Raw genomic sequence first — 144,179 nt, 5'->3', positions numbered from 1 at the left:
AATACCCAAACACCCCAAAACATATACCTCAGTACCCCAAAACATATACCCCTATACCCATACTTACCTTATCCAAACATTAAAAAAAACATGCTTTTACCATTCATGCATTTACAACAAATTTCGTTTTAAATGTATGCGTGGTAAAAGCATATCAAATGTAATGCCATGCGTTATAATGGCATTGCGGAGTCATGGTACATTCGTAATGAAAGTATGCGGAGTGATGGCATGCGGAAAGAAAGTTGCGGAATAATGGGTGTTTACCCTCCCCCGGTAAGTACATTGGTGGCATGGCGGCCCACATCTGCACTCAACATACTCATATTTTTTCACCACCCATTTGAAAATTGCACAGGTCTCTCTCATTGATGGCCAGCACCGACATACACTTTTAGACACAACTCCCGCCACAAGTTCTAGAATTGCGAACTTTAGAGCTGGGGAGCTACGTTCGAATCTCGGCATCAGCTCAACATCCTGTGATTCCAGGCAAATCGCTTTGTCTCCCAGTGCCTACCACAAATGAATGTGTTCTTCTGTAATGTAAATTGTGCTCATGCCATGTTGTCGAGTTCGTGCAATATAATATTGCAAGGAAAAATAAAGTAGGGAATCTCGAGTTCACACACTACTGAACGCGCACTCTTAAGTGCATCAGCAGTGCACTGTGAATCGGAGCGTTTCACAGGCCTACCACAGATAAGAAACGCTATCAAAACGAAATCCTACAAAACAATATACTACAGGCCGGCAGCAGTTCATACCCGGACAATGTCGGGATGGGCTGCTAGTGTATATATAAACATGCATAGTATTTACTGTATACCCATATTACATTTGTATGTAACCGTCATATCAGTTTGTACCAGTTTGCTTTGACTGGAGAGAAGACCGTATTCCATTAAAGTGAAGGATATAATACAGATTTTCCACAGTTTTAATGTAAAGAAAATCATAATTTTATTAAAGGCACGAAGGCTACTATTATGCATATCCTTTTATTACCGCCCAAACACAGATAAAAAACATGTATTTAACTTATGCTTGAGCAGCAACAAAAGAGGAAGATGGCTGCTTGTTCTAGGGATTTATGCATGTTCTAAGAAGTTCTAGAATGTTTTGCTATATTCTGATACTGTTATGTAATGTTGCTGCTGTGTTTGGGCAGTAATAAAAGGATATGCATAATGTTGGTCTCCGGGCCTTTGACATAAAATCTGACTGAGTCATCAATTTCCAAGACAAGGTAGCATCAATGGGCATTGTTAATTTGACTCCACATAGTCTACTTAAGTCTTCTTCCCCACCGGCAACGTTCAAGGGAGGGCCACTCAAATGTCGAGTTCCAGACGAATTTTAAAACATTGTTGGTTATGCATACTTTAGGGGTCTGGAATTTGGTAAATTCTGGGTCTTTTCTGTTGGGTCACTCGTATGTGGACCAAGGCCTTTACCTGGGCCATAAAAGTTTCTGGGACTGCTTTTTTACCTCAGACCCAGAAGCAATTTGGTAAACCCCACATCGATGGCATCTGAGCAGATGAGACAAAAAGAACGAGGAAGGAGAGCAGGAAAAGAAAAGAGCCAGCAAGCAAATTATTGACTACGAATGAGAAATGAGAAAGAATGACAAAAGTACTCAATGGCAGAAATGATAGAAGAGGGAGGAACAAGTGATAAAAAGCAACATAAATAATTAGGGTGAGCTAGGAAGGGTGAGAGAAGTGGGGACAAAAGGGGAAAATAAAATGAGAAAGCAAACAGTCAAAGGTTTAGATGAAAGGGATTGAGAATCTAAAATGATTAGAACAGAGCTAGACAAGTGTTTGAGAGTATGAACAATCGAAAAGTAAAAGTTTTAAAAAAAGGTAACAAGGCCAAAGGAGAAGAAAGGGAGAATTAAGAATAGAAAAATAAATAGACGCTGAATGTTTATGATGTTCTTTAATATATTGGTGCTCCAACTGAAGAGATTGATATGTGCCATGTGGGTTACAGATTCTAATCCCAGTAAGAAAGCTCAGCCAGTAAAGACACCTGCTGCAAAGATTTCTAAACAATTTATTGGTCATAAATTCTGGTCAGAGTTGGTTAATGCATCTGCTGCAAAGATCTATGTTTAGCCTGTATTTCAAGGGGTAGCAAACTTAGCAAGAGAGCTGACTAATAGCAATGCATTACCAGTGTGATGGTTCAGTGGCTGCTAATTTAAAATTGCTTAGTTCTCACATTTTGTATGTGTTTAAATGACAGTGATATAAGCCTTAGAAATCACAACACGTTAAACTACCAGTTAAGTTTGTAGGTGAGTCACATTTTAAGTCGAGCCTGGGAAGCATGCTGTTCGTAGAATGTGAGCTTTAAGCACCGTCCATCTTTTCAAATCGCTCCTCTCACTGTCCTTTGTAAATGCTGTCTTTTGATTGTATGAATAGGATTAGCAGTCCATCCTTTTGGACTTTTGACTCCTCTCATGAGGACTGCCCGTTACATGCACTTTTATGCTTAATATCATTTATTTCAGAAACTTCAAGAGCACTATTTTTGGGTTGGCCTGCCTCTGCTCATGTTAAGAGTTTTGTTTGGTTTACTTCTTGCCATGGAACCTTTGTGGCCGCTACATTATTCAGATTTTCACAGCAGTTTAAAAGAAGCAAAACGAAGCAGACATTAATAATAAACTCTGACGTAAAGTGGGTGTACATATCAGTCAAAATCAGTGCTATATTAATCATTATTGCAGACTGGATCCCTTTTGGTCTCTGTTGTGGGTTTCGATGTACAGATGTTCGCAGATATCGGTGACTGATGTTATGGAATCCTGTCCAGTCCACCCCATCATGTGGTTGAAAGTAGAACAAGCTCAGGCTCCACCACGGCGTCACCTCCTGCCGGCATCTTTGGACAGTCGGTGGACATCTACCCTTGGCAAGAGCCGCAGCACTCTAGTCAAGCAGAGGTAGGGCCTTAGTGCACTATAAGCCAGGAGTAGCTTAGAGGAGTAGCTACAAGTGGTGCAGCAGGTGCAATGGCACCAGGGCCCAGAAGCCTATATTTACTGTTGTATTTACAAGGTGTCCAGCAGTAACAGGGATTTGCCTTTCTTGCACTTGGACCTATGGCACCCTTGTTGCACCACAGGAGTAGGTGGGCTGAACTCGGGCTCCACATTCTGCTTACAGTTTGAGTCCTCATAAGTACAGGCAACAATTAGTGTGCTGTAGGCCAGCTGACAGAGTTATATGTATTGAATTAGTTAGAAGAGTGCCACTATCCTACCACTGCCCAGTACATTTCAAAATTTAAAGGTGGAGGGCAATATTCCAGGGGTCAGGGAACCCAAGTCATGATCCGACCTGGGAGCCTGTTGCTGGTGGGCGCTCCACTCCGGAACAACGACGTTGACTTGCCGTGGAAGGAACAGGTCACTGCCGAGATTGGCATGAACGGCACCCCTGCACACCACTTCCAGGTCACAATGAGACTGGGCAGAACTGGTTTCCGCTTCTGGGTTACCCCATATTTAAATCCGGCTGATAGGACCGGGCACTGCTGATTCGATTCGATTCAATTCGATTCATTGATTCGATTATTCGATTCATTCGATTTCTGGATGTGGATGATTGGATTTCAAACGGGAAGACCAAACCCGCCATGGCCCGCATCAGGCGAAGGGCCCACAATTTTCGGCATTTCACGGATTTCGGCGGGAAACTCACTCCGACCAGAGCTCTCCTGGATTGACTTCTCCCACCTTGGCCCGTGCAGCCTACCTGTGAGTCGCCGCTGGATTACCGGGGGTCAGCTAAACAGTGAGTACTTGCATCAATTGCATTGCTGATTTGACTCTATGATTTTGACGTGGTAAACACTGTGATATTTTCTTGCAACGCTTGAATCTGTGATCTTGCTTCAAATGATTTTGTAGTTTAGCATCACTTGTAGTTTTCCATCATTTGTACTTGTGCTGCTGAAGTGGTAAAGACTGTGCTATTCTCTCGCATCGCTTTTATTTGTCATTTTGCATCAACCGATTCTGTGGTTCTGCATCATTTGATTTTGCGCTTCTGATCTGGTAAACATTGTGCTATTCTCTTGCATTGCATTCACTTGTGATTTTACATCAACTGATTCAGTGGTTTTTGCATCATTTGATTTTGTAATATTTGGATCTTGCGATTCCCCTAGCAAACTGACTGTGAGATTCTGTGTTTTTTTTTCTCAGCAAATTCTGAGTGTTACTAAGTGATATTAAATCCACAGACGCCTCATAGCTATTACATTATGTCTGCCCAAGGCGCTCCACAGCACCCCCACCAAGCAGCATCAACCATGGATGCAGACGTCAGGGCTCATCCCAGCAACACCGAAGGCGACATGCAATGGCTCACTAACACAAAGAGACAGCGTGACTCAATCCCAAGCTCGCCAGAAAAACTCGCAATGCTTGCCCGCGCAACTCTCACTAGCCCCACAATTGCAACCTCAAACCGCTATCTGGTCCTCCAACATACCCAGGACTGCGATGCCAACCTTCAGGACCACGAGGCAACTGAACCAGAGACCTCTTCAGGTCCCACAAAGCGATTACGGATCCCCCCCATCATCCTGAAGAACTTAGCCACTCACAAGGACCTCGTGGAGCTACTGGATGAGCACTGCACCTCCCCCCTCACAATCAAGCCCAGGCAGGACCACGCCAAGATTATGCTCACCAGCCCAGATGACTACAGGAGTGTGACCAGCATACTTACAGAACAGAAAATGGAGTACCACACCTTTTCAATGACCAGTGCAAAAGCCCAGCGCTTTGTAATACGGGTGCTCCCAGCAAATGCATCACTTGGGCACATCACTGGGGACTTATCTGAACTTGGTCTTCCAGTCAAACATATTGCACAGATTGCCTCTCCAGCAGACAAGAACAAGAAATTTCCCCTCCTTGTTGTAACCCTGTCGGCAAGCCATGATGGGAAGCCAGCTGACCTCTCAGCAGTCACACAGCTCTGCAGCTGCACCGTCACCACAGAAGCACCTAGAGGGAAACGAGGACCGGTTATGTGTTACAACTGCCAGTGCTTGGGGCACACCTCTGCTTTCTGCCACCAGAGCCCAAAGTGCGTACGCTGTGGAGGCAAACACACCTCTACCCAATGCACAAGGAACCCGGAAACCGAACCAGCAATATGTGCCAACTGCACAGGACCACACCCAGCAAGCTATCGCGGCTGTCCCTACCTGCAGAAGGCAAAGAAAGAGGAACAGCGCAAATCCCCCAACCACAAAAAGACTTCCCTACACTCAACAACAACGGACCAGGACAAAGCAAGACTTGCAAACCCGCATTGGCACACAGGATCCCAACTGGCAATCCAACAAACAGCCAAAGCAATAGCAATGCGCGCGTGGATGGAAGAACATACGCAGAAGCAACAAAACCCAAACAGGACAGCCCACCAGCAACAACTGCCCCAGCACCATCCTGTGAAATAGGTTCAGCCATCAACTGGCAGGAACTCATCATGAAGATTGTGAAAACAGTTGCAGACATGAACATCCACCCTGTGGTGACAATGGTGGCGAATCTTATAGCCGGACTTTTCCACGGTGAAGAAAACACCCGCAATGGCAGCAAAATCTAAAAGAAACTCCCTCTTCTTGATGTGGAATGCTCATAGCATTCAGAAGAAAACTTCAGAACTCCTGCACCTGATGGAAACCATGGATGTGAGCATAGCGCTTATCTCCGAGACCCACCTCCAAGGCAGCCAGAAGCTCAACATAGCAAACTACAGGGTGTACCGCACAGATCGCACCACTGGAACCAAGGGTGGAGGAACAGCAGTGATTGTCAGCTCAAAAGTGAAGCACCACGAGACCTCTCTGCCACCAGTGGGGAGTATTGAAGTAACTGGCATACAGATCCAGACATCTGCAGGCCCACAACGGCTGATCGCCGCCTACTCACCCCCAGGCAAGCTAAGCCCGAAGGACTTGGATGCTTTATTGGACCCCAGCATCCCAACACTAATTGAAGGCAACCTTAATGCCAAGCACCAGTGCTGGAACTCTCGCACGGGAAACAGCAAAGGACACGCCCTACTTGCCCACTAAAAGAAGGAGGACTTTGTAGTGGCCGGCCGGCTCAACCAACACACTATCCAGGCTCTGCACTGCATAAACCGGATGTTCTGGACATCGTTCTCATGAAGAATCTCTCCCAGTCTATGGAGCTTGAAACCCTAATAGCGCTGACGTCTGACCACAACCCAATGCTGATCACAGTTGGAGACGTACCTGAAGACCAGCAACAGGGCACCAGGTACAACTTCAAGAAGGCAGACTGGTGCCTATACAAGAGATGCCTGGAGGAGACACTGGTCCCTGGCCCCCTACTCTGCATTGAAGATATTGACCAGGCGGTCCACCACTTCACAGCTTCAATCCACACTGCTATTGAGCACAGCGTTCCTGAGCAGAAACTCCAACAATGCTCTATCTACGACCTCCTGAAGGGCATCAAGCAGTCGATAGCTGACAAAAACAGATCCCGCAGCGCAGAGAGTGGCAAAGGAATCGCACCCCCGACGTGCTGAAGAAGTATAATGAACTGACAAGACAGCTGAAGATGCAAATAAGCCAGCACTGAGGTGAAAAATGGGAAGCAGCTACAGCTAACCTGAAGGACTCGGACAACTCTCTCTGGAGAATGATCCGACGCTTGACTGGGAAGGAGGAACCAAACCCACTGATACAAGGGAAGACTCACTTGGCATGCAGCAACAGGGACAAGGCAGAGGTCTTCGCTGACACACTGGCGGCATCCTTCAAGCCTAACCAGGCAAGCAAATTGGCAACAGAAGTCAAGCAAGAGGTTGCCAAGCATCACCGAGAGCACACACCAGAAACAGAAACTGCACTCATTGAGGAATGCTCAATGGGTGAATTACTGGCTCTGGCAAAGACACTAAAAACGGTAAGGTACCAGGAAAGGAAAAAATAGCCCACCAAGATGCTCCCAGTTACCGCAGTGGATCATCTTGCTGAGATATTCAATGCATGTATGCAGCACCAGTATTTCCCAAACGCCTGGAAAGAAGCAAGGGTTGTTGTATTTCCCAAGGGTGGGAAACCACTGTGAGATCCTGCAAACTACCGCCCCATAAGTCTGCTATCTGGCCCATCAAAACTCTTCGAAAAAGTTATCCTTGCCCGTCTCATGGACTATGCGACAAGCGAAAACCTCCTTGCCAAAGAACAGTTTGGTTTCCGGAAAGACCACTCAACTAATCACCAACTCCTCAGAGTTGTGGACATCATCAGCCATGGATTCAACATCAACAAGTCTACTGGAGTAGACTTTCTGGATGTAGCCAAAGCATTCGACCGAGTATGGCATGAGGGACTGCTTTACAAACTTATCAAGCTCAAGTTTCCAAGCTACCTGGTCAAGCTGTTGTCTAGCTACTTGACAAAATGGATCTTTCACGTGGCGGTGCGAGAAGAATACTCATCGCCACGCCCAATTCCTGCTGGAGTGCCTCAGGGTTCAATCCTAGGACCATTCCTCTTCAACATATTCACAAATGACATCCCCTAAAGAAGACTGATCTTGCCCTTTACCCAGATGATGTTGCAGTCATCTCCCAATCCTGCAGCGACAAAGAAGTGGCTAAGAACCTTGAAACATCGCTCTGCAGACTCTCCGAATGGTACAGCGACTGGCAGATCACCCTGAACACATGCAAAAGTACAGCAACATTATTCACCAGGAAGCTGAACAGGAAACATCCACAGATCCTCCTCAATGAGTATGAGATCAAATGGGAAAACAGCAGCTCCAACCTGGGGGTAACTCTGGACTCTAAACTCAGCTGGAGAAACCACATAGAGGAGACCTGCCAGAAAGCAGCAGCCAAACTGTCACCATTATACCCACTCCTGAAGACCAAGTCGATGCCCATGCAGAGCAAGGTGCGAGCAATCACCGCAATAATTTGACCAACTATGACATACACCTCACCAGTTTGGAGTGGCTGCCGCCCGCAGCTTCGGAAAGATCTACAGAGACTACAGAGCAAGGCCCTACGGATTGCAACAGTTGCTCCTGTGTTCACACGAACAGCAGACCCCCACAGAGACCTAGGCATTGAGATGTTGGACGACCATCTCCTCAAACTCAACAGGACATTCTACAAACGATTGGATCAAAAAGAAAATCCACTGATCAGGAAACTCGCAGACATCTCTACAAACCCGTTTGACTGCTACCCGCGGCCCATCGAAGCGCTAACCTTGCGAAACTGAAACAGCAACGCAGCATCCAAAAACTCATCACTGCCTGAACGCATAATCGCCTCGGCAGGCAACCAAAACCCGTTCACTGTCTGACGGCATAATCGCCTCGGCAGGCAACCAAAAACCTTTCACTGTCAGACGGCATAATCGCCTCGGCAGGCAACCAAAACCCTTTCACTGTCTGATGGCATAATCGCCTCGGCAGGCACCCAAAACTCAACACTATCAGAAGGTACCAGATAGACAAAGACGAGACTCTTTGAGGAAACATGCTGACAATTCTTCAAACTCAATTGACTGCTACCCGCGGCCCATCACTGAGCTTTGTGAAACAACCTCAACTGTGACAAAGTGTCACATATCAATAAGGCAACCTAAACAGCGACTAAAAAATTCAAAATTAATGTGGAGTAATGAGGCTACTGCCTCGGTATCCAAAAACTCACCACTGTCAGAAGAAATCTGACAGACGAAAACAAGACAGACGACGGGCGCTGCTTCGTCTCGAGTCCTTGATCCTATTGGAAACCATGTTTTGGTGACTTTACGCAGAATTCTGACCCTCCGAGAAGCCTTCCGCATACCAATGAGTTCAACCTGCAGCTTATGGTAACCCTACCAGTTATAAGGAGTACTCCATTACGTTCTTGCCCGGGAATAATGCTCATTCAACTCTGTACCCTCTAGGGAAGAGCTTGCTGACATATATCCTTTGGGCGCATTGTGCAGGAGCGCTTGTTATTCCAAACCTTTGGGGGCATTGCGCAGGAGCGCTTGTTGTTCCAAACCTTCCAAACCTTTGGGGGCATTGCGCAGGGACGCTTGTTGTTCCAAACCTTTGGGGGCATTGCGCAGGAGTGCTTGTTGTTCCAAACCTTTGGGGGCATTGCGCAGGAGCGCTTGTTGTTCCAAACCTTCCAAACCTTTGGGGGCATTGCGCAGGAGCGCTTGTTGTTCCAAACCTTTGGGGGCATTGCGCAGGAGCGTTTGTTATTCCAAGCCTTTGGGGGCATTGCGCAGGAGCGCTTGTTGTTCCAAACCTTTGGGGGCATTGGGCAGGAGCGCTTGTTATTCCAAGCCTTTGGGGGCATTGCGCAGGAGTGCTTGTTGTTCCAAACCTTTGGGGGCATTGGGCAGGAGCGCTTGTTATTCCAAGCCTTTGGGGGCATTGCGCAGGAGTGCTTGTTGTTCCAAACCTTTGGGGGCATTGGGCAGGAGCGTTTGTTATTCCAAGCCTTTGGGGGCATTGCGCAGGAGTGCTTGTTGTTCCAAACCTTTGGGGGCATTGGGCAGGAGCGCTTGTTATTCCAAGCCTTTGGGGGCATTGCGCAGGAGCGTTTGTTATTCCAAACCTTTGGGGGTATTGCGCAGGAGCGCTCGTTGTTCCAAACCCTTGGGGGCATTGCGCAGGAGCACTTGTTGTCCCAACCCTTTGTGGCACCGCGCAGGAGCGCTTGTTCATTTCTGTAACCTTTGGGGGCACCGCACAGTAGCGTTTGTTGTTCCCAAACCTTGTGGAACCGCGCAGGAGCGCTTGTTAATTTCTGTATCCTTTGGGGACAGGAGCGCTTGTTTATTTCTGTGTTCTGTGTGGCATCGCGCAGGAGCGCATATCTGTTTTATTACCTTTTAGGCACAGTGCAAGAACTTCACTCATAACCACTTGTTCCAGGTACTTACCACACCTAGGGGGAGGGGCAGAGCATGACAAGGTTCCTACGGTTGTCACAGTTTACTATTTTTGTTGCTTTCCTTACGTGATTACCCCTGCATATCAACCACAGACAATACCTTTATTTCTTGGCCTTCTTCCCCCGCACCCCAACCTTCTCCTCCTATCGGTTTACACACTCACAAACAAAAGGTAACGGGCAGTGGAGTTTGGTTATATTGTCTCTGCAAGGTCTCACTGCAAGTCAAGGTAAGAGTTGTGGTAGTCTGAGACCCCCACCCCTCCACCACCCATAGATGTGTTTCGCACAGCTGGAGCAGTGCTTAATTTGTAAAAAAAAAAAAAAAATGATTACGTGCAAAGGCCCTCACCAGGAGTTCAACACAGATTGCCCACCAATTGCCACAGCAAGTAACTGCAGAGCTACTAGCCGTCACACTGCTACAAGTGCAACAATTCAGACTGTTCAATGCCCACAAGCTGTAAGAATGACTTAGGTGACAGGTATTAGTTGATTTTAATGTATTTTGATTAAATAAACATTTGTTCTGCTCATCTCTAAATTATACAAACAGCGCCAGCGTGTGGCAGCTTTCATCTGTCATAAGTGCTGTTGCCGAGGGCTGGGGCGACCCTCCTTTCCCCCTGGCTCAAATTAAGCACTGAATTGCCTCTGCTCACATACAGGGGCTACAATAAATTCTTCAGGGGGCTCTCGACTGGGGCAGTATGTGTATGCGCACCAGACTCACTGAAAGGAAAAGAACAGCAGAAAGTAGACAGTGTGGGGGGAGGCTTGTCCGGTCTGAGCAGTTTTCATATCCCATCTGCAAATATCATTTTTACATCATGACAAATGTTTGCACACACTTCCTGGTGACCCTTGTACTTGAGCACAATAAAGTACAGCTTTCAATCCCAGCAATCCCAGCAATGTGCCTCATTCTTCCATGGCAACGGATGTAGTAGATAATATGCAAAGAGTTACCCATATCGCAGCCAGTGCGTCACGGGCCCTGGCGAAAGGAAGGGAATGGGTCCCCCGGCTGCTGTCTTCATTATAAATATAGCAATAAACAAGGTTCAGGGAGCCCGACGGGCCCACTGCACCTCTGCAACAATGGAAGCTACGCTCATGGGAACAACCTTTCAGCAGAAATATGAAGACATGGTCAGTTATTTGTCTTTCAATAGCCGCGGCAGCCGAGGGAAAACAGTGGTATTGAGTATACATAGACACTGATCTCGCACAGGCAGGGCCTCTGCCAAGCGCAGGTGGGCAACGTGCGTGTCCTTATGTGGCACCATGATCTATGCTTGTTCATAGCACACAACGCATCAAGGAAAAGGGCATTTGTACTCTTTTTCTAAACAAATAAGTGTGCGCCGCGTGGGGTATTTGAGGTAAAGCTGAAAACAGGCATCCGATTAAACAGCCAGGAAAAAAAACTCCTGCTTGTCTTCGAAAAATGTCCGTGTTTAATTTTGCAAAGTGGTTGTGAACAGGTTCGTGGAATGGTACGGTCCTCGGGGGGTGCTGCGCTACGTGAACATCTCTGTGCTGCGAAAGCAATCACCCCATAAGTGCCGAATTTGTTTTCTCAAATCTTGGAAAATAGCTGCGGGAAAGACGCTCTCGTAGCCAATTCATCGCGCGCTCGTCGCTGCAGGTATGCTTTGAGGAACGACAGGCACCTACGTTCCGGAAACGTTCTTAAATGCGCGCTGTATCCTCTGCTGAAGTATTGAATAGCGCTTTTCTGCACGCTGTGAATTGCCGTACCTTCAAATAAAGCGCAATTTTAAACCATTATAATATTCCTGCCAAGGTGCGTGAGTGGACCACACCGAGTGCGATCTTTACTTTCCCGCTTTCAGGCCTCTGTGAAAATATGCTGCTTTGATGGCATAGGAATTCCAGGGTCCCTGTTGGGAGATAAAGGCCAGTATAACCTTCCACGTGAATACAAGCAATATATGTATTTATCTTCGTACACGTTACAGCTGTGGGTAATCAGCCTGGGAAAGAAAGCACAGTTAATATGCAAGTCAGTAAAAGATAGACTGCTACAAAATGTGCAAACAGATTTAAGACAAAATGGTTCTTCCAAAATGCAGATTTTTTGTGATATCCAGACTGTACGTAATGCATTTTTTACATAACCGTTCCTTTAGCACCTCGCGAGGGTAGTAGGCTTTACATAAATACAATTAAAAGCTCATTCTCAAAGCTCAGTTGTTAACTATTTGCACTCAAAAAGAATAAACCTTTGTGATCACAAAGCTTACAGTGATTCGATCACTTAACGCCAGGGCCTGCTCCAAAGCATCCTTTGCACTGGCATATTATCCTATAAATGTGCAGGATTAAGTTATGCAAATTTGCATTTCTTTCAGGTAAGCAGGTACCCTGACAAAAGGGCTGGTTTAGCTGTCCGCACAGCTTCAGTTTCACAGCACAGGAGACTCACTAAATGACACTTCAGTGGAAGCATTTCATCTATTTAATTTTATCGTCCCAGGACGGTTGTCTTTTTTTACAACAAGCCCTGGTAAAGCCAATAGTTCTCACCTATGCAAGAGCTATTGACTTTGCCAATGTGCTTTAGCATTGTTGTACAACCAGTGTGGCTGCTGTTCAGCATGGCTAAACGTTAGTGGCATAGAGGAGAGTTGTGTGGAGTGTCGTAGAGAGGAATGGCAAAGAGTGAAGTAGAGTGTTGTAGAGTGGAGTGGCAGAGATTGTAGTGTATTGGAGTGGCATAGTGTGGAGTCGTGTAGAGTTGCCTACTCTGGAGCATAGAGTACAGTGAACCAGTGTAGAATGCATTGGCTTAGAGTTTTGCAGAGTATAGTGGCATAGAGTGCAGTGGCATTGAATTCAGTTGCATAAAATGCAGCTTCGTAGAATACAGGCGCATAGATCAGAGTGGTGCAGAGCAGAGTGCAGTGGTGTAGAGTGGAGTGATGCAGACTGGAGTGGCACAGACTGGAGTTGCACAGAGTGGAGTGGTGCAGAGTAGAGTGGGTCAGGCTGCAGTGGCGTAGAGTAGAGTGGTTAAGAGGAGAGTGGTGTAGAGTGGTGCAGAGTGGAGTGACAGAGTTGAGTGATGCAGAAGGCTGTGGCGCAGAGTAGAGTTCAGTGGCATAGAATGCAGTGGTGTAGAGTGTAGAGTAGAGTCGAGTGGCATAGAATGCAGTGGCGTAGAGTGGTGCAGAGTAAAATGTTATAGAGTGGTGCAGAGTAGAGTATAGTGCCATAGAGTGCAGTGGCATCGACTGCAGTGATGGTGAGTGGATTAGCATAGAGTGGTGTAGAGTTCAGTGGCGGAGAATGCAGTGTTAGAGTAGAGTTTCAGAGTGCAGTGGTGAAGAGTGGAGTGACTTAGAGTGCATTGGTGTAGAATGCAGTGTTTAAGAGTAGAGTGGCATAGAGTGCAGTGGCATTGAGTGGCGCAGAGTGGAGTAGAGTGGCGTAGAGTTCATTGTCGTTAAGTAGATTGTTTCAGATTAGAGTGAAGTGGCATAGAGTGGAGTGGTGCAGGGTAGAATGCAGTTGAGTAGTGGCATGGAGTGTAATGGGCGTAAAGTGGTGAGGAGATCAGTGGTGTAGAGTGCAGTGGTGCAAAGCATATTAGAGTGGTGTATAGTGGATTGGCATAGAGTGCAGGGGCATAGAGTTGAGTGTTGCAGAGTAAAGTAAATTGGCGTAGAGTGCAGTGGCATAGAGTGCAGTGTTGCAGAGTGACTCAAAGTACAGTGGCGTAGAGTGGATTTGTGCAGAGTAGATTGGTGTGGCCAAGAATGGAGGGGTGTAGAGTGCAGTGGCATGGAGTAGTGTAAAGTGGAGTGGTGCAGAGTAGAGTGGGGAGAGCGGAGTTTGCATGGTATAGTCAGTGGCTCGCTGCCATTTCCGACAACACATTTTCAATTTAAACAACCAATACATTTGCACAGACACACAGTTTTACTTATAAAACTATACAGCCCACAGACGAAAATTAGTGGAAAATGTAATACCTAGTCATTTATTTTGATCATATTAAATTATTTCTTTTCAACACTCTTCAAAAAGTATTTTAAAAAATGTGCTTCATTTGTTTTTCCGAATTCTGTTCTGAAATACTTACACAGTTCATTTAAATGTAGTCATCTGCTAGAAAAAATCTCTATCCTACCCCAAGTACCCAGCAAGATTGTCATATAAATCCTCTCACTTTGAAGTAAGAGAAAGCAAAGTTAACAAGCAACCTTGGAAACCAGCATCTGACATTTGACCTCAGTCTTTGAAAGCTCAGCAAATGTGACACGATAAGAACAAGATTTAAAAGTGTGTTTGCAGAAAGGGAGTTCGTGGAACAATACAGTAAACGCTTTAGGCAATGGGAGGGGCAAACTGAGCCCGGAGAGTCTAAAACAGATAAAGCCAGCAAATAGAAAGCCCGAAAATGTGAGTTACAAACCACAAGGCCAATGGTAATCAACGATAAAAACTTTATTCGGAGGCGTTCTGTCATCCATAAAAGTATACACAATGAAACAGCACAAATGACAGTTAAAAAATGAATTCCGGGGTCAACTTTTTGAAAGTCCCCAAGATGTCTTTAGCAAACCACTCCAACCTAAAAAGTAGGGGTATTTTTTTTATAAATCCAAAAAGTATGAGCATGCCATGCCCCTCTGATCCCATCCATTTCGACCTCGTGTCAGGTGCCAACAAGTTTTTCTGCTTGGGGGGCGGAGCTTGCTGGCGTCCATGCAAGACGTGTGAGTGCTGAGCTCCTCGCCTGAGCCCCTTTAATATCCATCAAACTGATCCTTTTTGGCACCTCGCGGTCTCCAGCGAGAGCGGAATTTGCTTCTACGACCCCTGGAGCTGCTGGGGGCACCTTTCCTGATCGAAATCGGTGGTGGCATCGATCACCGGACCGGCGGTGTTTGGAGTTGCGGACCAGGCCGCAATCCGCGGACTATCCTTGGGGGCTGCCTGCCCTGCGTAACGCGACGTGCGGCGTGAGGTTCCTGCGTGGCCCCGTCCTGCCGGACGACCCACTACCCTGTGCGGTTTCTGGACCGGTCATCACCAGTGCCAGTTCACTGTGGCCCCTCTGCCTCGTGTGTGTTTGCTGCGACCCCTTGGTGGAGACCTGGGGCTCCCTGAAGTGACCTACTGGCTGGACCGCGGGAAGTAGCGCCCTACTGCTGCCGGTTGACGGGCTCCACCGCAACTCGGATTGCCCCGAGGACTGGAAAGACACTGGTATTGGGCCGTGTGCTTCTGTGTGTACTGGCGCTTCTCGACACCCCGCGGTGTGCCCTGCACCGTAGTGTGACACTGGAGTTTGGGCTTCTCCCCTTGGACTAGTCTGTGCCACGAGGCTCGCGGCCGCCATCTTTGGCCGTCGTCCCCTGCTTTGCTCCGGACTGCTTCGCGGAGTTTGCTCCCCTGGCTCTTCTCCTACGTCGAGCCACCTCTTGCTCTTTGCTTGCCATATCTTCTGGGACCTCTGCCATGGTGAAAGGAGACAGAAATCAACCGAAGCTCACGTTCGACCAGCGGAGGCCGAAGGGCGCGGAGAATGCTCCTCCGGAAACATCAGCGCAGGCGGCGGAGGGCTCGCTCTGTGCGGACATTCGTGAGATGCTAGGCGCCATGGAGAAAGGCCTGCAGGACAGTATGTCGGCGATCGGCTCGAAAATCGACGCCTTATCATTCCGTATGGACCGGATGTCCGAAAGGGTGGACAAACATGCGGAACGTTTGGACATGGCGGAGCGTAGGCTGACGGAGGCAGAGGAGGCCCAAACGGAGTGGGATAGGGACCGTAAGCACTTCGGCCGTCTTCTCCAGGTCATACAAGACAAAACGGAGGATTTGGAAGCGCGCTCGCGGCGCTCCAACATCCGCATCACGGGGGTTGCGGAATCCACCAACACCGGTAGGATGGAACTGTTTGTCGAGAAGCTGCTTCACAAGCTCCTGGGGGAGGACGTCTTCTCCCCCATGTTTATTGTTGAACGGGCACATCGCACTCTCGGACCCCAGCCGCAGCCTGGCCTCCCGCCGAGACCAATCATCGCAAAACTTTTGAATTACAGGGACCGCGACCTGGCCCTCCGTCTGGCGCGAGAGAAGGGGGAATTGCAGTTTGAAGGAATGAACATCTCCCTCTATCCTGACTTCACTGCTAGGGTGCAGGAGGAGCGAAAGCGGTTCGCTCCCTACAAGAAACAGATGCGAGACATGGGGCTCGACTACGCCATGCTATACCCGGCGAGACTTCGGATAAATAAACAAGGACATTCGCATTTTTTCACCGACCCGGCTGATCTGAAAAAGTCGCTTAAGGAATGGGCCAAAGAACAGCGCAACAACCCGAGGGGTCAGCGTACGGAGGATGAGGAGGCTAGATCTTCGGAGGGCCAAGGCTGAACTGTCTCACGCTGCGTGGCTTGGCTTGGCTATTTTACTGTCACTGTATGTATTGGATTCCAGTTTTTGATATGACTCTCCTTTGCCTTCACGACATGTTGGTTTGTGCCCCTTAATCTGCCTGGTTCGGGGTGGTGCCACATAATGGGGCTCGAACTTTTGCTGTTCTTCCTTGGTTGTCGGAAGGGTGCCCCCGATGGTATGTAGGGACTGATTATTCGCCACTCTGCTTGTTCTATTGCTGGGGCGTGGGTGGGGTGCCGAACGCTATGGGGGTAGGGCTGGGAGCACCGACTGTTTCTGGCCTTTGTTGGAGTATATTGTTGTCTGGCCAGTACCTCTGCCCCTGCGCTTTCGGCTTTTCGACCCTCTAGGGGGTCCTGGGTTTGTAGTGGGGTGTTTCGGGTGGGTTCAGGGTGGGTAGTGCTAAGCTCTGTCTGACCGGGTTGGGGTTGGTCGGCTGTGGGTGGGTGGCTGTTGGTTGTGCTTGTGTATTCTTGCTGCCATGCTGTTTGGGGTTCAGGGTTTGCCGGGTGGGGGGTATGTTTTTGCCGACTACTGCACTGTGTCTGCCACGCTGTCTGCTCTGCAACATTTTCCTTCTAATCTACCATGTCGACTGTTGAATCATTGACTGCGGAGTGCTCCCCGAGCTCCCTGCGATTACTGTCCTGGAATGTAAGGGGGCTCAACGATTTCCGCAAGCTCAGGAAGGTCTTAGCCTATTTGCATCGACATCACATTGACCTTGCGTTACTGCAGGAAACACATTTGCCACTATCCAGCCCTATGTTACAGGTGAGGGGCCTTGGCCCCGCTTGTGTCGCTGCGGGGTTCACGACACACGCTAGGGGGGTGCTCATATGGGCTAATCCCAAATCCCGTTTGTCACTGACCCGACTGGCGGTAGACCCTGAAGGGAGGTTTGTGGTTGCGCGCTGTGTTGGAAAGGATCATGATCTTCTGCTGGTGAATGTGTATGGCCCAAATTACGACTCCCCGGAGTTCTATGCTTCGCTTGCTGACAGTTGCAGGCAGTTTGTGGGCGCTAGAATGCTGTGGGGGGGGGACTTTAACTTAGTGCTGAACCCGGACCTTGACAGATCTGCGGGCCCCCCTAGGTCCCCTGCTGCTTCTGCGTCCCTCCTTTTGTCGGAATGTGTGAAACTTGATTTGCTTGATGTGTGGCGACATAGACACTCGGGGCGGGGTGGGTTCACTCACTACTCGGCCTATCACAACATTCACACACGTATAGATTATTGGTTTGTTTCCCGCTCTTTGCTAGATATGGTGAAAGCCTGCACGGTTTTCCCGCGCACGCTGTCTGATCACTCGCCCTTGCTCTTGCAACTGGTGGCTCCTCCCAGGAGGATCCCCCCCTTCACGTGGAGGTTCCCCCCGTACTCCCTCTTAGATGAGGTTTTCAGAGGGGAACTCGCCGAAGACATAGAGACCTATTTCGCGACCAATGTGGGCTCAGTGGACAGCGTCCAAGTTCTCTGGGACGCTTTTAAAGTTTTCATCAGAGGGATGACTATGGCGAAACACTCTGGGGTGCTCAAGGCTATCAGGCGACGCCTGCAAGTGCTCGAGACTCAGCTCTCTAGCCTGGATAATCAGGCGGTAGACACGGGGGACGCAGCCAATATGGTCACGCTTAAGTCCCTGCTAGATGAATTTCAGGAGGAGGCGGACAGGGAAATTAAGCATATGGGCAAATACGCGACGGCGCGTGTGTATGGGGAACGGGAGCGGCCTGGTGCACTCCTAGCCAAACTTATGCGCAACAGTAGGCCCCCATTGGTTATCGAGGAGTTGGAGACGGCTACTGGGGCGGTGGTTACGGAGGAGCAGGACATCTTGGCGGAATTTCATGCCTACTACACTGCCCTCTACTCCTCGAGGGACGCACGCCTTGAGGACGAAATAGACGACTACTTGAGCTACATCCGAATGCCCTTCCTAGCTGACTGGCAGAGGGAGTTTCTAATGGCCCCCATTCAGAAAGAGGAGATAACGGAAGCGCTGGAGGGCATGAAATCTGGTAGCGCTCCTGGTGCGGACGGTCTCACGGTGTCCTTCTATAAGGCCTTCCAGGAGCAACTGGTCCCGTACTTGATGCTCTTGTTCGATGACATCTGCCAGCAGGGCAGCATGTCGAAATCCATGAGAGAGGCGTTGCTTATTACCATCCCGAAACCTGGCAAGCCCCCGAATCAGTGTGGCTCCTACCGGCCGCTATCGCTGATAAATGTGGACGCGAAGCTGTATGCTAAAGTTCTTGCGACTCGTTTGGCGTTGCTGGTTCCGGATCTGGTTGCCCCGGAGCAGGCGGGATTTGTCCCCTCACGCAATCTCACTTATAATATTCGCACGGTCCTGGGCACAATCCAGCATGTCAAACACGAACACAAAGCGGTGGCCATCTTCTTGGATATGGAGAAGGCCTTTGACTCCGTTGAGTGGCCGTTTATGCTGAGAGTCCTCCGTAAATTTGGCCTAGGAGAGCCGTTTTTGCAAATGTTGAGCGCCCTATACTACAAACCTACTGCGAGGCTAAAGATAGGTAGCCTGGTCACTGCTCCCATCGATATTGGGAGGGGCACACGTCAAGGCTGCCCCCTCTCTCCCCTGCTGTATGCCTTGGTAGCGGAGCCGCTCGCCTGCGCTATACGAGAGTACCACCGGTTTGAAGGGATCAACTTCCCGACGTACCAGATCGGTATCTCCACTTATGCGGACGACACTCTGCTATATGTTCGGGACCCGGAGACTAATCTCTCTGCGGTGCTACGGGAGGTGGTTAGGTTCGGGGCTCTTTCTGGTCTTCGCGTCAACTGGAATAAGTCAGTAGCGTTGCCCCTGACGCCGGTGACGCTCCCTTTCGACTCGGAGTACCCCTTGCAATGGACCACGGATGCTATCCGCTATTTGGGGATACGCATACATACGGACCCGGAAGTCCTGATACGCGAGAACTATGGTGTGGCCTACTCCAAACTGGTAGACGACGTCGAAGTGTGGTCTAGGCTCCCGCTTTCGCTCATGGGCAGGATTGCGCTCATGAAAATGGTGGTACTCCCCAGGTTCCTCTTCCTCTTTGTGAATATTCCAGTAGTCCTCTCCAAGGCTTTCTTCCGGCAACTCACCCAAACACTCGTCCGCCTGGCGTGGGGGGGCAAACAGCCGCGGGTGCAGTGGCAAACACTCACCCTTCCGTACGACCAGGGAGGCCTTGGGGCACCGGATCTGGAGCGATACTACAGACTTGCTCAGGGCGCACACCTGCATACTTGGATTCATGGGGACCCGGGTATCCCTCATGTGAAACTGGAGAGACTCTTTGCAGACCCTGTCCCGCTTCCGGCGACAGTGTGTTATCCACCTGATAGAAGGGTCGGCAATCTGGACTCTATAGCCACCACGAATCATGCTTGGCATGCACTGATTGGCTCCCGGGATTGCAAGCTGCTGTATTCACCTTTGCTCCGGGTAGAATGGGCGGCCTGGCTGGCTCCGCTGACTGAGAAGGGCGTCCTGAAGGCACTCCGTGACCTAGGCATTCTTACCATGGGTGATCTCTTCTTAAACGGCACTCTGAAAACGCTGCAGCAGGTCCTTCACTCCTGCCCCGGGTCAACGCTGCTTCATAGTTTTCAATATCACAGGGTTCGTAGAGCGGCCCTTGCCGTTTTAGGCCCGGACCTGGCTGAGCCGCCGGAGGTCCCGGAACTCACCTATGTCATCAAGACCCCCTCCGCTCGCAAACTGATCACGGCCCTTCGCTCACTGGGTGACAGGCAACGGAAATATCCCCCCTCCAAGGCCCGTTTGGCCTGGCAGGCTGACCTCCAATCTCCCATCTCAGACGACATGTGGCGTTATTGTGCGACTAATACCAAGAAAATCTCGCTCAATGGTAGGCACCGTCTGGTGCATTTTAAATTCCTACAGCGTGTCTACTATACGCCCGAGAGGCTGCATAGGTATGGCCTTAGAGAGTCAGCGGAGTGTGAGCGTTGCCACTTTCACACAGCAGACTTTCTCCATATGGCCTGGACCTGTCCTGCCATACATAAGTACTGGGTTGAGGTCTTTGCGGGCCTCAGTGCTATCCTCGGTGACACGATCTTGCCTAACCCGGCGCTCGCCTTACTTAGTTTTTCAAAACCACTTCCTGTGGCTATGCGGCGACTAGCGGACATGGCGTTATTGACGGCAAAGCGACTGGTGGCGTTATGCTGGATGCGGGGACCAGTCCCGACTAGAAAACGGTGGGAAACAGACTTGCTTTACTGCTGCACGCAATCAGAGGTGTATAGCGAACTCCTACCTCCAAAGAGTAGGCCCAAAAACTTTTGGGGTTTGTTTCGAGCGTTTCAAAGTGCGAAAGAGGATGGTGAGTCGGATCCTGAGAGTGTGGAGGCAGATTTGTTGCAGGAGGAGGGGGCTGAGTCAGCGGTGGTTGAGGAGTGTGCCGGCTGAAGATCTTACAGTTGTGACAGTGTGGTGATTCGTGCCTGACTGTTTGAGATGTTTCTGCGTTAAGAGTTGCTTGTGACAGCTGTTCTGGTTTATGGCGACCTCTGTCCCCCTCCCAGGGCGTAATCCCGCCCTAGCGGGCGCTTGCTGATCTCCCTTGGTCTGTCTGAGGGACACATGGTTGAGGTACGGGGCGGGTGGTGGGTAGTGGGCACGGGTTTCGGTAGTCTGGCTTGTTCTTTCTTGGGGTGGGTGGGTTTGCTATTGTTTGGGGGGTCCCCTTCCCTTTATTCACCATTCCCTGAATACTTGTTGCTGTTCCCCTAGATTCTGGGTTTCTACGCAGTTCTTCACAGGTGGCTATTTTGATCCTGCCAATCTGGCGCGTCCTGCTCCCCTGGGGTCTGATATTGTTGGTGCGGTGGGGTGTGCATCCTGCTTATGAGTTGCGGTCATCCAATAGTAGATGCTACGATCGATTGCTTCTGTACACCTGTTCAACACCTGCAGTTTCGCCGCCAGGCCCTTAGGCTGTTGGTCTTTATGGCTGTGTAACTTACCCGCACCCGGGGATTGGAGAATGGTTTTTTTCTTTGTTGCCGCCGGCCCCCGGGTTGTAGGCGATGTCGGCTGTGTATGTAACTTGGAAGTGCAATAAAGTATAAATTTAATAAAAAAAAAAACAAGTTTTTCTGCTTATTTACATTACATTAATAGTGAATAATACTCTATCATTCACTATTAATGTAATAAATGGTGGAGCAGCAGGATTTGTAATGGAACCTTCGCTGGCATCTTAGGTAAGTAAAATTCAATGCTTTTCAATGTATATTATGTGCATGCATGTGGGAGAGAGTGGGAAAGTATAAGTGAGTAAAAGTGAGCAAGAGAGTGCGAATGAGTGAGTCAGGGTAAGAGTGAGTGCAATTATTGTGATGTCATCAGGGTTACTGTAATGTGACATCACTTCCAGTGACTTCATAAAGGTCAAAGTGTTTATGATGTCACTTCCGCTACCCCTGGCTTCTAGGTGAATAAACGCTAATGCCGAAACTGCTTCTGTGAATTTGAAGGACAAGAGTGTGCAGGCACCTTTCTTTTGAGATCGTTTGAAATAGAGAAAGAATATATTGCAACAGAGGATGAAAGTAATTGTGGTGTGGGTGCTGTCTTGAAGCGACATGACAGGAGCCTGAAGTGGGTTGTGTGGTAAGCGTCAAGGACTTTGAGGGGATCTAAATGTGATTACTTGTCGTCGAGAGGGAACTTTTGGCATGTACTTTGGAGGCAGAGCACTTTGGAACATTTTTGTGGAGTACAAGGTTTGTGTTTGGACTGACCACAAACCACTGATTGACATCTTCTGTCTGCCGGGTGATAGGTCTCTAACTGGAGAGTAGGCTCGCTTAACAGTAAAACTATAAACATATCAGTGTATCATTTAGTATGATGGCTGACAGAGAAGGAGCTCTTTCGGAGTGCTCCTGAGGTAAGGGATCACAATCTGTGTAAATCTCTGGCAAACCTCACCCATCGAGCCCTTCGATCAATCGGAAAAATCTGTGCTACCTATGGATTATCCCTTACCTCCGCTCCGGAACCTACGGACCCCCACGGCGTAGCTGCTGGCACACCTGAGCACCGGGCTCCTCGAGGGTCACCTGCTGCCCTCCTCAACTGCCGTCTATCGCATCGGACTCGATTTTGCTCTGCCGGCAGGACCAGCTGCCCATCAGCCGGCCCGCAAGAACCCCTCAACAGAAAGCTGCTGCTCCCCTGACGCGGCATTGACCCTGCATGGACTAGGCGCTGTGCGGCTCATCACTGCAAGAGCCTACGTTTACCCCTCCGAGTGTGGCCCTGTAGCTAACATCCTGCACCTGACGGAGAGGAGAGCTTCGCGCCGACAGCCTCGAAAAACAAGGTAAGGGTGGCCTACATGGAGATCGGCTGCCGACTTCAACTTACGAGCACTACCTCGATGAACGCATAAGCATACTAGCGCATACAACAGCCTCACTAATTTAGTGCGCTTGGACTCACCGAGAAAAAGAGAACAAAACATAACGATTAAATGCATACGGATTTAAATTACGATAAACCTAACCACCACTGACTGCCGATTTTAATTCACCAATCCAGACTCAAAATGGCAGCCTTTGGAGAGTGCCCATAGAAAGAGGACTGCTCCTTGAAACAATCAAGGTTCCTAGCCGTACCCCAACCTGCCCTCAATCAGTTATAATAGAGAGAGGACTGCACTAATCCAGTCTGCAGTAATCGAAAGAGGCCTGCAAAAACCCATTCCACTGAAACAGAAAGAGGACTGCTCACTTCTACAATCTTGGCGGCCATCTTGAAGTGACACTAACCGTCGTCATGAACCTTCAAAAACCACGACAAGCCGCTACCCCCCATCATGCACAACTATCCTAACATCTACGTCCACATTGGCCTGTCCTGAACCAGTTATAACTGAGAGTGGACGGCACTAACCCAGTCTGCAGTTACAGAAAGAGGCCTGTAAAAACCCCTATCTACTGGAACAGAAAGAGGACTGCTCACCTCTCTAACCCTGGCGGCCATCTTGAAGTGTCACTAACTGTCGGCATCAACCTACAAAAACAAAGACAAGCTGCTATCCACCCCTCAAGCACTACTATCCTATCAATTAAGACCTCTCTAACCCTGGCGGCCATCTTGAAGTGTCACTAACTGTCGGCATCAACCTACAAAAACAAAGACAAGCTGCTATCCACCCCTCAAGCACTACTATCCTATCAATTAAGCCCACTCTGACTGCCGCTCACTGTTCCAGTTCTTCACGAGTGCAACCACCCCAAGCCAACATGGTGAGCCCTGGTCTAACTGCCTCTAGGACAAACTCTTACACCCTGGCCTACCCCCGAGCCTCTCTAAAACCGGTACAAAAGCCTTCAAACACTGCACCCTTAAAAAAACCATCCAGAGACACTGATCTCGGACCTACGTTACTGTGCGGAGATAGGCACCATCACTGATGACCTTGTTTTCTACTCCAGAAGAATCCCCGCTTGGCGTAATACCTTCTTAACATTCATCAATGTACGTTAATCCAGGAACATTCCATATGGCACTAAGCTCACCACAGCGCCATCATCAACCCTTCAAGCTGTCCTCACCATCATCTTTTACAAAAGCGGCATTGTACTGATCCAAGCCTCAACTAAAAACCTGGACAAATTCTCAGACCTTTTTACCACTCTCCGAAACCACGTGCATGGCACTGGGACGCCCACCAACACCAGCCCCTACCCTACTCCAACCCCCCTGCCTAATCTAGAACACCTTAAACCCCTAACCACTCCCACCAACCTTCCTGACGCCCTGGACCTGAGACCTGTGATTCCACCCCTCCAGGCTCCCCTCCTGAAATCCTCGGATCCCTTCACAGCTCACCTTAACCCCACCAGGCCTCCTTCAACCACCCTGAGCGAAAAAAAACGTGAACCCTTGGTCTCCTCCCTCCACGATCCCCACTCGGTCTCTATGACCATTACATCATCAGCATCCCTTGCTGAGGCAGATCAAGCCCACCCTTGCCCACCAACCCCCCCTCCTCAGCGACTCCTCCTGTAGCAGGTCACGCCAGCCCCGCCAACACTCAAGCCACCCCTCCCAAGACTCCTAACATAGCCCTCCTTTGCCCTCCTACCCCCTCTCCCCCAGCAACTCCTGCTATTGCAGGTCAGGCCAGCCCCGCTAACACGCAAGCCACCCCTTCCTTAACGTCTAGCACAGCACACCCTTTCCCACCACCCCCCCCTACGCAGATATCCACTCTCTACACACCAGAGCCTCCAAAGTAATTCAGAGCCTCCACGCCTCCATCCTCGATCTAACTAACCTCCTCCACCTCGCTGAACTCTCCTGCACAAACCTCTTACCTCAACTATCACTTGCTCGAGTCCCAGCGCTCCCCTCACGCCCTCTACCGACATCCTTGAGACATCTTCGCCCCCGCAAGCACTCCAGTACCTATCAGAAGAGGAAACCCTTGACCTCGCCCTCTCCTACAACCTTTCCCTCCTCTCAACAAATTCACAAGACTTCACTGATAATGAAATCCTGGTTTTTCTCAAAGACCATAACGCAGCCGCCACCTCTCCACCATGTATACCAGATGCGAGTGCCGCAAACCCCATCTGCACAGTCGCTATTAACCCATACAGATCAGCCCCCCGCTGCAAAAGAAGGATGATCTTTAGCAACCTTGCACCCGTACCCCTGTTGGTCCCGACCCCCACTAGCAACCCTCTCCCTGCTTTGAAGGGGCTCTTAATCAACTGCCGCTCCGCAGTAAAGCATGCGGACGATATCGCTGCTCTCATCCTGAACAACAACACAGACTTAGCCATTCTAACAGAATCATAGCTTAACAACGCTTCATCCCCATGCCTCGACCTCTTAATCCCCCCCAACTTCAATATTACCAGGCTAGACAGACCACATAACAGAAAAGGTGGCGGAATCGCCTGCATCCATCGCTCTAACCTCCTTGTCACAGAACTTTTAAAGGATACCACTGATGCCTGCGAATATCTAGCCCTCTCAGTCTGCAGTAGCACCACCCTCCTCTGTAACCTACACATATTTTACCACCCCCCAGGCAATAATGAATCCTTCATTGACTACATCATGGAAGTTATCACAGCTAAGAACTCCCCCAACATCAAAGACATTTTCTTTGGTGACTTCAACCTGCACTGGAACGACCTGAAGGACCCCCATGTCAACGCCATTAAAGACCTCATGACAGATCTTGCCCTGACCCAAGCTTGCTCTCGCCCAACTCACTCGAAAGGGGCCACTCTAGACTAGATCATCTCCAAGGAGACAACCATCAAGCTCATATCGATTTACCCCTGCGACTGGTCAGACCACCATGCTATCACTTTCCTGCTACCTGGCACACGTAGGTCAAGGACACCACAACCGGTGCTCCCTAAACACTGGGCCAGAGATACCAAAAACCTTGACCTCAACGAACTCGAGACTCGCTGCAAATCCGACCTCCCTTCTCCCCACCACATCCCCTCAGTCAGTGACCTTAACAATCACTACTCTGTTACTATGTCCAATATCCTGGATGACCTAGCCCCTCTTAACTTCTTAGCAGCTATGGAACGTCCAGCTCCAGTGCTGAACGTTCCATTGCGCAGGTGAGGTTCGAACGTCCAATGGCCGACGGCAGCACTCCTGAGGTAGTGGTGCCGTCGGCCATTGGAATAGGCGCAGCACCTAAAAGGTTAAACTAAAAAGAGCTCAAGTCAAAGATAGAAACCCATGGTTTACTGGTTCCCTCAACGATGAGATGAGATCACTCCGACAAACCAAAAGAATCTGGAGACAGCACCCCTCGGCTGACCACCTAAAACTTCTTCGCCAGGCCAGAAATACTTACAACAAAAATATCATCAACTCAAAAAAAGAGTTTTTCAGAGCGGAATTAGGAAATGCCCAGAACAGACCACGCAAACTCTTTGAGATGGTCAAAGTCCAATCGAACAAACTATCCAAAACAGCGAAAGAAAACCCTAAGTCTACCATCTCATCCGAGGACTTCTCATCGTATTTCACAACCAAAATCAAAACTTTAGATATTGAACTCAAGGCGGCCTCACTCCCCCCTCCATCCCTTGACCTTCCTACTCCTCTCACCTTGCCGCCTTGGTCCTCACCGAAGAATCTAGCACACTGGTCCAAATTCACACCCTACCATGAAGTTGCTGTCGCAAAAATCCTCTCCACCCTAAACCCTAATAACCTTTTCAACGACCGCCTCCCCACAAACTGTCTTGCGGCCGTTGCACAATCCATCATTCCTAGCTGGACTACGATAATCAAGGCCTCTCTTCATCAGGGATCTATTCCGGCCTCACTGAAAGCTGGCCAAGTCCTCCCCATTCTGAAAAAAACATCATTGGACCCAGCCTCCCCAGACAACTTTAGACCAATTTCCAACATTACTCTCTTAGCCAAAGTGTTGGAAAAGTGTGTACATTTACAACTAAGTCACCACATCAACAATTTCCATCTACTTGACGACTGCCAATCCGGCTTCCGACCAGGACACAGCACTGAAACCACCATGCTCCACATTGTCGATGACGCTCTTCAAGCCCTCAACCAAGACAAAACCTGTCTCCTAATCCTCCTCGATCTATCCTCGGCCTTCGACACGGTCATCCATGAGATGCTACTCGAATGCCTCAATCAGAGGATGGGATTAGATGGCACAGTCCTCGACTGGTTCAGTTCCGTTCTCAAAACCGTTCTCAGAGATTCCTTATCAATGGCGATTTGTCCGCTCCCTCCGTGGTCACGGCGGGAGTCCCTCAAGGATCAACGTTGTTCCCCACCCTGTTCAATCTCTACTTAGAACCCCTTACCGAAGTCCTTCGCTCTGCAAACATCTCCTTCCACATGTACGCTGATGACACCCAGATCTATATAAAAATCTCCTCTCTGGAGGAGATCCTCACCTTGAATAAAGCCCTGAAAGTGACAGTCAGATGGCTCTCCTCCAACCAACTCAAACTCAATGCAAAGAAACCCGAGTTCCTTCTAATATCCCCACCCAAGAGCAACCCTGAGATCCAGTCTTGGATTAAAGCCTTCACAGCCTTAAACTGTACCCCAACCATTGTGGACTCAGCCAAATCTCTGGGAATTACCCTGGATTACAACCTGAACATGCGAGACCACATCAATGCAATGGCCAAATCTGCCAGATTCCACCTGATCATATCACTCCTCACCTAAACGCTTTGAAATGGCTTCCCTTCGAGGCTAGGATCCACCTCAAGCTGGCATGCATCACGCACAAGGCCCTTCACACTAACTCCCCTGCGTACCTTGCACAGAAGCGTGTGAAATCCGGAGGAAGCACAACCCTACGGTCGACCAAGGCCCTCCTCCTCCGGCCGGCACGCTTCAGGAAAATAAAAACCCACAAACAAGCCTTCACCGGGACTGCACCAAGAATATGGAACTCCCTCCCTCCTGATATCAGAAGAATCCCTTCCCTGGCACGCTTAAAAAAAGAGGCGAAATCCTTTCTCACTGGTAAATTCCTGGGATAATCCCGCTCCACAGCCACCGGAGAGACTATTTCTGCGACCCTGTACAGGACTCATGTTGATATCCTGCCTATTTGTATGACTCTGCCTCATCATATTGCCCTGATGTACAGCTTTCCCCTATCCCTAATGTACTATACTTGTGTGATATCCTGCCTTCCTTATGACCCCGCGACCCTCCCTGATATTATTCTTCTTCTCCTACGATGACCCGCCTCTGTATTACCCCATGAATATGTAAAGCGCTCTGATACCTTCACAGGTCAAGTTCGCGCTCTATAAAACCTTAAAATAAATAAATAAAAATGTGCCGTGTAGTGTAGTGTGAATGTGCAATTTGATTTTTTTTAATTAGTATTGGGAAGTATCAAAAGATATAAATTAACCCTTTGAGCGTGGCCGAAATTCCCCCGTTGTGCAGGCAAATTCCAAGCGTGCTCAAATTGGACGTGCCCCGAACGTCGGATGCACACGCCCACCGTGACGTCGGACGGCCAGGGGCCGTCTGACGTATGCAAAGGGTTAAAAAATGTTACAAATGCAAATCCATGTGTAAATAGAATTCCACTAATCTACAAAAACGGAGAGACACCCATCAAAAGCAACAAAGGGAACTGGGTTTAGACAAATAACAATTGGGCTGTTCCCTTTGGGATTATTATCTCATTAAATTGTCTTCATTCATACGTCCTCATTCGCTCCAGTGTGCCCCAATATGTAAACAATGCAATCCTAAAGGAATTACCTTGCCAGTAATATAAAAATAACTCTTACTTTATTAAAATAAGTTTTTGCAAATTTGTTATTTCATTCTACCCAATATTAAAAACACAATACAATTTTTAATTTCATGTAAAAATATGCTACTCGATGAATGGAAGTAACACAATTAAATCTCTTTCACCTATATCTATCCACAGTTAAGGTGACAAAGTAGTACATCACATTACTTTATATATTCATGTTTGTCCACATACTGTTTATATGCATGTTTAAGTTAAAATATGTAATACCGATACAGTTACACAATGTTAAAAACAATACTCAAAACGGAAATTATTGATTTGTTTCGGTGGGATAGTGCTGGATTACACCACCTACTTCAGGACAGAGAAAACAGTATTGTAGAATCTAAAATTATAAATAAAACAAAAAACAAAAAGCAATATATACATAATCAATTTCAATGAGATATTTTGACATTCTAACAAGGCTGAAGGGAATTTAAACATCCAATAAAAGCCTTTCTTAGAAAATTTTGAGTAAGAGGCTGAACAATAGGAGGGAGCTATAACCCATGTATAATATTGTATTGGTGGGCCCAGTAAAAGGTCATGGAAATACAAAGTTTAAAACATGCTTACAGGGAAAAATTAACACAAAGGATGTAACCCAAATGAAGATCATTGGACTTTCTCAACAATTCATACTCGCAAGCATCTTTATATTAGACTATCACATACCTAGATTAATGATTCATTTATAGACATGTTGCATCTTCATCTCGATGCAAAATAGATTATTTCTTGGTGTCTTTATTCCACCTCCAGGTATCTGAAACATTATAATAATCCAATTAGAAATAGTTCACCCTTAAACTCTTATCTCTATAGCACTAAAAAGAATTGTCAAATATCTTTTGGGTATTAAGCAAAAAGGAACCCACCTTTTATATATAGAAAGAAAGCATGGGTGTTTGCAAAGAGATTTATGAATGTCTCTATATCAGAATTCAGGTACAAACATTCCCTTTTTGTCAACGTGCCCAGAAATTTTAATCCCTACCAGGAATAAAACAAAATAGTTTGTCAATTTGTTCATTCTTTCTAACTTATCCAGTGAAAGTTGTAAATGGGGAAATTATTGCTCACCTTTCCCATCTGTTTTATATATATATTCAGATGTACCTGGGTCTACGATGTTTCCTCAAGGATATTGGGATTTTTTAAAATCTCCGACAATGTCCTTTATTAGACCTCTAAATTTAGCTGCACAAATACACAAGTGATAGACAGTTGTATCACCAGTTTATATGGTGTAATATTGCACATTTAAAATTGTTAATTACCTCAGCATTCTCGCATCTCATTTAGTAATCTGTAGAAAAAAAAATCCCTATCATTTTATAGGAATAAAAACGTTTGATCAAATTAAAAATTGTGAGGCAAAAATATGCTAACTCCTATTTCAGGTCCCCAAGACAATCGTATCACCTAATAGAATTACATACACATCTGTGGCGGGCTGGAATGACTCGAGGGGACACGCAAGGAAGGTAAAGAGGTTTTTATTGGTTTCAGTAGTCGCCTTCCGTGCACAACGCTTCGATAGTAAGGGAGAGGGGTTTCAGTGTCCTTCTTTTCTGGGAAGAGGCGTTCCTTCCAGAGGTCCAGTCCTCTTCGTCATCTCTCCAGGGTGCTCGAGGGGATGTAGGCGCCGACCCGGACGTCCTTACCACCATGAAAAGAAAATAGACTTGCTTCAGTCGGGTGATCGATATTTTTACAGTGTTAGGGAAAAGGGAGTGAGGAATTCACACAGGTGCACAGAATATCAAAGCAAGCAGAACTCTGTGACGGAGTGCCGGGGTGCTCGGGGAAGGAAGTGACAGGTCCGCTCGAGAGGTGTATCAACGTGGTTTAAAAACCTTTCATCCGCCCAGTCTGCTATACGCAAACGTACCTGGGAAAGCCACGCTTCCCTTGAAACGTGGCTGGGCGAAGCGCCTTGCCGTTGGCCTCCTGGCTCCGCTACTCATCGGGACTCCTCCTCTGCCAATTCTTCTCCGCACCTTCTCTCCACGCTGTTCTTCGCTCTCTCCACTCCAGTCACGCCTTCGCTTCCTCCGGGTGTACAACACAACGCTGTGTCTCCTCTTCCGGTATTTACCCCGTCATCCTCCTCTGTGTCACTTCCAGGGGTGGTGCTTTGCTGGAATTCCGCCCAATGAAAGAAACCGTGTTTTCCGTCCTGGTCGGGCAAAAACACCGCTGGGTCAGAGCGCCTCCAGTCCTCTGGTTGCTGTGTAGAAAGAGGGGAGATGGTACTGTTCGCATTTGTAGGAGTCGTATTAAGGTTAGTTTCAACTTTGTCTGGCCCCACCCCGTCACAACATCTTAAAAAGTTATTTTGTCATTCATCTCGAACAGACATAAATATTCTAACTTATAACAGAAGGTTAACAAAGATATGAGATTCATAAAATGTCATGTAGGTAGCCAGGCATGAGAGAAGCAAGCCGTTCCCTGACTGTTGCAACAACTCAACACAATTTATGTCTTTTTGGATGGTTCTGAATAATAGTAAACACCACCCCACAGGGAAGGATGAATTCCTGCCAGCAAGCTTCAGGGTCCATTGGTTCTCTCTGAAGTCAAGCCCTGGCGATACCCAGCCTTGCCACCGTAATGGCAAAAACAAAATGCCAGCAAGGTTGATACATATACTATGTGAGTGACGTAGCAAAATCAACTTCAGGTCCCAACTAACATTTACCTGCTGCAGGTCGTTCAATTTGTTGAAAATAGTTGCCCAGAATGATGAAAGAACGGGGCAAGTAGCAAAGAAATGGTTGGTATCGGCGTCTGAACCCTTGCAACAAAAACAGTTAGAAGTCTCCCTTTCAGCCCATTTTAAACAAGTGGTAGGGTTTATAATACATATCATACAGAACTTTAAATTAGTGAATTTTCAGGCGAGATACATTAAGAGACTTCTGAGCCAACTGAATACAAAACCTGACGTCTTCCACAGAGACATGAAGAGACATTTTTTTTAGACTACTTGGTCGCCACTTGACCAAAATAATGCTAAAGGGGCCTATTACTCATGAGCATCTAGAAAAAAATTCCAATACCACCACGGTTAGGCCATTTCCAGAAGCAGCATAAAAATGGATTCCGCTCCATGGAAACCTCAGCAGATGAGTAAAATAGTCTCTAAGCTGAAGATATTGGGGAAAAAACCTGCTTATGCCCCTCCGAAAACCTCTGTAACTCTCCAAATGAGAGGAGAGAACCCTCACCAAACAGCTGCCCAAAACTCTCCACACCCATAGGCCACCAGAGCTGGTTGTAACAATTGTGGATGATTGGTGGGAAATTCGGGTTACTCCCTAAAGCTGTACAACTATTAAACTCGGAGATTGTACACAAAATGTGAATGTGTAACCAGACTTTATCAAAGATGTCCAGAGTTTTAAATCTGATACGTTTGAAAAAATTGTATCAATAAGCTCTTGCAAGGGCCAGTGCATTTAATGAGAGAAAATATAATCCGGGTAGAGACGAGACAGTTGCATTCACAAGAAATCCATTACAGATGAGAGTCGGAAATCAAAAGATGAAATAAAATAAAACCATAATGATGTGAGTGCAATACCACCTGTATCCTGGGGAGAAGCAAGTAGCAAATAGCACAAGGAAGTTTTTATGGTGCCAAATGAATTAACAGAACACAAAAAGGCCCCTGGGTCTGAATAGAATAGTAGAGTGATGGAGTATCTCTTTTACAGGACAGTTTACCTCACCCACTCGTAGGTGGCATGCTTCATCATAGGGTAACCTCCTCGCACCTGGTCACAATGCGGACTACAACCTCTTTACTGAGAAGGAGGAGCTCAGGGATGTTTTCAGTTTTTCAAAGAGGTCTCCTAAAACCTGTAGATGAGCTGGGTGAGGTGAGAGGGAAAGTGAAGGATAGGTGTGTGTGAGATAAAATTCCCTCTAAGGTATGCCCACATTTTTCATTGGGGCGTCCGTAGGTTAGAGCTAAAAACAAAACTCTGATAAAAGGAAATTGAACCTATTATAGAGGAGTGGTGGTCGACATGTTTCAGCCTCATACCCTTCGTAGTAGTGTGATTGTTTTTAACAGGTCCAAAGTGAAGTGTAGGTTGGTATACATAATTCGGAACAACTGATCAACTATGAAAAAGTGATATACTGAGCAAGTGGTTGGACTGTATCGCCACTCTGAAGGTAGTGATGTTACCTGTGAAGAGGTCATTTGTCAAGATTCATGCATCAATTAAATTCATTTAAATACAGCACTCAAAATGTAATGAAAAAATCTGCCCATTGGATCCCAGTACCAAGTGTAATAAACAGCAAATTAAAGATGCCGGATTTTCTTATCCCAAATCATATTAAGCTAGCATGTAGAAAGTTAATGTATGTCTTTTTTAATGATAATTTATAATGAAACATTTTCATTTGTGATGTCCTTCTGTGCCCAACAGCCTGCCGATGGCATCACAGTGGTGGAGAGGTGATACTGTTAATGCTTTCCAGCGAAGAGTGCAGGATTTGGCAATCCTGAATGCTGGAGCCTCTCTCCAAGTTCAGGCCTGCATCGATAAAACGGAAATCCAGCATAGTCCTGGGGGTTCCAGGGTTTTGATTCCAACAAAAAAGGAAAATTCTGGAAGGGTGCAACCACTCTCTAAGTTGCTAATCTAGTTGCGTTATTCTAGAGATGGTGTTCTTGGAGTTGCGATCTCAAGCTGAGAAGCGAGTATATGCCCAATTTCTTCACTATTCTCAAAGCAGGATGCCTGTCTGGACGGCCATTTGTGATACGCCGTGTCCCAGATCCTTTTCTGAATCACCATCCGTATGGACATTATCTGTTCAAATATAGATTCTGCTTTTTCTACATGTCGGCTACCCAAATCACAATTCTTAATGTACTAAAGAATAATTTTTAAAATAGTGATTCATAATGGGGTCCCAAATAGACCTACCTCATGAATATTAGTGAGGTAGGTCGCAATTTATGACCCTTTAGGAATCCACAGCAATCACAGGGATGATGGCCTGCTACAGTCAGCAGAACACCCATTGCTTTTTAAAGAATCATTTGTTTTTTTAAGTGCAGCCCATATTCCTTAAAGAAAAACGGGATGTATTTAAAAAACAAAATGAAACTTGTAAGTCTACAGGACCAATGCCTGTTCTTAAATGCTTTTTTAACATTCTCAAAGGGGGGGAGCGGTAGTTGGAAACCCCTTTCTATTTGCATATGGGTTACCACCTCCTTCGAGGTGTCAGTAAAATTTGAATGTTTTACTACAGGAAAAGGCTTTCTTCATTATCAAAACATGAACATTTATTTTGTACAAGCAGAATTCAGCTTTTTGTCCACTTTAAAAAGCTGAATTCTGGTGCTAGTCCAAACTCGATATATTTATCAAACAGATTAAAAGAAATGGGGGGTCATGTTGCTTTACTATGTGTCTACTTTTCATGTTTGATAACGAAGAATGCCTTTGAGGGAAAATGTGTGCACGTTTATATGACAGCACTTTGTCTCTCTCCGTGAAACACAACATGAGAAATAACATTCACACATAATTACAGAGGGCCCCCACGCAATCTGTTTGTTCGCAGTTTACGGGTTGAGCTAGAACAGCTGAGGCAATTCACTAATTCCTTAAACTACTGCATTTCTGAAAGAAGTAATTGTGTAAAATGCAGGTCACAATCATTGTAAGGTGTCTCATAGGGATTAGCTCCATCTGCAAACAGCTGCTTCTAACCCAGAAGGCTCATTTGGTTAGAGGATGAGGAGTTACCTCCAGAGCCGCCGACTTTGGAACTGCAGAACCAGGTCTGAGTCTTGGCGTCAGCTCAGCATCCTGTGATTCTGGGCAAATTGCTTGATCTCCCCATGCCTCCAAAAAAAACGTAATGTATAATGTAACTAGTGCTCAAGTAATTGTCTCCAATACCTTTGGGTCGCGTTCGGGCTATATAAATCTGCAAAACAAAGTTACAGTCCATACAGGTTTAATTCACACTGTAATTTTTCTAAGGGTGATTAAATTTGTTCTATTGTGCAGTAGTTAACCATTATTATTCAGTGCAAAAAACCAATGCTGTCAATAATTATGTGGTAGATAAATGTTAAGTGTATATTTGCTTACTTGCCCCCCTACACTGACGGTGTCCTGGAGTTGAATGCCAACATTCGGACACATGCAGGGACACCCAACTACTTCAGAAAGTGCTTCCTGTGTGGAGAAGTAACTTTTCAGGTGGATGTGAGGCTCTCTTGCGCCCCTAGAGCACCCCAAATGGAAATTCCTCACATCATGGACAAGGGAAATTCCTCACATCATGGACAAGGTGTGATTTTTTTGTATGAGTTGTGTCGTGTCTGTGAGCTGATGCAGGGGGCTGGGAAACCAGATTCAGCAGCCCACAGAATTATTTCCTGTTTTTTTCTATTCTTCTCCTTCCTAGTCTTTTTGTGTGTTACTTAGCAGACATTGCAAGCCACCTAGTTTGCAAAAAAACTATTGTTTGCATACAGTGGGCTTAGAACACATTATAGGTTTTTTCTTTAAAAATCCACTTAAGCCATATTACACAGTGCCGGGGGGGTGCAGTACAACATCTTTAAAATTTATTGACAAAGCCAAATAATCCCAAAGATAGGCACTATTTGCTTTGCCAATGCTTGTTTTTCAAGACGTAATCAAATTGATCCAACAGTGTTAGTAAAGAGGAAGCTATTTATGCTTGATCACAAAGGTCAACTATGCATTTCAAGGACCAAAAGGAGAAGAATACAAGAGTTGTACGAAAGCTTCATGCTGACGGAATGGAGAATGAGTGGGTGAGGAATATGTTGTCTGTGCTTGTAATACACAATGCACCCAAACTGTGTGTTGCTGAGCCCTCTGCTGTGAAATGCCCTGTGGATCCTTAGAGGAACCTGACCATTGATATTAAGGGCCTTTTTGGTGAATGGCCCCAAGAGAAACTTTTGTCATGGAGATGGTTGATTACAGTGGCAGTTGGCTTGGATCGGGGGTGGCGGGGGGGGGGTTGAAGAAAGAAAAAATACACTTACCTCTTCAGGGCCACGTCTCTCTTCTGTTTCTCCTCCTGACGAGTGCTGGAACGGAAGCAGGAAGCACACAGGCTCCCATAAGCCAATCACAACGCTGCTGTCACCAGCATGACAGCAGAGTCCTGATGGGCCTGAGCGCCTTGGTTGGGCACTCAAACAGGGACTGGGATCCTGTGAATTGTCTCCACCAAGGCTGTGCCTTACAGGCCGGTGGAGAACAGGCCAAATATGCATGCCTGTTTGGCCGGCACAAGACAGCTGGCCAAACCATTATGGGCACTTAGAAAGTGTTTGATTTCTGTTTAGCACATACTCACCTTTTACAAGCAGTAGCAAAATATAATTTTGGTCCTGAAGAAGCAGGTGATACACACAGTATCTACAACTGCAGAAACATGTCGACCTCCATAAACAGGCAGTAGATATTTGTTTAAAATTACTGTTATTTTGCACTCCACGTTTTTTAATCTTGGAAGTGGATTGCTCTGTATTAAAGTTTCTCTCTGCACCCACTATCCATTTTTAAACCACTCACTCTCACTTGTTATTTTTTGTGCACTGCTTTTCAGTTACCTATACTGGTGTGTACTGAGTATACGCTGTGGACATACCACTTGCTGAGACTGACCCAAATGATGACAAACAGGGTGGTCCAGATTGTGAAATGGAATCCCATCAGTTACACTAAGTGATGGGTCCAAGCATATTAAGTGGTGGACACAACATTTTTTTGAATACAGAGTTCTGAGTTTCCTTAGACCCACAGTTATTATTATCGTTTATAGCACTTAGAAAGTGCCCAAACCACGCCTCCCCTTGCTCTGTGAGTAGCCCAGCCCCACCCTGCAAAACTGCCTCAGCAGGAAAAAATAAAATGACAATAACATTGTGCTATTATCATTTTATTTTTCCTTTTTTGCACTGCTGAAAAGCAGTGGGGAGACGCTCCTCCGCTTTATTGGACAAACTACCACAGCTGGCTTATTATTTCACCAGGTCACCGGATGAAGGTTGATTATTTTACCAAGCTGCCAGAGGTGAAGAATGTGGAAACAGTTGGGATAAGTTACTTCTAGGTCAGTGATCAAATTCCTAGAGGACGTATTTTATTGAGAAGGATTACCGGGGATCGTAGTATTTGATTACGGTCCACGGTTCACAATTAGGAAATTGGAGGTGTATTTTGCTTTGCGCGGAGTACAATATAAGAGGGTTGCTAATTACCATCCCAAGAAAATGGTCAAAATGAGAGGTTCAATAGAGTTGTCAAAGAGTCCATTCAGCTGGCAGTTAGAGGTGGGTTCTTTCTGCGGAAAACTTTAAAGACTGCTTTACTTACTTGCATAACAGCACAAAATTCGTTACAGGTGTGGATCCCCTTTTGGATTGTTGAAATCAAGAAAATCGGGGCTGAAATTGCTGCCTTGGTTGCTTACGGGTAATCACAGAATGGACAGGGCAAAGGATTTTGACAGTGTTCATTAATGCGATAGGATCCATAAGGAGAAGATGCAAAGGTACATGAATAAGAGGAGGGGTAAATCTTCTATCCATTGTGCCATCAAGCCGCCTATGGGTAAGGAGAAGCATCCCTATTTTGCCGGAATCTACTAGGTTGGTAGAGGTTTTTCCAGGGCATCAGAGTGGAAGGAAAGCATTTTTAGAATCTCAATAGGGTTCCTTTGTGTTGTTGGCCAGATGCATTGAGTAGATGTGATGATTCTGTTGAGGGTTATATGTTTCTTGATGTCCCTAACGTGAAGTTATGGTACTGGAATTTCACCTTCCACTGCATGTGCGGATGTGAATAAGCACAGTTCTTCTGTTAGGAATGTTCCTTCAACATTTCAGGAGCTTGTCACATTCAAGGTCGTACTAGGAGCAAAAGCAGCCCTGGCAAATGTTCCGAACCAGCCCCTCACCCGTACTCCTCTCTATTTTCTCTCTCACTCTCTCTCTGTTTCTCCTCTCTTTTGTCTCTCATTTCTGGTGTAATTACCTGGGGGAGGTGGAGAAAGGGATGTATGTCGTTACTATGCATGCTTTTACCACGCAGGTTTTACAACGCAAGTCGTTACAACGACTTGCGTTGGGGGGCGCAGGATAGTGAATAGTTTAATTTACTATTCCAACTCCAGTCCCCGTGGATAGTAGGGAAGGTTTTGGATAGTAAATGAAACTATTCCCTATCCTACAGCACCCCCCAGCGCAAGTCGTTGTAACGGCTTGCGTTGTAAAAATTGTGTGGTGAAAGTTGCGTTGTAAATGCTGTTCCCCTGGAGAAAGTGGTAGAGGCACCAACCGTGGTGTTCTACCTTCAAAAACAGACCACCCATGGGTAGTCTAGCTCTGATTGAGCTTGTTTTTTTATCTGTTTGTGTGTGCTGAGTTGTGAAGGTGGAGTGGGATGTTAGGATATTCTGGGAATTCTATTGTATTAGGTTGTTAGAGATGAATCATTTGGGTGGGACATTACAGTTGGAGCTTGAGGATGTTGAATTTCTCCCTGTCTGCTCCTGTTAAACAAATACATTCCTATCTTCAACCATACCTATGTAAGTGCATCTTCAGAGTTTGGCCACATGCACCTGTGGATTTCACACAAGGGGTGGCGAGTTCTTCGTCTGCTCTCTCGGCGTGACTTAAGAAGTTGTAACTATTGTACACTTTGTTTACATTCAATTTCATTTTGACTGCAACAGTTTGTCTATTGATTTTTAATAGTGGCATTTTTCTAATTTTCCATACATTTCTAACCCCTCAGCCATAATTTTCCATTTTGCATGCTTTTTGCTTATTGAAATGTTACCTTTCATGTCATTTTAATGTCAGCCTTTATGTTCCCAACTGCTCTGTGGTGTGTTTAGTCAGCGTGACTTCTCAGTTGAACAGAGTGGGTTATCACGACTGTAAAGCCCTCGCACGTTCTAGGGGGTCGAGAGACTTTCAGGCAGTTGTCTTCAATGCAAAGGGGTTCTTTTATCTAGCCCATGGGTAATCACAAATATTTTCACAGGTGGCCTCAAAGTTGGTTTGTGATGTGACCGAGGGACGCATTGATGCTGGCATGGTGGCGGTCGAGTGGAGTTCTAAGAAGGTGGCTGCAGTATGGTTGATGTATGGGAAGAGAAGCATATACAGCTAGTGTCTGAATTGCACAATGTGAAAACAGATAACATGGGATTAATCACGGCTTCCCTGCTTTACCAAATTGTGTGATCCTAGGATTTTTTTTATTTCACTTTCTTACCTTTTTATTAATTACTAGCAGCCCGTTCTGACATTGTCCGGGTATGAATTGCTGCCGGCCAGTAGTATATTGTTTTGTAGGATTTCGTTTTGATAGCATTTCTTATCTGTGACAGGCCTGTGAAATGCTCCGATTCACAGTGCACTGCTGATGCACTTAAGAGTGCGCATTCAGTAGTGTGTGAACTCGAGTTTCCCTACTTTATTTTTCCTTGCAATATTATATAGCGCGAACTCGACAACATGGCATGAGCACAATTTACATTACAGAAGAACACATTCATTTGTGGTAGGCACAGGGAGACAAAGCGATTTGCCTGGAATCACAGGATGTTGAGCTGATGCCGAGATTCGAACGTAGCTCCCTAGCTCTAAAGTTCGCAATTCTAGAACTTGTGGCAGGAGGTGTGTCTAAAAGTGTATGTCGGTACTGGCCATCAATGAGAGAGACCTGTGCATTTTTGAAATCAGTGGTGAAAAAATATGAGTATGTTGCTGGAGATGTGGGCCGCCGTGCCACCAATGCCCTTACCAGGGGAGGGTAAACACCCATTATTCCGCAACTTTCTTTCCGCATACCATCACTCCGCATACTTAATTACGAAAGTACCATGACTCCGCAATGCCATTATAACGCATGGCATAACATTTTATAGGCTTTTACCACGCATACGTTTACAACGAAATTCGGTGTAAATGCATGAATGGTAATAGCATGTTTTTTTAAAAAATGTTTGAATAAGGTAAATATGGGTATAGGGGTATAAGTTTTGGAGTACTGAGGTATATGTTTTGGGGTGTTTGGGTATTTTAAGGGTTCAGATATAGTTTTGGGTTATGGGGTACAGGGGTAGTTTTAGGGTTTAGGGATAGGTATGGGTTTTGGGGTACAGGGGTATTTTTAGCGTTCAGGGCTAGGTTTGCGTTTTGGGGTACAGGGGTATTTTTAGGGTTCAGGGCTAGGTTTGGATTTTGGGGTACAGGGGTATTTTTAGGGTTCAGGAGTAGGTTTGGGTTTTGGGGTACAGGGGTATTTTAAGGGTTCAGGGCTAGGGTTGGGTATTGGGGTACAGGGGTATTTTAGGGTTCAGGGGTAGGTTTGGGTTTTGGGGTACAGGGGTATTTTTAGGGTTCAGGGCTAGGTTTGGGTTTTGGGGTACAGGGGTATTTTTAGGTTTCAGGGGTAGGTTTGGGTTTTGAGGTGCAGGGGTATTTATAGGGTTCAGGATGGGTTTGAGTTTTGGGGTACAGGGGTATTTTTAGGGTTTAGGGATAGGTTTGGGTGTTTATTTATAGGGTTAAGATGGGTTAGTGTTTAATGGTGTATTTTAAGGAGTAAGGGTGGGTTATGATTATGGGGTGCAGGGGTATTTAAAGGGAGCAGGGTGGACACCCGGAGCTGGAATGTACAGAAGTAGAGGGAGCAGGGTTTGACTGGCTTCGTTCTTACCTGACAGATAGATGGCAGGCAGTGGCACTCCCTCCATACCAGTGTGAGTTTGCCAGAGTTCCACATGGGGTTCCACAGGGGTCTGCGATCAGTCCGATCCTCTTTAATATCTATATGCAACACCTGATGGGCATCATCAAGGCTCACAGCATTAGCGTGATCAACTATGCAGATGACACACAGCTGATGATCTCTCTTGATAGTACCCATGCAGAATCACTTGAGACATTCCACACCTGCATGCTGGAAATGGCAACTTGGCTAAAAAGTAACTCTCTACAGTTTAACAGCGGCAAAACTGAGATAATGCATTGCAAAGTGGGAAGAATTGCCAGAAACCTGCCTGTTGACTTTTGGCCCTTGGATTCAGGTGAGCCATTGACACCAGTAAAAACGGTGCGGAATCTGGGGGTCAGCTTTAACGACAACCTGCATCTGGAGACCAACGTCAACAAACAGGTGGGCAGCTGCTTCGCCCTAATGCGGGGCCTGCGAAAGCTGCTGCCCCTCCTCCCAGCACAGGCTAGAGCAACCGTAGTCAGGAGCACTATTCTTAGTCGCCTGGACTACTGTAACGCTCTGCTACTGGAATCTCCTGCATATTTGATTTCCAGACTCGAGAGCATCCAGGCGGCAGCAGCGAAAATGGCACTCTCTCGAGGACGACGATCCTCTACCACTCTAGCACTGGCCGAGCTACACTAGCTGCCCGTGCGTCAGAGGATCCTTTTCAAATCTCTATGCACTGTCTTTAAGGCAGCCCATGGTCTGGGTCCCAAACCCCTACAAAATAAATTCAAATGGTATGAGCCCACACGGACCCTCCGCTCCTCATCCACCAATCTCATTAGCATACCTAGGATCAGGAAAGCTACTCACGGTGCAGAGCCTTTAGCATAGCAGCAGCCCACCTCTGGAATAGCCTCCCTATTGCAATCAGGAAAACAAACGAACTGATGCCTTTCCGCAAAAAGGTAAAGACATGGCTCTTCCCCAAAGTCTAACTGCCCCAAGAGTAATCTGCCCATTTCCGCAGTATTCTGCCCCATGATGCCCAGTTCTCAGTCGCACTTTCACAGAGCCAGGATGCCCGTAGGGTTGCAGTGCGCTTTAAAAATGACATTAAAAAAAAAAAAACCTGGGAAGAAAAAACAATGAAATATTGGGCACAACGCTTGCTTTTTTGTTCCGTAATCCCGCGCCCGCACATGCCCACGCCCCCTGCACACGCCCACAGCACACAATATGAGGCATGGCATGAAGGGCGGAACGTACCACACACCCCCAGCGTTTGTCACGCCCCCAGCACATGCCCACAGCACAACGCAGACACGCCCACAAGGGACTACTTTGCTGGCATGGTTCTTTTACCTTTTAAATGTATATGGTGGACGTCTGCATAGCCTATGTCCTTCTGCTGCAACTGCCCTTTCCAACGCTGTATTGGGTGTTCTGATTGGTGCTGTGGTTCCTGAGATTACCCGCCTCAAAGGTTTGGGCTCTCTCTTAATTATAGTAGTATAGATATAGATATAGATATAGATTGCATTTAAGAGAACCTCAGAATGCATGACTTCAAGACGTGCAGAGGTCCGGATTGGTGACTGGGAGAGGTGTGGGCGTCCGGTAAACCCATATACCTGGGTCGCCCGGTACTTGCCAGGCCCAAGCTGAACGTAGTACCCGATATCGGCACTGGCGGCCATTGCCATAAACTGCAATGCTGCTGCGACACTATATGCACCATACTGGGCTTGGGTACGTGGCGGAGAAGACTGCAGTGCTGATTTAAGCCCCGATAGCGCCCGACTGGTACCAGTGCCTCATTGGGCTTGGCCAAGCTATGGGCCACAGGCAGACCAACATTGAGGTTGCTTGTTGTTGACACTCTGCGGCCCGACGGAGTACACTAGGCGACACCGGACTGGCGACCGCACCTACCTGAGGCCGGCAGCACGAATGAGCACAACCCAATGCAAATACAGTGCAACCTGGGCGCCTGCAGGCAGGTACACGGGACTCTTCAACAGCGTTGTAGACGAGGCGGGGCTGACTGGGCTGACTGGGACCGCCATAGAAAGTCTTCATCATGTTGCCAAGTATATGAGCTACAGGCCCTCACCTCCACAGCGACTCCCAGCAACATCAAGGGCGGGCTTGCTGAGCCCCACGTGGTGCGCATTACAGGAACAGATTTGGGGCCTACTTCAGAACGGCATTCTGAGTACTCCCCAAAACAGCAACCAACGGCTGTGACCCACCGCGACTCACAGGAGAGTTCTGGAGGACTCCAGCAACCAACGCAGATAGGAGCAGCGGCGGTGAGGCGTCTGACCGCAACAGTGAGTATCCGCATGGGTCTGTGGGTTCTTGTTGTCTAGTGCCCGTGCGCACTTGCTCACCTATTCCCCACCAGGTCTGACACGGAGACCGGTACGTGGGTGGTGAGGGAGGCGTGCGGAGCGCTGGACGGTGGGATCTACGCTAGAGGGCACTCGGAAATCTGGGTGGGTTGGAAGGTGGGGGTTGGCTCAGGTGTGGAGTGCGCGACACAGCACAGCTCACTATATCCTCGTCCTCGCACTGATCAGTGTTTGTGCTGGGTTGCGCATCGCGCTGCCCCTGCGCGGGTGCTGGTGTCCACCCTGCCTAGAGACCCACCTGGCAGATCATCACACCACCTTGCAGTGTCCTTGACACACTCAACGACCCTACACCTAACCAGGCTGCATAAGACGTTCCACCAGTGATTAATATGGGGAAAAATGACCCAAAACAGCCTAAAATCACCTTTGAAAGCAAGCGACAAACCCGCAATATGGACCCTACCTCTGAGCCTGATTCAGACTTCCAAATACTGGGCTATTCACAAGAAAAATATTTGAGCTCCATTATGCTAGATGTACGGTCTAACCTCAAATCCATAAATAGTAAATTGATTGCTCTCACATCCAGACTAGACTCAGTTAAACGCCAGGTAGACATACATGAAACAAGACTTGACACTCTAGATAACCAACCAACGGAAGCACACAAATTTCAAGTTGAATCCAAACAACACCTCCTCAGCATTGAGAAAGCCCTGTCTGTTATACAGGCCAAGAATGACGATTTGGAGGCAGTCTCCCGCATTGCTGGTATACCAGAAACTACAGCCATTCCCAATATGGAGCCCTATGTTGAGTCACTGCTACCCGGCTTGTTCCCCAGGCCCTGTCAAATGTATTGGTAGTGGAGAGAGGGCACAGATCACTGGGTCCCAGGCCACCTGTGGGTGGGACGCGCATACCCATTATCACACGTATTTTGAACTACCAAGACAGAGACTCTATCCTCAGGGCTGCCAGGGAGCATGGCCCCATTAATTACAAGGGGAACAACATCTGTATTTTCCCTGAATTTACCCCGCTGGAATAGGCCGCGCGTAAGGAATTCCTCCCTACCAAACATTATTTACAAAATTAAGGTTTCATATGATGTTCTAGCTCATTTTTTACTGACGCCAAGTCAGCCCACAAGTAGGCTAAACATACATGCGCCGGACAAAAATCGCCCTGCTCCTCACAGCTCACGGAGAAAGATGCCAATATTAGCAACAATGACTGAGTGACAAATGCAAACATGGGCCAGTGTGTTCAACTTTATGTATACATTTTGAAATTGTTTGATTTGCACAAATCTCTGTACTTAAGGCACAGATGGGTCATCCTTGTCTGCAGTCTTATACATGCTGTATACAGTAGCGGCGCTGAAACGCATTTGGCCTATCAGCGCATGCAATGAAATTCATTTTACTTATTTATTTCTTTACATTACTCCGGTCAGCCATGAGCCGGAGTTTGCTAACCTCCCCACCCTGCCCCTTCCCCGCCCGCCTCACCACCATACAGTACTCCCTCCATGGGCCGCTACTGGCTGTATATATGCTGTTGTTATATTTTGTAGCCCAGCCACTCTGCCTCGTGGCAGGGGTGTAAGCTGGTAACTCATGCCCCCACTGAGAGAGATCCCATGGTTCATTCTGTTTATCCTGTTTGCAACTCTATTAGGTTGGAGGGCAGGGGGGGGTTTCACAACCTGATTGGAGGGGTTGGTGTGCGAGGAGGGAGGATAATGGGGTATAGTAACTGTTTTTTACAGGGGCACACATACAACACTATTTGATACATTGCAGAAACATTCGCAACTACTTCCACTTTCACAACCGTGGACACCTAAGCACGATGCTCAGGGATGGTACACTAATACGCCCACTCCACCTATTGAGAGAGGCTTGAAAAACCTGAAACATCTAATGTACTCATTCCACTAGCCTCCCCGACAGTTTCTCACCATTTTTTAACCTGGAATGTTTGAGACTTGAACAATCACAGGAAAGCAAGATTGGTACACGCGTGCTTGGTTCACCAGCAGGTGGATGTGTGCTTCCTGCAGAAAACACACTTATTACCAGCAGACAATAGCCGGCTACAACATAAGCACTGGTGGGCAACTTATTCTTCCATCTTTTCTAGCTATTCCGGAGGAGTAGCCATACTCATCCGGCACGGGGTCGACTGGATGATGATACACTCCCACATTGACCCTGAGGGTAGATATGTGGCATTGAAAGGCTCCCTGGGCGCGACCCTGCTGGTCCTTGCCTCAGTATATGGACCCAACACAGACAGTTCTGATTTTTTCCATGAAGTAGCGGCTAAAATTATGGACATGGGCTGTGATACCATTGTTTGGGGGTGAAGATTTTAATGCCATTCTGTGCGACGTTCTAGATCGGGCTGGAGCTTCCCGAACACTACATCCCAGGTCCAGTCAGGCACTCAACTCGATCTTGACAGAGTCCCACTTAGTGGATATTTGGAGGATTTTAAACCCACAAAAGCACGAGGGCACATATATTTCCACTCAACACAGCTCCTAGTCTAGGCTAGACTGGTGGCTGCTATCTGGAGATGTGGCAGCGTGGACAATGGATACCCAGATTCTCCCAAGGACGCTGTCTGATCACTCCTCTTGCGCTTGCAAAATGACCTTCCCGACCTCTATACGACGGAAATTCACATGGAGGCTGCCCCCTTACGCTCTTTTAGATTCAGCGTTTCAAGCTAAATCAAAAATGATATCATTGAATACTTCACCCTAAACACTGGCTCTGTCTCTTCTCCATTGACACTGTAGGAAGCATTTAAAGTCGTCATTAGAGGAAAGGGCATCACACGTCAGTCAGGCATCTTGAAATCATTAAGAGGCACATTGAGCAAATTAGAGACAGAGCTTAAGACCCTAGAATCACAGTATTTTCAATATAATGACCCCTCCCTATTGGCCGATACTCGTGAGAAACTCTCCGAATTCAATGAAGAAGCCGCCAGGGAAGTTATATTTCTATGGAGGAATGCTACTGCCCGAAATAGGGAGAGGGGGATCGCCCTGGGAGAACACTTGCAAATCTGCTTAAACCCTCTCACTGTTCCCCATTTTTCACAGAGTTATTAGATGATGAGGACACATTAATAAGGAGTCCCACAGAGGTACATGAACAACATGAACAACTCACTAAATTCTATTCTTCGTTATACATCTCCATCAAATCACAATCTGACTCTGACCTCATTCCTTATCTAGACTCGATAGAACCTTTATTGCTCCGAAATGCTCATAGGGAATACCTAAACAAACCCTTTTCTAAAGAAGACATTATACAGGTTAATAAGAGTCTCCCATTAGACAAAGTTCCAGGACTTGACGGCCTCACCACCGCTTTCTACAAAACCTTTGCCACTATACTAGCGCCACACCTTGCGGAAATGTACTCGGACTCTCTGGAGAATGGTTCCCTTTCACCAACGACGAGAGAGGCTGTTATTTCCACTCTCCTTAAACCGGGCAAACCCCTCAATGAATGCGATTCCTACTAGCCTCTTTCCCTTCTTAATAAGTAGACAATAAAATATATGCTAAACTCCTAACGAATCGAATTCAACCCTTGCTCCCTCTAATTGCCTGACCAGATCAATCCAGTTTTATTCCAGGTCATTCCCCTTCTCACAATCTACAAACTTTTTTCTCCCTCCTACACCAACTGGACCCACAGACACCAGACAATCTCTAGTGGAACACTTCTTGAAATACCATGGACATCACCTAACATTCTCCTTTGTAGGTATAAAAAGACTAAAAACTCCGAAACGTGGTGGCGATTTGGACCGCCTCCTACGAAGAGAAGAGAGCTCACTGATCATAAAAATGGAGACAGTTGAAAAGGGCCTAAACCAAGAATACGAATGGCACCATTGGTTAGAGTAAAACGTGCCTGTGAACTGGACTCTGATATAAGGACTTTTGTGGCTGTGAATTGACTTCTATCATGAGCAAAACTCTTTGTTTAACCATTGAAAGATATTGAAAGTACTGGACTCGTTAACTGATCACATTATCCTTCCATCACATGTTAGCCAAACAACTTGCCATCGTCTTTGATATATGCTGATCCTAGACATAATAGAAGAGCAAGTGATGTGACTGCTCACCCTATAAGTCTGATACACACTAATGCTGGCGTCCCTATATGTAAACCCGAGCATAGGGACTCCCTGCCCCGCACAGCAACACTCTAGATCAATTGGTGATACTTTGCCTACCTCCCTTGACAATATAATAACATCTAAGCAACTTTGATTACTCCCATTGCCATCCCCACAATGACTAAAAGAAGCTGTCTCATGGACACTTGTGTTGTCCATTCCATAACCATAAATATAGAACTAGTTTAAATAACGCCACTCTGATATGGCGGGGGCTAAAAATACGACCTCACGCTCTGCCTAAGTCCGTTGTCGATCTTCACTAAAAGCATAACACTGCCTCAACCCTCGGGTTTAACCGGCGGAAATACCCATAAAGAATAAATGAGAAGATACAAAAAAACACGTTTGGGTAGCAGTAATTATTGAGCCTACTTAATCTTGAACGTACATGCTTGCACGGCTCACTAAAATTATCAGAAACAAAATTAATTACTTTTTTTCCGCAAAACCGCACTGGCTTTGTCTTCCGGGTCATCTTTTGCCCTTCCGGCTTAAAAGAGGCAGCCCGCAGCCACATAAAACATGAACGCGCGAAAGCGGCAGGAACGAGTCACAGACGCCCGACTTTGAAACCTAGGGATTTCCCCTCACAAGTAAGTGCGCCTACCGGTTATATGGACGGTTTCTCTCTTGGTAATATTTTTCCTATGTCCGTGTGACCCTACCGTTCACTTAATATCGGACCTTCTCGTTTTCCGTACTCCTGTAATACGCCTTTTGTAAACAATCTCGCTGGCATTATATCTTCCCCTGACCAAACATCGGAGTTCACATGCCAGGCCATTAAGGCTACTCACCACTAAACAACCTGCTTTGTATTGAATTAGCTTTTTTAAAAAACAGTGATCGCCTTTTTCTGAAATGCCATACTCCCTAGTGTAAAAATAAACGTGATATAGGCCATCCAAATACATTCTCGCTAATTAAATCATAAGTATTGTTGCGCACTGCTCCTCAATCAGATCTGGTTTAAAGACGTTACAATGTAGACAATGTTTTTTATATAACCAGTCTCGCAGAGATAATGCAATAATCAGTTTAGCAAACAGTTCAGACTGTATAAAGTGAATTTCTTTCTGTTAATGAAAAAAGTGTTTGAGTACAAACCCATGAATATAGTGAAAAAAAATGTTTAGCTAAAAGAAAACGTTGTATTATCAGATTTACTCTCTGAAAGACCAGATGATTGTTGGAAAACAGAACAATAATGATGAAGAACTGCAATGAGCAGACTGATATGTAAATAGGTATGCAACACTTACTATTAGCTTTTTGGACTGTTCTACCTCCCTCTGGCATGCTAAACTGATCACTTGGAATCTTATGGCTTGTCCTATCTGATTTGACTTGAATTCTTGATTCTTAAACTCTTTAATAGTTAAACTGACTGCACTTACTGTTTTTATAGACAATATTTAAATCACATAGGTGAACGCTTTTTTCCGCTTGGTATCAACCCTTTCCTTCATGCTTTATACTTGTCACTATGGCTCTTTCTTACAGTGATTAAAAACCAGAAATTTCAACTTGAAAGTGCTGTCACAAATCCTTAAAAGAGCACTTACTTTCTCTCGTTTCCTTATCAATCACATCTTGCATGAAAGCAATGGACTAAGGAAATTGGAGTCTTTTTGCTTCACCTGAATCACTTTTCCTTTTTCTTTTTCAACACTTCACTCACTTGTATTGGGGTCAAAGGTCAGTCTTCGGCAACCTTTACTAAACATATACATGTAACTCTGATCTTTTACAGCCTTGAAAAAGCCCTGGCGCAACTCGCCATAGTGGGGGGAAACACGTGTCGGCTGTTTATGTTTTTACTAGAATCAATAAAGATCCTTTTTCTACACAAAAATGGACTTTTGACTCAATCTATATGAGTAAGGATTCCGCCTGATGATACAAAGAACTGTTGTAAACACACTCACTATCCCCCTAAAGACCCACATACCCCAGTACTGGCCACCGTTTTAGATGCCACCAAGGCATTCGACTCGCTTGAATGGCCCTATCTTTTTACTATCCTATCTCGGCTGGGTCTAAGTCCCCTTTTTATTGCGCAGATCAAGTTACTGTATTCACAGCAGACTGCGAGACTCTGCGCCAATGGACTGGTCTAAGTCCCGTTTGCAATTACATGTGGCACTAGACAGGAGTGCCCTTTGTGGCCCCTGTTATTCGCCATTGCTATGGAATCTTTGGCAGCCAGAATCAGACAGCATCACAAAACACGAGGTATTAACTTTCCTATGAGAGACATTATTATATCACAATATGCTGACGACATCACCCTTTATATTCGAGACCCACAAGACAATCTTAACCCAGTTCTTCGTGAACTCACAAGGTTCGGAGGACTATCTAGGATAAATATCGACTGGTTCAAGTGCACCTTGCTCCCTCTTACTCCTAAATTCCTCACTTTTAAACCTGACTACCCAATTCAGTGGGCAGATGGCCCGTAAGATTTCTGGGGTTTTGGCTCAGTACAGACACTCAAGAACTCTGGAACATGAACTTCAGCCACACGGTGTCGTGGCCGGAGGGGAAATAGCGGTCTGGTCTAAACTACCTATTTCCCTGGCTGGTCGCATAGCTATAGCTAAGATGATTGCACTTCCTAAATTCTTATACCTCTTCATCAATCTTCCTCCGCAGAACACAATCATTTTTTAAAACCTTACGTTCATTAATGATCTCCCTGGTTTGGACCGGGAAACAACCTCACATATCTTGGGAAATACTTACATTGTCACTGATCTGGCACTGTACTCTTAATGCGCACAAGCGCAATTCCTAAACTACTGGATGTTTCCCACCCCCTTCCAACCACACGTAGCTGTAGAAACCGATATTGTTGCCCCATTACTGCTGAGAGTGGCCTTGTATCAGCCCTACAAGCAACATCACACCATCATACACACGCCAGACACACTCCGATGGGCCTGGGACCAGCTCCGAAACTGTGCTCATCAGTCAGTTCTATATGCCCCATCAATCATACTGGCACATAATCCACAGATCCCCGTACTGGAAGATAGAGGCAGTACTGCACGTGCTCTAGGATGGGAGACATTTGCTGCCCTATACCCAGGCGACTCTTTCTTGACTCCACCAACATTTTCACTGGGCGACATCACTAGCTTCTCCAATATGCTATTATATTACTCGATCAAGGGAACATGCCATGCATTACACATCACATTCCTATCCCCACCCCCTCGCTCCCGCCCTAGAATTGATATTTATAAACACATCCCCGGACAAGCTGATCACTAAACTTTACAGTAGCATGCAGCGCTCCTCACCGATCACTCACCCACAGGCCTTGGTCAGATGGAACTAAGATCTAGCCGACCCACTAACAGAGGCTCAGTGGCAGTTCTGCTGCGGGCAGTAGGAGATGCGGTCTCCTAATTATAGCCTCTGCCTTACACATTTTAAATATTTACATTATATCTATAGAACACCGGTACAGCTTAGGCGGATGGGTCTCCGTCCAGAGGCGATTTGCTAGAGGTGTGCGGCGCCGGGAGCCTCCTTTTTACACATGGCCTGGAGCTGTACCAATGTTGAACACTACTGAATCAAAATTCTCAAGTTTATCATTGAGATTCTGGATACACAGCTGTCCCCGTCCCCTAAACTATGTCTTTTGGGCCACGTACAGGATGTTATACCGGGGCAACTCTGGCTTCTAGCCATGTTGCTCCTACTGGCCAAGTGCCAGATTGCAATGCACTGGGGTAAACGGGGTCCACCTACCACTGAACTCTGGGTACTAGATGTCACATTCTGTCAAGCGCAGCTTAATACATATTGAGAACTCCTGCCCCAGGCATCCCAACCTAACGATATTTGGAGCCCCTTCCTTGCTTGGCTCTCCTCTCGCAATACAGACACTACACAAGCCCCAGAAGCTTCTGCCACAACCCACTGAAGGCATCCCAATACATATTTTCCTGCTGGCCACATATCACCACCTGTTCATACGATACACTATTGTACCACTATTTGACTTCCCGGTTTCAGTCCACAGTCATGTACACAGCCATCCAATATTTTGATCCTTCTCTGAGATTTCGTTCTAGCACTTTTTGCAATTGATGCCTCTGTGTTGGATTGTTGTGTTTCTTTAGATGCAATTGTCTATGCTATATTTTTGAGCCATTCTGATATAAAATATGTATTGCCTATGTCAAATGCCAATAAACACATCTAAAAAATAAATAAAAATGACGGTATGCCTACAGTTAAAGGTGCAGGACAACCTACTTACTTCCTTTCTTTAGCTTCGATTAACGCTTAAATAAAGACTTGACTGTTTATTTAAAATCTTTTTAATCATACTGCTGACTTGAGTAAACAGCAGCCCAGTCCTGCTGTTGACCACGGGCCGGATGTGAAGGTCAGGAGGGCCACATGCTGCCCGCGGCCCTACTTAGAGTATCACTGATCTAGTCGAAGGTGAAGTAGACTCCACCCCCGCCCCAGCCTTTTTAAAAATATATAGTGCGAATTCGGCCCAAGAGCAGGGCTTTAAGTGGGACGTGTCTCTCTGTGTCTTAGACCCGACAGGGCTGTTTCTGCCATTAGGCAAGACTAGGCGGCTGCCTAGGACGGCAAAAGAGGGAGGGCAGCAAAAAACAGGAGTTTGAGATCGCCTGTCACTTTCTTGCAGCCCATCTTGTCACCCCAAAGATGTTTCTAAAGTAAAGGGAGAGCAACAATCCATTTGTGTTGCTGTTGTTTATCTTTGGCGGCTCGGAAATTATGGTTAGGCTGGGCTGATCACAGCTGTGAGACTCCGAATAAGCGCTGCTATTTGGGGGCGGTCGGCTCCAGTGGAGGAAATCCGAAAAAAATAACAGTGTTCCCTGGAGGGAACTAAAGGTGCAGTATTAGGACGCCGTTGAATTCGATAAAGATAATAGCTTCAAATTCTATTTTCAGGGCCCTAGGGAGGTGCCAATTGAACTGGGTACTACGCGTTCCGCTGCAATTAAGATGTACCACATCAACTAAGGAGTTGTGGCCTTCTTTAATAAACACCCAGCACCTCGACGGCCTCCGTACTAACCTCTGCATAAAATATTAATCAGACCTGGCATATGTTGGCTCAGAAGCAGGTGTGCAATAAGGGGCAACTTATGGTCTGAAGAGCAAAATTAAATCCCTGGTCAATAAAATCACAAAAATGCTAAAGCAGGTACTAATCTGTTTGAGTTATTATACATATTCCAATAGATCTGCAATTATAACAAGGATGTGGCTTTCATATACCCATGGGCATATATATATGTAGATGACCGTGCTATGCTTTCCAATTATAGCCCCAATGTGCAGTTACTGCCTCAATACCAGCCACAGCACCACATGAAAAGGCACAACTATGTACGAAAGGCACAGTGATCAGGAACAGCATCGATGGTATGAGTGCAGGTTTCAATCATATTCATAGACTTCTGCTATAAGGGCTAAGGGAGATTCTCCACTGGGAATTTTTGAATGATATGGGATCAAATGTAATACTGATTGGCTCAATAGCCATTGGTGTGCCAAGCCAGTGCAACTTGACGTTCCCCAGGCGTGGACCCCATTTATTCAAAATGTGCAGTGGATACACTGTGTATGTCAATTGGTGCACCTAATATGAATTGGGTGTATTCCCTTATGTTAACAATTATATCTAGTATGCCATTGCCAGAATTTTGCAGAGAATTACTTTACATATGTCATTGCCAGAAATGTGTCATTTCCACTCACAAACACACATGCTCACATGTTCACACAGACACACATTCTCTATCTCTCTCTCTCTCTCTCTCTCTCTCTCTCTCTCTCTCATACACACAATCACACACACAAACACAAACGCACACACTTGCACTCACTGTCTCTCACACATAGACAGTTTTTGTTTCAACTTTTCTGGCTTCAGTTGCCAGCATCAATCCACTACTGCTCCTCAGCTGCTGTTGCATGGACCCTCCGGCAGCATGCAGTTACTTCCAAGCTCTGAGGCGGGTAACTGAAAGCTGACATCTGTCTGTCTTCACTGAGCAGAGTTCAGTTTTTCACTTCTAGATTTTTCTCTGTACCCTCTCACATCATGTCACAGGATCGAGTGAGGTCAGAGAGACTCCTTAGCTCACCCTTTGATGAGTTGGAAGATGATGAGATGACAGCCTGGCATAGGGATGGGCAAGTCACCAAGGCCAGTCTACTCTGCATCAAAACGAGCCACTGTACTGGCAGTTGAAGTTCTCAAAGAGTGCTAAACGATTTTGTTGGAAGAGAAAGAATGAAAGTGTATAGAGAGTGAGAAGCTGCAGAGGCCTGGATGACAGGGGACAGAGTGATGGTTGTAAAAGGGAGGGGGCTGCATTTTTCAATTCTTGCCTAGGGCGGCAAATTACCTAGAAACGGCCCTGAGACCCAATATTAGTTAAAAGCTGATTTTGGGAAGGGTCCCTGTCGGGCCCTATATTCTGCCCTTATCTATCCAGTCAAAAACATTGATCGATTTCTGGACAATCCATGTAAGCAAGATAGTTCCTGTTAGCATGTCACAGATTTAGCTGAATTTACTTTCCCGAGAGTATTTGCTTTTGCCAGGATGTTGTTTACCCGGATGCTATTTGATGTAATCTGCTCTTCAAGCAGCAAACTACTCCTCTAGCACGTACTGTGAACTGGGTCACTTGTAGGTGATTGTGCGTCATAGATGTGGGTGGGTGTTGATGACCAGCGCATTTAATTTATGACTGTCTTCCATTAAGATTGCACTCCATGCTACCAATGGTTATATTTTTCTATTAACCTTTTACTGTTTTCTGTGAACTATTACACAATTGCAGTGAATTTTACAACAACAAAAAAACACACGGGAACGTTTTTCTGCCGTAACTGAGCACTCAGATATAGAGACACAATAGAGGTTTCTGGACACTTTTGAGAGCTCTGGAGTTGAGGATGGAGACAGTTCGAGTTTCCCATAGTGCCTGTAAATGTGGCATTAAGGTATGTAAAATACATTCTCATCCATATATTCATGAGCATTAGTAGGGGCCTGTGGTTGACAGGATGGAGGAGGAGTGAGGCAGAGAATATGTTTTCAGTACCAATAATGCACATGTCAGCCAAACTGTGTGTGACTGATTCCTCTCTTTTTGAATGCCCTGCAGATCCTTGGAGGAAGTTGGCCATTGAAATTATGGGTCTCTTTGGTGTAGTGCCCTAAAAAGGCTTTTGCCCTGGTAATAATGGTGGATTATGTCATCAAGTCGCCCAATGATGGTTGTTTATTTCACCAAGGCACCGGAAGTGAAGATGGTGGGAAAAGTAACTTCTGGGTCAGTGATCAAATTCCTAGAGGACATATTTTGTTGTTAAGGGATAGCTTAGGTTCTAGAATCTGATAATGGTCTACTGTACACCAAAAGAAGTTTGGAGGTATACTTGGCTAGGTGTGGGAAGGCAAGGGTTTCTCCCATCTGGCCTCAAGGCTATGGAACTCAATCCTGTTACACCTCGGACAGATCACTAACCGGAGGCTGTTTAGGAAGGAAATTAAGACATGGCTTTTCACCCAATGATGCATCGGTTAGTACTTGTTTAGTTACTTTACTTAGCGCCAAGACGCCTCAGCATTAGTGCGCTTTAGAAATACCATTAGTCAGTCAGGTGTGGTGTACAACATACGAGGGTTGCTACTAGGGCTGGGTGTAGTTTGCGAAGTAGCGCTACGCGAAGCTATGCAAAGTGCACTTCGCACTACGCGAGCTACGCGTAGCACTACGCGAACTGCGTAGTACCCTGTTCGCACTGTGCAAGATGCTGTTTTCAATGATTGCAGAGTGCGGACAAGCATCCGGCACTGTACAATCATTGAAAACGGCATCTTGCACAGTGCAAGCTGTAGTTTTCTGCCGCTCTAGTAGATTTTTACTCGATCAGCAGCTTTCTCAACACGGACTGGTAGGTTCTCATAGAGCAGTCGCGAGCATACGTGACCACTCTCAATGAGAAACCTGACCTCCCCGCATTGAGAATCTCGCTGGGAGGTTTATTTTCCACGCTCGCGATCGGCAACTTGAAGTTGCTGGTCGCAAACGAGGAACAAGTTTCGCCAGGATGTCATTTTGCTTGCTCACGATAGCCAACTTGATGTTGAGAACCGTGAGAAAGTGAAAAATGACCGCTGCACTACGCTACGCGTGTTTGCACTGTGCTACGTGCAGTTCGCGTACTGCGAAGTAGCACAAACTTCGCAAACTATGCAAGCGTAGCGTAGTGCTTTGCCCAGGGTTAGTTGCTACCTATCTCTCCAAGAAAATGTGTTGGACTGCAAATGCATCTAGCCGACTCCTTCTGGTATTGTGTGAGTTAAGTTAGCATTTGTAGGGCCATTTTGTCTTTAGCTGCCATTTTGTTCTATGGTTGAAAGTAAGCTTCTGTCTCATTAACTGTCTGCCTCAGCCAAAAGCTGCTTCGTGTTACTTCTTGTTATTGTATTCAAGGTTGAATCCTAATGCACTAATGAATAGCTTATTCTGTCTTCGTATGCCTTTCCTCTTCCGCAGCCCTGCTCCCACACTAGAGAGCGTTGAGCTTAAATAAAACAACCTTGAAAATGTGATAACATGAACCGCTCTGCAGGTGGTAGCTCATCCTTCTGTACCTCCTTTGTTCATGAGTGCCTGAGTTGTAAAATTCCAGTCTGGGCTGGTCTTTGGGGTGTTGGAAATGCATATTAAGTTTTACCAAGTGTTCTGAAGTCAATCCCCTCTGTAGCATCTAAGGAGGCTAGTCTGACTGGACTCCGCTCGAGAGCAATTACCAATAAATAACTTGGTTTGTATTCTCTACTGTTTCACCACTCTTCATTTCTTATGGAAGGCTGAGAGGTGGTCGCGAGTGACCCTGGTGGCCCAATTCTGGTCACTTCCTTCAAATGGTCAGGTGAAGACATTCAATAATAGTATCGAGGAGTCCATTCTCCTGGCTAAAACAAAAGAGTTCTTCCGAGCACTCCAAAATTAGTAAAGCATTATCAATGAAAAAAGTTTTTCTTCAATCGTAGGTTCAGTCGGCACAATTTCCAGAATGGATTTATTAATTCCAAAATTCCAAGTCCCAAGAACTCAGTTCCAATTCAAAAGAAATAAGCGTAGCCAGTTCCAATTCAAAAGAAATAAGCGCAGCCAACACGTGTTTCGTCTTGCCAGTATATAGCAATTGACTTCTTCAGGGCTTATTTAAATTCTGGTAATACAATGTTTCTTCATATTGATTATTCAATTCAAATCATAACAATAACAGTTTTCATCCAATCAAAACAAAGGTCACTAAGTATATATAATCGAGTGAATGCAAATAAGCCATGCAATCTCTCCGTAATCTTCAACCTTCAATGATAACAGCAATGTCAATGCTTCACATTATCATTGTGTCGCTCAGCACCCAATAATCACTCTGCAAAGGTCACGAGTACGTGATCGCAAATCTGTAGCAACGTCCCGCTACTGACACCAGTGTAGAATGCCGGTGTCAGTAGCGGGATGTAGGTTCAGTCGCAAACTGTGCCGACTGAACCTACGATTGAAGAAAAACTTTTTTCATTGATAATGCTTTGCTGAGTTTGGAGTGCTCGGAAGAACTCTTTTGTTTTGATTGTTTCTCCACCAGTGTGGGGATATGTTTGGGGTTGTGGTAACCAACTCCTGATCTTCCTGGAGCACCACTGATGAACTATTTGCTTGTTACTTTCCTCTGATTTGCTGTGTGCCTGTATTGCTAAACTGGTTACTGCATCTTAGTTAATCCATTCTCCTGGCTGTTAGTAGTGGTTTATTTAGGTAAAAAGCTTTACAGGCTACCTTAGTTTCTTACAGAACTACACCAAATTTCCAGTGAAGGTGTCTCATTTTGAACTATTGAAAGGAAAAAATTCTGGGTTAAAATTGGATGCATGGTTGCGTTTTGACAGTGTTCATTAATGCGTTAGGATCTATAGGGATAAGATGCAGAGGTAGATGAATTAGAGGAGGGGTAAACCTTCTAGTCATTGTTCCAATGTGGGTGAGTGTGTCCGCGTCAAACTGCCTATGGGAATAGGAAATCATCCCTCTTGTTGGTCAGTACCTACCAGCATGATGTAAGGCTCCTTACAGGCCAGTCAGGGTTGAAGGAGGCAAAATTAGGAATCTCTATAGGGTTCCTTTGTGTCAAGGGTTAGACGTATTGAGTAGACTTCATGATTCGGTGGAGAGTGGTGTGTTTTTTCATGCCCATAGCGTATTGAGCACCTAAGATGGTGAAAGTTTGACAAGTATTGATAATGGTATACCACCTCTAGTCCTTGTCTGGATGTGATTAAGCATAGTTGTTGCATTAGGAATCTTCCTTCGAAGTTTCATGAGCTTGTCATGTTTTGAGTTCATGGTCGGACAGGGCAACAAAAGCAGCCCTGGCAAATATTCCCAACCAGACTCTCTCCCTTCCTCCTCTCTAACTTCTCTCTCCTTTTCTCTCTCTCTCTCTCGCTCTCTGTCTCTGTCTCGCTCCTCTCTCATGTCTGGTGTAATTACCTTGGGGAGATGGAAAAAGTGGCAGAGACGAGAGCACTGGTCTTGTACCTTCAAAAAGCAATCTCCAATGGACAGTCCATCCCTGCTTGAGCTTGGTTTGTTTTTTCTGTGTTTGTCTGTGTGTGCTCAGGTGGTGGAACTGGAAGGGGTGATTGAATTGAAGGAAAATGGTGATGCTTGGGGTAGATATAAGTAATAAATAAATAAGCATATTTCGTATCTAACATTATTGTCACCCAGAAGAAAATGATTCCATTGCAGTTGGATTATCTTAATGTTACTCTTGGGACATGCCACATGGGTGATTGAGCTTCATCAAGGTCATAGCTGGCTGCATGTATGTATGTGTGTGAGAGAGAGAGAGAGAGAGTGTGTATACACATATACATATAGTGCTACTTATATTGCGCCAGCCTTGCTGGTGAGTAACAGAGCACTGAGCAGATAGTGAGATCCAACTCCCAGAGATACAATTGGGATTCTGTAGCAATATTATCCAAGGGTCGTAATAAGGGAGATTGAGGTCCATGTGATGAAACTTCTCTTGCTCCAGGGGTTCCCAGAACAGGTCAGTGTTAGACTGAGCACACACCCCAACACTAGAGGTAGGCAGTTGCAGATATAGAGAGCAGTGTCTCACCAAGGCAGACACCCTCATTTCTACTGTCAAGAAAAGGAAATAGCAAAGTTATTGTCCGCCTCACCATTGCTGGAATTAGTAGGCCACTACTAAAACCGCATACAGATAATTATTCAATGACAATGGATTTTTTTTCACTAAAAGCCCTTGAAATCTTGTGCTACTCGAGACCCATTTTACTGTTTAGACATTTGGACACCAGTTTTAGTAGCTTTGTGTAGGATATCACGCTATTTACCTCCACCTAATTATTGCGTGGACCAGAGCCCCCTTACTGGACAGGAGCTGCTTTGCTATTTTAGTCAAGAAGGCTAACATGTATTTATTAATTTGTTTGTTTGTATTGTTGGTTGGTTGCAGTTTATAAAGCGTGAACCAGTCCAGATGGGTACCAAAGTGCATAACAAGAGGAGAAGAACACTTTAAATTTAACGTGCTAATGAAACATCAAAGAATAAATATTTAGATACAAACAAGTGGTTTACATTTCAAATACCATTAACAATGGTCCATGCAAAATATAAAAACATATGTCTATACACATGTTAAGACACTATAGCAGACTCTTTAAGGACAGAAAAAGATGTCACTCTTGCAGATATTGTTGGAGCAGTGGTGTTTTTTGTCAATAGTGTTCATTTTAGATCCTAATATTTAGAAGGATTTTTTTTTAACGAATTGTATGATCTTACTTCCCAGAAAAATGCTTACTCAGAAGATAAAGAACGTGTCCTTTTACCAGAACTTCCATTTCGCTGGCCTGGATCACCATACTTTTGTTGTTGCACTGAAAAAATCTTTAATAGATTACATAATAAACTGTTTTAGGGATTTAGAATCGGAATTGTGATCTAGGCTTTGTGGTATAAATTGAGACTGATGGGCTCCTTATAATCAGACATTGTTAGTGGAGTTGTTCGGAAATCAGTTTAATACAAGTAGCACAAATCAATCAAAATTAATAGCAGCTGCATTGGAGTATCAGGATAGTTAACCAGGGTCCGTGGGGTAGTTCACCAAAAAATAGGATACTGAAAAGTGCCCACCAATAGCTGTAAATGGTTGGCTGTGGGTACAATGATGCTCGATAAGCTGTACCCAAACTATTTGTTTTTATTTTGTTATTATTATTTCGGTTTCTTGCAGAATTACAGATTCTAAAAGCAATTCAATGCAACAAAAACATTTGCAAAAGATAAGAAAACGGCAAAGTATCTTAATATATACACCGCTTCAAAAAGCTATCCAAACAGCTCCGTCTGTACAGTTTTAAAAATATAATGTGCAAAGTTCAAGCAGGGAGAAAAGGCGGATATTATTGAAACAAGCCTTCAGGGCAGATCCATTTCATTGGAGAAAAACTAGACTAAGAATTCAAATACTCATGGTTCCTCATACTCAACGCTAAAGTTCCAGATATACAATTTCGAAGTGCGTAGTGTGAAATTTCAACCTCTAAAGTGTCAAATATACAATTTCATAGTGCCATGTTAAAATAGAAAATATATATACATTCCATCCAACAACCCTGATTAAATGAAATACAAGCAATGCCAAAGTGTAAGGTGTCAATAGCAAATAGCCTGGAACAGCTAAAGCCACTTTTATTCAAACCCTGTGATCCTATTTGCCCACTACTTCACTTCTGAATAAATGGAACAGCGTAATTCCAAATCTTAGCAAAACACCTGCATTTCTACACTTGCTTTGCATAAAGCAGCTCCTTAAAATACACTTTGTTTATCTTCTCTAGCCACATTTGCAAACTATCTGGTTCAGTGTAGGAAGCTGGCTCTGTATATACTATACCAAAGTAGGGTATAGTTAGCACAGAGTCCAGTGGATCCGCAAAGATAGGCAAATGTAAAAGTAGATAATACCTTACTCTCTATTTGTGGTTGTGTGGGGGAGTAGTAAGGCTTTATCAGAGGGTAGTTTTAAGCATGTATTCTACACACTCAGACAAGAAATAATGTCACACACTTAAAGACTGAACTCAGACCAATTTGCAGGCACGGCCCGTGCAGGGCGTTATACTGGGGCGGTGACGTCAGGCAGGGGAGGGTCAGGGTGGGGGGGTTGTAAAATGCATAATATGGACCATTAGAGGTAAGTACCGCAAAAAATAAATAAAACAAATGTTGTTGCCCAAGCTGCATCTAAGCTTCATGCAGCATGATCCGATAAAGAGTTTGATGTAATCGAGGAAGCAACAATTGGAGTGTCCCTATAGGTAAGACAACAATCTGTCTGCAATGCAGATCAATATCGAGAGGAAAGAAAAGAAAAAGAAATCCAGACCTTGTCTTTGGGTAGACAGCTTACCAGGGATCTAATAAACCATGCTCCTCTTAATCCTATACATTGCCCTTGCCATCTTGGGTTTACACTGATGGATAGTTCCCCTACTAATATCAACTTCTGAATTTTAAATAAAGTTAAAATTGACACGAATTATGAAAGACAATTCATACAGTGGCTGGGGGTCATCTAATGTTGATCCTGAAAAAGAAACAAAAAAGTATCCCACATTGTTAATATAAATTTCCGCCACCACACATCTAATGGCATGATCTGCCTGAACCTGACCCAGCTGGGCCTTAAACCTCTCACTAGGCTAATCCGCAACTTGTCTATGACCCAGTGAGGCTGAAGAATGGCATAATAATTGGAAAGACGACCAGCTAGGCGAAGGTATTCTAGATTGTATATTATGTGTTTCCTGCAGCAAAACCAAATATGGCCAACAGGATTATTTAGCGGAGATTACCCTACAATTCCCACCTGGAGTCCCATTTGACATTTGCATATCTGGAAAACAACAGCAATCAGCAATAAACCCCTGCCATGCTGCCCATCTTCATTCACTGACTGAACTAACCAACCACTGCAAGAAACCATTTTTCCCCCAAAAGAAAACCTTGCCCGATCCCTCTTTGGGGTAGGCAGGCACTCCTTTCACCCACAGCCACAAGCCTGTGTCACACAGTAATTGCTGCCCATTTCCTGAGCCCAAATTAAGCCCTTACCCACATCCAAGTGCCTCCAACCCTTTCATCATGGCCCTGTCACCCTATCAAAACCTCTCCCCTTCCCTGCAATTGGTGTGCTGCTAGCACCTTACCCCGGACCCGGGTGGCCAGGCTCCTCCCCATACCTAGAAACAGACCATATGAAAGAAAATATGTCATTGCTACTTGACCAACATTGCAATAAATAAGAATCAGTGAATAACCCATAATTTTTCCTTGGATTGTATCTCATGCAAGTCGTTTTGCGCTGACTATATATCATTAAACACCTAGAAATCTCCTTTGACCAGAGTTCTGAGTCTAGCTGGTTGTAGTATCTTGACCCCCAGCAGTTTGTAAATAAGACTTCAATTGCCAGAATTCCTTTCGCCGCTTTGAGAGATTTAATGACGATTCACTGACAGAATATTGACATCAAAAAATCAACGTTAAAAATTTCGGAGCCGAACATTAAGAATATCGAAGTCCTGTCTACATTATGGTAAGTAGAAAAATATCCCCAAAAAATATTGTTGTCAGAAAAACCGTTGTAAAAAATATTGTTTTTACTTAATGTTTAAAAATAATATAAAATAAAGTAAAAAATACATATATTTAAATTAAATATAGGTAAAATATGTTTAAAATTATGAGAAATACATATAATGTAAAAAAATAAATAAACGTATGCACATAAAATATAATATATATATATATATATACTTACTTAATCATATTTACAATTAATTATTGTAAAACGTATAAATTGTTAAAAAACATTTTATAAATTATAAATACATACATACACATACAACAATAATATAAATACAAATATAAAATATATATATAACAAATTAAAAAACTAATTTTGAATAAATTATACACTGCATTAACTAAATCTGTAAATATTGGATAGCGTAGGGGTAACAATTACTATTCCCACTCCAGAGAGTGCAACAGTAGGGAAAGTGTTGGATAGCGTAGGGGTAAAAATTACCATTCCAATTCCAGAGAGTGCAACAGTAGGGAAAGTATTGGATAGAGTAGGGGTTAAAATTACTATTCCAACTTCAGAGAGTACAACAGTAGGGAAAGTATTGGATAGCGTAGGGGTAAAAATTACTATTCCCACTCCAGAGACTGCAACAGCAGGGAAAGTGTTGGATCGTGTAGGGGTAAAAATAACTTACTAATAATTAAAAGTTTTTTTTAAATAAATAATAATTTAATTATTAAATATTATTAAATTACCAATACCAGTAAAAAATTACTTAAAATAATTAATAATTAATAATTACTATTGAATTGATGATAAATACAATTAAATAACAATTATTAAAAATAAATTACCAAATAATAATTAAATAACAAATAATTAATTTCCAATGACAAATTACAATAATTATCGATTAGAAATTAATTTACACAAACTTATTGATAAATACCAATAAATAATGATGAATCAACATTAATTACCAATTATTAATTTATGAACAATTACATATTTTCCAAAACAAACAAATAATAATTACTAAAAAGTTATTACCATTTATTTATTAATTAACAATAAATTAATTATCAATACTCATCAATAAAATAAATAATTATTTAATTACAATTAAATTACTTCCCACCCTATTGCCCTATAAACTCACAACACACTTCAATAATAAATTAATACACTTAATATAATTACCAATTAATCAATTAATAAAAGGTAATTACCAATTAATACAAATTAATTACCAATGAATACAAATTATTTGCCAATTAATAAGTATTTAACATACAAACAATTATCAATACCAATAAATAAAAATAAATAATTACTTAATTACAATTACATCACTTCCCACCCTTTTCCCTTATAAACACAAAATGTACTTACAAATATTACTAATTCCTAAATTTTTAAAATTAATTTACTACAATTAAATCACTTCCCACCCTATTCCCCTATAAACCACAACCCGCTACGGTACTAAAACGCATAATTTACAACAAAAAAGTTTTACTTACTTCTAAAAAGTTTATACATATATTCTAAAACTAGTACAATAATTAACAAACAATATAAAGACAAACATACAAAATACATAATAAAATACATAACACTAATATAAATTTTGAATATTTTTGCTATCGTTATACCTAACTTCGATATTAACAAAAACAATATTTCTTACCTTCAAGTCGATATTCTGGTTGTCGATATTCTTGATTTCGATACTGTGTCCCTACGATATTTCCACTCGATATTTAGACCGTTCACCCTTGAATAACATATTGGAAAACCTTTCCAATATGTCCTTCCCTGATTTTGATGCCTTTATGTTTGACAACCCTATTCAACACCTTTTCTCCCATCATATAACCCCCAAATTTCAGTAGCAAAGTACATGTGTGAGAAGTATTTGAATACCCCTGAAAAGGGATATGATGGGCACATGTTATCATCAGGTCCTCCATATTTCCCTTCAGGAGATGGGTATGAATCAGATCATACACATACCCAATAGCTGAGTCAACTTTCCCCTCCTCCATTTCAGGTATTCTAAAAAATACAAGATTTAACCTTCTTGAACGATTTTCTTGGTCCTCAAGCTGTCGTTTTACAGACTTCAGTTCCTTATGTTAAGTAGAATTATTTTTAGAACACACATTTTGGGTATCTTACTGTACCTCAACTAAAATGGCTTCTGCACCAACTAAAGCAGACAATCTCAAAACCTAATCTGCTAAAAGTGGTGTGCACCATTTCAAGAAATACATCAATGAATTGAAACAAAGCCTATTATACACATACCAACATTTTGAAGCAGAAACGTGGAAGATTTGAAAAAAATCATCTGAGAGATTTTGCTTAGAAGGGGGTATTTTAGATGGGATATAGGTAAGTTGAAGGAATGTTTTGCTTTAATAATCGGCAGTCTTCAACTTGAATTGGGTCTGTTGGCATGTATATTATCCAGCACTAGCCAAATATAAACAAGCCTTTGAGGCTATTTTTTCTATATTTTCTTTTTGTCAATGCTGTACATCATGGTCTATGCTGACTTTGGAAATCATTTGTACCCATGCTTTATAAGTGTGGCTACTGTGCAACATGGCTAAACATAGATGAAACAAGCATTTGCAATGCAATAGGTCTCGCATTTGCAAGAGTTTGAGCTATTGGCATTGTAAATGACAATGCCTTTTATTTATGTGTTTTGAAAACGTGCACCAGTGCAGAATCACGCACTTCGTACTTATACTCCTTGCTTACAAGAAGCAAACCTGGCAGTAAAAGCAGTGTAGTTACTGCCAGCCACGCTTCTCATAAGCAATGACTATCAGTATTTATTTATTTATTTATTTAAGTGTATCTTGATATAGCGTACAGCTACCCCAACGGGGTGTCCCGACGCTTCTGAGTAACTTCATGCTGCATGAGATGGTTGAAAAAGAAGAGAATCAGCAAAACAGGTAGGTTTTTAAAGCTCTCCGGAAGGGTTGTTCATCCTTGATCAGCCGAATGGCATTGGGTAATTTATTCCAGATGGCCGCTGTCAGTACTGGGAAGGATTTCCCCCCAGAGTGGGTTTTCCTGAATCTGGGTACGGAAAGTAAGTTTTTGCCAGAAGAACGAAGGGTCCTGGAGTTGTTATAGGGAATAAGGCACGTGGAGAGATAAGCAGAGCCCTTGCCTCGCAAGGCTCGATGAGCCAAGACCAGAGCTTTAAATTCTGCCCTCTTATGAACTGGAAGCCAGTGAAGGTCGCGACGATGAGGGGTTATGTGCTCACGCAGAGGGATGCCGCGGACCAGTCGCACCGCGGCATTCTGGACCGTCTGAAGGCGGTGGCAAAGTCCTACAGACAGACCAGTGTAAAGGCCATTGGCGTAATCAAGGTGTGAAGTGATTAACGCCTGTACCACTGTCTTCCTGGTGTTACTGGGCAGAAAATGAATAAACTTCTTTATCATTCGAATTTTTGCTAAACAGGCCATGGAAACTGTGTGAACTTGATGGTTAAAAGAGAGGTTGGAATCCCATCTGACTCCTAGATTTTTCACTGAGTCCTTGGGGATGGGAGGTACACTTAGATCCAGAGGCCACCAGATGTTAGAGTCCAATGGGGTTGGCTGATGGAAGAAAAGGACCTCCGTCTTTCCAGCATTCAACCTCAAGAAGTTATGATCCATCCACTGGGCGATGGTTCGTAAACAGTTTTTTAAGGGGTCAAAAGTGGTGGGAGTGATGCTGTTAAACGAAAACAAAAGCTGGATATCATCAGCATAAGAAGTGACTTTTATACCCATTTGAGCAATGATATCGAAAAGTGGGGAAAAATATATATTGAATAAAAGCGGGCTCAGGGAGGATCCCTGAGGGACTCCCCACCGGAGCGGACGGCTTTCAGAGGTAAACGGGGGAGTGAACACCGCCTGGGTTCGGTTGGACAGGAAGGAAGATATCCACCCTAACGCTGTACCCCGAACGCCCTTAGAGTGCAGGCGTTCAAGGAGCAGGGGGTGGGAAACGGTGTCGAATGCTGCTGACAAGTCAAGCAGCACCAACACCGCTCTAGACCCCCCATCCAAGCTCCATCTTACAGCATCAGACATCTCAATGAGTGCAGATTCGGTACTGTAACCAGACCTAAAACCATGCTGAGAGTCATGGAACGCGCCTGAAGTTTCAAGAAAGGTCGCTAGCTGTTGTTGAGCGAGTCTTTCTAGTACTTTAGCCGGGGCAGGTAATCAGTACAACTACCTGTTTAGTCACCGCTTGCAGGTTTTCAAAGCACATAATTAAAAGGATTTGTCATTTGCGGGGGCGCGCGTGTATGCGCATTTCTCACAAGAAATGCGCATGCGTGGGCCCTGCGCATGCGCATTCGTATGAAGAAGTCGGCGCGTCAACAGGAAGAGGGAGCCCTGGGACGCCGCATGCAAGGTAAGTTATTTATCATTAATTTTAGTGCATTTAATATTAAAAATTGGGTTGTAGAAGAGGGTGGGAGGGAGGCGGGTGGAGCGTAGTGGAGATACGCAAAGTGTGTGGGTGGGCGTAGTGCCCACCCGACTTCTCGAAGCTTCGCGTAGCCCCACTACGCGCACTACGCCCACCCCTAGTACTTAGTGGTATTATGCGGAGTGTATTGATGTTGCATTGAGTATAGTATAATTATGTGTGGTGTGTAATTATGTGGTACTGAGTGTTGTTATGTGTAGTGTATTTCTATTGCATTGAGTGCAGTTATAAATCTGTAGTGTGTTATTACGTGGTACTGAGTGATATTATGCGGATTTTATTATTTTTGTATTGAGTTGAGTGCAATTATGTGGCATATAATTAGGTGTCATTGATTGGTAGTATGTGAGGTGTATGTTGCATTTAGTAGAGTGTAATTATGTGGTATGTAATTATGTGGCAGGGAGTGGTATTAACAGGAGGGTATTTTGCAGTATAATTATGTATCATATAATTATTTGGCACTGAGTTGTATTATGTGCAGTGTTTTTGTGTTGTATTGAGGAGAGTGTAATTATGTGTAGTGTAATTATGTGGCACTGATTTGTTTTATGTGTAGTGTATTTATGTTGCTTTGACTATAGTGTAATTATGTTGCATGTAATTATGTGTTAGTAAGTGGTATTATGTGGTGTGTATGTTGCATTTAGTAGAGTGTAATTGTGTGGTGTATGTATGTGGTTTTGACTGTTGTAATGTGGAATGTATTTATATTGTATTGAGTAAACTGTAATTATGTGGTGTGTTATTATGTGACACTGAAAGATATTATGTGGTTTGTATTTATGTTGTATTTAGTAGAGTGTAAATATGTAGCATGTAATTATATGGTATTGAGTGGTATTTTATGGGGTGTATGTTGCATTTAGTAGAGTTTAATTATGTGGTGTAATTATGTAGTTTTCAGTGTTGTTGTGTGGAGTGTATTTATATTTTAGAGTAGAGTGTAATTATGTGGCGTGTTAATACATGACACTGAGTTATATTATGAGTATTGCATTGATGTTGTATGGATTAGAGTGTAATTATGTGATATTTAATTATGTGGCACTGAGTGGTTTTATGTGGGGTGTGTGTTGGATTTAGTATAATGTAATCATGTGTCATGTAATTATGTGTTATGTAATTATGTGGTATTGAGTGGTATTATGTGGGGTGTATGTTGCATTGAGTAAAGAGTGATTATGTGGTCTAATTATGTGGTTTTGAGTGTTGTTGTGTGGAGTGTATTTATATATTATTGAGTAGAGTGTAATTATGTGGCACATGGCAGGAACAAGGCATATGCTATTCTTAGAAGAAAGGACCTGTGAGACCTTCCATATGCTATGGAAACTTAAGACTCGTTTTGTTGGGCAAATACAGGGACTCTGCCACATGACTGACTGCTGGACTCCAAAAGCAAACATTAACCTTCAGTACATTAACACAGAGATAATTAAACCAAATTTGGTGAAGTCTGATGGCACAACTGATTCTAAAGAGAACGAGATTAAAAACGACCACAATGTTCAATACGAATTAATTTAGAAGGTAAGCATTGAGAATATACTCATTAATGCCAGGTTTCTTACATGGCTGTATAAATCCTCTTGGGCAAAGAGAAAGCTAAGGTGACACAAACTGCATAATGAAATTATAATCAAACACGAAGATGCACATGCATAAGCAATTTGCTAATGGCTGGTTAAATTTGGGTGATTTTTAAAAAGCTCAGTATATTAAGATTAATAATATTACAGCATATGGTCTCTATCTAATTCTGACCCACATGTTTTAAATACATAGTTATAGCTTGCTGTCTGATCACAGATGATAATCTCCCAATGCACCTTCAATATCCGTATGGCAACAACTATTAGCACAGGTATATTCACAAAGAATAAACAAAAATAATAGTAACAGGAGTGAAAACATTTCTAATAATTAAAAATGGCGATCCAATAGTATTCTAGACACTGAAGGGCTCTTGCCCTATGCTGGCCACCACACCGTGTGATGTCTTTACTACATACGAAACACATCCAACAGTTACACTTTCAGATAAAAGGAAAGAACAGTGTGCAATCAGTAGTGAATATAGACATAGAACGGCGCCCTGTACCTAAACCAACAAAAGGAAACAAACACTTGTACTAAAGGTCTGGGCACATTGGGCCTGACCCAGTTGCTAAAAACTCACTGATTTGGTATCTTGTAAATATTGACGTATATGCGTTTCTTCGTTATATAAGCACCAGGAGACAACCTTGCTACATTACAAAAACACATAATTAAACAAAGCAAATAAACGCCAAGCTCCTTCAAGCGCCATTTACAACCTTTATATAGCAAGTGGCAGCCCGTCCCCTATTTCCCATCAGGTTTTTCCCATTGACTTGTCGGCACCACACTTGCTGTGTACATTCTGCTCAAAACATTCTTAGGCCATGACAGATTGGAGAACGCGAGACCTTGCAATAAAAACAAAATGCCAAGAGTACGCCACGCAAGATGCTTGTAGCAAACGCCTTGCTGCTTATGACACTACCACAAGCAGAGGGGATATCAGCAGTTCTGAAAGGTTACTTTAAAGAGGCTTTATAAAAGTCAGCCCCATTACTGCAGAGCGGTGCTTGGATTCCTAACGTGTGGCCCAGGGAGGAGGGGTAACTTCAAGCATTATATGCTGAAAGTGCAATATGATTCATAGAACCCCGAATAAAATAATACTGTGTGTTGACATTGTCAAACCCTGGGGAGAAATGGTGTTTGCAATAGCGGCAGCCTCGGTTTCCCTTTTTCTGCAGGGTAAAGCCCCCGCCCGCTACCCGGAGGAGGCCGGCGATGTAATCTCTGTTGCCATGCCAGCAGCTGAGGTGACAATGACATGTGCTGAACGCCAGCTAAACAGAACTGTTGAATGTGAACATTTGGCTGGGAGATTAAAAGGCTAAGGTGGGCGAAAGGGCAGTGCCTCCCACATTCTGGGCAGCCAATAAATCCCGTCAAATGACTCTGACTCCTTAACCACAGCCTTTGGGCAGAGTGCATTAGGGCATTTATCCAGATAGTTAAGGGAGGATTAATGAACTGCAATTTGAAAGTGAAAAAAAACAAGTGTTGGCAAAAGTGAAAGTGTTTCCCTTGCGGGACAGAGCTGCGCCAGGAGCGATAATTGCTCACACATTTCGCCAAAGCTCACTTCCACAAGGGAATCGCCAAACGTGCACGCGTTGCCATTGAAAGCAATACAACGCGTGCATGTTTTTGCCTGCAAAGCTGTGTCGATTACACAAGGTATTTTTCCTATGCAGCACTTGCGCCCTACGTAGGTGAGACCTAAAAGGGAAAGAATGCACTTTCGTTCTCTGGGGCTAGAATGCCAGTGAATTCCCTCAGCTTCTGTGCATTTTTGCAGTTTTACATAGCTCAAACACGACCCAAAGGTATTGAAACACTTTACATCCGCACCAGTTACATTGCATAAGGGCACATTCAATTTTTTTAGGGATGAGGAGATTATGAAATAATTTACCGAGAATCACAGGATGTGTTGAGTGGATCCCAAGACTTAAATCAGATTCCCCACTTCCTCTCACCATTCATGGCAGTAAAGCATGCCATGGTGTTGCCTTGGTGTCCATAAACAGAATCTTTGTTTGGGCTCCGTAGCCCCTTTAAGCCCATATCCCAGCTCCAGAGGTTCTTACAAAGCATGATTTAAGAGAGATTTCAGCTTGGTTCAGCTTTCCTGACAGGTAACCAGGCCTCCTAAATCCACCCCCACTGGCAGTAAATGAATGGGAGATCAGATAACACAGCAATAAAACAGAGGGAAGGCGAATAAGGGATACCGGTGATACGGGACAGCACAATGCTGGAGGAGGGAAGGGATGTGATATTTGTATAGCAAGCCATACAACATTGAATCACATCAAACATTCGCATATTCAGTCTACATAGTATACAACCACCAAACATACTAAAATTAGTTTACAATCAAATATTACACATTCCTAATGTTTGAAGGTGTTGACAGAGAATAACATAAAAGCTAGATAACACAATACAAAGTCACACCCTGTTTGTTTTCACTGGCCTGAAGCACAATAAGGTAAAACACACAAGCTCACACCTGGAAGCATACAAATCAAGTTTACGAATAATGAGGCAAAGTTCTCGAATATTCCAGGTTCAGGAGTGATTAGATCCTTCAGTCCTGTGATTAGCTTTGCATTCTGGAGCAAGTGGTCTTCATTTGAAAATCGAATAAATGGATCTGTAAACCCCAGAACGCAAAGCAAAAACATGGGACCAGATTAACCTGTTACGCTTGAACCCAGAAAACATCAGAACTCTAATGAATCAAAAGAAATAGAGAAGACGTGTGTTGCCAAAGGAGATCTGAAGTTTTCTGAGTGGTGTGTTATGGCAGCAGTAACTCCAAAGCCTCTTCTTCATCCTGAGGGAAGACTACATCAGAGCACAGAAATTAGGCTGTACAACAAATCCGTGGCCCAGCTGTCAGTTTTGAAGCAGCTATTTTGCCTGCTAGGACATATTCCCAGAAAAATGGATTGACCTATTAGCACCAACAAAATGCAAGAACGGATGGTAGGGTCCAATGTTTTGACGATGTCCCTGGAAAAACAAGACTATCCATCACAAAAGAAAATAGGGCAAATACACCATTTAAATTGAGATTTTGGTGCCTGTGCTGGGGCAGTTTAATGTAACCAGGCCCATGGTGTTTGGGCACAAGTGTAGTTATCAACATAATAGGAGAATATATATTATATATATATATATATATATATTCAATGAAAAAAACATTGGTTTTAGGCCATATATAGTTAGGAATTAGCATTTACAAAACCTTATTTTACTCGCATAAAACCATTGAAATTCCATATATAGTTAGAAGCGCTAACTATATATCGCGCACCCGCAATCCACTGCTGATGATGTCACATATTACATCATTCATGACATGGTCAGTGACATCACTGATGACATCACTGATGACATCTCAAATGACATCACTGATGACATCACTGATGACAACACCCAGTGACTGTATGTTTCTGTAAAGTTAAAATATGTTTCACATATTGAAGAATGAGTGGATGTATAAGTGTCTGGATGAAGAATTTAGTAGGTGCATGACTGACTGTATGAGTGAGTGATTAAATGTGTCTCACTGAGTGCATGGGTTAGTGACTAAACTGTCTTAATTTGTGCATCAGTATGTTTGTTGTTGTGTGAGCTGCTGCATGTGTTGATCAGTAGCTATAAGAGTGGCCATATGGGTTATTGATTGGTTGCCCAAGTATTTGAATGGGAGGCTGAGTGTGTGTGTGGGTGGCTGGGAGGTGCGTGACTCTGTGCATAGATGTGTAAGCAGTTGATTCACTAGGAGTATGAGTTCAAGAGTGCATGTGGAAACAGCTATATGGGCGGTTGACTATGCATGGGTGTGTTGGTGAGTGAATGGATTTCTCATTGCTACATGAGCAAGTAAGTACGTATGTAAAACACAATAGATGTGAGAGTTGAGATATATAAATAACTGAACATAAGAGCCAGTGAATGTGTGAGTGGCTGTATCGATCACTGTGAGCTTGTATCAGGGATTATATAAGAGAATAAATATGTGTTATTATATGTTTGAATAAGTAAGATGTGTATAACTTTATAGTTGAGGAAATGGAGGTGTGATTGATTCTTTGCATGACTGAGTAGGTGTGTGAGTAACTCCATGGATGAGTGACAGTCTGTGAGTGTCTGTTTATACTGAGTGTATGTAAGGTTATATTAGAGTCTGAAGAGGTTCATTGTATTATCACATAAGTGATGTGATCAGTGATGACAAATGAGATGTCATCAGTGATGTCATTTGAGTTGTCATCAGTGATGTCATCAGTGATGTCATTTGAGATGTCATCAGTGATGTCATTTGAGTTGTCATCAGTGATGTCATTTGAGATGTCATCAGTGATGTCATCAGTGATGTCACTGACCATGTCATGAATGATGTAATATGTGACATCATCAGCAGTGGATTGCGGGTGCGCGATATATAGTTAGCGCTTCTAACTATATATGGAATTTCAATGGTTTTATGCGAGTAAAATAAGGTTTTGTAAATGCTAATTCCTAACTATATATGGCCTAAAACCAATGGTTTTTTCATTGAATTTTCAAGGTTTTCTAAATGCAAATTTCTAACTATATATCCACTATAACCTATGGTTTTTTCTGTGAATTTCATTGGTTTTTTAATAGCAAATATGAAAAGCTTTAAAATGTCAAGTACGTGATAGATAAAAACATTTTCGTATTTATGCACGCTGATGTGCTTTGAACGCTGCACCCCCCCCCCCTCCCCTCTTTTGTCTTAGTAGTACTCTCTCTTTGCAGATACTGAAGGGTAGTTAACGCAGGCCTTTACCCCCGTTGTAATCCGTCGTGCCTCCTTGTCTCTCCATTTGATTGATTGTTGTCCAAGCATTTACTGTTTTAGAATTGGTTCTCTTTGGATCATTCTCTATTTACAAACAAGCACAAAGTCGCAATACTCTGTTTAGTCTTTGCAGATAGTGAAAAATCGTGTAAAATAATAAAAGTAATCGAGCAAAATCAGTAGGCCACTAATTAGATCTCTTTTTGACCTCGCTAAAATAGAAATATTAGGAACAACCCTTCATGAGAAATACGAAAATAGTGAGATGAACTGAGCTCCACACCATGAGGACTGCAAGACAGCTCGGCTCCATCACCCATACCGCACAAAATAACGACAAACCCTATGCAAATATTAAAAATATAGACAACACACCAGCAAAGAAACAGGGTAAAACATTTTATTAAAAAACTATTTACATAACGTTGTTTTATAAGATGATGTCAGTAGTGGACCGATGTGTGAATAGATCGAAAACAGCACAAGGCTCCAAGATCCAGATGGCAAGCTCCTGGATGTTGGGTGCCATAGTTTAGAGTTCTGAATTTCAGCCTTTTTCAATGCCTGTGCTTTGTTGAATCAAAATGGCGGCTTGACACAAAGCTGACTCAAGCGTTGCTACTGATGCTATGCAGACCAAAACTGGTTTTCAGTTTGTACATTTTTCTAGATTTTTCAATCCAAGTTTGGTTGACTTTGTAGAACGATGGCTTCAGATTTTCAACATACGGTGTGGTGGCGCTGACTGGGAGGGGGCGCTTCGCTCCTGCCCCCTCCCCAAGTAAGATTTTCATACGTGAAAGTACGTTAATGGTTTTGGTCCCTGAGATGCTTCGATGTCACTACCATTCTCAAATAGCATAAGTTCTGGATGTTGGGTGCCATAGTTAAGAGTTCTGAGCACTGCTTGTAACACTGTCTGAAGCTTATTTCCACCTACTGCAGCTTCACTATTCTCAAAGTAAGTGAGTGTCGTTTGTGGACCTGACTGCATTAGAAAACAATGTGATATGTTACCTTCCTAAACAGCTTGACGGAGGCCCCTGAGGGGCGGTGTGATGGCCATGGGCTCGGAGAAGACGCTTGGCTCCGACACCCTCCCCAAGTCTTATAGCACTGGTGTAGCCTGAGATCGCCCCCGACATAGGCGGCCGGCTCCCGGGGTCCGGCTGAACTTTTTGCCTTTTGATGACTCTTCAATTCTGGACCTTGTCCCACAATCCGTTTGACCTGAAGACAAGCTGTAGTGGGGCGCCCCTTTATCGTTTTAGTTGCCATTCCGCCCGCTTTTGCTACACTGTGCCTCTTCCGCCATTCAGCTGTTTACCGCCCGCTCTTGCGACTACAGCGTCTCGCTCACCATGTAGTTTAGATGCGCCCGCTCTTGCGGTGCAGCGATAGGCGGCTGCCACAGGACTCTCAAAATGGCGGCCGGCTCTTCGGTTTTGGGCCTGGTCCACTAAAATGGCCCTGGGACACCTTGGAACTCGGACGCTTGTCTGCTAGGGCTTGGGTCCCATTCTCGAAAAGCGTCCCCTCAGCCGTGAAGATTCTACAAAAGTCTTGGGGGCCTCCGACTCCCGCAGGCTTCTGGTGGGGAGCGGCTGCCATGATTGCTCGTGGAATGGCCACGACGGAGCTACGAGATGGTAGTGGTCTCATGCTGACGCCAGCTTTAGTCTGAAACATCCAGAAACACTATAGACTACCAATTCGATCAGTTCCGGTAGCGCCCCAACATGACCCGGAAGAGAAGAACTTGCCCTCCCCTCTTTGACTGATGGTTCTTGTTGCCTGTCCCCTCTGTTGTCATTTAACAGAACTTTTTGGACTGCTGAAAGGGGTTGTGTTGTGAACGCTGGTTGGTGGAGACATTTTGACTATATTCTTGACCTACGTTGTCGCGTAATGCGTTTTATGACACGCCGCGTTAGCGCACCCGGAAGTGATCCGAGGCGCGACGCGCAGCGCGTAACGTAAGCATAACAGGTCATGTGACTTGTTAATAAAACTTTTCATTGGTTCATTTTACTTTTGTTAATTTAATGATGAAAAGCTTGGTCATATGACCTAAAAATTACGCTTTTTATTATTTTCGAACAATATTTTTTTTTCAAACATATGTTATAATATTCCAGGCTAATGTACTTTCCCGGAAAATTTACAACTGTCTTGCAAGTAAAATATATTCCTTTTTCGAGAAAAAGGGCGTTTCTTCCTTCCATGACGGAGCCGTTGAGTAAAAGAGATTCGGCCTGCTGTCTTAGTCGCCGATACGCCTGATTATCAGATTCTTATCGATCACTTTATGTTGCAGGAGTGGAAAACACAACTGCCCTTGACCATTTATCTTTACTGCGTTCCTACATATTATACCTTTTTTCCGTCATGTAATTGGACTGCTTTATTTCACTTGCCTTTTACTGATTCGAAAACAGTCACTAAAAGTAAAAACTTTACAAATGTAAATACTACTACCGAGTTTTGTTTTAAAAACCTTTATTGTGAAAATGTCAGTATACAAATACGGGCCTATAACCACGTGGGCCGGCCACGGAGCAAACTGAAATCGTATATGATGAGGAGACATTTACACTGTAGAAGAACGTAACGAGCGGGCCATTATTTGACAAGAACAAAGGTGTCTAACAGTTGCGGAATCGGTGGACGTACATTTTGTAATTAAAATACGACAGGGCCACTTACAATAACATTTTCTAGATATACATTTGCGGGCAAGGAGTTACGAGTCCCATTTATACCGGCGCCATTTTGGGCGAGGCCGGGCAGGTCCAAGATATAGTCAAAATGTCTCCACCAACCATCGGCCAGACCAGAACCCCTTTCGGCCCTTTATGCTACAAGATGGTGTCTTCCATTCAGAAAATATTGGTGGCAGCATTTTGAAAGGAAACAGAAACAGCCGTTCTCGAGTTTCACATTGTTACATTTAGGAAGAATGTTGAAGAGTAGTATGTGGTAAATCTGAAGCCATTTTTCTACAAACTCTCAATCAGACTTGAATGGAAAAAAAAAACCTGAAGAATGTACAAACTGAAAACCAATTTTTGTCTGTATAGCACCAACAGTAACGCTTGAGTCAGCTTTGTGTCAAGCCGCCATTTTCATTCAATCAATAGCGTCCCCCTGCACACATTCAGGGACCTGGTCGTGTCTTCAGATGAAACGCATTGTAGGAAAAGAAGCAGAAAAGAAAAGGCAAAAAGTTCCGCCGGACCTAGTGAAGCTGCAGCAGGTGCAAATAAGCTTCAGACAGTCTTACAAGCACTGCTCAGAACTCTCAACTGAGGCACTCAACATCCAGGACTTGCCATTCGGATCTTAGCGCCTTGTATTTTTGTTTTGTTCTTGATGGAGGGGAAACAACAAAAAACAGGCATTGAAAACGGCTCAACTGGAGCAAAAAAAAAATTACTTCTTGGGTGCATTAGGGCATTTATGATTTTCGAATGCCGTATTCATCAGGTTGATGCTCATGTTGCCATAGGACAGCATAGCATTCACCTTCTTTGATCCAGGAGGGATGGAGAAAAACTGCCAGATGAAACTTGAAACTTGGCCATCCAGATCTCGGCGCGTTCGACTCACTGTACCGCAACAGTGACCGCAACTCAGCTGGACACGCCGTCTTTCGGCGCAGCATTGTAGGATGGCCACACCAGTGCGGCAATTTGCTAGACACCACCTCGGTGCCATCCGGATCTCGGCGCGTTCGAGTCACTGTACCGCAACAGTGACCGCAATTCAGCTGGACACGCCGTCTTTCGGCGCAGCATTGTAGGATGGCCACACCAGTGCGGCAATTTGCTGGACACCACCTCGGTGCCATCCGGATCTCGGCGCGTTCGAGTCACTGTACCGCAACAGTGACCGCAACTCAGCTGGACACGCCGTCTTTCGGCGCAGCATTGTAGGATGGCCACACCAGTGCGGCAATTTGCTGGACACCACCTCGGTGCCATCCGGATCTCGGCGCGTTCGAGTCACTGTACCGCAACAGTGACCGCAACTCAGCTGGACACGCCGTCTTTCGGCGCAGCATTGTAGGATGGCCACACCAGTGCGGCAATTTGCTGGACACCACCTCGGTGCCATCCGGATCTCGACGCGTTGTGCTGCCTTCGGCCTATTCGCACATCGGTCCGCTACTGACAGTGACCGCAACTCAGCTGAACACGCCGTCTTTCGGCGCAGCATTGTAGGATGGCCACACCAGTGCGGCAATTTGCTGGACACCACCTCGGTGCCATCCGGATCTCGACGCGTTGTGCTGCCTTCGGCCTATTCGCACATCGGTCCGCTACTGACGCCGCCTCACGTGCCAACGGATTTTCTACGCTTTTTGTAGCCCTATGCCGCAGAACAGGTCATGTGACTTGTTTATAAAACTTTTCATTGGTTCATTTTACTTTTGGTTTCCTAAAGATGGAAGGCTTGGTCATATGACCTAAAAATAACACTTTTCATTGGTTTAGAACATTTTTTTTCCCAAACGATGAAAGCCCCACCTTGTTTCTGGATCATTCAGACTGAAGCTGGCGTCAGCATGAGAGCACCACCATCTCGTGGCTCCGTCGTGGTCATTCCGCGAGCAATCATGGCAGCCGCTCCCCACCGGAAGACTGCGGGAGTCGGGGGCCCCCAAGACTTTTATACAATCTTCACGGCTGAGGGGACGCTTTTCGAGAATGGAGCCCAAGCCCTAGCAGGCAAGCGTCCGAGTTCCAAGGTGTCCCAGGGCCATTTCAGTGGACCAGGCCCAAAACCGAGGAGCCGTCCGCCATTTTGACAGCCATGTGGCAGCCGCCTATCGCTGCACTGCAAGAGTGGGAGCAACTCCACAACATGGTGAGCGAGACGCTGTGGCCGCAAGAGCGAGCGCAACTCAGCTAGATGGCCGCCACCTGGGGAGGCCCGTTCACGCCGCCTCCCCCCCCCCCCCCGGGCCGCCGCACGCCAATTTTCGGAGCAGCATTGTAGGATACCAAAACCAGTGCGGCAGTTTACTGGACATCACCTGGGTGCCTGTGGTACATGTTGTGTCAGCCATGTGACACTGGACACAGACCGCTACTGACGAGGCCTCCCCCCGCACCACCCGGGACGCCCCACGCTGTTTTTCTGTGCTGCATTGTAGGATCCCTAAACCAGTGCGGCACCCAGGCGACATCACCTGGGTGCCGTCCAGAACTCTGCACGTTGTGCTGCCTTGGGACTATTCGCACAACAGACCGCTACTGACGAGGCCTCCCCCCGCCCCACCCGGGACGCCCCACGCCAATTTTCGGAGCAGCATTGTAGGATCCCTAAACCAGTGCGGCACCCAGGCGACATCACCTGGGTGCCGTCCAGAACTCTGCACGTTGTGCTGCCTTGGGACTATTCGCACAAAAGACAGCTTCTAACCATTGTTGCTTTTTGTGTTAAGAAATGTTTAAATGTTTTTAGTTTTTGTTCTGTTCATTATCGTTAAAAGTTAATAAAGTTTTATAACCTTAATTTGTTGGAGTGTTATCTATTTTTTGAAAAACGGGTGAATGGGGCCTTGAATCGGGTTATTGTCATGTGTGGGCTTTGGAAGTGTGCTGCTGCAGGATCGGACATTTCAAACTCAAATGCACGTTCTTTTTCTTACCTTTCCGAAGCATGGAGCGCAATAGCAGGCAGAGAAAGGGTGATGCACGTGTTGAACACTACCTGACCTGGCAAGTTGCTGGCAGTGCCCCCCCGCCCGCTCCTGAAAGAGGGCACACACACACCGCCGCCCCGAGTACTTCACAAATCTTTAAAAGACCATGCGCTTGTTCATGAGGCTTAAATGGTTTATCACCTCTTCTAGAACCCCTGCATCGACCCTCTGACGTTTCATGGAAAAATTACCATGTAACACAATAGCAAGCCCTGTCGGCTGAAACCCCCAAGGAATCGTGGGGCATATTATCAAGGGGGTTTATCTCCGCTTTTTTGGCTTTAAAAGCCATGAAAGCGGAGATAAAATTATCTCCCTATTACCAAGCTGTCGCTAACACCAGTTAGTGACAGCTAAAAGGAGATAGCGACCATCTTGGGCCCCGCTTTGCATGTCAGTGATATTTATCACTAATGACATGCAAAGTGGCGTGCCAAGATGTTAGCGACTGGAAACAGTCCCTAACATCGCTACCTTCTATTACCAACTTTTGGAGATATTCGCGCTAAGCGCGAATATCTCCAAAATCTAACACCTGCCCTGAGCAGTTCTTAGCCATGTTATCCAATGGGAGGTGGATAACATGGCTAAGAGCATTAGGTCAATAATACATGAATATCGCTGACTTTTCTGCGATAATAGCAAGGTTTATCTGCGATAAAAATCGCCGATGTGCGGCGATAATTTTTGTCTCTAAACAAGTTAGAGACAAAAATTATCGCTAGTTGTTCGTAATATGCCCCCGGGTTTTTGCTTGCAGAAATCGGGAGGCGGGAGACTAGCACTGAAATCAGTAGTCACACGCCTAAATCAGGAGGATTGGCATGTCTGAATTCTCTACAGCTGGGGCCATAAACTACATCCGCAGGGTTAGGTGATATCCTGGGACCAGCCTGGCATCTAAAATGGCTGCCGTGCACGACAAAATTGTGCCATTCGAAAAAAAGGCAAGATGGCGCAGCCGCTGGAAGAGATGTATCAACATATATCAGCCTCCTCAGCCACCCTCAGGAAACATAGGGGATTAGGATACGTCTCCCGCACCCCCTTATACCTAGTAATTTAATTAACGAAGCACAAAATGGCGAATTCCCGTTTCGCTACCAGTTTGCGGCCCAGTTCGCGGCCCGTGAAGCGCTTCTACCGTGAAAAATCATTTTTTTTTTTTTTTTCCCCACGGGACCCTTTAATAACCCCAACAACATTCCTAGGGGGTGAAGAGGGGGATACCTTGCCCCCTTTCATTAAATTCCCCCTTAGTTTTTCACCTTTTCTTCTCTCTCGATCCTACCGAGAGACAAGATGGCGGCCGCTCCGGACTGTCACGCAGCAAAAAAAAAAAAAAAGCTCACGCACAGCCGCTGGAAGAGATGTATCAACATATATCAGCCTCCTCAGCCACCCTCAGGAAACATAGGGGATTAGGATACGTCTCCCGCACCCACTTATAACTAGTAATTTAATTAACGAAGCTCAAAATGGCGAATTCCCGTTTCGCTACCAGTTCGCGGCCGCGCTTCTACCGTGAAAAATCATTTTTTTTTTATTTTCCCCACGGGACCCTTTAATAACCCCAACAACATTCCTAGGGGGTCAAGAGGGGGATACCTTGCCCCCTTTCATTAAATTCCCCTTTCGTTTTCCACCTCTTCTTCTCTCTCGATCCTACCGAGAGACAAGATGGCGTCCGCTCCGGACTGTTTAGAATGTTGACAGACACCGGAGAGCCAATCAGCTTTCTGCGCGCAAAGTTCCGATAAGCGAAAAGTAAGCGGACCGGATCGCTGCCCAGAGCGCTGTTACAGATATATATCTTGGTTTGAACGTTAATTTCTCAAAAACTACTGGAGCACATATATTGAGACCTAGCAAAGGCACATCGGGCTAACAGTCCCTACAATTTTGCCAAGTTTCGTGCAAATCCATTCAGCCGTTCGAGCTAAAAGTGAGTCCAACCGCCCTATGGAAATTAACATGGGAAAAACGCGTTTTGGGACCCCCCTTTTTTCTCAGCCCCCCCTTGACGAAACCCCCCCAAATTTTCAGGGGCTGCTCAGAATCAAAATGTGCCATTTTCCTGAAAATTTCAGCCGATTCCGTCCACAAACGCCAAAGTTATTAGACATAGAATTTTCAAAAGTCCCATAGAGAAAAAATTCTAACTATATATACCTACTGGCGATAGCCAGTAGGTAATATATATATATATATATATATATATATATATATATATATATATATATTCACTGAAAAAACCATAGGTTTCACACCAGTTATAGTTAGGAATTAGCATTTAAAAAACCTATTAAATTCACTGAAAAAACCATAGGTTTCACACCAGTTATAGTTAGCTGGAAATTTTACTGATATAAAACCATTGAAATTCCCACGTTATAGTTAGTCGGACTCACTATAACTTGCGCGTGCAATGCACTGCTGATGACATCACATATTACATCACTCATGACATGGTCAGTGACATCACTCATGACACCATCCTTGTGACATATTGACAGACCTCCTTTCACTATAATGTAACCCTTGAGACACATATTCAAAAATAGAAACTGAAATTTTTAAAAAAATGGAGATACCTATATCAGTTACAACAAGCAATTCAGTAATTCCACTATCTATATACACATCCACTCATTCACCAACAGTTCTATATAGTCACTCATACATATACTCACTCATCATATGAAGAGATACACCTATACATCCTGTTACACACCGACATTCATCCAAAAGTTACTCACACACATATTCACACGTGCAAATAAACTATTGAACAACCATTTATTTGAATATAGAGTTATACACACACTTCCACCTTACTTCTATTGAAAATTACACATATTTATTCTCTTAAACAATCACTTATAGAAACACATACTTATTTAAACAGGAACTCTTACAATCTCTTACTCTCACATATACTCACTTATATACATCAATATTCATATATACTAGATTAAAACATATGTAGTTACTGATAAAGACACTAGTGAGACAGTCATTTACTCACTAACAAACACATATAGACACTCATCCACCCATACAGTCCTGTACATATGCTGTCTTCAAAACACATACAAAGAAAGAGTCAGTCACTCATGCATCTATGTGCTAAGTAATACCCCCACCAAACCATATAGACACTCATACTGATACTAATAAAAATATCTAATAACCCATATACATACGCATGTAGCTACTTATCAACACATGTAGCCACTTATACACAAAGTGAAACACTAATATATATATTTAAATATTTAAACATAACTCACTAATATTTATTTTTCAGAAAGACACATATTCACTGGATGGTGTCATCAGTGATGTCATGAGTGATGTCACTGACCATGTCATGAGTGATGTAATATGTGATGTCATCAGCAGTGCATTGCACGCGCAAGTTATAGTGAGTCCGACTAACTATAACGTGGGAATTTCAATGGTTTTATATCAGTAAAATTTCCAGCTAACTATAACTGGTGTGAAACCTATGGTTTTTTCAGTGAATTTAATAGGTTTTTTAAATGCTAATTCCTAACTATAACTGGTGTGAAACCTATGGTTTTTTCAGTGAATTTCATAGGTTTTTTAAATGCTAATTCCTTTGTATATCGAGTTTCTTACCTTTTTTTTTTTTACAATTTGCTGTTTTTTTTTAAGTATTCATTTTTTTTATAATTTTTTTCTTTTGCGCTCTGGGTGCGCGCTCGGGGAAGCTTTCAGCTAAGCTCTCCTGTAAGCTTCTCCGTGCGCTCATCTGAAAGCGCACCCAGAGCGCAACTGTCGTTCGTGAAAAAAAAATATGAATGAAAAGTTAATAATAATGCAAAACATTTCGTACCATACAAATAAAATTTTTTTTTTTTAATATGGAAAATGATTATGCATTTCTATGAAAGATTGATGACGTCACTTCGGCGCGCAACGTACGTGCCCTCGGAAGCGCCTACGTGCGCGGCTCCTAAACGCACGCAAAAGCGCCTACGATCGCGCCACGTTTGCGCCCCGGAAGCGCCTACGATCGCGCCACGTTTGCGCCCCGGAAGCGCCTACGATCGCGCCACGTTTGCGCCCCGGAAGCGCCTACGATCGCGCTGCGTAAACGCACCCGGAAGTGCACCTGAGCGCGCAGCGTAAGCGCGTCGGGTCATGTGACCCTAAAATAACACTTTTCATTGGTTGCTAACAGTTTTTTTTTACAATGAATGAAATCCCCACCCATTTCCTTCACTTCTTCTTTCACTTTTGTGACTGAAAGACCTGCCTGTTTTGCTCTTGCATATTTCTTGGATAATCATGGCTGCCAGATCATCCAGCAGTGAAGATGACTTCATTGATGAAGAGCCACCTACCCCAAAGAAGAAGGGACATTTCATCTGGAAATTTTTTAAGTTTCCTGCAGACCAGAAAAAGGTGAATGCACCAAAAGTAGAGTGCAGGATCTGCAAAAAGGTCCTGTCACGGGGTAACCCCCTAAAAAAATACTCTTTTGGCAACTTCACCATGATTCGCCATGTGGAGACCAAGCACCCCCAGAATTTTGCCCGGGAAAGTGTCAGGGCTCTGGCACAGGAGGTTCCTAGAGATGGGGCCTCTACATCAACCGGAGGAGCAACTTCTTCTGGAAGAGAACAAGCTCAGGGGCAGGTAGCAAACATCCAACCTGCATTCAACCATGGGGTCGTCAGATGCAGATACTGCAATCAACTCCTCACCTATGGGGAGCAAAGTGTCCTGCTCATGGTTCGGGCATTAGAGAACCATCACTGCCCTTCCCACCCCTAATTTTTTTCTTTTCTTTTTGCTCCTGTTGAGCAGTTTCTATTCCCTGTTTTTGTTCCTCTTCAGTTAAAAGAAGAAAACCAAAAGTTCTTTTCAGAACTACCTCCAATTCTCATCAAAGAGCTATAATCTTAAAAAATGAAGAGTAAGTGAAATATAGTGCATTGATAATTGAAAGGAGAATGAGTAAGAAAGAACAGAAAGGTATGAGAGGTGAAAGGAAGTGAAGTAGGAGGACTGAAAGAAGGTGAGTGTTAGAAAAGAAATTTATGACACAGTGAATAAACTGGAGGCCTCATTTCTGAAAAGTGACGCATCGCTACGTGAAAATAGCGATGCGTCACTTATCTGGACGCACTCCTTATGACATTCCACATATGTCATATTTAATATATGACTAATCAATTCGCAAGGAGTTACAGATATGTCAGTATTTCTGACATATCTCTAAACACAAAAGTAACGCATTGCAGGAGTGCGTCACAAAAGTGACGCAACTCCAGTAATGTGTCCTTTCACATGGAAAAAGCACCATGTGAAAGGTTTGCTATGAAGCAGGCGCAAGATTTTGGCGCAACTGCATCCTAAAAGTGACTCACTGCGTCATTATTACCAAGCTTTTTGCAAGGAACACCCCCTCTGCATGCATTATACCTGACACTATTTTTTAAAAAGTGACGCATCTAGGTACATGGGTCACTTTTTAAAACTCTGCGCCATATTGTATCTGCATCAGGTATAATGTATGCAGAGGGGGCAATCCCTCGCAAAAAGCTTGGTAATAACAACGTACTGAAATCTATGAGATTTCCCTGCGTCACTTTTAGGATGCTATTGCGTCAAAATTTTGCGCCGGCCTCGCATCACTTTTATGTTTACACATATGTCAGAAATACTGACGTATCTGTAACTCCTTGCAACATGATTCGTCATACATTAAATATGACACATCTGGAATGTCATAAGGACTGTGTACAGAAAAGTGACGCATCACACCAGCAGTGTAATAAAATGTGCCTCGTTGCACTATATTTAAAGGATGCAACAGCATCCTAAAAGTGACGCAGTGAAATCTCAAACATTTCACTGCGTCGCTATTACAAAGCTTTTTGTGGGGGAACACCCCCTCTGCATGCATTATACCTCACGCAGATATAATGTGGCGCTTGATTTTAAAAAGTGACCCATCTACCTAGATACCTCACTTTTTAAATATAACGCAACGCAACACATTTTTTTACACTACTGGTGCAATGCGTCACTTTTCTGTGCGCACTCCTTATGACATTCCAAGTAACGCATTGCTGGAGTGCGTCATAGCGATGCGTCACTTATCTGGACGCACTCCTTATGACATTCCACATATGTCATATTTAATATATGACTAATCAATTCGCAAGGAGTTACAGATATGTCAGTATTTCTGACATATCTCTAAACACAAAAGTAACGCATTGCAGGAGTGCGTCACAAAAGTGACGCAACTCCAGTAATGTCTCCTTTCACATGGAAAAAGCACCATGTGAAAGGTTTGCTGTGAAGCAGGCGCAAGATTTTGGCGCAACTGCATCCTAAAAGTGACTCACTGCGTCATTATTACCAAGCTTTTTGCAAGGAACACCCCCTCTGCATGCATTATACCTGACACTATTTTTTAAAAAGTGACGCATCTAGGTACATGGGTCACTTTTTAAAACTCTGCGCCATATTGTATCTGCATCAGGTATAATGTATGCAGAGGGGGCAATCCCTCGCAAAAAGCTTGGTAATAACAACGTACTGAAATCTATGAGATTTCCCTGCGTCACTTTTAGGATGCTATTGCGTCAAAATTTTGCGCCGGCCTCGCATCACTTTTATGTTTACACATATGTCAGAAATACTGACGTATCTGTAACTCCTTGCAACATGATTCGTCATACATTAAATATGACACATCTGGAATGTCATAAGGACTGTGTACAGAAAAGTGACGCATCACACCAGCAGTGTAATAAAATGTGCCTCGTTGCACTATATTTAAAGGATGCAACAGCATCCTAAAAGTGACGCAGTGAAATCTCAAACATTTCACTGCGTCGCTATTACAAAGCTTTTTGTGGGGGAACACCCCCTCTGCATGCATTATACCTCACGCAGATATAATGTGGCGCTTGATTTTAAAAAGTGACCCATCTACCTAGATACCTCACTTTTTAAATATAACGCAACGCAACACATTTTTTTACACTACTGGTGCAATGCGTCACTTTTCTGTGCGCACTCCTTATGACATTCCAAGTAACGCATTGCTGGAGTGCGTCACAAAAGTGACGCAACTCCAGTAATGTGTCCTTTCAAATGGGGAAAGCAGCATATGAAAGGTCTTGCCTCAGTCTAACACCTGCTGTAAAGCAGGCACAAGATTTTGACGCAACAGCATCCTAAAACTGACGCAGTGAAATCTCAAAGATTTCACTGCGTCGCTATTACAAAGCTTTTTGCGGGAGAACACCCCCTCTGCATACATTATACCTGACGCTATTTTTAAAAAGTGACGCATCTAGGTACATGGGTCACTTTTTAAAACTCTGCGCCATATTGTATCTGCAACATGATTCGTCATACATTAAATATGACACATCTGGAACGTCATAAGGAGTGCGCACAGAAAAGTGACGCATAACACCAGCAGTGTAATAAAATGTACCTCGTTGCACTATATTTAAAAAGTGACGCATCTAGATAGATGCGTCACTTTTTAAATATTGCATAACAATGCGCATTTTTTTACACCGCTGGTGCGTCACAAAAATTGACGCACAGGAAGCGCAAAACTAACAGCGCAAGGCCTTCATAAATATAGTCCTGGATTTTCCCCGTGCTTCCGGTGCGCGTACCATGCGCTTCCCCCGCGCAAAACGAAAAAAAATTTTTATTGCCCTGCAGGACCCTATTTTAGTCCCTACATCAAACCTAGGGGGTCAGAGGGGGTCTACTCTTCCCCCTTATGGTCATTTGCCCCTTTTTTTTTCAAACCCCTTGTGTCTCGATTTTACCGAGACACAAGATGGCGGCCGCTCCGCACTGTTTAGAATGTTTACAGACAACTGAGATCCAATCAGCTTCCTGTGCGCAAGTCGCGTGTCGCGCCTGGAGCGCTCTCCCGTGCGCGCACGGGAGAGCGCCTATCCCCGCGCAAAACGAAAAAAATTTTTTAATGCCCTGCAGGACCCTATTTTAGTCCCTACATCAAACCTAGGGGGTCAGAGGGGGTCTACTCTTCCCCCTTATGGTCATTTGCCCCTTTTTTTTTCAAACCCCTTGTGTCTCGATTTTACCGAGACACAAGATGGCGGCCGCTCCGCACTGTTTAGAATGTTTACAGACAACTGAGATCCAATCAGCTTCCTGCGCGCAAGTCGCGTGTCGCGCCTGGAGCGCTCTCCCGTGCGCGCACGGGAGAGCGCCTATAGATATATATATTTTTTTGAACCTAAATTACTCAAAATCCACTGGAGCACATATCTTGAGACATAGCAAAGGCACATCGGGCTACCAGTCCCTACAATTTTGCCAAGTTTGGTGGAAATCCATTCAGCCGTTCGGGCTAAAAGTGAAATCGACCGCCCTATGGAAATTAACATGGGGAAAACGCGTTTTGGGACCCCCCTTTTATCTCGGCCCCCGCTTGACGAATCCCCCCCAAACTTTCAGGGAAGGACCGGACCGCCATGAGACCATTTTCCTGAAAATTTCAGGCAGATTCGACAACCGGCGCCAAAGTTATTCAAAATAGAATGTTGAGATTTAACATTGAAAATTATCCTAACTATAACTACCTACTGGCGACCGCCAGTAGGTAATATATATATATATATATATATATATATATATATATATATATATATATATATATATATATATATATATATATATATATATATATATATATATATATATATATATATATATATATTCTCTTATTATGTTGATAACTACACTTGTGCCCAAACACCATGGGCCTGGTTACAGCTAAAGAATGATGATGGATTAAACCCAGTTCATTTGAGTGGGGGTGAGTGTTTGATTTGCTCAAACGCTTCATCCATCATCCCCTTTGGTATCCTTTAGTGTTTTGCTGACAGGGTACCAGAGAGGAGCTGCTTTCTTTCACTGCATGCACAGAAATCTCTGCAGCAGCGTCTTGGACACCCTGAGCTCTCTCACTGTTGATGAATCAGCTCCGGGATGCTATGAAGTTGTGCGCAGCAATTGCTTCAGGAGCCATCCTCAATCACTGGACTGCATATCCATGGATCTCTGCACCATGGTCATAGACTCCAAGGGCTCTCTCACCATTTATATGTATGAGGTAATGGATGGACAATACTTGTTTCTAGCACTACATACAAAAACGTTATCAACATTACTCTGCTTTCCCTCCTCCTATCTGGCTCTGATTGGACACTTGCTGTACTCCATAAACCTTTCATACTCATTTAGTGTTCAACTTCCATATCTTGTGTCATGCAATCAAAAACAATTGTCTCGCTTCTTTTTCCACCATTTAGTCTGCTGTGTGTACCATGCAGCAACCACGTCAGATGCATCCATTTAACAACATACTTGCCACAAGGGGTGAGCAGCAGCGGTCCATGCAGGTAACAGCAGTGGAGCGGTAGGGCCGGATGGTGGGAAGGATTCCGACGGATGATGCCAAAGGAAAATCACATTTATAATTATTTTCCCTTGGCATCGTCCGTCGGAATCACCCCCACCCAGCCCCACCTCTGTTACCTGCAAGGACCACGGCTGGGGGTGAGTACAACCAGGAAAAAGTAAAACAGTCAGTGGCTGGTGTAATTACAGACTATGTAGACGATGTTCAAGTAGAAGCAACAAATGAGAAATTATTTAAGCTCTTGCTGCATCATCTTATAGTTCAAGACTGCACACACTGTCATGTGTACATGTTGTTCTGCTGCTAAGAGCTGCCACTTCTGGAGAATTTCAATAATGCTAGCTGCCATTCTTATAATAGCTTTCCAACTAGACTCAGTAAATGTTCGACTGTGAAGTGAATCATGGACCACACCCAAAGGACACCAGCACAGTGCTTAATTGGTTTAAAAGCATAAGTGTAGGAGATCCAAGTTTTCTTAAGCAGCTGCTTGTGAAGCAAAATGATTAGGGTTGCCAACTATTAAAGCTGTCTTTCTTCCTCCACCCCACACTCCTGCTGTGTTTATTTCACTTTTGCAGAGTCCGTATTATTCCTCCTTTCTCCCTTTTGCTCAATTTTCCTATATTTCTCTTCCTTCTCATTTTTTCTTTTCAGCCTGTCTCTCTTTTGCTCTGGGTCAAAATCTGCTGACAAAAAAAGTCTTGGTCTGGGTAATTCAATCAGAGTGGAACTGAACAACAACACTCACAAGAAATGCTCTATTTGGGCAGCTTCACCTCAAGAGGCTTAACAAGACCTGAGCTGGTTGCCCACCTCATTATCAACCTCATACTATTCCTAACATGAAAAAAGAACCAACAACAGCATTGCAAATAGAAATTAGACGACTTACAAACAGGGGATGTTGTCTGTCTGCAAGAGACATGGGCTAAGTCCCCTTATCATATGGAAGGCTGTCACATGATCAACCAGCCAACCACTAAAATCAGCAAGTACGGAAGACCAGCAAGGGGGCCTAGACATTTATTCATCTACAGGATTGAAGGTAAAATCTTGCCCCTGCGCTTCAGGAAATCAAGCATTTTAAGATTGGGAGACAGCCTAGATAAATACTAATTATTAATGTACATCTGCACCTACACAGAGGAAACAAAACTCAAACAATGCAAGACTTTTGTGAATCCTTAAACAGTCTGTTACATAATCATGCGACTTAGGAGATAATATTAACTGGTGATTTCAATCCGCATAATTTGTGGCATCAACCAGCCAAAAGTCAACCTGCTCAGTTAACTGGCTTGGATCCGCCCCCTAAACAACTTATTGCTTTGCTTTCCGCAGTGAGTATGACTGCTTTACAAACTGGTAAGGCAAATAAAATAGGCACACAATGGTTCCCTCATTCCTACAGCGGCTTCACAACTATTGATTACACATTTACTTCTGAAGCCCTAATGCAAGTGTGAAATCAATTTAGCATTGTTCAACAAACTGAGAGTGATCATCTTCCCTTGATCCCCAGTTTCTTGCTGACATCAAATAACAGACAATATTAAAACATTGGGGTTTCCTGTGGAACCAAGCTAATTATGCCAATAAAGTGGCTATAATGGAACATAAAATTATGTAATCTGCTAGGCAAATAGCAAAAAAAGCATCTGAAGGCAATTTATTGGAGTACCTAAAGGATTATAAATTATCTGGACAAAAATAACTAGCAACAATAACTTCTCTACAAAGGTGTTTCAGTATAGAACATAAATATGGACTTAAAAAAAGGAATCAACCTGGCAAAAAACAAATGCCTGGTGCAACTCAGTTGGTAGGAAATCTGAAACAGTAGTAAGAACAACATTAGGATAATTTAACAGAGATAGACTTAATAAAGAGGCAGAATACAGATTTAGACAAGCAAACAAGAATTATTCTACATTGCTGTGGGTGGAAAAGGGGAAATATGTGACCGATCAGTGGTTACACCTTTACACCTTACTGGGCCCACGTAACCAGATTAAATTCTGGGACTAAGTGAATTCCATAAATAAGCCAACTAAGCGAGGGAATGGAATCACTGAGACACAGTGGGTCCTGCATGTACTAGGCCTATATGTTGATAAAATAAACTTAAGCATTAGGAAGTCCAGCAAGGATATGCCAACTAAATAATTGGACAATGAATCAATTTTTAATATGATCAAAGTCAAGAGGGCCCTACAATCAATTTGAGAATACGCAGCTCCTGGGCCAAATGGCATCCCAGGGTCATAATTTAAAGCAGATCTCGAGTTCTGGGCACATTTCCTCAATCCACTCTATTTTTCATCATTTATGAATGCTCAAGTCCTGGACTCTTGTAGGAGGTCTAATCTGCATCCACTATTTAAAAAGGTATCAATAGTGATCTTTCCAACCACCAATTAATAGCACTTCTGGACGTGGAATGAAAGGCTTACGCAAAGGTCTTGTTAGGAGAACTTGAAGAATGGGCTGAGGAGAATAAACGAATACCCTTCTATCAGAAAGGGTTCAGGCACAAATCCTCACGAATCACTAATATTGTACCTCTATCTTATATGGCCCATTGTGCCACCCAGCCTACAAGTCCACCTCTCTACACCTGCTTTGTGGATTACTTAACAGCCTTCGACAGAGTGGACCTCTGTCATTTATGGTCTAAGTTACCCTGCTGGGGAATCTCGAAGAGATTGCACAATGCAAAAGTTTCCCCATATATGTGAGACCTGGTTTCGGGTTAATCTAGGGGTTGTAGTTGCTTGAATACAAACAAACCAAGGACTGAAACAAGGTTGCATATTGGCACCGCTCCTGTTCAATCTCTATACTGCAGACTTTGAGAGTGCTTTATTGAAAGCAAATTCTTTTCCTCCAAGGCTTGGCTCACAAACAATTCAGCATATTCAGTATGCAGATAAATTGGTTATACTTGATTATACAAAAATTGGAATACATTACTCTCTGGACACTCTACACGAATATAATTCACTTAATAGGCCGAAAGTTAACATGGGAAAAACAAAGGCGATGGTATTTGGAAAAGTAAGAAATAAGCCTAGCCAGCACTGCACCTAGGACATGTAAAGATAGAGTATACATCATGGTATGAGTATCTTGGAGTGTGACTGACTGGTACACCCATATGAACAATATAAAGAGAAAAGCCAGTAATCTGATATTTGCCTTGAATAAACTTGGCTCACAGCTATACTGTTCATCCGTTGAGGCAATACTCTGAGTAACTACAGCACAGTTAATACCAACAGTCGCTTACAGCCACCTTGCTTTTCCCTAGAAATTATCACAGCTGCTTGACAGATTGAAATGTATTACATACAGGCACATCTTCTGCTTACCACAATATACATTACAGATTACAGATTCTTTAGAATGTTGTCTCCTTAGACAGAACTTTGAGTTCGAATTGTCTTGCATCAAATACCATTACCAAGCTTTAAATGCAAAGCCAGACACACTGAAGTCAGTGATGCAAGCAGTCTATACCCAAAGGAATGATCCATGGTCGAACTACTTGCATTCCGCTATTAAAAGATCTTAAATTCTCTCCGATCCATTACTCTAGCTTAAGTTCCTTTCTGGCCTTAAAAGCTCTATTAAACAAGCATTTGCAATGCAATAGGTCTTGCATTAGCAAAGTTTAAATTTGTTGGTATTGTAAATGGCATTGTTTTTTATCTATTTCTATTTAAAAGCGTCAGTGGTGCATTAATTATTCTACTTTTATGTAGCACTATCTTCCAATGTTTTAGACGTCGCAGTGCTCAAAGTAACAGCTGTTACAGAAGACGGCACGTTGCTTTAGTAACTGTGTTTTAATAATGTAATGAATAAACGTCTGTATTGTCGAAAAAAAGGCTGCCATTGGAAATAAAAATGCCTTTTATTTTTGTTTTCTTTTTAAAAACATAAATAAAAGGCATTGTAATTTACAATGTCTATAGCTTAAACGCTACTTACTGCGAGAGCTATTGCATTGTAAATGCTTTTTTATTTTTTATGTCATCGCCATCTTGCTCACCCAAACACAATGTCAATAGATCATAAGAACTCGGATCAAAGAGAATTCCAGAACTGACAAGGACGTCCAGATTTGAAAATCACTTTAGGCCCATACAAATGGGAGGAATGCACTACACAAAAGTAGTAACACAACATGCTCCTTTTCTGTAAAGAAACCTACAGATTGTAAACACAGAACGACTCAAACTCCACTCATAAGCAGAACCACAAATTGCAGAAAAAGCACTATTGTTTCATGCCCTCAGAATATGTTGACCATCTGCAAACGCCACCTTTTTGGTATCGTTGGCAAAGTGTACATAGATACTGGGGACCTGTAGGGAGGGACGCACGCACGCCCGTACGCACAAACACCCACACACTCTGATGGTAAAGAACATTATGTGAATGAGGTGGTTTGGTGTACCCCAACTAGACGCAGGAACTGTATACACTGCAATATCAGCATCACAGGATAAATAAGGACAGGCAAACAGTCTTACTGTAAATACTGCCTTATCTGTAATACAGACACAAAGCAAAAGCTATGCAATTTTTCAAACTCAAAACACAAACACGAACCCTATATTTGTATTATATGCTCATTGTAGCCAGACATGCATGCAGTTCACTGTTTGCAGTGTCCCTGTGTATCAGGTACTCTTTAAACACATGCAGGCATACTGTAAACAGTGTCCAAATTGCACCACGTGATTTGAACCTAAGCAATGTACGACAGAATGTAAATGTAAATGTATTTGAGCTTATATAGCGCACAGCTACCCACAAAGGGTTTCCCGGCGCTTGCTTAGGGAACCCGTCCTGGTATTCCCCTGTGAGATAACCCCGGCAGGGTATCCACAAGGTGAAAGCCAGGCATCCCGCCGCGAGGGGCCGTTGTGGAGATTAAGCAAGCTATTGCCCAGAGTCGCAGAGTGTGAACCCGTGAGTCGAGAAGGCACCGGAGCGAGAATTATCGAGCCTGTGGAATTTTGAGCCCAAGACCCGCCGAGGCGGGGAATTGAACCCTGGTCCAGGGCCGATCTGAGCTTCCGGGTCTGCCGCCTCTAACCCCTGAGCCACACTTCTCCACTCCACAGAAGGTACATGCTTTGTACAGGGGGCCATCCCCAATTGCAACCACTGCACGTTTTTATTACCTGTCTGGTGTAGGGAGATGGTCAGGTAGGGAGGGGTGCTGGGATTCCCTGGTATGTTCAGCAGTGACCATTATAGGAGCCCCCTTCTTTTTAATTTTACACGAGGCTCATTGTAGAGCTTATACCTTTACTAACCAGGCCTAACAAAAAAAAGTACTGGCACAGACGAGAGAACACGGTTGGTACGGGTAGAGTAGAGAGAGTAGTGTACTGTTAGGGTGGGCGGGCTAGGAGCCAGGTGGCCAGAGGGAGGAAACGGGTTATGATTGGATGCAGCGGCAGAGCCCTGGGTGCGAAGGAAGGTAAAAGGCTGGAACAGCAAAGCCAAGTGGGTGGAGGTTGTAAGTGATTGAAACTATGGTCGCAAAGCCTAGCGTGTACGTCTGTGTGTGTGTGTACGGTGGGGGTTCAGGGTTACAGGCATCAGAGCCTGGTATGCACAGACATACAGTGCAAGGCTACAGAGCAGACTGGTGAAGCCGATAAGACTTGTGGTGCTGGGGAAGCGGGAGCGGTGAGCGGGCACGGTGCTGTTTTTAAACAAGCCCGTCAGAGGTCCGTGAACTCTGCTGCTTCCGTCTTTTTCTGCTGCACAATAAACATTGACGCGCGAGGAGCAAGGGGGCGAGGCTGCAACTGAAAAAAGAATGTTTTAGCCGTGTGCTGCCTGTGTAGGCATGAAGGCACCGTGAAAACGTGCAGAGAAAAAACAGCGAGTTAAGTAGCAAACAGTGAGCTAACTAACCTCTACAATACGGGCGTGGACTGAGGCTCACGCACTCGCTCGCGAAAGTGAAAGCGTGGGGAGCACGTGCTCGTTCACAGCCCATGTCTGCTAAGGCGCGCGTTCAGACCCATTGTGTGCAATGGGTTTATTAAGCTCATGCACATCTAATGTCCCGCTTCGCAACCTACACAGCTACAATAAGCATAGCGCTTCATCGCTAGGCGAGACCTAAAAAAAGAGTGCAACTTATGGCAAGGATTGCAGATTGGACCAATATAAAAGAAAAGGCATGCTTTGAATACATTTTTACTATGCATCTTCATAGAACACATATGCTTGCATAACATATGCGTTTACCACACATTTAAGGTTAAGTACCAGGTTGTGGGGGTCTCACACCACAAATACATTGTATATGGTAAGAAACTGCTGTGAACAAGAACTTTGGTTCGAAACGCGTAGGCGAACACAGTTTTGAATAAAGAACTCTAAACGACTACTGAATGGAGTGCCTTCACTTGTTTACTTGTGGAAAAATTAAAACGGGATACTGCCCTGATCCCGGTGACGGCACCAACTGGCAAGCGCTCCTTCTGGTACAGGACAATTTGTGGAATAATATATATATATATATATATATATATATATATATATATATATATATATATATATATATATATATATATATATATATATATATATATATATATATATATATATATATATATATATATATATATATATACATATATATATATATATATATATATATATATATATATATATATATATATATATATAATGCGCGGTAAAGGCATATGTTGTAAGAGAATATGTGATCTAAAAAATGCAAAGTAAAAAATGAGTGGTGAAGACATGCTGACTATTTCACAGCATTAGTCCGTCATACAACCAGGTGAGATCAGCAGCAACACATCCCTGTTTTTGCTAAGCAGACGGGCGGGTGAATATACATGTGACACGCATTCAGGTCCTTCATATTCATTACTAGAATTATTACAAAGTAATACTCCCTGCAGCCACACCCCTTACAATGCACATGTCCATTCAATAACTATGTGACCAGCGAATTATTTAAAAACATCTACTCATACAGTTCCACGTGTCAGAGTCATTGGTCAGCCGAGCCTAAATATAAAGGGCAGGACCAGAGTCACTGAGATTAAAAGGTTAAAGAAAAGCTGAGGAACGATGATGGAAAGGTTGTGGAAAAATTTAGTATCATCAGTGTTTGAATTGCATGGGAAGCTCCAGAACTGAGCAGTGATTGAAGGGTTAAAGAAAAGCTGTGGTTCCTCTATGATCAAGGCGTAAGTGAAGAAGACGCCATCAGCTCGGTTCACTGGCGGCGCTTGATGAGACGAAAGGAACAAACACCCTAGTCGAATCATGCATTCGGTGTCCCCATATGTTTTGTCCATAATAGTATTTTTACTTTGTCTTTTTTTCCGTGAGTTTGGATCTTCACTTACCCTGGTATACTCGGTGACCACCAGTTCACCTAAATGGACGGGTCACTCCTGGCACTAATCAAAAGATGAAGGAAGAGGCTTGAAGAGTTGACTACCAGTAATCAATGGTTTTAAGAAAGAGCCAGTGTTAGCTGGTGAGGAACGGATCAAGAACAAGTCCAGGATCCAACACAGACCAGAACGTGAGCATTCAAAGGGCGAGGGAAGTCAGGAAGCACCTGTAATCTTAGGGTTAAGGAACATAGATCAAGGATCAACTAGTATGAATACATTTAGGTGCCAGTAAAAAAAATCTATGAGTTGGATTAGAGATTAGAGGCAGGAAGAAGAGGTGATGATGAAGTAAGGAACAACCATCAATCACAGCGCTCAAAGGGTTACAGAAGAGACAACTAGCAGCAATGCCGAAGGACAAAGGAAGCCAGCGTGGGTCAAGGGTTCAGAACAAGGAATCATCAACTTACACTTTCCACCTTGGAAACTGGCCTCCAGGTAAGTCAAACATCACAATTGGGTTACTTGGAGGAGCGCCGCCTCGTGCTTTCGTCGCCTCAGATCACACAATCAAGTTACACTGGCAAATCCTGCTTGGGGAGACAGCACCGGTTAATCAGTGTTTCTTGCAAAACGATCGCACGGCTTGATACTGAGCTGCAGTGGAAAATCACAGAGAGAGCAAAACAGGCGAGGAGGGAAATACACTACAGATTAGTCAGAGAGAACTTGGCTTTCAGGCTTGACACCCTCGGGCTCTGTAGCAAAGGGTTGAGCCAAGGCTCTTTGAAATGCTATGTTAAAGGTTCAGATTAAGAATGAAATCTTTTCTTACTGCGAACAGTGCTTTACTCTTTTTCACTAGTTCTATTCGTCTTCCTTTCCTTTTGCGTCTGCTGATGCAGGTTTTCCGTCAACATTATGATTGTGCCATATCCTTTGAGTCCACGCATTTCAATAGCTTGTGAACCTTGTGTCTAAAATGTCCATGTTCGCCTCACAGAGAATCTCAAAATTGTTTTGAAAGTGAGACTTTCACAGCTGGAAGGTGGAGGATCGCAAGACCCCCCACAAATCACACCTGCAAAGCCTAGGTGAAAGGTCGCAAGGCCTTTTTCTCACCTGCGAAGACAATTTCAGTTGGAAACCCCACACCCTGCAGATGACTGCCTGCTTTCTAAGTGCTCTGCTGGGCCAAGGAATTGTCAATTATGAGCTGCATGTAAGTAGCCTGGTGTTGCTTGTTGGCTGTTCAATGTGAACTTGGCCTGGAAATACAAAAAGGACTGTGCCCACTGGAGCAGGACGAAGACTGATTTTCATGGGAGTAGTTATTGCCTGGAGTGACCCAGGGGTGGAAAAACCCAAGGACACCCTCATCTGCCTGAGTAGAGTACACTATTTTCTAACATGGTGGGTGATTACACGGCTTTGTCAGAAATGCTGATTCTCATACATTTGTCATTCTCAGTCACACGCAGTTAACTTCTCCTACAAGTTGTAAGGGAAACAAAACAAAATATTTTGCAAAAAAAAAGAAATTTAGAGTATTTGCTGTGTCTCCGAATCTTCATTTGTCAGGTTTTTGTTTTTTTCACTTAAAAAATATAAGCAGATTCTTAAGTGATTTTTATTTTAATTCTTTCAAGTGCATCAAGAGCACCACTACTGCCAGTAAATCATTTCCTATCTAATGATCGGCGTTGGTTTGCAATACACGACATGGACTTCTAAAGTGCAAACCCTATGCACAGACAAGCTGAAAACGTTTCAGCTTGTGCTCACTGTGACATAATGTCTCCTCAGTGAGTTTACAAGTGAAGTGCAAGTACCATGCGAAGCAAGGCAGCACCACATGAGATGACAGATCTACAGCCCTACTAAATTTCCAAGGGCCTTTCATGACTACCTGCTCCAGTCCAGGTTTTTATTTTTCCTTCTTGGACTTGTAGGCAGGGGGCGGCTCCTCCATAGAGGCGCAAAAGTGTTGCTCCCTGCCTGCGAGCCATTACATCCCACGCACACTCTTTATTAAAAAATGTTCCTAATTACTTTCCCCATACCTAGCGTTGGCCAGCGGTAGTAAGCGCTGTGGGGTGAGGATAGGGCGCGACAGGGGTGGGGGGGATTTGACAGACAACAGAATAGGTAAAATTATTTAAATTAATTAAATCTATTCCGTCGTCTGTCGACTTCCCACCGCCCCGCTCCACCACCCGACACACTTACCTGCACCAGCCACGACTGCCCATATGATACAATGCGCCATTCATTCAACTACTAGAAGATGAGCTCACAAGTGCATATATTTACAACAAGGGGTGGTGAGGGACAGAGTCTCTGAATTAAGCAGAAAACTCTCACCCAGTCAAGAGATCAGGGCTAGATCCAACACCGTTTTTTAGCTCACTGCACCATCCCAGTTTCAGAACCTGGCTGTATGCAAATTAGTCTGTTCCTGTCCCAGTGCATGATGGGAACAGGGCAAACCAAACTACAAAAGCCAATTCTTACACTGGGAAGGAAACAAGCTCCCGGGGACCGGTTTCTGGCATTACAGCCGTCTTCGGCCCGGTTTGCTTGAATCCTGATGGTGCAATGAGCAAGGGACTCACATCTGAGTATACCCTTCCACGCTTAGGGTGGACAAAAATATTTACAACAAGGGGTGGTGAGGGACAGAGTCTCTGAATTAAGCAGAAAACTCTCACCCAGTCAAGAGATCAGGGCTAGATCCAACACCGTTTTTTTGCCTGTTCATCACCACCCCCTTTTCTAAATCGTTTTTGGCCACTATAGGTGTGGCAGGGTATACTCAGACATGAGTCCCTTTCTCACTGCTCCATCAGGATTCAAGCAAGCCGGGCCGAAGAAGGCTGAAATGCCAGAAACCGGTCCCCGGTAGCTTGTCTCCTTTCTGGTGAAGAATTGGCTTGGTAGTTTAGTCTGCCCTGTTCCCATGATGCACTGGGCCAGGGACAGACTGATTTGCATATAGCCAGGTTCTGAGCTGGGATGGGGCAGTGAGATAAATAACGGTGATGGATTAAGCCCTGATCTTTGGACTGGGTAAGAGTGGTCTGTTTAACTCAGACACTCTGTTCATCACCACCCCCTTTTCTAAATCGTTTTTGGCCACTATAGGTGTGGCAGGGTATACTCAGACATGAGTCCCTTTCTCACTGCTCCATCAGGATTCAAGCAAGCCGGGCCGAAGAAGGCTGAAATGCCAGAAACCGGTCCCCGGTAGCTTGTCTCCTTTCTGGTGAAGAATTGGCTTGGTAGTTTAGTCTGCCCTGTTCCCATGATGCACTGGGCCAGGGACAGACTGATTTGCATATAGCCAGGTTCTGAGCTGGGATGGGGCAGTGAGATAAATAACGGTGATGGATCAAGCCCTGATCTTTGGACTGGGTAAGAGTGGTCTGTTTAACTCAGACACTCTGTTCATCACCACCCCCTTTTCTAAATCGTTTTTGGCCACTATAGGTGTGGCAGGGTATACTCAGACATGAGTCCCTTTCTCACTGCTCCATCAGGATTCAAGCAAGCCGGGCCGAAGAAGGCTGAAATGCTAGAAACCGGTCCCCGGTAACTTGTCTCCTTTCTGGTGAAGAATTGGCTTGGTAGTTTAGTCTGCCCTGTTCCCATGATGCACTGGGCCAGGGACAGACTGATTTGCATATAGCCAGGTTCTGAGCTGGGATGGGGCAGTGAGATAAATAACGGTGATGGATCAAGCCCTGATCTTTGGACTGGGCAAGAGTGGTCTGTTTAACTCAGACACTCTGTTCATCACCACCCCCTTTTCTAAATCGTTTTTGGCCACTATAGGTGTGGCAGGGTATACTCAGACATGAGTCCCTTTCTCACTGCTCCATCAGGATTCAAGCAAGCCGGGCCGAAGAAGGCTGAAATGCCAGAAACCGGTCCCCGGTAGCTTGTCTCCTTTCTGGTGAAGAATTGGCTTGGTAGTTTAGTCTGCCCTGTTCCCATGATGCACTGGGCCAGGGACAGACTGATTTGCATATAGCCAGGTTCTGAGCTGGGATGGGGCAGTGAGATAAATAACGGTGATGGATCAAGCCCTGATCTTTGGACTGGGTAAGAGTGGTCTGTTTAACTCAGACACTCTGTTCATCACCACCCCCTTTTCTAAATCGTTTTTGGCCACTATAGGTGTGACAGGGTATACTCAGACATGAGTCCCTTTCTCACTGCTCCATCAGGATTCAAGCAAGCCGGGCCGAAGAAGGCTGAAATGCTAGAGACCGGTCCCCGGTAGCTTGTCTCCTTTCTGGTGAAGAATTGGCTTGGTAGTTTAGTCTGCCCTGTTCCCATGATGCACTGGGCCAGGGACAGACTGATTTGCATATAGCCAGGTTCTGAGCTGGGATGGGGCAGTGAGATAAATAACGGTGATGGATCAAGCCCTGATCTTTGGACTGGGTAAGAGTGGTCTGTTTAACTCAGACACTCTGTTCATCACCACCCCCTTTTCTAAATCGTTTTTGGCCACTATAGGTGTGGCAGGGTATACTCAGACATGAGTCCCTTTCTCACTGCTCCATCAGGATTCAAGCAAGCCGGGCCGAAGAAGGCTGAAATGCCAGAAACCGGTCCCCGGTAGCTTGTCTCCTTTCCGGTGAAGAATTGGCTTGGTAGTTTAGTCTGCCCTGTTCCCATGATGCACTGGGCCAGGGACAGACTGATTTGCATATAGCCAGGTTCTGAGCTGGGATGGGGCAGTGAGATAAATAACGGTGATGGATCAAGCCCTGATCTTTGGACTGGGTAAGAGTGGTCTGTTTAACTCAGACACTCTGTTCATCACCACCCCCTTTTCTAAATCGTTTTTGGCCACTATAGGTGTGGCAGGGTATACTCAGACATGAGTCCCTTTCTCACTGCTCCATCAGGATTCAAGCAAGCCGGGCCGAAGAAGGCTGAAATGCCAGAAACCGGTCCCCGGTAGCTTGTCTCCTTTCTGGTGAAGAATTGGCTTGGTAGTTTAGTCTGCCCTGTTCCCATGATGCACTGGGCCAGGGACAGACTGATTTGCATATAGCCAGGTTCTGAGCTGGGATGGGGCAGTGAGATAAATAACGGTGATGGATCAAGCCCTGATCTTTGGACTGGGTAAGAGTGGTCTGTTTAACTCAGACACTCTGTTCATCACCACCCCCTTTTCTAAATCGTTTTTGGCCACTATAGGTGTGGCAGGGTATACTCAGACATGAGTCCCTTTCTCACTGCTCCATCAGGATTCAAGCAAGCCGGGCCGAAGAAGGCTGAAATGCCAGAAACCGGTCCCCGGTAGCTTGTCTCCTTTCTGGTGAAGAATTGGCTTGGTAGTTTAGTCTGCCCTGTTCCCATGATGCACTGGGCCAGGGACAGACTGATTTGCATATAGCCAGGTTCTGAGCTGGGATGGGGCAGTGAGATAAATAACGGTGATGGATCAAGCCCTGATCTTTGGACTGGGTAAGAGTGGTCTGTTTAACTCAGACACTCTGTTCATCACCACCCCCTTTTCTAAATCGTTTTTGGCCACTATAGGTGTGGCAGGGTATACTCAGACATGAGTCCCTTTCTCACTGCTCCATCAGGATTCAAGCAAGCCGGGCCGAAGAAGGCTGAAATGCCAGAAACCGGTCCCCGGTAGCTTGTCTCCTTTCTGGTGAAGAATTGGCTTGGTAGTTTAGTCTGCCCTGTTCCCATGATGCACTGGGCCAGGGACAGACTGATTTGCATATAGCCAGGTTCTGAGCTGGGATGGGGCAGTGAGATAAATAACGGTGATGGATCAAGCCCTGATCTTTGGACTGGGTAAGAGTGGTCTGTTTAACTCAGACACTCTGTTCATCACCACCCCCTTTTCTAAATCGTTTTTGGCCACTATAGGTGTGGCAGGGTATACTCAGACATGAGTCCCTTTCTCACTGCTCCATCAGGATTCAAGCAAGCCGGGCCGAAGAAGGCTGAAATGCCAGAAACCGGTCCCCGGTAGCTTGTCTCCTTTCTGGTGAAGAATTGGCTTGGTAGTTTAGTCTGCCCTGTTCCCATGATGCACTGGGCCAGGGACAGACTGATTTGCATATAGCCAGGTTCTGAGCTGGGATGGGGCAGTGAGATAAATAACGGTGATGGATCAAGCCCTGATCTTTGGACTGGGTAAGAGTGGTCTGTTTAACTCAGACACTCTGTTCATCACCACCCCCTTTTCTAAATCGAGCTCACAAGTGCAGCAGCTAACCTCATGACCCTTCCCTCACCTATAAATGAGGCCAAGGCGACAACTGAAGGCCCGCATACAAAAAATAAGGCAAATTGGGACACATTTGAACTATATGACCAGGGAAAGATCGCCAAAACGCTAGCAGAACTCAGACCGAATAACCATTATCAAGACCCTCTACCAGCAAAATGTGTAAGAGAAGTCAGCCACACCCTAATTCCTATCTGGACTGAGATAATAAATGCTTCACTTGCACAAGGAACCCTCCCTGACTGCCTAAAAACTGGGCAGGTAGTTCCCATCATCAAAAAACCGACAGCGGATGCAACAGACCCGAAGAACTATCGACCAGTGACCAACATCCCTCTACTTGCCAAACTTATTGAGAAATGCGTGCAGGGCCAACTGAGTCAGCACATCGCTAAGTTCTCATTACTAGATGACTGCCAATCAGGCTTCAGAACTGGGCATAGTACTGAAACGGCGATCCTGCATATTGTTGATGATGCCTTACAAGCCCTAGACCAAAATCATGCGTGCCTACTGATCCTACTAGACTTATCATCAGCATTTGACACTGTAAACCACGAATTATTGATGACCAGGCTACGTGACAGGATGGGCTTATCTGGAAACGTACTGAATTGGTTTAACTCCTTCCTACAGAACAGGACACAACTATTCCTGGTCAACCAAGTAATCTCCTCCCCATGCCCTAACACAATAGGGGTCCCACAAGGCTCAACGTTATCCCCAGATCTATTCAACTTGTATGTTGAACCTCTCACGGAGATACTTCGTGAATCACAGATCTCCTATCACATGTACGCAGACGACACGCAAATTTATATGAAGATCGCCTGTCGGGATGACATTGACCTAATGAATGAAACATTAAAGCGAGCGTTACAATGGCTAACAGCTAATCATCTAAAACTTAATGCCGACAAAACAGAATTCCTACTAATATCACCTGCAAGGAGTCAACCAGAGGTAAAAGATTGGACTAAATTGGTAACGGCTCTGAACTGTACTCCGACCCTAATTAACTCAGCTAAATCACTAGGAATTACGCTAGACGAGAACCTTGACATGAAAGACCACATCAACACAATGGCCAAGAGTGCCCGTTTCCACCTGAACTATCTAAGAAAACTGAAACCCTTTATCTCAGAAGCAGATCTAAAACTGGCTATCCAATCTCTAGTGATCTCGAGAATTGAATATGGTTGCACCACGCTAGCTGGCCTACCAAAAACATCCACTGCACCACTGAAAGCCTGTCTCAACGCTGCGGCAAGACTCATCACGGGAACAAGAAAATTCGACCACATATCTCCCCACTTAAAGGCACTAAACTGGCTACCCTACGAAGCGAGAATTAAAATGAAGATGGCCTGTATTACCCACAAAGCGGTTCACTACAACACGCCTAGATATCTAGCCAAGAAAATTAAGCTATCGGGAGGCAACAGACCAACGAGAAGCGCTAAGGAGTTGCTACTACGACCGGCCTTCTTCCGGAAGAAAAAGACCTATGACCGAGCATTCTCCGGAACCGCCCCCAGAGTCTGGAATTCAATCCCCCCAACATCAGGGTGATTAAAAACACTGTAAAATTCAAACGGGAACTTAAGAACCACTTGATGAGTAAATATCCTACATAGAGATACATACCGAACATTAGTATGAACATTCAAGACAAAGAAGATCGGACTCATCATGAATATTCTGAAGATCAATTAGACAAAGACAATGAATCGATCAAACAGCGGCTACACACCTTAAGGTCACCTCATATTTATGTAATCTCTACACTATATCTCACATCCATAATGATATAATTCTCTACTCTACCTGGTTTATCTATTTAATCCTTGCCACAAGCCATACCAAGCCAACTCTTATTGCTGATTACTCATGGAATTGCACTGATAATATTATGTAACCCTACCTCACCGAACCTGACGATATGACTGTGGCATAAGCCAAGCCTATGCACCTCCTATGGCTAATATCACAGGCGTTAGGAATATATTTATTTAATCACCCTGATAGCATATCGCCTACTACCTCATATATGTGTGTCTATCATAATTCACTACTATAAGGACAATCTATAATTTATAATCTTTTTCTTATGTTTTCTTATGTTTTCTTATGTTTTTTCTATGTTTTCTATGTTAAGCGCTCTGATACCCACGGGTCTTGTCCGCGCTATACAAAACTCTATAAATAAATAAATAAATAAATAAATAAATTTCTTTTTCATTTATGAGGGTGGCCACCGCGGAGTTGTCTCTCCCAGCAGTAGGCATAGGCCTAGCTTATTGGGGTGACCAGCGAAGGCTGTGTGACTGATCGCCATATATCAGGCTAACCGAGGTTTTGCTTGTGGCCAACCCGATAATTGCAGTTCAGACTTCATCAATTAATGTTGTCAGGGAGCTGGGGAAGCAGAGACACAGCCCCATCCCCTTGGACAGAGCATTGTGTTTGGATGCCCCAACCAAAAATTGCCCCTGCTCCTATGCTGTTTACTATTGTAAAGAGCATGAGAGAAGTTCTTGGACTGGCTTTGATTTGAGGAGTTTCGTTTTCGTGAGTCCAGCCTGTCCATCAATTCAACCGGGCAGCGCAGTTCAGGTGGATTTTAGAGCATTGGCCCTCGGGTGTGTAAACAAGAAGATCGCCGAGGTAAGCTGATTATTTTGATTTGCAGAGTATCTCCTATTTCTCTCCTCTCGTCATATCTTTTTCGCGTAAAAGGACGTAAAAGATTTTTACATATACTATATACTTGTTTCTTATCATGTCCTTGTTTATACAATGCTTTGAGTGGCAAGGATGTTTCGGCCCCTCCCCCCCACTGTGTGAAAAGGTAGTCCCATCAACACTGCTTGAAGTAGTGTTGGATAATTCACCCCCCTGAAACTTCAGGTCTAGTTGGGCTCCTGTCTGCTTGTATCACTGTTCCTCAAGTCATTCCTACACCTCTGTGTTAGGTGTGACCCAACTGTTGAGTCAGCGATTCCTGCGTGACAGCAGGCACTGAGCCACTAGGCTGGCATTACCGACTGCATCCTCTTGCCTTAAGTACGTCGAGGAATAGAAGCACCACTCTGCCAACCCGATTAATTACATCCCAAGCCCAAGCTGTGCATGGTTCTGCTTGCTCCGCCTTTCACGCCTCTGCAGCAATTTAGCAGTTAGAATAGAGGCTTTGCAAACTATGGCAGGTAAGTGTCAGCTCAATTCTGAGGCGCTTCCAAGGCATTACTGCAGCAGCATCGGTAAACAAAATGTCACCTTGAGTTAGGGCCAGTTTGGGGGCTAGCAGGCCCTGGGATTCAAAAGTGTGTGTGTGTGTGTGTGTGTGCACACGTGTGTGTGTGTGGGTGTGTGTGCGTGTGTGTGTGTGTGTGTGTGTGTGGGGGGGTGTGTTTACGTGTGTGTGTAAGTGTGTACAACTAGTAGAAATCGGTAAAGGAGAGATGGCAAGAGTTAAGACCAGTGCCATGGTTTTGTAATAAAGAGAAATATCTGATTGGGTGGTATGTTGTTAAAGTGTTTACAGCCAAAAGGGGTTCCCCAGATGGAATTCAGATGTAAGTACAGCTACAAAAACAACCCCTACTTCAGGCACCCTGCACCAATAACCACTATGCCCATGCTGACTATCACCTAAAGCTTGCGACAAGCCCAATAACCAATTAACTTTCGATTAAAGAAATTGAGAGGGTGCCCTCTCTTGAAACAGGGGGGAAGCAACAACAATTTTGATGTACTAAGCTCGGAGACGCCTCACGTTAGCCACCAGCATGTACCTGGTTGGTTAACAAATACAACTGGCAGTGCTTCTCATCCTTGGAATGCAGAGTAGGTAGCTGGAAGTTGTAGTATATGTATTCCTACGCCAGTCCCTGGTGCTAATCGCTAGATCCCCTGAGTTAGAGTGTTCATCTACATCAATGCAGTCTTTTGACTACTCAACTAAAAGTGCATTACTAGGGACTGTTCGATCTGTTGTAATAATGAACCCCTTGGCACATGATTAAAACCGAGTACATGCTCTGGCTTAAATGTAATGAGTGTTGCATTGCCTAGTAATTTAGTGGCAATTCCTTCAGGGCTGGTGGACCAAACACTTCACCTATTTTGTTCATCACACCTGTATAAAAGTAAAATAAATAGTGGGTAAGAACCAACCAAAGACATTCTCAAAATAGCTATGATTGAAAGAAAAAAATATGGTGCATATTAACTTGTTATACAGAGGCATAGGAAACAACTGTACTTGGATATTTACCAAAAATTCCCCCAGTGAATGCCTATCAGAGGATGATTGGATAATTCAATCATTGTAAGTGTAGTTGTACTATACTTTGACCACCAGGAGGATAAACACACAGACCATCATTTACTTATATTGAGGAACGTAATACATGGAAAAGGTTTCAATTGCTACCAATACTGAGAAGATTATGGCAAGGAAATATCTAACAATATCCTTAAAGTGGTCCCGGCCTCTTAAAGAATTAATGAAGATTAAAAGAATGAATGCCGGCTACTAAAGGTCTGAGGGGTGATTATTAAGATCTTTATGTACCTTCAGCAGTGCATAAAATGTTGGTACTTGTGGATTTCAGTTCATCAAAAATTGTCCTTCATTTTCACTAATCTAACCTTGCTCCCTCCCATCCTTTAAAGATCAACTTTGTGATATCGCTTAGTAGTTCAATAGTCGGCCTATAATTCAGTTTAAGATAGTTTGCCCACATCATTTAAGATTTATAACACTTCCTCATCATATCTGTTAGTGTCCCCCTGTATTGCTTGATTAACAGTTAGAACCTTTTACGTCTGCATAGCTGCAAGAGTTTTTCAGTTCCATATCACTCTTTACAATGCCCGGCCATTAAGGCGGAATTTATAGGAAAGGGCACATTAAATTAGCCAGGAACAACCAGCAATTGATTCTAAGCATTATTTCTGCCCAATTCACCAGTTGAATTGCTACTCGAGTGATCATAAACTCTTGCTATGGGTATTCTAAGGAAATGAGGGCCTCATATTCCTAATACCATTTTTGCAGCATGGTCCAAAGAAACGTTCTGTCCATTTGCATAGTCTTACACATTGAGTAAATCTCTGCACAAAATATGTTGAAATGGAATTCAGATCAACACATCTGCAGCCAATACGCGCAATTTCATTTACTTCAATCCATTTCGTAGTGTGTGATTATGTAATTCCATCCATTACATAGTGTGTCAATAAGTCATGTCCCTAAGTCAAATTCATCACCAACTTTTATGCCTCACCACTTTCAAAAGTCACCAGCTGCCACTGAATTCCCCCCAGAGATTCAGGATCACGTAAAGCCAGGTTAGTAAGAGCAGACCACTTATACAGGATCTACTAAGGTCTTTGGCAGGAGGTTTGAAACGTTTCCAAATACCAGCTAAGCATTCTGCATTACAAGGGGCTGGGGAGCCTGTAAGGCAATCTGACAGTGCCTGAAGGGCTGATCGAACAGGTTAGTGTGTGGGTCAGTTTTTGGCTGTCCACAGGCCTGTTTTAGGGTTTGATGGACTGGTTGTTACTGTTGCTTAGCCTGATTTTACCACAAATATTGCCTGCAGCATGCAGCAAATGCAATGTGTCTTTACAAGTTGAAAGCTGCCCCATGATAACACTTTCAATGCATTGTGTAGTCAAATAAAGCACCAGGCAAACATCCCTCAGGCACTAGGACCTCAGAAAAACAATCCACAGGCCTAGACCCAATCCCGACATCAGGAACTCAATTTTTCAGCCATGCATCTAATGGAACCTGATAGCACAGCATAGTCATTAGAGGATAACATCACCACCTGTCTCCCACAAGCGGTCCATCAAGAGCCAGCTTGCACCAGGCAGTGGCAGTTGTCATGGATTCAACACGGGCATTACCACCTGAATCCCACTTCCAACTACCATAGGGAGAAAATCTAACATACCTTCCACGTTCATACCACTTAGTTTAGAGGTTCTCAAGCTCTACGCCTATATGGAACAACTCTGTAGGCACATCCTCACCCTCGAAACAATCCACCCACACTAAACTTGACTCAAAATGCATTTTCCCAGATAAAATTCCCACTGGATGAGTCATATCTATAATCAGGCAAAACTTTGAGAGCAAAGTAAGACCCACTAACATTAACAACATGGCATAACATGGTGTAACACAGTGCTTAATTTGAGACTGTAGTTTCTGGTGCTCGGCACCGGCACTTAATTTGTAACACAGGCGCTTGTGGCAGTCTACTACAAAATGGCGCTGTCTGAGATGACCACAACAACAGTCAATTATGAATTCAGTATACATAAAAAATGACTATTACCTGCCGCCCAAGCCATTCTTATAGCTATGCGTGCTTGGAATAGTCCCAATTGTCTCACTTATAGGAGGAGTGTAATGGTAAGTAGGTGTGTTGTTAGTACCATTTGCAGCATGGCAGGGGCATTATGTGGTGCAAGCTGCAGTGGCCTTCTGACGAAAGCCCTGGCACTTATTTCTTTACAAATTAAACACAGGTGTAACATAATATAAAGCAACATAATTGATGTAGGTTTCTGCGAGGCTAGGAGCTGGTCTGCGAAGCTAAGTTGAGAAAAAAACCAGAAGCATGTGGCAGGGTACCACAGTACATGCAGAGAAAATAGCACAGTTGAAAATCTACATAACTATCAGCAAGTAACACAGGCAGTGAAAGAAAAAACACATTTCCCCCAACCATTTAATGCCTTCTGCAAGGTTCATATTAAGAAAGCACTGCACTTTGAGGGAGGATTCTGCATCATATTAACATGTGACATTAACATTTGGCAAAAGAGGAGAGACTTGCACATGTCCGGACATGTGTCCCAGGCTCACTGTGCCACAGGAACCAAGCTATACCTGACTGAAGAGCCCTAACTAGGACAAAACCAATTCTAGCTTGCTTGTATTCCGGTTCAGGGAGGACCTGGCCTGGCAGATTGGGCTGAACTGTTCCCATGAGGATAAAGGTCAAGACTGATATTCATGTAAGTGGGTCCAAATTGAGGTTGTATGGTGAGCACAAAATGATGGATTGAGATGTGATCCAGAGCAATTGCCAGAGGCTGAGATTAATTCAAGCATTCCATCCATCACCTTGTTGTTTTTAAATTTGACGCCACAGACTCTTGTGCTGTCCTGCTCTATTGGGAACAGGGGTCTCTAGGTTAAAAGAATGCAAAATAGAAAATGTTAAAAGAAAAAAAAGAAAGATAAAAGAAAACAGTTTAGATCCTAAAGACTTGAAGGATAATCCTCAGGACTGAGGTAACTAATGGCCAGACACTGAGCTAAAGGTAGTGAGGCCAACATGTTCCATGAATCGCTCCACAATGGGACAGGGTCAATGGATCAGGCTCACAGATTTAAGAATGCGTCCACTAGGTAAAAAGGAATCCTTCAGGGTGGGAAGTTTCTTAAGGCGGGTGGTCAACAGTCAATGCGGAGTCAGTAAATCCAGCCAGAAGCTATGCGAGAGCCTAATGCATTGCCCAATCGTTTCTATGGGCAGTGCCCCTAATTGATGATATTTGTTTCACAAACTTAAACAGTTACATCACTATAAATGGGGTACTGAGCACTTATTGTACCTCACTTATTATTCACTGGAATTGCTATTGATTGTTGAGAGTCTATGCTTGGAGTAATTCAAAGAACTTTATGCATAGAAAATAATATTCCCTTTGTTGACTTTCTTTTGTCATAGGAACCTCTGTTCACAATAGTTTGCTATACACCCCTGGTCCCTATGGAACCTAGTGTTTCCCTTGTTCATCTTAGCATCTTGTGCACTCCTAAGTCATGGCAATGGACGAGTGAATGAGGTGATCTACAACAGCACGCTGTTTGATTGAGCCCCAAAGTACACTGGGCCTTCATTTCATAGAGACCTATGAGCAGCCCATCCATGCCTAGGAAAACATGATCTCATAGCTGACTGATGGAATATTTTTTATCTTCTGAAGCTGTGCAACTGCATATCTGGGCCACCCAGCATAAAGGGAATTGCAATAATCAGTTTGGGGCTGAACCTTGGCCCTAATCATGTGTGTCCAAAAATGATAAGTCATGGAGAGCAGAATATGGTTTTCAAGTTTACTATAGAGGTTTCTAGCTTTGACCACCTACTTGGTCTATCGTTTCAGTGGGGTAAAAGCAGGTCAGGGATTTTTGGGGTCATTATTTCAAACCCACCGGTCGGTACTCATGCATTCAGCACCAAGCATGTAAGGCTACAAAACTATAGTGGTGAATGTGAACCCCTGGAAGGCAGGAGCATTTAGCATTATTTTGGGAGGTAATATCACACCTAGGAAATGGTATTTATACGGAGTGGTTGCTTCCCCATTCCACGATCAGCACTTTGAAATGGAATATTATATGTAGTCTGTAGGGTTTTAGGTTTCAACCTATAATAACTGATACAACCCCACTGAAAGAGAAATAACCCTCACCAGTGAAAACATATAAACACTGAAAAAACACCTGCACAACCACAAACTAAATGCCATTCAAAGAAAGGAAAAAGAGTGAATGAGTCATTATTTTCTTACTGAAGGGTCCAATGTAACTTTGTTATACAAGCTAGCAGTAAGTAAGAATGGCTAACATTATTCTGCTTGAGTTTTGATGTTTAGGGATGCCACTAAAATATTGTTTCTTCTTCCTTTTGTTTGTTTCAGTTTTTGTGGTCTTTGGTCTAAACATGCAGGGTTTAGAAGCATGTTTTAGGTCTTGTTTAATTAATTTATAAACTGTTGAGCATCAGGAAATATCAAAACCATATTTGATATTTTGGCTGCGTTTGATTTTTTCACTTATAGGTAAAATGTCTGGTTTCATAAGAATTTTTCCTAATATGTGTAATCACATTTACCCACAGAGAATGGGTAAAAACCCTAATACATCAGCCCACAGTTTCTGGTAGGTCAGTATTGATAGTAGGAAAATTGCCAACACCTCAGGCTTTAAACATTCAATGCAAGGTATAGTGACAAGTATATGTATAAAGAGCGATATCACCAAGCATCTGGGATAGTGGTGAAAACATGACACTAGACTTTTGGAAAACAGTGTCACTTGAAATGCTCTTCAAACAAAGGTTCTTTCCAAGTTCAACAAAGATTGGAGTGATATTGTTTGTATTTCCAGTGATTTAGCTACTTATATGAAAAAGTTGTGTGATGACCTGCCAAAATTGATAACCGGGCTGAACTAATTCCCTGTAGGAGATCCTTGCCACTTGTTAGATGGTATTCTGAAAGCATCTTTACATTCTTCAGAGTTAATGAGGGACGCAGTTTACTTTTTAGTCCATTCTGGAACACTATTTTCTTATGCACAGGAACTAAAACGGAAATATTTATCATTTCCTGCTTTGTGTGACATCAAAGAGTCATCCCAACTGTCTCCTTTAGCTGATTGTTCTCAGTTCAAGGGGCTATGAATGCTATATTATCCATGTGGCAACCGTTTACAGAATTTTGGCTGAGTGATTATGCCAAAGGCAAGAAATGTGAGGGTCTTTGGTCGCACATTGATAGTGATGTAAAAAAAAGTACACTCTACTGCATTATTCGATTTTTACAGGAAAACATAACTGCTGTAGTGGATATGATAAAAAAACTAGAGTCTGAAAAAACCCTTGTCTGCCAAGTGTTCAGCATAATTGGTGTAGATGTGAAACATCTTCTAGAGAGTACTCTGGACAGCACCTTTAGAGACTTTGGCACTGCAACATGTTCCATGTTAGAGTGCTTGCCACTTGGTAAGCAAAGCAATGTTGAAGAGCAATTCAGGAACGTTTATTTTACAATGTACGAGGAATGGCTTGCAATGATGCATAGAAATGTTCCTTCACCACCAATGGCATTTGAAGTCAATGACATCTAACTGTGGTACTCTGTACAAGTTCTAGATCCCTTAGGTATAGGGGACAAGCGTCAGCTCAATTCAAATGTTGCAGAACCTGCCATGAGAATCGAAATTTTCAAGTGCACTAGTATTGGCATAGAAAGCTATGTCAGTGGCCAGAGTTAACAAATTGTGTACTGGCTGTTTTGGCGTTGCCCATCTCAAGTGCCAATGTTGAGAGGGCCTTTTTACAGAAGTTTACATGGGAAGGAAAGAGCGAGCACACATGACCAAAGACTCACTGAAGAAGTATTGTATGGTGTACTACAATAAGTTCAATTTGCAAAAATCTATTTGGACCTCATATACACTATACGTACGCTGTCTATATACCATGTTCTATCAGTGCAGAAAGCAAGCAATAATAAAAGCAAAACATTCCATAAACACCGGAAAACACTTTTTTTTGTTGTTTTTAGTGGCGCGTAAATATGTAACCACTGATAACAACTGTTTTTTAAGGTATTCAAATCACTGAAAACACCCCACCAGAATTTACCAAAAATAGAAACTGAAAACAGGAAAGCCTAATTATATGGTATAACTACACACTTACCAGTTCCAAACTGTGAAACTCAGTGTATTGTGTTTTACATCATACAAATGTATAAAGGTATCACCTGGAGAAAAAAATAGAAAATTATGTACACTACTTGTAATCCTGATTTGGGCACAAACTAGGAATGGGGTAGAATTGGCAGAGTGTGATTCTGCGGAATTCTGATGCTGTTTTCTTAGTGCAAAATGCACCCTCACATCGAAAAAATGGATGCGAGGATGCATTTTGCGCTATGAAAATTCCACAGCCAAATACCACTCGCCATCCTTACATACTCTGCAGAGGTTACGCCCTATAATAGTTTCTAAACAGGACTGCATGAGGTAGCAGTCTTTTTATGTTTAAAAACACTGCAGGTTAAACTTTAATCTGCAGTGATTTTTAAACATAGAGGGACTCTGAAAAAAAATATACTGCAGGTTAATTGCTCTAGCAGATCAGCAGAATGTGTATGGAAAACCATGATACAAGAGTAATTCCGCCGATTTCACTGGCCTAATTAAAAATTCAGTTGAGCCCTAGTACAAAGCTTTGGTTACTGAATTGGGATTATTTGCCCAACGGGAAAGAGGCACAACCGACCTTACTCTTTTAAAATTCCCCAATGAAGGTGAAAGCTTTATTCTCAATTGTCCATGGACCCCTGACAGATGTATGTATTGCAATTTAGGGGCATATGTATGAACACATTTTACCATAGACACAGAATGGGGAAAACACTTTGATGCATCTGACTCTTACAGCCTACCTTTTTTGCAAGATGCAACTTTGCGATTTGTTATAAATATATAAGCTACCTTCTCACTTGGTGTAACTAATGTGATTTTTCTTGCCTTCGGAAGCCCTTTCACCCCTCTTCCTGTCCTATCTCTTTCGTGGAGGATAGCTCTTGTTCACTCTATCATGTCTGGGGAGTGACGTGTCTCCTGCTATAAATATTTTGTTGCAGGCTGTGCCTTGTAATGACTAGAGTAGATACATTCAAAGTTTCTGTTCAATTTCTTCTTGTCTAGGATCCTTGGCAGGCTGATGTGGTGCACTCTGCTATGAACATCTGATACATAATTACTCCGAGGGAAGCACAGTTAGCCACAGTAGCAGCCCTGGAGGGACAACACAAGGCAACACAGTACCAGCCACTAGTGAATTAGAAAGCTAAAACAAAGTAGCACGTGTTTGCAACTTTAGACAGTTTTGAAACTGTAAAAGAAGACTGTATGGATTTGAGTTTGCTGCAGGCAACCTTTTTTTAGTATCAGTTAAAAACGCCCCTGCAGACTATAAAACAGACCCACAAATAGCCTTTTGACATTGCCTGATTGCGCTATCTGACTCTTCTTGGTAAGGGGGTCAGATCAGAACAAGGGAAATGGACAGGGTAGAATATGTGCTTAACCACTGACATTTCAAAATCCATTAAGGGACATGCTTTAGCAAGATTAGAGCCCCACAAGTCTACAACTATTCTACAGCAATCCAGGGGCAGATATTACCTACACCATTGCTGATGAAGGGAAGAGGAAGGTGTTTCAGGACTTCCACAAGGGCCTTTACGAGAAGGACAGTCTCTGCACAGTGCGAAGAAGTGCCAATTTAGGGACAGTCACTCTGGCAAAACTTTTGACAACAGAGTAAGATAGAGTGGACCGCCAGATATCAAAGCAAGTGGTTCTAGTGGCAATCAAATGCTTTAAACTTTGGAAGACCCTTGGTCCATCGACATACAAACCCAGATTTGATATAGTTTTTGTACAGGTGTTATTAGAACCTTTGGCAGAATTATTAAATTCCATAAAAAATATCTAAAACTCTAAGCATGAACAATGTCGTACCCCTGAAACCTGGAAAAGAGCTAAGATGTTTTTTTTTCTACTTACAAACAGATTTCCCACTTGAATTCAAACTATGGACTATTTGCAGGAATATTTGCTGCTCGATTAGAAAGTATTATGCTTGACCTGTTCCACCCAGATCAGATAGACATCAGTAAAGGAAAGCATCATTATTATTATGGAAATTTGTAGCGTATAACAGCTACTCAGTTAGTGTCCTGGTGGCAGTAAACCTAACCCCTCCTACCATGTGATTCTAAAACGCAGATCCAAAGAGCCAGGTTTTGAGGGAACAGTTAAAGGCCTGGTTTTCGTCTCTGGCACAGATCTGTTGCAGGAGGGCATTCCACTCCTTTGCAGCCAGGTAGGAGTAAGAGCTGCCTCACCACTTTTTTCTTATGAATTGCTGAATAACCACAAGCAGGGAGTTAAGAGATCGGATTGACCTGGAAGGTTGGTAGTGAATAAACCTGTAGGACAGATGCCGAGGGCCAGTGTGGTAGAAGGCTCTGTCTGACAAGAACAGTCCTTTGAACTTTACACAGTCCTGGATAGGCAGCCAGTGTAGTTCTTTCAGATAAGGTTGTAAATGGACTCTCCTGGAGAGTCATACCAGAAGCCAAGCAGTGGCGCTCGAGACCAGCTGTAGTCTCTTCAAGAGATAGGCTGGCAGACCTCAATAGCGAGTTTGCGTAATCCACTCTTGAGGGGATCAGGGACAAGATCACAGTTTTTTGCTGCAGAAGGGGGAGAAGGTAGAGGAACTTTTTTAGCAACTTTAAAAGTCCAAAATAGGAAACTACTAAACCAGCCACCTAGGGGGGCAAAAGATGAAGTGCTCCCAAATTTAACCCCCAGATTGCAAGCCACAGTGGTAGGGGCAAGAGGCAGTGGGAAATCATTTGAACAGAAATCACTGCCACATCCAGGTGGTGGGATCCAAAGAGTAGTGTTACACCCAGGATCCCTGGTTGGCTGAGGTAGGTACCTTAGGCCAAATAGGGACCCACGACTCCACGTCAGGGAAAGGAAGGACATCATCTTAGATAGCCCTCGCTCACCCCCTTGGGAGTTTGGCACGAGCAGCCAGGCTTATCTTCAAGGCAAATGTGTGAAGTATTTGCAACCACACTCACAGCAACCCAATGATTACACCAAAAATAGACTCTACACAAGTTTTATAAAAACGAGTATACATTTTATATAAAAAGATATACGATAAGACAACACGATATAAAATCAACATATGCGTATTTGTGATATTCCTCCTGGCCGGTTGTTAGGCCAGCCAACCCTTGTATGTTTTGGCGATATTAATGACCACTTCTACGCGTTTCACTACAGTCCTAATACCAGTGCTTAATTTGAGCCAGTGCTTTATGTTGCTCGGCACCGGCACTTAATTATCAGCACTGGTGCTTGTGACAGACTGTCACAAGGTGGCGCTGTCTGGCCATATTAGAGATGCCCACAACAACAGTTAAGTATTAATTAAATATATTTAAAAAATGACTATTACCTGCCGCCCAAGTCATTCTTATAGCTTTGGGGGCCTGAAATAGTACACATTGTCACACTTGTAGAAGTGTGATGGTTAAGAGTTGAGTTGTTACCAACATTGACAGTGCTGCCACGGGCACTCTTTGGAGCAAGCTGCAGTAGACTCCTGACGAGAGCCCTGGCACTTAATTCTTTACAAATAAAGCACTGCCTAATACAATGCTATGCAGTTCAATATGCTAGAATCATGCACTTTGCAATGTAACAATAATGCAACTCGTAATGCTAGAATCAGGAACTTCGCAATGTAAAAATAATGCAATGCGTAGAACTAGAATCAGGCACTTTGCAATGTAACAATAATGCAATGTGTAATACGCTAACCAGGTAGTTCGTTATGCAGAAACAATGCAATGCGTAATACATTGATCAGGTAGTTCGTTATTCAGAAATAATGCAGTGCGTAGAATGCTAATCAGGTAGTTCGTTTTGCAGAAATAATGCAATGCGTAATACGACAATCAGGTAGTTCGTTATGCAGAAATAATGCAGTGTATAATACGACAATCAGGTAGTTCGTTATGCAGAAATAATGCAATGCGTAATACACTCCAGCACCGATCACAGTGCCTCAGGTGGTCTCTCGCCAGTCGAAATACTCTCCCTCAGCCTCTGTCAACAGTACCCCCCACATGGGTATGATGTGAACAAACAGTGCAGCTCTGTACTCCGGCCCAGTACTGCCACACTTCTGGCAAGTATGGGCTGCGATAAGAGCAGAAGCAAAGGCTCGCACTGCAGGAATGAGAGAGGCTGAGATCCTCCCCCCAAGCCCTCACCCCGCCCCAGGCCTCCACACGTTACCTGGGGGGACGACCTCGCTCTCCTCTCCTCTTCCTGCGACTTAGGCCTCCAATGCAATCTTTGTGATTTCCAGGGGGTGGGACTCAGGCCCTCCCTCGACAAGGTTGGCTCGCGATCCCACTTTTGACAGCGGCGGGCTCGGGCCAGCGGATCAGCTCTGCAAGATCTCAAGCTGCCACAGGGCACATGTGCACAGAGTTGCTGAGACTCCCTTGAGCTTTGAGTGCACGATCACAGGGCATTCCTCACGAAGGTTTCAGGCTGCTCGAAGCACACGCACACAGCCTTGCTAAGACTCACTTGAACTCCGATGCACGATAACAAGGCAATCCTCAAGAAGGGCTCAGGCTGCAAAAAGCACAAGCACACTGCGTTGCTGAGACTCGCTTGAACTCCAGGTGCCCACAATCACAGGGCACTTCTTACAAGGGTCTCAGGCTGCAAAAAGCACACGCACACAGCACCGCTGAGACTCTCCTGGAAAATATTGTGTTCCTGAATTTCTGCAACAGGGAGCCAACTCACCTCGGGCCCTTTGAGATAAGTTACTTCAGGACACAGCACAGCAAAGTCCTTTCAAGCAGGGGGACACAGCACACAGCAAAGTCCCTTCAGCCTCTCCTTGGTTAAAACAGCAAACTGCAGGCCAGCCTCAGAACACACCGAAAGGGTCAGTAATTTCATTCAGTCTCTTCAGTTGTTTCGTCCTTGGCAAAGGTTCCTCTTGACCACAAAGTAGCTCCAGTCTTGTTCAACCTTGATCTCGCCATCTCTCCAAATTTCAGGGGCTTCTGCTCCCATAGTTACACCCCTAAATGTCTTTGAAGTCTTTGTGTTCAGGGGGCACTGACCCCTGTTCAAACCAATTCTGGGTGCCTCCCTGTCTGACACCTTTTGCCTTTGATTAATGGGGGTCTGGATTCTCAATCCCTCAGCAGGAGATGGGACCATTGTTTTATGGCAGCAAACCAAGCCTCTTCACCTCTAGGGCTACTCCGGCCCCCTACACTCCACATGCAGGTCAGCCTGTTGCTGTCTCAAGTCCTCCCCTGGGTCAAGACATTCCCCAGATCCTATTGCTTTCAAATCCATACAGTCAATCCACAACCAGGCAGAGACCCACAGAAATGTTAGAGTACAAAAATTCAGCCACTTCTAAAAGAGAGGCTTCTAAACACCCAATGTAAAAACCACCTTCATAAAAAGATGTGTTATTACATTGTGAGGTCAGGCACACTAAACTTCACCTCTCCATCTTAAGCCTTTTTGGAAGATAGGCTGGAGAACATATTACAGCCTTCCCATTCTATCCTATGGGCAAGACAACCTTTCCACAGTAAACAAGCATTGGAAATGCAATAGGTCTCGGATTTATTTGAGTTAGAGCAAATGGCATTGTAAATGGCAATGTCTTTTAGCCATGTGTTATAGAGTGTATGCATGTGATGTGTAGTGGAATTATGTGGGTTGGATTGGAATTGTTAGTTGTGAAATTCTGTGGCGTGAAATTGTGTGGTGTGGAGTGTATTTGTGTAGTGAAATGATGTGGCATTAGAGACAGACAGAAACATACACACAGAGACTGTGCATCTCTGTGTGTATGTTTCTGTCTGTCACGCACATATAGAGACTGACACACGTATAGAGACGCACACACAGACAAAGACACACATAGAAAGAAAGATGCACACAGAGAAGAGATGTACTTACATTACTTCTACAAATAGCAAACAACATACATCCACTCCACTACAAGCAAAAACATAAGTCCAAAACAATATAATTTACAACGCAAATAGCTCGAACTTTCACAAATGCAAGACAGATTGGATTGCAAATGCTTGTTTTTAAGTAGTAGTTGGGGGAAGCAACACAGGAGAGCAGAAGCAACATGGGAGGCCTGGAGCAACACTGGGGCACATGTGAGTGAAGAAGAAGAAATGGGCAAGAGACCAATGTAGAGCGGGCGGGAGAGAAGCCTACCGGCAAGAAGCCAACAGGGGAGTACAGTGGTGGGGAGGAAATTCAAAGGGCAACAGAGGAGGACAAGGGGAAGCAACACGGAGGGCAAAGTTGGGATGGAGGAGCAACAAGCAAGACAGCAACATGGCGTGGGGGGAGAAGCAGACAGGCGAGAAAGCAACAGAGGGAAGTACAGGAGGGCAACCAGAATGCATACATCACACACACAGACACTATGGCTTTCTGTTTTATGTGTCTGCTCTCACCCAAATATTACTGACTCCACAGACATTGGAGGGCTTTGAACAGCACAGAGACAGGTGTAAAAAAAATTCACACCTTTGTTCCTGAAAACACAAACCTGGGTGGGTGTGACGTGTGGCGCAGGAAGAAACATTGTTATTTGTGTAGCTGAGTTTTTATGGAAGGGGGGGCAGTGTGCTGTGAGTTACCCCCACCCACAATGTACTCCAGACTCGGTACACCCTCTTCGACACACCACAATCTACAGCCAGACATCAGTAACCCGCTTCATGTGACATTGTACAGCCACAATCTACAGCCTTCACAGAAGCGCCGCGCACGCCGATTAACCCAGCGTATGTGAAAACGGCGGAACCACACGGCCGACCAGGGCACAGATTAATTAAGTGCCCTCCTGCAGCCCACCTCCTTTTCGAGGACACTTGCTAAAAAGAGGATTCGCATCCCTCGGATCCCACTCCAGCACTCCCCAACTCAGACAACCAAGTCCTGATGACGATCCAAACTAACCCGGATCGAAATGCTGTCGACCTAACAGCCTAAACAATAGGCGCACTCCTCCCTTGTGGCTCTACAATTAAATCAAAGAACCCTTGCCTACTGTGATATCACACGGTCACATGCGCCTCTGAGCCACTCACTGTAAATTATTTGCACCTTATGCACAGTGCGCCACCAACGCTGTTCACCTTCACTTGCGTCGCCACTTGCACTTTGTACACGTTTATGCACCAAGTTTCATATGGTTGTCACTAATTCAATTTATGCAGTGCTGTTTTCAACTGTATACATCCGACCTTGGAACTAATGTTACAATATAAAGATGAGTAACTATCTTTTGTCATACCAACGAGTATTCTCCTTCTTTCTTTCAAAGTAATGCTATGTGCATGCATGTTTTAATTGTCTACCGACTCTTACCTCTCAGGACATTGTTTCTTTGTTGCACAATCTACAGTCAGGCACATGACATCACATCAAAAGAGCCTGTCAGACACCCGGTAACACTACTGTAGGAATGCATAGCTCACAATGTCTAAGTCAGACACCCGGCCTAAGATTGCATGCGTCACACCTGGAAAACACATCGCGTTCCCGTTATGGTGAGCCCACAGTGGTACGTCACAGATTACGAGTCCCTGTCAGTCAGACACCCACAATGATAACATTATGTCAAGCAAACACACCCACGCCTATCAAACCCAAACCCACTAAGGTAGTGTGGTACCAGGCACGCCAACTGAAACATTCAGGCAGACACTTGCAGTCACAACATTGTGGCAGACACCCGCAGTCACAACACTGTGGCAGACACCCGCAATCACAACAGTGGGGCAGACACCGCAATCACAATATTTTGGCAGACACCCGCAGTCACAACTGTGTGGCTGAGACTGCAATCACAACATTCAGGCAGACCGCTTCAGGCAGACAGCTTCATCCACAACATTCTGGCAGACACCTCAATCACAACATTCTGGCTGAAACTCGCAGCCACAACAGTGCGGCAGACACCGCAATCACAACATTCAGGCAGACACATGCAGCTGCAACAGAGTGGCAGACACCCGAGGCCACAACAGTGTGGCAGACACCTGCAGTCACAACAGTGTGTCACACACCTGCAGCCACAACAGTGTGCAGACACCCAATCACAACATTCTGGCAGAGACCACAATCAAAACAGTGTGGCAGACATCGCAATCACAATATTTTGGCAGACACCCGCAGTCACAACAGTGTGGCTGACACTGCAATTACAACATTTAGGCAGACAGCTTCAGCCACAACATTCTGGCAGATACCTCAATCACAACATTCTGGCAGATACCCGCAGCCACAACAGTGCGCAGACACCGCAATCACAACATTCAGGCAGACATATGCAGCCGCAACAGTGTGGCAGACAACCGCAGCCACAACAGTGTGGCAGACACCACCATCACAACATTGCATCAGAAACCAACAAACACAACTTTTGTCAGACACGCGCAAACACACAGTTATGTCAAACACCCATAATTGTAAAATTCTGCTGACATCCGTATTCACAGTATTCGACACCCACAATCCTAACATTCTGTCAGACATCTAAACCTAGAGCATGCAGGCAGACACGACCACAGCGCCCTGTTACTGGTCCACGACTCACAAGGCGCTGTAGGGGGGGTCTCATAGTCGGCGCTAGGAAATACAGAGCCTTTTATATCTAGAAAGGCGCTACAACCTTGTGCAAAGCGCTGCTGTCAGCTGGGGGCATGTGTGAGTTTATGTTAGATTGCAAACTTGTTTTAAAGTTCCAAACGTTCAATATCGAACCCCCTTATCAGGAATTTGGGGACACAAGATGCATGTTTTGTAAGTGATATTACTGACTCAGCAACAGTGAGTAGTGAACAGCACCTGAAAGGGGAAAGGTGTGAGTGTGTTTCCTATGTATGTTAATATAAATATCCCCTCCTATCCCAGCACTCACGGTGATCAGTTATTAATTATGTTAATGAACTCGATGACAAAAACACATACAAAAAGGATACCCCTGAAGACAAACTGTCTCTCCCTGGGCCACAGCTTGTGCGGCATCTCCCGGCACAAACCTAATAAATTGTGCCATTCGCAGCAGGGGATGCTGTCAATGCCACTTTGTTCCTAAATGACTGATTTTCGGAACATTATTGCTAAGTGCATTTCTTCACTGCCTGCTGGAAGCTAGAACCTGTGGCTACATTTGCAGTCTGTTGAGACTACTGAGAGTTCCAGACAGACGAATAAGAATTTCTTTGCATAGTTTTCATGTATGCACAGAGCCACAGGCACACAGACGGTGTAAGATGTTTGATGCGCCTGCATAGAAATGCAGGCACTGCTTTGTGTCGCGTCTTTGTATATGCAGACGCGTCAAACATCTTAAAACGTCTGCGTGCCTGTGGCTCTGTGCGTATATATAAACTATGCGAAGAATTTGATTATTCGTCTGTCTGGAACTCTTGGAAGTTTCCACAGACTGCAAATGTAGCCACAGGTTCCAGTTTCCAGCAGGCAGTGAAGAAATGCACTTAGCAATAATGATCCGAAAATCATTTAGGAACAAAGAGGCGTTGACAGTATCCCCTGCTGCGTTACACGCACCAAAAGAGTCCAAAAAAAAAAGAAGCTAGCGAGTGGTGCGCGCGGCACTGCGAGCATATGTCTTCAATTCTCGCGGCCGTGTCTGGCCACGATAATTGAAGACATTTGGCCTTTGGTGCACGTAACAGACACCAATAGGCCATGGGCGGAGCTACGCTACCGCCCATGGCCTATTGCGTGTTCTGTTTTAAAAATACACACACACAAAGGCCAATGACAATGGACCTAGGAAATAACACGCACAAGCTGCGTGGAATTTTCAGGTCAATTTTAAAAAACCCCGAGAAAAGGACTCTGGCTGCGCGACACTGCTGCTCAGTGTACGCTAGGCCGAGACCTAAAAACGAAATGGAGATTATTTCACTGTCAGAGCATGGTACACACCTTAGTACATGTCCTACCTTTCACATGCACTGCACCCTGCCCAGGGGCTTACCTTGGACCTACCATAGGGTGTCTGATGTGCATAGAAAGGGATGGGTAAGGTCTGGCAAGTGGGCGGTTTGCCAGAACAACATAGCAGTTTAACAAACTGTGCGCAGGCACTGCAGTGGCACGTCTGAGTTCCCTTTTTCAGGCTACTTGTGTGGGTGACACAATTAGTGCTGCAGGCCCACTAGTAACATTTGCATTATGAGCCCTGGCACACATAGTTCAAGTTCAAGTTCGGGCATTTGTATAGCGCACTGCTCACCCAGAGGGTCTCAAGGCACTTGGGGAAGGGGTTCATTATTTGTCGAATAGCCAGGTTTTAAGTTCTTTTCTGAAGGAGATGTGGCTTTGATTAAGTCGGAGGTGAGTGGGGAGTGAGTTCCAGGTCTGGCAGCAAGGAAGGAGAAGGATCTGCCACCCATGGTGGATTTTCGGATGCGCGGGACAGCGGCGAGGGCTTGATTGGACAATCTTAGTTGTCGGGTGGGTTTGTAGAAGGACAGTCGAGTGTTGAGGCATTCGGGTCCTAGATTGTAAAGGGCCTTGTGTGCGTGGGTGAGAAGGTGGAATGTAATTCTTACTACACTTACTAGTAAGGCAAACATTCCAATCATGGACAACCATTTACCATTACACTTTATACAGGGAGCACTTGCACCTTGACACTGATTAGCAGTGGCAAAGTGTCCAAAGCATCTAAGTTGGCAACACCATGTCAGAACAAGCATTGGCATAGCAAATAGGTCTCGCTTTTGGGACCTTATAAGTGTTTAGCCATGCAACAGTTGATGTTGTTGTCCCAAGGATATTGTGCTGCATAACTAAATACTTATAAGGTCCCAAAAGTGAGACCTATTGGCTATGCCAATGCTATTTTTGTGTAGCGCCTTACCTACTAAAATTCTTACACTGTGTGTTGGTTAAAAAAATAACACCACTTTGAGGCAGACTCAAGGTTGTTATGATGAGGTATTTAATATTTAATTGTTTTCTCAAATACAGAGTACCCTTTCATAGGTTAATTGATTTACTTTACATGTTTGATGCTAAAAAGAGTGGGATGGGTTTGGAGAAAGCAATGCACATTTCAAGCCCAATTTACTGAGTGGCAAGCACAGGGATCAATGAAAGCAAGGGGGGGATTTAAGCCCCTTTAAAAAATATTTAATAGAAAAGATTAGGTGAAACCTAAAAATGCACCAGGTAGCTGAAGGGTTGCAACGCTGCATTACGCGGCTACTTTCGAGCCTCGGTTACGCGTTAGGCACAGTTGCAAATTAGGGAGCTTCAAGGGGGGTTGTGAGTATCCAACACAGTTGTTTCCGTGTTCCTAAAGGAGTCGTTTTCAAAGGGCATCCATTCATCATATTCTTTCATGTCATTTGTTGACAGATTTGCATCTTTTAGTGGCTCGGCCTGTGCTTTAACTCATAGAGCCAAGTCAGACCCCTGAATCGAAGTTTGACAGTTTCTTCCCTCCGAAAAGTTAGTATCTCCTACACCCTTGGCTGTAGGTGCCGGTAATATATGGAAGATACCTCCGGTTGGTGCTGAGGCTTAACACTGTGTACACTGTGAGGGGCATCACAAGCATTTGGCTAGGGAACCAAAGATGGCAAACGCACAACACTGAGATGTCCTATATTGACGCAGGAGTTCAAGTGGAAATGCTAGTGTAATGACACTACTAGTTAATATGTAAGAGCTTAAATTAACCTAACAAATTAGAAAAGGATGCGCTACATGTCTACAACATTGTAACGCAATTGGGAAGGAGTCTCCCTCTAAGTGCCACAGTGAGGTGCACTGTCTGTACGCCTGGCTTAGGCCATTTTCACCCACTAATCACAATAGGGTGGCACTGCTTTCGAGGTTCAAGTTTCACATCTGGAAGGACCACAAAGACATTTCGATAATCAATATGAATTTGGGCTAAGAGCTCTAGATAGAATGGTAAGTGGTTGAGTTTGGGGAATATGTCAGATCTGAAGCCATCTCTTAACATGGTGGCCTCCTGGCTCCTCATCATGCCAGACATCTCTGAAGACTTAGGAGACAGTGTCATAATCAAGCTGACACCTTGAAACTCATTACATGGAATTGCATATTGAGTGTCTGATGTACTAAGCTCTAAGAAATCCCACAGAAAAGTCAAAGCCTGTGTCTTCAACAGTGAACTGCAAATGTTCCAATGGCACCACCCCAGTTCCTTACCACTGAAACTACGCCTATTTGATGAACTAGCACATTTGACCGAGATCCAATGGAAACTGGGTAGGAAGTCTTCAATCATCAAAATGTATAAAACATAATGCCACAAGATTCTTTTAGCATGGTGACAATCCTCAATTTACAGTGCTCACCTTTTTAGAAGCCTAAGAATACTAGTGTCAAAAAAATAAGTACAATCAATAAGAAATATACATTTCCTACCTTTCAGCTGGTATGCAACTACCATCTCACCAACTCGCTCGACCACCAAGCTATCCTCCATTATGTAGCGATCATCCAAATATTTTGCGGTGGCTTCAGAAATATGGACCTTGCCAGCCACTCCAAGCTGCTCCATGAGGTTGGCTAAATTCACATCCTTCGACTACACATCAAATTTGAACCTCCTCATTCCCCAAGTACCACAGAGCACGGTGCCAGTGTGAACACCCACTCGCATGTTCACCATCTCCTTCTTCTCCTGGCAGAATTGCTCAATGGCTTCAATCATTCCAAGGCCCATTTCAATGCAGTAGTAGGCATGGTCCTCTCTCGGTACTGGGCACCCAGCAACTCAATAGTAGCACTCCCCAAATGTGCTGATTTTCTCACACTTGGTATCCTCACACAAACGATCAAAGCACCCAAACTAGTCATTTAGCTGCCCCGCTAGGGCATGAGCAGACTTATTGGCACTCATATTTGTAAAGCCAACAATGTCTGCAAACAAAATGCTAACTTGCTCAATCCATTGCATTTTAAAGGGGCGGAAAATGATGGGTGTTTTCTGTATCAAAGATTTTTTCTTCTGTTTTTTTGGGCTGGAAGTGGAGGCTGGAAGTGGAGTGGCGTTTCACAGAGTTTTCTCTCTCACCATCACCCTGCTTCATGAAGTCATCTGCAATGATCCGGGGCATGACTGAGTGGATCATCCGCTCTTTGAGTGCCTTCTCCTCCTCCAGATCTTTCCCATGCATGATCGACTGTCCCACTTTCAGGAAGGTGCTCCTGGAGTGCTCCTCAGACATGATGAACAATTGTATTCCGATGGCGTTAATGCAGATATGCAGCAAGGCCTTGCTCAGCAACTCCGAGTGAACGACCCTGGTGGCCTTTGGCATAAAGCTGTCCTCATCTCGAAACTGATAGCCAAACGTTTCAAAAAGCACAGAGTAGACTATTTCCAGAAAAAGATCTAAATATAAGGGCAAGTGCATCACAGAGTAAACAAGAAGCAGCACTTCCACACACATAGAAAAACTCCCAACTTGGGAAAGGCAGGTGGCATTGGATACGGTAGTGTAGTTATAGAGATCACCAATCATGGAGTGACGTGTTAAAACTTGGAACTGGGTGGCCAATGTCACCTTGAAAACCATGACCGTGATAAACAGCGAAACCCATGTATAGTGGCGGGCATACATTTTGGTGAAGGTGAAAGCAAAAATGGCAACGCATATAAGAAGGAAGCACAGTGCTGGCACCAAGTGAGCTACTGAGTTTGGCCTCAAGTGCACCATGAAGTGAATACCCCAAACCACCTAAAGTGCACCATGAAGTGAATACTCCAAACCAGACAGCCGACGGTATTGTAAAAGACAGCGTAACGGAACCGCCTCTGGGTCTGCAAGTAACACCTCTCCGTGCAAGCCTCCTCCAAGTTGTTGGAGTCAAACTTGGGATTACCCCAATGGAGCTGACTCTTTCGAAGAGCTGAGGCAATTTCTTCTTCTTGCGCAGTCCAGATGTCCCCCCTCGCTTCACTCTGGTCTGCCCAGAGCTGCACAACTCGAAGAGATGCTGTACTTGCAGTGCTTAGGGATGGAGGAAGGAGGGGGCCTGCTGTGCATCTTTACTGTTACACTGTGGCTGTCCCCTGATGCATCACAACTGACCTCGGTGTTGTGCTGCAGGAGCTGCTGGTTTTCTGGGGACGAGGCCATTTTGTCGTCGAGTAAGGCCTCTGGAGTTTGGTTCCTGACCTTCCTTCCGGCTCCCTCACTGTGGTTCCGCCCACCCCCCATTTCCAACCTACTTCCTTGCGATTTCAGTTGCTTCCATGGACCACTGCGTGTCTGGAAAGGCTGTCCTTGAAGGTTTTATCCTGCCCTCGCAAGAAAAGGAGAAAAAAAGCATGAGACTTGGATACGGGGTGCAGCATTTTCTGCAGCAAAAAAAGAGTTGTGTTGCTTAAAGCATGTGTCAAATGCCTGCCTTCTGCCCGCCCCATTCCTCAGCACTGGGAATATTCCTAAACTGAAGAGAAGCTGGCTCTGAATAATGATCGCTCCAACTTCCTTTCCACCGCAGAGCGTGCCACCATATCTCATATTGTAGGGGTGCAGACGAGTAGGGAAGGGGTAGGGGTTGGACCAATGCAATTCAACATCTCCCCCTTCTCATCTGCACATATGAAGCAGTTAAGGGGGAAGGGGCTGGATCCAAATTGGAAACTGGCAACGTAGAGAGACGAGCACCCAGGGGCACACCGATCCCACATTATTCCCTTCATCATGTACGCAAGAGAAAGCGCACATATCCCTTCCTCTTTGAGGTGACTCGGGAGGTTCTGATCACCCACAACAGTAAGGGCAGTAAAGTCCTATGTTAATGCAATTACGAAGGAATACATTGTGAGAGAAGTGAAAGTGAGGGTGCCAAACAACAGTGCTTTTTATGATACATTAAGTATTCCCTTGTCGGTAATGGCTGTAATAACAGGATGCACTAAAACGCTCACACAAAAGGGGGTGCAAGGAAAAAGGCAAAATAACAACTGATCACATTGGGCCCGAAGAGCAACATACAGGGGTTGTGAATGGTTGACGACGTAACGTTAGAAGGGGCAGTGAAGTAATGGCAGGACAGATGGGCATTAGGCGAGAGGTAAAAGGGAGGCGGAGTATCCCGAGGAGGCAGAATGTGACAGAATAGCAGGCGACCGACACAAACTATAATTGGGGCAGTAGAGACAGGACGCCACAGGAGGAGAAGGGGTGGACAGGAGAGACCGAAGTGGGCGGATAGACATATCTCAACCCTTGCAAGAGGTACCCGAACGCGACCCTTACCTCCCTCCTCCCGGCAGAAGATCTTTCAAAGCTGACGGCCTCTGCTCCGCTCCCGACTGTCACCAACTTCAATGCGCGAAGGCACAGAAGATAATGGGGATGCTGGTTTCATACTGATTGACAGGGTGAGGGGTGGTACCAGGAGGGTCGCTTCAGCTCTGCTTCCCAGTAAATCCTGCCATTGGCTAGACAAAAAAGCACAAGCGTGCGCGCCTTGTGCGGCAGCAGGGGGAGGGGAGAGAGGAGGGGGCCTGCACGATTCCCTTGAAGGAGCGAGCAGCAAGGCACAAAAATTGCTAACATATGGTGCCGCTGCTTGCTTCCGCAAGGGAATCGCCAGGCGTACTCGCGTTGCCATTGGAAGCAATGCAACGCGTGCACGTTTTTGCACGCAAAGCTGTGCCGATCACTAAAGGCCTTTTTCCTGTGCAGCGCATGCGCACTGCGTAGACGAGACCTAAAAAAGGTCTGGGGGAAAGCAAAAAGTTTATGGAACTTTAGCCAAAAAAGGCCAAGTCCAACACAAACCCCTCCCAGCCAAAAGCCAGGGTAGACCAATCAACTACCTTAATGGACTTCCCTGCTTGGGGTGATAGAACATGGACTCAGGCCCGCTACCGCAGGGACACCCTCCGGTTCTATGCCTTCCTGAACCCAGGGGATTCTCTTGGTCACTACTCCCTGGGCCAACTATGCCACTCCATGGGTACTTCCAGAAAATTGGGGCCTCTATAGGGGTGCTGGTCCCTTACCAACCCCCTCCTAGAGTGGTACCCCTGGAAGACCCATCAGTCAGGACACTGTTCCCAGTTATCCTGTTCTCCAGGTTAGATGTGGGTATACTCTGATCACTCCTAGGGGACCCAGCCCTACTGGCTGGACACGATCCCACGGGCTTTCCCACGGGGGGACATGTCTCCCTTAACCTTCCATTTAGATTTCTGTGCCTGCCATTTAGGAATGGCACCCACAAACTTCAGGACCGCAGGAGCTCTAGTGACAGACGCCCCACACCTTCCTGGTGCTAGTTGTTCTTCCTCGCACAGCTGGCAAGTTGGCGCCAGGCCTCCCACCTTGTGCTCCTCTAAGGAACCCTCCAGTCTCTGGGGTGGGGTGGCGAATCCCTGGGGACGCTGCTCACACTCCGTCCCTCTCCTTTCAGACAGGGCGCTAGCCCGCATGCCCCCCCACTACTCTGGGATCTAACGGTTCTACTTTGCCTCTCTTCCCTCTCTAAGGCCTTTTCAGGCCCTTGGACCCATGACCAGGGGTCCAGCTCTTGTGCCAGCTCCCGGGAATCAAAAAGCTTGCACCCTAACACGAGTTGGCACACTCCGGGAAAACAATTACTGAGCCTAGGCTCCCTAGGGGTACAACTGAGCAACCCCTTCAAATAATTTGCCATGCTCACCAACACCCAGTCATCCATTGCACACTTGTACTCATCCACACTGGGCAATGGCTGTGCACTGCCACCATTCAAACTGGACTCTGTCTGTTTAACCTTCATTTCCAGTTCCCTCATGCTTAACTCATGAGCTACGAGAATCTTTTTCACTTGCAAGGTGAGAGCGTTCCTGCTCTCCCCTGCTCGCTTTTCACTTTCAATGAGCAACTTCTTCTCTTCTCCTTGAGTTTTAGGGTTTAAAACCTCTAACTAATGCTCTCTGGCCCTTTGGCTTTTCTCCAGCTCCTCTGCTGAAAAACTCCTCCCTGAATGGGTACTACCAGCCCTTGAGGCTGGTCCCTCCTCTGGCAAATCCTTTGGACCAAATCCATTCCCTGGGTCATCCTCATCCACCTCAACATCACCCACCTCCTGAGCCCCTTTGACTTCCCACCAGGCCCTCAATGCCAGGAACTGATCGTACTGCGCCTACCTCATTGTGGTCTGAAGACGACATATCCCATGGTGCTTAGCGTAGGAGGGGCTATGTCCATGGGGGACGCACACCGGCCGGTGTGCGTAATTTTGTTTCCTGTCCCTCTCTCTTGGCAGAGAGAGAGTATTGTATTCCTTTGTTTGGACCGAAGTAGCCTGATGGCAGGTAGCGCCTGGGAGCTGGCGCACTGAAAGTTGGAACATGGAAGTGTTTCCGCAGGAGTTAGTTGGGTGGAGGAAGTGGCTTGTGAACCGCAGGCTGTAGCCTGCAATCGGACACAGTGAGTGCTTTTGGCTTGTAACAGTGAGGAATCCCGGTGAGCAAGCCCTTCTGTGTTTGTATACTTTGGGAGTTCGGAGGAACCGGAGCTTCTTGACTTGTTACAGAGCGAATGCGGTGGTGAAGCAAACCACACATTACTTTCTCGCCTGTCAGCTGAGTGACTTGCTTGTATTTCTATGAACCTGGAATCAGCAAACCTGAGCGGAATGCAGTGGTGAAGCTAACCACGCATTAACGTTTTAGAGGTTGTATTTTCCTTCCCTTTTTTTTGTTTTATTCAGCGGAGGACAGGTTTTTAATTGCCAGAGCGGAATGCTGTGGTTAGCTACCAACCATTACTGTGTCTGGATTGCTTTTCTTGACTTTTCATTTGACTCATAACCTTGTGTAGTACTGTGGGCTTGAATTCATTCTGGAGACTTATCTAGGACATCGTACATGGTTCATGCATACCTAAGGATTACTACACTATCCAGTATAGTTCATTTACGTTCATTCTCTCTTCCAATTGCAGACATTACTAATGCTGGTATGTATGTGGAGTGCTTGAAGAATTGTCTTCTTATGAGAGTTGTGATAACCATAGTACCTTCATGTATATCTATTCCGTGTTATAGATATCATTCCAGATCTATGGGAGATTATCAGTTGCCTAGGGATTACTGAATGACTGCCCATAAACAAGGTATAAAAGAGAACCTAGTGAGAATATATGAGAGTAATTGCATTGCTGCTTGTTGTTTTATGCTCTTGTTCTTTGTTGTTACAGTTTCTCTATGCCCGCTGTCCCTTCTCTATCCATTCCCTCGCCTGATCGTCCTAATACTCTGTGTTCATATCCAGAATTGGGGATGTCAGGAGGTGGAGCCTTTATGCTGCAGCTGGATTCTGAGGAGTTTCTTCTACATAGGAAGAGAAACCTGGCACTCAAGGCCATTTGCAGCTCCTCCTTCTTGGCGCTACTTTTCATGGGACATCCCAAAGCTCTGCAGAATTGCCTCAATTGATCAACTTTGTAGGTAAGCAATGCCTCAATGTTGAACACTATTTCTGCAGCCTCGCTGGCTACCTGACTCCTCTGAGACATGATGTGTCAAAAATACAATACGTGATTGTGTTGTGGTCTGCACTAAATTTGTGATGTACACCAATTACTGTGAGTGAATTTGCAAATAACGTTTAAATCCCACCGCTGCCACCAAATGTTAGACCCATGATCCCTGGTTGGCTGAGGTAGGTACCTTAGGCCAAATAGGGACCAATGACTACACGAAAGGGAAAGGAAGGACACCTTCTTAGATAGTCCCCGCTCACCCCCTTGGTAGCTTGGCACGAGCAGCCAGGCTTATCTTCAAGGCAAATGTATAAAGTATTTGCAACCACACTCACAGCAACCCAATGATGACACCACAAATAGACTCCACACGAGTTTTATAAAAACGAGTATACATTTTATGTAAAAAGATATACGCTAAGACCACACAATATAAAATCAACATATGCGTATTTGTAATATTCCTCCTGAACGGTTGTTAGTCCAGCCAGCCTTTGTAAGTTCTGGTGATATTAATGAGCACTTCTACACGTTCTATTTCAGTCCTAATACCATGCTATGCAGATCGTAATGCTAGAACCAGGCACTGTGCAATGTAACAAAAATGCAACTAGTAATGCTACAATCAGGCACCTTGCATTGTAAAAATAATGCAATGCGTAATACTAGAATCAGGCACTTTGCAATGTAACAATAATGCAATGCGTAATTAACCCTGGGCGTAGTGGGGCTACGCGAAGCACCACGAAGTGGGGGAAATATACACCCACCCACACACTTCGCGTAGCCCCACTACAGGCCGCCTGCCTCCCTCCCGCCCTCTTCTAAAATGCATAACAACATTTAAAACAATGTAAAACTAATTAAAACGACTTACCTGAGATGTGGTGCCCACGCATGAGCATTTGTCAGGAAGAAGTTGGCGAGAAACTAGGAAGAGGGAGCCCTGGGACACCGCATCTCAGGTAAGTCGTTTTAATTAGTTTTACATTGTTTTAAATGTTGTTGGCCATTTTAGAAGAGGGTGGGAAGGAGGCGGGTGGCAGGCAACTTCGCTCCACCATGGCGTATGCTTAGTGTTGCCCACTGCGCCTACTATGCGAATCGCGAAGTAGGTAACACTACGCACGCTCTGTGGATGGAGCGGAGCGCTACGACCACCCCTATGCGTAATACGCTAACCAGGTAGTTCGTAATACAGTAACAATGCAATGCGTAATACACTAATCAGGTAGTTCGTTATCTATACTACTATTATAACGAGAGAACTCAAAACCTTTGAGCCAGGTAAACTACAAAAGTAATGCACCAATCACTACACCCAATACACCATTTGACAGGGGAGATGTGGCAGAAGGACATAGGCTATAGATATGTACACCATATACATTAAAAAAGCAAAAACGCCAAAAGTGGTAAAGTAGTCCCTTGGGGGTGTGGTCGTGGCCGTGGGCGTCTCAAACAACAAATGTGGGCGTTTAAAGGGCCGTTCCAAGTGTAAATAACAAACATAGGCCAAGCGACTTCACAACACACTTACATATGCACACATAGAACGGAAATGCGCTCTCACTGAATTTAAAACGCAAAATATGCAGACAGAGCAGAAATGCGCTTTCAATGAATTCCCATCAAACATTTGCATATCCCAACACATACAATGGAAATGCACTTTCAATAAATTTAAATTCACACATACAGCGCGGTAACACCAATATACAAAAACAGCAGAGGTGCGCGCTATAAGAAATATACACACATTCGTTGCAGTTACCCAGACAACATTGACGCCTTCGCATTAAAAACCGGGCGGCCCTTCCATCGATGAGGAGTGTCAAATGACGCCACACAGGGGGCAGGAATAATCGCATACTACACCAATCACAACGCACTAAAGAAAACACACACACGACTTCGGCTTACCAAAAAAAAAGTCTTTAACCATTGGCCATTGACCAACGACGTCACAGGGGGTAAACACAAACAAAAAAAGCCGACATTTCTTAATGGAGAAACGCAATAGACTGCGCATTCACGAGACTTTCCTCACATCTTGCGGACAAGATAAAACGCTTACAATAAGACATACGAATAACGAAAATAACACAACTGCCCATAATCACTCGAACACTGCCAGGACTTCACCACACAATTGACAAAACAAAAGGGAAACTTCTTTGAAGGGATACAAAAACGAACACACGGAAAGAGCCTTCGAAAGAAAAAAAAACCATTAAACAGGTGACACGACACTTTCCTCACATCTTGCAGACAACATAAAACGCGGAAAACAATACATACGAATTAAAAAAAATAACACAAGTGGGCCAAATCAGTTGAACAGGGCCCGGACTTGCACAGACAACTCTTCTGCGGGGCGGGCGGGGGCCCTGAAGCAGCCTTTTGCTCCCAGACAACGTCGGGACGGGCTGCTAGTGCAGAAATAATGCAATGCGTAGTACGCTAATCAGGTAGTTTGTGATGCAGAAATAATGCAATGCGTAATACACTCCAGCAAACGATCACAGTGCCTCAGGCGGTCTCTCCACCACTCAAATTACTCTCCGTCAGCCTCTGTCAACAGTTGCACCCACATGGGTATGATATGAACAAACAGTGTAGCTGCACACTCCAGCCCCAGTACTGCCACACCTCAGGCAAGTACGGGCCTCTATATGAGCAGAAGCTCGCACTGCAGGAATGAGAGAGGTCGAGAGCGTCTCCCTCCGAGCCCGCTCCCCGCCCCTGGCATTCACACATTACGTGGGGGCCACGACCTCGCTCTCCTGTGACTTGGGCATCCAATGCAATCTTTGTGATTTCAGGGCTGTGGTACTCGGCCCTCCCTCGACAAGGTTGGCTCACGGTCCCGCTTTTGACAACGGCGGGATCGGGCTGGTGGCTCAGCTCCTCCTGGGCTGCGGGTCCAGACCGCTGACGCTATGAAGATCTCTGGCTGCCACAGGGCACACGCACACAGCGTTGCTGAGACTCCCTTGAGCTTCGGGTGCACGATCACAGGGCATTCCTCACGAAGGTCTCAGGCTGCACGAAGCACACAGCGTCACTGAGACTCACTTGATCTCCGGTGCACAATAGCAAGGCAATCCTCATGGAGGGCTCAGGCTGCACAGAGCACACGCACACAGCGTCTCTGAGACTCACTTGGATTCCGGGTGCACGATAACAAGGCAATCCTCACAAAGGTCTCAGGCTGCAGAAAGCACACGCACACAGCGTTGCTGAGACTCGCTTGGACCCAGGTGCCCACGATCACAGGGCACTTCCTATGAGGGTATTAGGCTGCAAAAAGCACATGCACTGACACTTTCCTAGAAACCTTTGTGTTCCTGAGTTTCCATAACAGGGAGCCAGCTCACCTCAGGCCCTTGGGGATAAGTTACTTCAGGACACAGCACAGCAAAGTGCTTTCAAGCAGGGGGACACAGGACACAGCAAAGTCCCTTCAGCCTCTCCTTGGTTAAAACAGCAAGCTGCAGACCAGCCCCAGAACACACAGCAAGGGTCAGTCCTTTCCTTCAGTCTCTTCAGTTGTTTCTTCCTTGGCAAGGGTTCCTCGTGACCACGAAGTAGCTCCAGTCTTGTTCAATCTTGATCATGCCATCTCTCCAAAGTTCAGGGGCTTCCCATCTCATAGTTATACCCCTAAATGTCTTTGAAGTCTTTGTGTTCAGGGAGCACTGACCCCTGTCCAAACCAGTGCTGGGTGCCTCCCTGACAGTGACACCTTCTTCCTTTGATTAGTGGGAGTCTGGATTCTAAATCACTCAGCAGGAGATGGGACCATTGTTTTATGGCAGCAAACCAGGCCTCTTCACCTCTATGGCTATTACTCCCCCCTACACTCCACATGCAGGTCAGCCTGTTACTGTCTCACCTCCTCCCCTGGGTCAAGACATTCCCCAGATCCTTTCACTTTCAAATCCAGATTGTCAATCAACAACCAGGCAGAGACACACAGAAATGTTAGAGCACAAGGATCCAGCCACTTCTAAAAGTGTGGCTTCTAAACACACAATGCAAAAACCACCTTCATAAAAAGATGTGTTATCACATCGTGAGCTCAGGCACATTAAACGTCACCTCCCCATTTTAAGCCTTTAGGAAGATAGGCTGGAAAACTTATTGCACAGCCTCCCCATTCTTTCCTATAGGCAAGATGGCCTTTCCACAGTGAAAAACGAAATGAAGATTATTTCACTGTCAGGAGATGGTACACACCTTAGTACATGTTCTACCTTTCACATGCACTGCACCCTGCCTAGGGGGTTACCTTGTACCTACCATAGGGGTGTCTGATGTGCATAGAAAGGGAAGGGGTAAGGTCTGGCAAGTGGGTGCACTTGCCAGAACAACATGACAGTTTATCAAACTGCGTGCCGGCACTGCAGTGGCAGGCTTTAATTCCCTTTTTAAGGCTACTTGTGTGGGTGGCACTATTAGTGCTGCAGGCCCACTAGTAGCATTTGTATTACCAGCCCTGACACACATAGTGCACTTTACTAGGGACTTTACTAGTAAGGTAAACATACCAATCATGGACAACCAATTACCATTACACTTTATACAGGGAGCACTTGCACTTTGACACTGACTAGTAGTGGCAAAGTTTCCAAAGCCTCTAAGTTGGCAACACCATGTCAGAAAAAAGGTCTAGAGGGAAAGCAATAAGTTTAAGTTTAAGGAACCTTAGTCAAAAAGGGCCAAGTCCAACAAGTAGGATTTCTGTTTTGCAGCTTTTACATTCAAGGCAGCTATTGTGCATCCATTGGAACACTGTGGACATGCATTCCTCTGTGCATTAGGGGCATTTTTCTTGAGAGTGAGGAGAAATTGTATATCATCAGCATAAGATACACTTTGTACTCCAAATGATTCTATCAAAGTTGCCAGAGGGGTTATATATACATTGAATAAAGTGGGTCTCTGTACAGATCCTTGTGGAACCCCAAAGCTCAAGTGTTTCGGTTCCAAGGCGAATGGAGCCATCCAGACAGTTTGGGATCTGTCTGCCAAAAAGAGTGAAACCAGCTCAGAGAGGAGGCGCAAGCCCTATGGCACCAAGATGATGTAGAAGTGTAGTGTGCAAGACTGTGTCAGATCGAGGAGAAATAGGATCACCTGCTTACCCGATCTACTGCTAGCTTAATCGTATCAGCCACTTCCAGCAGGGTCATCTCGTCCTGAATCCCAGGCGAAAAAACGGAGTATGGATAATTGGCCCTGTTGGCCCCACCGTAACTCCCTCCACGGGCCGTGGCTGGTGATAAACGCCCTCTTTTCCCTACTCTTTTAAGGTGCAATATAAAGTATCCAACGGGATGGCCAGTGCCACACCCAGTGCAGAACTATCTGACATCAATGTTTCTGTCAGGAAGAATATGTTGTTCTTAGCCTCACTCAATATGTCATGGATGTGTGAGGCATTTTTGTGTGGTGAGTGAATATTTCATAGTAAGTTACTTGTCAACAACCCATTGCTGGAGCCTTGGGAGCTTAAAGAAAGTGGATGTAGGACCTTAGAGGGCATGTCCAGTCTTGGAACGGCAGCGCAATACTGCTTGCAGGTAAATGGTAGGGCCCAGCCCAGGGAGTTTGACCTACCTGGACAGTGAGGGAGTGGAGGTCGGCGGCCAAGTAGGTGATACGTCGCTCAAATGTGGGTTACCAGGCAGCATGGCTTGCGTTGAGTTCAGGCTGAGCACAGACGGGCACTGATGGGCTTGCCATAGGCACACCTTTGGCGCACCTGCGGCTTGTCCGTGCACTGGCCCCCTTTATACAAAGTGCAGGCATTCAACAGTATCCCAGAATTAGACTGCTAACCAGCAAAATGGCAGACGGAGCGAGCATGAGCTTAAGCACACCACCTTCTCCCTCCTCAAAGAAAAGTGCAACTCTTAAAAATGCCCAAAAGCAAAAATCACTTTTCCTGCAGCCCCCCAGGGATCACTGGCATAATATCGAAAACAAAAGTCTTGTGATACAGAAATATTGTGTAAAAAATGATGATTCCAAAAATAGAATTTTTCTATCAATATAATGGTAAGTAAAAAAATATTGGAAAAAATATTGTTTTACACTCATATCGGGGAAATATATATATTAATATCATGTTTTTAATATATATAGTACAAAACAGTAAATATTAAATATTTTAACATATAACATTGATATAATGTAAATTAAATATGTTTAAGTAATATTTAAACGGAAATATAAATGCAAACTTGTTTAGACAGAAACACATATATATGAATGTGTGTGTATTTATTTACATACACATATATAATATAAAACTATTAAAAAATATTAATTATAAACTATATTTTCATTGTCTAATGTTTTTTTAAACATACCAATATAACAACTATAGATATATATATTTTTACATACACATATAAAATGATTCATAAATGTAACACATAGACTGCAATTTTTTTTTATATTTCTAATTTAGTTATCAATACAACAGTAAACAATATATAAAGATAAATTTCACTAAAAATATGTTACAAATTACATACTTTTTTTTATATATATATCAGTTTGGCACAAATAAGGACGCACTCTGTCATTTCTTCAGGAAGAATTAGGCAATTTTATTTTCTTTTTGCCTTGCCATGCCCTACGCGTTTCGGTCAATAGCTGCCAAACTGACACGTCTGTAGTTCCGTAGTTTGAGGGTCTGGTTCGGTGGTTCCGAACCCGTTCAATAAAGATCGTCGGAAATAGACGATTTTGGTGTCAGCAGACCGTAAATTACGAGTGTAGTGTGTACGAGTGTTTTCACATTAATCGATCAATGAGAACATTACGTATTTAGGGATTTCGTTTGAACCTTTGGGTTCCATTTTGTGTGCGGCAGCCATTTTGTGTGGTTGCCCTCACATAGGCCGATGAATGCGGCCGAACGAGTTCTAGAGACACGTACACCTTAGCTGACTTCTGAATGACCTGGCCGAACTGACTCCTTGCCCGAGGCTGACCTCGCTGAGCCAGTTCCTTGTTAAGCAGCTGGTCAGATAAAGATCAAAGAGCAGGACATGCCAGCGTTCACAGTACACTGCACCCACCTTTCTATCTTGCTTCCAATCTGCTTCTATTCCTTCCTTTACGACATAATCACTGATTTGGGTTGAGGGTTTTATGATGGGTTTGACCGGCCTGATCGAACAGGAATATTGGAATGTGCTTGGTCATTTTTGGTGGGCTGGACAACGGAAAATGGGATTGTCGTCATGCGATATGTTTGAAATGTCATATTGCGATTGGTCAGTTTGTATGTATCCGATGCTAATTTGGAATGTTGCCTGAGGCTTGATTTTTGGCATAAAAAACCATGCTCCGCTCATTGAATTTGTGCAGTCTCTAGCGAACCACCCGTGTTGGGCTTCGTAGATCTCTGTTCCTGGTTGCAGCCAATAAACTTTGGTCTTTGACATCATCAAGAAGCGTCCCGTGTCTCTGTTTGCCAAGGCAGGGGAACTCGAAGGCATCAGGCGTTTTCCCTGACGCCGCTGGGTTCTAAAACCCAGTCCTTCAGTTGGCGCCCAACGTAGGGCGACTTCAGCGGTACCGGTCCAAGCCCGAAGATTGTGGAGAGCTTCGTTTGAAAATTCTGGAGGAAGGCCAACCACTTCATCGACCCCTGTATGTCGTCGTGGTCCGAAAGTCTTTGCTGCGAGGTTCCCGCTTTCCGACGGCTACGAAGGACTGCTGCCCTGACTGTCGCCCTGTTTTGGAGCCTTAGACGTTTGTAGAGCGAGACGATTGACGGGTCTTCTGGTGACGCCATCGACATTTCAGTTAAGTATGAGTGGAGCGTCTCCTAGTCCTTAGTTTTTTTTGGTATCCCTTTTAGTGGATCGCTTTGATTTGGTACCTGCAGGCCCCAAAGCCAAGGGACTCGTGTATTCGCGAGACTATCGTTTTGAGATTTCCTGTGTTGTTTGAAGCTAGACTAGTGACCAAGATGCCTGGTTTTAGCAGACTTGGAAAGATATTTGGTTGTGGTTGTTCTAAGGATTCCCGGTTAGAGGATTCGTATCCGGTTCCTCCAATTGGAACTCCTACATATGAATTATACGTGAAGCATGGTGTGGGCCCTATTAGCTACAATGAGATCTGGGTAAAGTATACGAAGAAAGACGGTGTCCTACAGTGGCCCCGTTACAGTAGTTTTGAAGCTGAGATTTTAGATAATCTCGAAGTGAAATTGTTCAAGAAGAAAGCCCGGCCGCCAATGTTTGACTCTTTCCGCATTTGGCGCAAAGAAGCCAAACAGAAAGAAATTAAATTAGCGAAAAAGAATAAACGAGATCGAGGTATGTCAATGGTGCAAGCTGCTATTGCGTATAGGGATAATGAGGAAGAGCAAGAGAGCGAACAGATGCTAAGAGTTAAGAAGTTAGCGGTAGATAGATGCTACCCAGTTTTGCCGCCTAAAGAACAGGAAGAGAAGAAAGATCTTGCGAAAGATCCTTTAATGTCGCATCTATTGAATTTGCCACCCCCTTATGCACAGAGTGCTACGGCACCACCGCCACCAGTTGTGGCGGTGGTGCCGTAGCAACATCCAGTTGTTGTGCCACCTGTAATTCCTCCACAGCCAGCTCCTCTTCCGTTGGCTACTGTTCCTTTGGCGCAGCCTCCTCAGGGGCCGCCAACGTTGCCTCCCCCTTTGTCTACTATTCCTACGCCTGTCTATAATGCTCCTTCTGTTCCGACTTTGGATTCTTCTACTATTGTTCCGTCTTCTCTTATTCTTCCATCTTCTCCTTCTACTAGACAGCGAATGACTGCTGCTTCTGGTTTTCTGTCTCCTTTGTTGGGACAATTGGGTATGTCTCCAGTGAATGAGCGTAGACAATCACGTAGTCAGTTGCCTGATACAGATGAGCGTACGGCTTTGGATCACATGGCGCGTAGATGGGTTACGTATACTTCCCAGTATGATCTTGAGGGTATTATGGATGTTTTCCGCCAATGGAAAGCACCGAAGCAACGGTACGTCTTTGAAATGATGTGTGTGTTCCTCCATGAACAATGGATTGACGAAGTAGGTAAAGCTCCTGAAGAGTTGTATCGAGTACGTTCCGAGTTTGCGAAAGGGACCATTGTGAGTTTGCATGACATTGAGAGAGCAATTGCGACGTTGTTGTTGTTTCGTAATGACACCCCTTCTGAGCGATTATTTGAGCCTGATTCGTCAGCTAGGAGAAAAGTGCGTCAATATCCGATGCGTGAGGTTCCTCCAGTTTGGAGACCTGCGGAACCTAATGCTCAGCCACCTGTTGTTGCGCACTTTCAGCAAGTATGGGTGCATGTTCTTTGGAAGCGTGTTGAAGTTTTGGCGATTAAGCAGTCTTTACCTGATCAGCGCACAAAAACGGCAGGATATTATAAAAAGCTCACTCAAACTGTGAGTTCGTGCATCATGAATTTAGCGGACATAGACATGTTGTTTGGTAATGTTGTACCACAGCCTATCTGGGGTACGATTCGACATACGGATCATGATAATGAATTGGGTGATACATGGGTTAACATTGTTGCTGCGAATGATAGACAAGTTGGAGGTGCTAAGCCTGAAGATCTCATTACTGAACTTCCTGGTAGGATAATTAACTATATGAAGACTTTGATGCCCGAAGTGCGTGTTAATTGGGACAAGTTGTCTGCATGTAAGCAGAAGAAAGACGAGACGGTGTCCGACTTTTTCACGCGGTTTGAAGAGACCTTTGTAGATCATAGTGGTCAGGATATGGCTACTGAGGGTGGCCAGAGATTGTTCGTTGACAAATTTGTACATCATTTGCTTCCTGAGTTGTGCACTAAGTTGAAGGATTCCGAGAGTGCTTGGGCTGTTTCCACATCAGCGCAGACTTTAGCTACGGCCCAGTACTATGAAAATAGGTGCAAAGATGAGTTAGAGAAAGCGGATAAGAAGACTAAGGAATTGAAGACTAAAGTTCTTCTACAACAAGCTTATCCACCCCGTACTAATAGTCAGCGCGATTATCAGCAACCTCAGCAATATTCTAGAAACTCGCAAAGGAACGAGTCTTCTTAACAGCGTTTTCCGTATGGGCCTAATCAGTGTGCGTATTGCAAAGAAGAGTGTCATTATAATAATAGTTGTCCGGTTTTGTTGCAGCGCATGAATGGTGCTTCTGGTTTACGAGGTAGAGGTGCTCAACATGCGCCTAGAGGTGGAGGCCGCGGACAGAACATGCGTTCTTTGCCTCCACAGAACTCGATGAATAGTTTTGATCAACAGCAAGGTTCGTCTGGTGGTGTAGAGTGGGAATATTGACGGGAAAATATCGAGTTACCTAAATATCGGCGCAGAAATATCTACAAGAAGAAATATCGATGTCAAAAATATAGTTTGACAAGAATATCGACAGACAGGTAAGTAATATCGTTAACAATAATATAGTCGTAATAAATATCGTTTACAAAAACATAGTTTACAAACATATCGTTTTTTAAATAATTGTAAGTAATTTAGTGTTTTTAATGAGTATTGTTTGTCAAAAGAGTATTTTTTTTAGCATTTTATTAGTTAATAATGTATTTTATGTTGAATTTAGTGTTAAAAGTTCCGTAGCGGGTTGTGGGTTTTTTAGGGAATAGGGTGGGAAGTAATTTAAATATAATAAAATAATTGATTAATTCATGTGTTAATTTAATATAAATAGTTTAATAATTATTAGTTAATTAATTTCAATGAGTTAATTGATAATTAATTATGGTAATTATTTATGTTAATTGTTTAATTAATTTTAGGTGTGTGTGCTGTAATTTTAAATTGAAAATGTAGTGAAGTAATTACATTTTAATTGAATAATTAAATAATTAATTATTAATTAATTATAATTAATTTTTTTTTATTTTTAAACGAGTAAATACATTTTAGTTTGTGTTGTGGTGTTTATAAATGTATATGGTGTGAAAGCTGTCAAATAATTAATTATGTAAATATTTTGAAAATACAATACTAATCAATAATTAATTAGTAAATATTAAATGTAATTGAGTAATTAATTTTAGGTGTGTAGGTGTTTGTTAATAATAATATATTTTAATGTATATATTAAATAAGTTTATAATCTACATTAAATTTAATACTAAATTTGACAGATTGTTTATTATTTATTTTGAGTTCCTACGCTTTCCCTACTGTTGTACTCACTGGAGTGGGAATAGTAATTTTTACCACTACGCTATCCAACGCTTCCCTACTGTTGCACCCTCTGAAGTGGGAATAGTAATTTTTACCCCTACGCTATCCAATGTTTTCCCCACTGTTGCACCCGCTGGAGTGGGAATAGTAATTTTTACCCCTACCCTATCCAACGCTTTCCCTACTGTTGCACCCTTTGGAGTGGGAATAGTAATTTTTACCCCTATGCTATCCAACGCTTTCCCCACTGTTGCACCCTCTGAAGTGGGAATAGTAATTTTTACCCCTACGCTATCCAATGTTTTCCCCACTGTTGCACCCGCTGGAGTGGGAATAGTAATTTTTACCCCTGCCCAATCCAACGCTTTCCCTACTGTTGCACCCTTTGGAGTGGGAATAGTAATTTTTACCCCTACGCTATCCAACGCTTTCCCTACTGTTGCACCCTCTGGAGTGTGAATAGTAATTTTTGCCCCTACGCTATCCAGCGATTTCCCTACTGTTGCACCCTTTGGAGTGGGAATAGTAATTTTTACCCCTATGCTATCCAACGCTTTCCCTACTGTTGCACCCTCTGGAGTGGGAATAGTAATTTTTACCCCTACGCTATCCAGCGCTTTCCCTACTGTTGCACCCTTAGGAGTGGGAATAGTCATTTTTACCACTACGCTATCCAACGCTTTCCCTACTGTTGCACCCTCTGGAGTGGGAATAGTAATTTTTACCCCTACGCTATCCAATGTTTTCCCCACTGTTGTCCCCGCTGGAGTGGGAATAGTAATTTTTACCCCTACGCTATCCAACGCTTTCCCTACTGTTGCACCCTTTGGAGTGGGAATAGTTATTTTTACCCCTTCGCTATCCAACGTTTTCCCTACTGTTGCACCCTCTGGAGTGGGAATAGTAATTTTTATCCCTACGCTATCCAGCTCTTTCCCTACTGTTGCACCCTTTGGAGTGGGAATAGTAATTTTTACCCCTACGCTATCCAACGCTTTCCCTACTGTTGCACCCTTTGGAGTGGGAATAGTAATTTTTACCCCTACGCTATCCAACGTTTTCCCCACAGTTGAACCCTTTGGAGTGGGAATAGTAATTTGTACCCCTACGCTATCCAACGCTTTCCCTACTGTTGCACCCTTTGGAGTGGGAATAGTAATTTTAACCCCTACGCTATCCAACGCTTTCCCTACTGTTGCACCCTCTGGAGTGGGGATAGTAATTTTTAGCCCTACGCTATCCAGCGCTTTCCCTACTGTTGCACCCTTTGGAGTGGGAATAGTAATTTTTACCCCTACGCTATCCAACGCTTTCCCTACTGTTGCACCCTTTGGAGTGGGAATAGTAATTTTTACCCCTACACTATCCAGCGCTTTCCCTACTGTTGCACCCTCTGGAGTGGGAATAGTAATTTTTACCCCTACGCTATCCAGCACTTTCCCTACTGTTGCATCCTTTGGAGTGGGAATAGTAATTTTTACCCATTCGCTATCAAATGTTTTAACTAATAATATTTTTTATATTTTAATTAAATGTATGTATTATTGTTGTTATATAATTTAATGTGTTAATTATATGTATATGTACATAATTATTAAGTTTATAATGAATGAAAAATTGTAGTTAATTTGTTATAAATAGTTAAAATATAAAAGTAATGTAAAGTCTTTTGTTAATAGTACTTATATTTTTAAATTATTTAATGTACTTTTAATTAATTTAAAAAGTCGATATTTTTTAACATCTATATTTATTACAACGATATTTTTGAGTAGATATTTATGTACTTACCTGTTTAGGTATAGGGTGTCGATATTTTACTAAACGATATTTTTACAACTATATTTTGGTCAACTATATTTTTGTAATCGATATTTAAACACCCTACCCCTCTGGTAGGACAGCACAGTACTATGTAGATGATTACTATGTTGAAGGTGACGAAGCAAAGAAGCAAATGGTAATGATTGTTAGGACAGCCATGGACAAAGAGAGGGAGTTGTTTCAGTTCCAGTAGATGAGAGTGGACCTTATGTGGAAGTAATTGCATCAGGTGTGTCAGAACCTTTTCTGCTAGACACTGGTGCTACAAAGAGTTCTATTATTCACTCTAAACTCCCTGGCGCACCTTTGTCTGGCTTTGATAATGTTTCTGTAGGTTTTTCTGGCGCCCCGGTTACAAATCCAACTTCTGCTCCATTGTCTCTTTCTGTTGGACCTCGTAAGTTCAAAGCA

At 44.5% G+C, this 144,179-nt stretch overlaps 1 pseudogene; it reads right to left on the bottom strand.

The window, feature by feature from the left end:
* Window positions 1–33,476: 33,476 nt before the first annotated feature.
* LOC147703115 (adenylate cyclase type 9-like) lies at window positions 33,477–126,385 on the bottom strand (annotated as a pseudogene).
* Between the last annotated feature and the right edge of the window lie 17,794 nt (window positions 126,386–144,179).

The sequence above is a fragment of the Lissotriton vulgaris genome, chromosome 7, assembly GCF_964263255.1.
Source record: "Lissotriton vulgaris chromosome 7, aLisVul1.2, whole genome shotgun sequence".
NCBI classification, from domain to species: Eukaryota; Metazoa; Chordata; class Amphibia; order Caudata; family Salamandridae; genus Lissotriton; species Lissotriton vulgaris.
This window is presented reverse-complemented; position numbering and strand designations above follow the sequence as displayed.